General features: G+C 47.3%; 1 long non-coding RNA gene across 9 annotated transcripts; it reads left to right on the top strand.

Annotated features, from left to right (window-relative positions):
• The first annotated feature begins 55,489 nt into the window (after positions 1–55,489).
• Positions 55,490–104,977, top strand: LOC116947599 (uncharacterized). Of its 9 annotated transcripts, none has more exons than XR_012945687.1 (6): positions 55,490–56,962; positions 57,102–57,673; positions 61,061–62,785; positions 65,640–65,709; positions 78,171–78,249; positions 81,689–86,681. It is a non-coding gene; the product is annotated as an uncharacterized LOC116947599 (long non-coding RNA). The 9 variants fall into 9 exon arrangements; XR_012945684.1 differs by having other exon boundaries at positions 55,490–57,148; positions 57,529–57,673; XR_012945681.1 differs by adding an exon at positions 72,606–72,742 and having other exon boundaries at positions 55,490–57,673.
• Positions 104,978–135,260: the final 30,283 nt, after the last annotated feature.

Below are 135,260 nucleotides of genomic sequence, written 5' to 3'. Positions count from 1 at the left end.
ATCACGGAGGTTTAAAGACTATCCAAGGGGGCTCTGCTTGAGATGTTTGGCCAGTTACTTTCGAGTATTTTGGGTGTAGACCAAAACTGGAGTGTCTCGAGAAAATCAACGCAAGTGGAATTATTTTTTTTTAAACAAACTCTACAATCCATTGGAATGAACCTACTTGCTGTACACCTACAGGCCAATCAATGCCCCCTGCAGGTTATGTTATAGGCTTGCTTACCTCTCAAAAACACGTCGACTCCAAAAATGTTTGCAGTGACCGATACATATTGTTACGGAAGAGGTTTGTCTCAGTGTTCGGTGTCATGTGGCTCTGGGCCAGACGAAATGAAGTCGTGGGACGTCTCTTGCCCATAGATCATAGGTTCGTCGTTCATGACATGTATAGGCACGCGCCTATACATTACACTACATAACCACGTCCATCATCAGCGTTCTACATTTAGGTCGTGTACAGTATATGCAGTGCATGTAGATAATGTGGTTTCGGATATCGTCATGTACCGTACGCATAACACACCTGCTGCGCATGCATATTTTATGTAACACGTTGCCTATTATTATGATTACGTTTGTTTATCCTGAGAAGCCCGAGTCTCGGGAGGGTCTTGCCAAGTGTTCGCAGTCGGGGGGCGATGTTGCGGTGTAATCCGAATTGAGAAAATTTGCGGAGTGCATATTGCCTGCAGTTGACGAATGCATCCGAAAACACGACCAAAGCCAATGCAAGAAACGTGACAAAGCGTGTGGAGGCTGAGAGAGGCCCATGCTTGGATTTACACTTAGACAGGACGAGAGAAGGGGACACGTGGATGACGGAACGAGATGGAAGTTCAAGACATCTCGGTGAGTGTTCCGAGAAGCGAATTGGCTCGGTGCATGATTCGTTGAGGTTTGATGGCTCATGGTCAAGGCGAATGACAGAGTGGCAGCCAGGGAAGTCAACTTGGCCAAAAGGACTATTTTTTTTTTATCATTTTACCAGCTAAGGCCCACCGAAATATGTAGCTCTCTTTCAGAAGCGACCTGCCCACAAATTTATAGCCCAACGAAGCGGCTTATCGTGTGGGAAATTTTACAGCAGTCAAATACTCTACTCTAAAAAGCAATGTTTAAAAACACGTTTTTTTTAAAACACGCTTTAATGAAATGTACCGTACTAGTAATGTAAGAACTCCACGACTCCAGGAAGTGGCCCCGAAGCTTGCCACAACGTAAGGGGGCCGTGGCCAATTACAGCCAACGTCAGTTGAGCGTGGACAATTAGACCCAAGCCGAAACATAACATATAAAAAATAATATTTTAAAATATCTATTTTTTATGATAGAATATAGTATTGTCATCAGTATGACGTATGTATACCAAGTTTGCAGTCGATACCACATTGGGAAGTGGGTTAAAATTGAGTTACAAGATTTGAAGATACGACAACAGACAAACAGACAGAGTGAGTTAAAAGAAAGCGTCTAAAAACACGTTGATTCTCAATGTGTGTGGGAGGCGGTGGCAGGAGGACCCGGAGAAACATCAACGCCACCACGGGCAGCAGACACACGCAAACTCCAAATGTACAACAGGCGTCAGGGTCATGATTGAACCCACGCCGCTCATGTATACCAAGGCGAGATCAGCGTATTATGTATGCACCAGATCGGTTGTTACATCACGAGGTCTTAAAGGGTGGAAGCCATCAAGCGGTGGATCAAACTTGGCTAAATGATGATGCACACACATTACACGGTGTATAAATTGACTCACTTGTACACCCCCCCCCCCAACTCCATCACCCCTCCCCCAAAGCCAGGCAGACCCCCACACACAGCGCTCCCCCACCCCCACTGCTCACCCCCATCACACACTCTGCCTTGCATACCCCCACGACCCACCCGCACATACATCCTAACTACATACACATTACACACCTCCACCAAACACACACACACCACATGCTCACAAACACATACCCACACACACACAGCCTGATCACAGACACACACGACAATCATCCCCTCACCCCACACTGATCCTCACCCCATCCCCCTACACCCACAGAGTCACCACACACACAGTCACCACACACACAGTCACCACCACAGACACAGTCACCACCACAGACACAGTCACCACCACAGACACAGTCACCACCACAGACACAGTCACCACCACAGACACAGTCACCACCACAGACACAGTCACCACCACAGACACAGTCACCACCACAGACACAGTCACCACCACAGACACAGTCACCACACACAGACACAGTCACCACACACACAGTCACCACCACACACAGTCACCACACACACAGTCACCACCACACACAGTCACCACCACACACAGTCACCACACACACAGTCACCACACACAGACACAGTCGCCACACACACACAGTCGCAACACACACAGTCAAATACAAATACTATGCACCCACTACCACAACACACACACAGAGAAACACAACAAAGACAAACATCCCCTGTATAGCCTTAACAGAATGTTGGGGCAAGTGCTGTTAGTGAGCACCTATGAAACACAACACACCCAGAAACACAACACACACACAGACCCATCACCACAGCCGCATACAGATACTATGCACCCCGACCAAACCACACAGAACCACAACACACACACCCATACACAAACTATTCACCCCCAACCACCACAATACATACACACAAACCCACAACACACACAACAACCGCCATTCGCCACTAAGTGGCGGTGACATCACCACGACGCTTGTGCCAGGCCATGTGCACCTGGAGGCCACGTGAAGTGTCGAACGCCCGCTGGCAGGAGGTCACGGGGCAGACCCAGGTGCCACGGCTCGACTGACTGAGATGACCGAGATGACTGGCTGATGCACAACCTGTGCCCCCTACTGTGCCAACCTGCTGTGCTTTAGCCACCCGGCGCTCCGCTCGTTATTGTGAGCGTCGCTCCTCCGCCCTCCGTTGTTGTTGGAGGGCGCCTGCCTCCAAATGCCCAGTAGCGTCCTTCACGAGCCTCCTCCACAGAGGCCGATCTTGACACCGCTGGTACCAGTCATCGGCAAGTCCACTCAGCTCCACGTCCTCCTGTACCACATCACTCCATCTCTTCTCTAGCCCGTGCCACGCCCGTTTAGCCCCCTCGAACAAAAGCTGTTTTGGCATGCGGTGGCTGGGCATGCGGGCTACATGACCCAGCCAACGCAGCCTTGCCTGCCAGAGGAGCTCACCGATGGGACCTTGCCCAGATCTTTCAAGGTTTTGTTAGCTCCTCACACAATCCAGCCTGGTTAAACCCAGGATGGATCGTAGGCAGGCTAGCCTAAATGTTTCCAACCGGCGAAGATGTTCCATTAGGGGTGTCCACGTTTCGCAAACGTAGAGAAGGGTGGGAATGACCGTGGCCGAGAAGACCTGAAGCTTTGTGCGGAGCGACAGACCAGGTAGCTTCCACACAGCGTTATGCAACACACACAAACCCATCACCACACACAGCCACATACATTGACTATTCACCCACAACCACCACAATACATACACACAAAACCACAACACACACAATCCCATCACCACACACAGCCACATACACTGACTATTCACCCCCAACCACCACAATACATACACACAAAACCACAACACACACAATCCCATCACCACACAGCCACATACACTGACTATTCACCCCCAACCACCACAATACATACACACAAAACCACAACACACACAATCCCATCACCACACACAGCCACATACACTGACTATTCACCCCCAACCACCACAATACATACACACAAACCCATCACCACACACACAGACGCAGTCACCCTACCCCACACACAGCCGCACGCCCATCCCCCAGCACGCACCGCGCGTGCCCCCGCGGTGCGTGCGCCTCTCAGTCACGTGAGGCTGGATTGGCGGGAAGCCCAATCCGTGGAATCCCTGGGCCCAGTCCGTAGAGTCGGTGGTCTCATTCCGTGGAGTCCCTGGGCCCAGTCCGTAGAGTCCGTGGTCTCATTCCGTGGAGTCCCTGGGCCTAGTCCGTGGAGGTCCATGGGCCCAGTCCGTGGAGTCAATGGGCCCAGTCCGTGGAATCCATGGGTCTAGTCCACGGACTCTGTTAAGGAGTTAGTTGCATGAGTTCGGCCCCTGAAGCTGTAACAGGGAGCCAGTCAGTGGGCATAGACGATGGCGATTAAAGTGTTCCTAATGAGCTCAGCTCATCTGTCCTTGAGCCAGCCCAGGAAACCAAGATTACCGTGTAGCCCTTTCTACATTTCAAATGTGCAACGGCGGCACCATTGGTTGGAACGCACTGCGCTCCAAACCTCAGCCACCCGAGTGTAAAATTGCAGCCACAGCTTTTATCGGTGGCAAATAATATCTGAACTGGTCCTGGCCGCCCCCTGTCCACCAATCAATCCGCACTGACCAGAGTGGTGAAGTATGGTCAAAGAACTCCCATGACCGAAGTGGTATGGGGAAGCCTTCATCCAGAAGTGGATTGAAAATGGCTGTATTGTTACATTTCAGAGTAATACATTGGTTTAACTACCCTTTTGAGGTGGATTCCAAATGCCAATGTTTTGAGAAATAACTCACAAACCATTAACTGCCCGATGATGCGTTAATTATAACAATTATATCTTCAGCTGATGTGAGTAATAGCTCATTATTTAAACCTTGGTTTACATAAACGGTTTCATAAAAAAATTGCACTAAAGCAGATTTACACGAGCCCAGTCCACGAACCCAGTCAGTAACTCCACCGTGCTTTTCCCAACACAATAATATTGTCATTGAGCCAAACTTTTAAATGTCACAACTTCCACAAACGTTGTCCCATGTCCGCCCATTCACATATTGCACTTTCTGAAAGCTGCCCTGGTGTTAATAGTCAGCACAGTGGACTTGCAATCCGGAGCTTATCGGTTTGACTCCACCTCCTGGCGCAGCAGTTGAAGCAGTGGAGCAAGTTTCTTCAATTATATTATTCCCCTACCCTCCGGCCGCCTCTGTCCCTACCAGCCAGCATAAATGGGTTCCCCACAGTCCAGCGGCAGGTCGCGTGTGTGGTGGGGTCAAATGTGAGTACGTACGTCTAACTCTTTCCAAGACGTCTAGCCAGCGTGGAAGAGACCAAATACACGGACCCCTCTAATTACGAAAATTCGACTTCCGAACTTTCTGAGATACGAACAAACCTGTCTGTGCGTCCAGTTGCCTGTTCGGACCAAGAGTCGTAAGTTCAACCGCCGCGCAATATATGACGGTGGTGGCATCTACATCTGCAGACCGTGAAGAACCAGTGGCATCTACAGGAGATTATACAATTTTTAAATACATTCCCCGTGTTTAGTATACATGCCGTACAACATGTTTGGAATCGACAGGAGTAAAGTTAGACTTACGAAGACATCGACTTACGAACAGACCTCTGGAACCTAATTCGTTTGTCAGTGGAGGAATCCCTCTACCCGCCACAGCTCCCTCTAGAGGAGGGCCTTCCACGAGCAGTGGCGTGTTTAATACTAAATTTGAAGTTTTCGTGACTGCAATGGTCCATACTCTTTGGTTCTTTCGGTAAAGTCACGTAGGTAAAAATAAAAAAATAAAGTTAATCAAATCACGACGTATCGGAGGCAACGCAAGCTTCCGTCATCGGGTAACAACAGCCACAGCAACATTACTGTGGTGAGTAGAGAGAGAGAGCTGTTCGTGACACGAGATTATATAGGGTAAGAAAGGGGGAGGAGCCAGGGAGGACGGATGGAGGGTGGGGGGTGTGGATGAGTAGTGGGGGACCGGGATTAGCAGTGGCGTGAACAACAGATGCATTTTCGGGGCCTGCATCTTTACCTTTTAACTGCGATTTTTTTGTTCACTTGTTTTGTTTGTTTACCCCGCGGTGACCAAAACCGCTTTGCGGTTCGTGCGTTCGTTACGTGCGAGCAAATCGGCGCACTCATTACCGGCGCTCCACTGGAATCGGTTACCAGGTTCTGACTTTCGAAAAGCGGTAACCGATTCTCCTAAGCTGTTGCCAATGTATATGTCCAACAACACTTGCGTAAATCATCGTGAAAATGTAAGTGAAAATTAATCATGGTTTACTTATATGCGGCAATATTATTACAGATTATATATAGTTTAACCTCCGTGTATGATAGTACGCATGCGTGTATGCATTGGAGGATGGGGGTTATGCATTTAGCTCGAGGTCATATTACACCACCTTATATTAAGCATTGCATGTGCGAACAGCCTCAATCCACCGCTGGATTGAGAGCCTCCCCCATGCCGTGCGAGTCATTGGGATCGTTTGACCGCACTTCACCACGTTCGTCAGTGCGGGTCGGCAAAGGTCCCGTATAGAATTGGGAGCATCAAAGTAAAGTACAACACTGATCTCACTCTGCATATCAGCTCTGTTGGCCGCGACGTTTCGCATGGCAGCCTGCCTATGCGTGGTGTTTACCAATCTAAGCACTATCCAGACACAAACCTGCTTAGCTTCCGAGATCTGATGAGATTGGGGCTCATTCCTGGTCATTTGTCCATAGGGTCAATATATTTTTGTTATGTTGTGCTATGTGAGTTGTATATATGTACTGTATGTTAAACTTCTTTTGCACCGTACGTAGCCAACTGTTCCGATCGGTGGTGCCGGGGGAAGGGCAAAAAAAATAAACACAAAAAAGCAGTTCTAAATGAATGAGTTTTAAATCTAGATTCAAAAGTGCATATTGGCTGAGTGGCACAGTGGTTAGTCCACTCTGCTGTGAACTCGGCGACCTGAGTTCAATTCCTGGCAACAGCTTCCATCAGTGGTGAATGATATCTGAACCACTCCTGGCCACCTCCCTTAACCAATGCGTACTGACCAGCGTTTTGAAGAATGGTCAAACAACCCTCATGATAGACATGGCATGGGGATACCTTCATCCAGCAGTTGATTGACATGGGGATTAAATTATGTATTTATTTTATGATTAACATTATACCAAGAATATTGTATCGTGTACTTTCCCATACCTACGTGCAATAATGAATCATCCGTGTGTGTGGGGGGGGGGGGGCTATTCGTGGTTAACGGTCTATACTTGTGAAATGCAGCATACGCGTAATGCATGACTGTTATGTAACTATTACATTACCTTGTTCTTAGCTCGCTCATAATCACTTCACGTTATCAAGCACACATTATCTCAACGACGTAGCAGAAAGTAGAGGAACACGTTGTTCCAAGTGGACGGCGGAGCCCGCGAGCCACGTGGCTTTACAAGTTGGGAGCCTGCACCACGATTGCATTGTCACCAGACCTGTTAATGCGGATCATCGTGCATTGCCAATTGTTACGGGTGAACAATGTGCTGCGTGTAATGTGCTGTGTTTGTGGTTTTACAACGAAAGGGTAACATAAGCCCAGCTGCAGCCCGTTTACGCACATCGTGCAATTTCTCCACACGTGCAGAGTCCTGGTAGCAAAGACAAAGGTCCCCCGTGTAGACTGAACAGACTTGGTTGGGGCAAGTGCTGTTAGCGAGCACCGGTGCAGTTGTCACATGCCGAGTGGAGCCCATACAATGACAAGGCGGGCAAGTCTGTTCATGACCTCGAGGTGTCAAACAGTGGTCACAGCACGCCGCTTTATTGACCCCGGCGACATGAGTTTGATTCCCAGCCATGACTAACGTCAGCCGCGTGTGATTTATTGATTCGATCCTGGGTCTCCACCCCTCCTGCACCAGCCCACACTGACCACAGTTGGTTATGTACGGTGGTAGCGAGGTCTTCATCCCAGCAGTGGATTGAGAAAGGGCTGTAAATTGTACCAATTGTAGCATTGTCTTCTATGTCAACGAGTTGAGCGGATACTGAGATGCCTCCTCATATAAATTAAACGTGGGGAAAAAAATGTTATAGTGAGATTCAATATATAGTGCAAGATAAAATAATGAATATTAACAAAATCTGTAAAAAAAATTACACAATATTACACGAAAACGCAGTTTGGATATGTTTTCAAAGTTGAAAGTTGTTTCGACCTTGTGTAATTGTATTACGCAAACGTTTAGGGAGAGATCACAAATGTTGAGTTGGAATAGAAGATCATATCCAATTGCGTGTCGCTTGTTAACCCGAACTTGCTACAGTTACGGCACATCCGTTTCTAAAGAATGTTTACATTTATTTAAAAAAAACGCCCAAGAACTTACAGTGTTGTCTTTTTTTACATGTATAGTGTTGCCCCGCAAGCTGTCTCAATTTAGGAGGCTCATCACTCGTGCAAAAATGCTGTCAGTCAAGGTTGCGTCTGTGAGTGAGTCCGTGCGTGAGTCCGTGCGTGTGTGTGTGGGGAGCGGTGGTGTAGCGGTTAGCGCGCTGCGCTACGAACCCAGCGACCCGAGTTCGATTCCCGCTCACGGCCACCAACACCAGTGACAAATATCTGAACCGGTCCTGGGCCTCCCCTAGGTCGGCTGAGCCTGAAATTAGTACGTGGTGCGTAAACATCACCCACTGGGGAGACAAAGGCGGTCGGGCTTGGTGCTGGCCACCCACTCCCTGGTGTGCCGTGTCGGCCTTCATAGGTGCTCACTAACAGCACGTGCCCCAACAGTCTGTTCAGTGTTCAGGCTACACGGGGAGGGGAGGTGGGGGAAGATCTTTGTCTATGTTTTTTTGAGCCCGCATTGTCAAGTTTGGGACAGAACAAGTTTGACTTTTCGCTTTTTTTTTCAATGACAACGCACCGACGTCGGATTTAGTGGAGATCAACAGGGAGAAATGGATTTGAGGCTCGGGGCAGCAGGCCCTTTCCCACGGCCGCTGGATGGGGCTGGGACGAGAAGGAATTTCAGCAAGGCTCTGTTATGCATACCCACAGCCCCTCCCCCCTGCACCCTCTGAGTCCCAACACCCAACCCCCAACCCCCACCCCAACTCCCTCCAGCCACCACCATCACCACCTTCTGCTCCTCCACTCTCCAACCCCCTCCCCCACCCTCTCAAATCCCCATGTCTCTCATAATATAATCGCCTGCAAAATCCAGGGAGAGGGCACTTATTGCCGCAGTGTCGTGCAAATGTGACGTAAAATAACTCAATCAAACTTATTTGTACTTAGCTATTTTCATTTTACCAGGTAACGCCCCATTGAGCTGTTAGTTATTCCTCAGTAGCGATCTGGCAACAAATGATAACTCAACGAAGTGGCTTATCACGGGAATGTATAGCAGCCAAATTATCTCAACGCACATTGATTTTAAATGTGGAGGTCAAAGTCTGAGGGCCCCGGGAGAAAAATCCACGCGACCACGGGGAGACGGAGACACACACAAACTTCAAGTATACAGCGTGCATCGTCAGTGTCGGGATCGAACCCACGACCTCCTGCAAACCAGGCGAGGGAGATAACATCTCGCCCCTGTACGGTGACATACGGTAACATGGGCGTGGGATCGTATACGGCAGGGGGGTCGGGGATTGCTCCCCCCCCCCCCCCCCACGTGTGGATAATCCACGTGCCCTGCCCCCCTGCTCCCCACTCGATATACTTCTTTGGCTCCCCGTCGGATCCTTGACATGAGCACCTATGGCCAATTTGCTCCTCCAACTTCAAAAGTGTGGCCACGCGCTTGGACACGATCCAGTCGCACAATAGAATGTATTGGATGTGCGAGGTGTCGGTGAAGGAATGGAATGCGCCCGTGGAGGACGGACCGTCCGCCGGGAGATTGAGCGACGATCGTGATGGGGGAGTGACAGCTTTGGCGTAGTTCACGATGATGATGGGAGGATGTTACCAAAACATTAGAATAGCTTTTGAAATCACATCCCCAGACTGCATGTCTAGGACTACTGTGTTTGACACTGGTTTGAAGCTTTATGAATGGAAAATAAGACTTTGTTGCGTCTCTTTCCTCCCCCCACAACGTTCCGCAGTGGCGAGATGTTAACTGCCTCGCCTGGTGTATAGGAGTTTGTGGGTTCGATCCCAACCCTCACGCCTGTATATTTAGAGTTTGCATGTTCTCCCCGGGGTCGCGTGGATTTTTCTCCGGGTGCTCCAGTTTTTCCCTCCACATTAACAAAGTGTTTGTTTGGCTGCTCTACATTTCCACGTGATGAGCCACTTTGTTGAGCTTCCATTTTGTGGCCACATCGCTTCTGAAAAATAGCTCTATAGCTCAGTAGGCCTTACCTGGTAAAATAAAAAAAATTGTCCTTAAAATGTAATGTTAGGAGGCCAGAAATGTACAGTCAGGGCTCTCATAGTGTCGCATCTCGTGTTTGAGAAGAGCCCACACACACAGTCACCACCAAACGCAGTCACCACCACACACAGCTACATACACATACTATGCAACCCCCACCACCACACACAGTGTCGCATCTCGTGTTCGAGAAGAACCCACAAGAGGTAATTTCATGGAAACTACTTCCAAATGCCTTCAAATGCGCTCTTATGTATTTTTTACTTCTTTCGCACTGTACGTAGCCAACCGTGTTCATCGGAGGTGCGGGGGAAGAACAACAAACTAAACACAAAAAGCAGTTTAAAAAAATAGTTTCATTCTAGATTTAAAAGTGCATAGCCCCAGTGGCTTCCTAATATCGGAAGGAAGAGCGTTCCAGACGGCCACAAAAGCGCATCCGAAAGCGCGTCACGCCGCACCTTTCCATGCGGCCCTGATGTAGGTGTGCTCGTCACATGACACTCAATCTGAAATATCCATTTAAATTTTCACAGCTGGAATTTATTTGGCACAGTTCAGTGAACAAAACAAACAAATTTAACAAGATGTTTTTTTTGTGCGAAGTCATTGGTGACTGAGCTAAGACCATCAACATTGCTGTACGGTACTCGAGAACACGGTTTAATTATAGGTGGCTGCGTCCACAACAACACATTCGTATGCTTTATTTAAGTATCCTTTATATAAATGTGCTTTATTTAACCAGGAGATGAAATTTAGACCCATTGAGACGCACAAAAACATCGCCTCTTTGGCAATGGCAAGCTGGGTTTGTTTATATAAAGCTTGATGCATTAGATGGAGTGTTCTTGCCAATAACATCTGGCAAGCCAGCAGGATTAGTTTCACAAGCCTGACTGCTGATAAGGCCCAAATAGGTTGAAACCGGTCCAGACTTCGTTTGCTTAAATGCCGTGGAAGAATATTAGTCTGGAAAGCCAAGAGGCTAATGGAATAAAACGAATGCATTGTCCTGCAGATGCTGTGCAGATGTCTGTGTATACTAGAATAACAATACTCCACAATAATGCATAATGACTCTGTATATAGTACAGGTATATCAATTTAGTGTACAAATGAAGCTCTCACAACTAGGCCATTCAGCTGCAGCATGGTAAAGTTATCCATATATATTGCAAGTTTCTGAAACTATCACTGTTCTAAAAGTTTAATTTTGACAACTGTTCATTTGCAAGTGTAATTTATCCTTTCTCTGTACTATGTGTAAGTATTGCTGTTTATATCTTTGGCCGCCATATTATTTTGTTGTTTAGTTCGAGTTTATGTACGATTAAGTTTACGGATGACTTTTCCACGTTTCTAACTACGGAACTGCCTCATGCCACCACTGATAACCCGAGATTGGGGCTGGACACCTGGGGTGAGGAAGTGCTTAACAGCTCATCGGGTTTTTTTTGTTTGTTTTCAACTTAAATAAAGTGTACTCGTCTGACAGTGCGTGGGGACTAATCTCCCGCTATGAGAATGTGTGACATTTTCCACGGTGCTCACCAAATTTATGAGGCCACCAACGAATACGCGAAGCTAGAGGCCATCGCTGATTCGCTTCAACCGGCGGGGAGGCACCCCCCCCGTCTCCCCCCCCCCCCCCACAACTCTTTTAGAATAACAATAATAACGATGATACGGGAGTGCAATTGAACATTCCTCGCATTGGTAACCGAACGTTTCCCCCTCTCCGCCCCCCCGTTTGCTACACTCGAGTGTTGCGACAGGTGTTGTATCTCTCTCGGGCGGGGGAGTTTCCCTTTGTCGGCGACTTGGTGTGGAATTGCGTCTCGCACGTGAATTGCATGAGATGGAGGGCCCCTCCATGCGGTGTGAATGGGAAAAGTGATCAAACGAGGATCTCATACCCCCCATACCAAAGGGTCAATATAGCCTGCTCCCTACTGAGAGCGGTGGCTCCCCCCCCCCTTAGGCGTGCTACTAAAATGGGAGATGGAACCTCGCACCAGGGCCACATCTGGACAAATCCTTGGTACTTAGTACATCGCGTAGCACTGACAGATCGGGAAACCCAATGCTCTGCACTTCTTACGTGGCCATTGGCCATCACTTGGAGCTCATCCCATGTAACACCAGACAAACAGTGGGAATAAAAAAAAAGTCAATATTGGCTTCAAGATATTTGAGATGTTACCAGTTTTGGGGGTTCCACGTTTTACTCTCTCCAGCCCATAATGCATTTCAACTACCAATCTATTTATCTAGAGCATTGGTGGTCATCTGGCATCTCCTGAGCTGCATACGGCTCTTTAATCCGCTCTACCGAAGTGGCATAACCAGAGGCGGAGCCGGGATTTTCAGGTAGGGGGGCAACCCCTCCAGCAATAAAACAATTATAGGAGTTGTTAGTAAGGACTTGTCCCTTGCTTTTTATTCAACGTGTGTGCGGCGATGGAACATGGCGTTCGTCACCGTCGCAGCAGTCTCCTTCTCGACATACAGCAGCATGGCGTCATTGAGGTAGTTGGAGCCCATTGCGGAGCGCAAAAGCATCTTGATGATTTTCAGGATGCTGAAGACGCGCTCGACCGTGGCTGTCGCCACCGACAAAGTCAGTATCAGCCGCAGCAATCGGTATACAAGGTGGTAGCCGGCCATCGCCCGGCCGGTCTGCACCAGCGTGACCGATAGTTCAGGGAGCGTGCCCACATTCTTCAATAGCTCGTCCTTCTCTATCTCCCTGCCGAAGTGGACCATCTGCTGATCAAGAAGCATTAGGTCGACGTCAGGAAAGTCGATCATGTAGAACTTGCAGGCCAGCTCCACCAGCTTATCGACATTGAACGAGGCGAACTGCTTGCGTGGAGAGATACATGCTGCTAGTCAGAGTATCTCCATCGACTCGGCGCTGAAACTGGAGGCGAACTCGGCCAGCATCTTGTCGATCGCTGCATAGAACAGGTCCACACGGAAAACATGATCATTGGTGTCCGCAGCGGTTGGCGATTGGGCGACCACGATTGGTCTGCATGTCAACAATGGAATCGCGGAACGTGGGGGCGCATGTGTCGGTGACGTGCTTCAGGTCGACGAGACGCTCACGCAGCACGCCAGTCTCGATCTCAATGAAGCGCTTAACGACGGCCAGTTTCCCCTTCTTGCTTGCATGGCGCGTCTCGTCAACTATGATGCAGTAGAATTCGTCGGCTTGTTCATCATCGAGGAGCTTTCAGACAATGGGGACGTGGGTGTGGATGGTGTACGTCTGGATGTCGGGACTAGTCATGATCGCAGTTCTGCGGGGCGTTGTCGAGCGCGATGCGGGCCAACTCGACGTCGCGTTTGCACAGGAACTGAAGCAGCTCGAGGAAGTTGCCACGGTTGAGTGACTCGTCCGACTCATTGTGGCCCCGGCAGGCCAGCCCCTGCTTTATCACGAATCGAATCGCATCGACTGATCCCTCCAACCGAGTCCAATTGTCGGCGATCGCTTGGGCCGTCTGCTTCTCCAGGCCGCGCTTGCCCGTGATGATGTGCATCTCCGTGTTCACCATGTCTCTGGCCTTCTGTACCGCCTGGTTGTGGAGCGACTGCATGCCGCCTTGATGTTGGAGAAGGCAGCAATTGCGGCCGCCCACCTTATTCCAGGCCGAGAAGCCGTCCGAGACGAACGCGTCCGAGCAATTGCGGGACGGGAAGAGGAAGCACTGGAAGCAGTAGACCGACTCGGTGTGGAACTCGGTATTCGAGCCAATCGTACGTCTCAAACCACGATGGCTACGGGCGGCGCTTTTTTCACCCCATCATCTTTGACGGCTACATGCTGCCATCCGACGAACGTTGGCGTGGAACGAACCGGCCCTGCAATCAGGTACGAAAGGCGGATCTCGTTGACACTGTTCGGATCGTACGTCGAAATGGCGGGTCTCGTCCCGGGATCCCGATCGACGACGCGCACCCCTGCGGGACGTGGCTGGAGGCGAGGAGTTGCCTCGCGTTTCTGCTTCCGATTCATCAGCTGCCGCCGTTCAAGACGAAGGGTCAGGAGATCGCAACACGGTGACGCTGAGCCGGAGGACGCTCTGGCGAACGACTCGCCGGGCGCTTCTGCAGCCATCGATCGAGGGTCGATTTCGAACCGTGTGTGATCGGCATCGTGCATGCTGAAGGTGCCGATACCTTCAGGGAGGTCGTGTGCTGTATACGCAACTGCGCACAATTCTGTGAGTCGCTTATAACTGATTTGCCGTTACTTATTGGACAATTATGGACACAGACTATAGTCCTATCATCTCATAGAGTCCCTGGCACGTAATAATATGCTACACAGTGGCAGTGCAGGTCGCATAATGCCGATTTATTACTAATAAACCCCAATGATCCGATCGAAATTAGGGATTTCGATAGGATCATTGGGGGGGCACGTGCCACCCCCACCGGCTCCACCACTGGGCATAACGTAGAATGTGCTATCACAGTAGCAAAGAAGAAGGAATGTCTCCCGTGATTTGCCAAAAACTGTCAATGTATACCAATACCCGCCATTCGCCACTAAGTGATGGTGACGTCACCACAGCACCTGTGCCAGGTTAGGTGCACTTTTAGGCCACGTGAATATTTATATATACACTTTAAATATATACACTTGGTTGTTTGCAGAACTCATGGGTACTTTTTGGCTCTTGGTCTGTGACAATTTGACCACTCCTGCTGTAGAGTCATCCTCATAGCTGAGGGACGATGACGTCGACAAATGCGTTCCAACTTTCGCAATCTTTCAGCGTCTCTTCATTGAGTCCTGCTCGACTGCTCGCACCGTCCCTCCAACTCGTCCACCTCCTCCTTCCTATTATCTTCCGTTTTGCGTGGCATGTGCAGGGAAGGGTCGACATTCGCCGTTTTTCAGCGTTGTGTTCTGTTTAACCAAACCACCAAGTGGTAATCCACACAAAATAGCTCAACCTGGCTTTAAATAGCCATTGCCACATGGGTACAAACATCATCAGTGTGTCCCGTCGTGTTACGCAGATAGCTCAATGCCTTGTGGACATGTTATGATGAATGCGGTTGTTCTATAATGAGTTTCCAATGGCAACAAGAAGCCCCGAAGAAAATTAAAATGTTCCATAAAATTGGTGTCCACACGTGTATGACTTACTGCAACATGTACCAAGTTATCCTGGTGCTTTGGTAATTCGTGATGGAACATACCACAATGTCTAGATGGGTTAGGATCGTGGTACACTATCCGTTTCACGATCCGGGCGCCATGGTGTCAAGGTGTTAACTACCTCGCTGGGTATACAGGGGGTCGTGGGTTGGATCCCGACCCTGACGCCTACTGTATATTTTAAGTTTGCGGTGTCTCCGCATGGTGGCGTGGACCTTTTTTTCCGGGTCCTCCGGTTTTTCCCTCCACATAATAGAATCAACATCATGTCTCGAGCTATTTGGCTGCGATACATTTCCACGTCATAAGCTACTTCGTTAAGCTATCTTTTACGGCCAGGTCACTTCTGAAACAGAACAATGTACAGGTAGCTCAGTGGGCCTTGAGCTGGTAAAATAAAAAAAAACATATTTTTTTAATATATATACATATATTTAGACTCCTCTCTCATTAGTACACGAGAAGGGTTGAGACGTGTTTACCGCTCTTGAGTTGTGTTTTCTCGATTGCCCGACCATCGAGTGGCAATCCACGATACGCCATCGAGTGTGAGCAACGTCGCACAGCTCGCTTCTTGCAATAAATCAACGCGGTTGTTCAGAGCCACGTGTTCACAAAGCACCCACGCATTTGCTACGTCCACAGCCCTTCTCCTCTCGGGCGAAACGATCCACGGGCAGCCCCACGAAGGTTGCCCTACGGTGCCGTCTTCGGCTTGCGCCGTGTGCGTGTGTCGCACGGCGTGACGTTCAACGTGTGGTTGCTCCACGCGCCTTGGGGAGCCCTCTTCGGCGACTCGTGCTTGCAAAGCTTCGCGCGAGGAATTACGATTGGGGTTTCTCTCGAAGGGCCCCACGGGACGTGGGTGCAAAACAAATGGTGAGGGAACAAGACGACCCGTGGGGTGGCCACACAGTGAGATCGACAATCATGGGCGGAAACATGAAACATTCAACGATGGTTTAAAATCCTCGGCAAGTGCTGTTCAATGGCCTGCACATCGCATCCTCCCAGGCGGTAATCTTACCGCATAAAAAAATCGAACGGATGCATTAAAAAGCACTTGATCTTCTATCACATGTGGAATTGGTATATATTGGCATATATGGACCTTTGGAAGGATGTCATATAAAATGTAAATATATAGTCCAGTGGTCAGCACGCTTTTCACTGAGCCCATTTGCAGAGGCCATGTTTTGGCTCCTACCACAATCTGGTTACTGTATGCAGAGCAATAGTAATGTGCATTATCTGTTTGTAAATGGACATTAAATATCCGTCATTATTGTACTCATAAATGCAGGGCACTGCATAGCAGTGTAGCAGGCAAAATATAAGTAATACTAATAATTATAAATAATACTAATAATATTGCCCACAACAATATTTGATGTTTAATGTGTGTCCGGGTTATACCATGCTGTTCGGCAGGATCTGTTAAGTTCCTGAAGACGCCCCTGCACGTATGTGTGTGTTGTATGTGTGTGTGCATGTTGTATGTGTGTGCATGTTGTATGTGTGTGCATGTTGTATGCATGTGTGTGCATGCTTGATGTATGTGTGCACGTTGTATGTGTAGTGGGTTCACGGGACACGGAGACAGTGGAGTAGAGGCAGCACTATTTATTAAACGTAACAAGGGTTACACTGGAAGGGGTAACGGCCCCTTCACCCGTATACACGCTGGGACACCCTCTAGGCTATCTAGCCTAACTCCTGTGCGCCCAGTTCCTCCAGCTACCGGCGCTAGAGGAGGCTATCTGATCTGGCCCTGGTCAAGCACAGATCGCGGCACCCCACCAACCAGACCGACCCTTAAAAGGGCTCCGGCTCTGAGGCTCTGGGGCCGCACCACTGGCTTACCCTGCCGGCCCTCACAAGGACAGCGGTCAGGGAAGTCCCAGGGTCTATCTAGCCGGCCTTCCTTCTTCACTGGTTCTTCATTCTTGGCCCCAACACACTGCCCCGAGCTCTCTGGATCCCCGCCCTTTATACCCATACACCACTGAGGGCGGGGCTATAGCGGACGTGGTTGTAGCCACCAAGGTGTGGCTGTGTGTTACCTTCCCACACTGTGTGTTTCCTTCCCACAACACCCCTACATATGTGTGTGCATGTTGCATGTGTGTGTGTGTGCATGTTGTATGTATGTGTGTGCATGTTGTATGTATGTGTGTGCATGTTGTATGTATGTGTGTGCATGCCTGATGTATGTATGTGCATTTTGTATGTGTGTGTGTGCATGTTGTATGTGTGTGCGCATGTTGTATGTGTGTGCGCATGTTGTATGTATGTGTGTGCATGTTGTATGTGTGTGTGCATGTTTTATGTGTGTGTGTGCATGTTGTATGTGTGTGTGTGCATGTTGTATGTATGTGTGTGCATGTTGTATCTGTATGTGTGCATGTTGTATGTATGTGCGCATGTTGTATGCGTGTGCGCATGTTGTATGCGTGTGTGCGATAGTGTAGCGGTTAGCGCTGCTGCGCTATGAACGTGGTGACCCGGGTTCGATTCCCGCTCACGGTCAACGCCAGTGACGCTTATCTGAACAGGTCCTGGGCCTCCCCTAGGTCGACTCAGCCTAAAATGAGTACCTGGTGCGGTGTGTAAACATCGCCACTGGGGAGACAAAGGCAGTCGGGCGTGGTGCTGGCCACCCTCCTCCTCGTGTGCCATGCCGGCCTTCATAGGAGCTCGCTAACAGCGCTTGCCCCGACAATCTGCGCGCAGAGTGAAACATCGCGCATCGACAAGCGGCACAAACCCGAGGCGCCGCATCGAGGATCGGCGCAGCAACAACAACGTCGGGCACCTATCCATAATCGAGATCTTTTGGGTTCGATCGCGTAAATATATAAATGTGTCGTTTAAAAACCCGCCACCACCCGACACAGCCAACTAGTAAGGGTTGCGTCACGTGAACAGAACGTGGCCAATTCGTCACCAGTACAGCACGCCGGTGTGCTGAAGAGCCAAGCCACAACATTTACGATGGGCACCCATTGTCACATATTTCTTCACTTCTTCCGCAGTTTCACTTGCGGTGCCTGCACGTGGCTTTTGTGCACTCGCTGCGTTCACCCGATGGCGCTGAACATATTTCAGGAGAGAGATTCATCACCGGCGAACGTGTGAACGCCACCGGTGAGACGTTGAATTGATTTAGGGAAAGATTAAAAAAACGTGTCATCATGTCACTATAATATACTGGCTCAGATAACATTTAACTTTTAATCAACTGAAATGGACTCTCCCCCCCCACCCCCCAAAAAACGCCTACAAACAATTTGCACGTAAAACGAATGCAGCTAATAAAAGTGGCAGAATGTTGATCATTGGAAGCGGGAGCGGTATTTGATTTAAAATTCTTGGGGGTCATAAACCCGAAACTTGTTTTGCTCTTCACACTTCTGCTGGAAGGCAGAGAGAGAGAGAGAGAAACGACGACTCGTGTTTTCCGAACACAGATTCCTCTCTGCTGTGCGATAACGTAGCAGTTTTGTAAAAAAAAAAAATCTAGAGCCAAGCAAGCCATGCCAGACCTTAAAGACCATTATGGGTGATATTTAATTATATTTTTGACTGGCAGCTGTAATGTGAATTATGTTCCGAAATACAGCAGCCGTACAATCAGAACATTACTCCTGATGGTAGCTTTCCTTATTTTAACCTGCAGCATCTTCGACAATCACACTGAAACGTACGAACCTCAAGTTTTGGACTAATACAGTGATGTACTGCACAAATAATTGACCTCTGCGTTGCAGAGGGTTGTTTCCGTGGTGGAATGGTTAACGCTGTCCGCTGGAGGTGCAGTCCAGAAGTCGCCCTTTGGTCTCCCAGTGTGGCGGCTGACACAGTAGGGCGAGTTACCTTAATTCCCATACGTGTGTCCGTCCATCCAAGCAGTATAAAACAGGGTGCTGACACTACTGTCAGCCAATTGGCAGGTCGGACAAAACGTGGGTACACTCACTTCTTCCGAGATATTTGGCTAGCGTGGAAGAGTGGGCCGAATGCTCTCTGGACGGTCAACTGTGGCTCATCGTATGACGAGACCAGACAGTCCTTGGTATGAGCACGTGGGATTTCCACCGCCGTGTACCGAGGCGAACACCACCCAATGCCCAGTTGTGCGAGACACAACACACACATGCGACTCTAACGTTGATGCAACTAAAGTTACTCAGATCGCCTTGGCAAAGGAGACAACGCACATGGGTACAGCAGAAGCTGGATATAAGCACACCTGATATAAGGAACACCGCTGGGGGAAGGCAAAGGGCGACTTCTGATATTGGCACACTTTGGAAAAAGCTCACCTTAACTTGCTCTCAAGGTCAGCCACATAGCATCGGTGGGGGGGGGGGGGCGGGAGGAAGTGGGTGGAATATCCCCCCCTCTCCTAGATTTTAAAAAATTCAGACTCACTGTGTCGTGCTCCATCTCAGTCTGTGTATGCCCCCCACTTTGTGCAACTTGCAGGCTTGTCCCAAGGGGGTGGTGTGCTTATATATCCAGGTGTCGAAAGAACATTTGAGTGCTTCCTCATCCTCCAGCAAAGACGACGACAACAACACACCGATGACGAGAGGTAATTCCACGGCGACTTGAACTAATGACTAAACGTGCTCCCCCACCCTCCAAGTGATTCGGGACTTTCCCCGTGGTTTGTTTGGGGTGACAGTTACAGGCCACAGGTGAAGGAGGAGAGGGATGGGGTGACGGCGGGGGGGGGGGGGCATTCATCTTTGGATTGGGAAGCTGCATCCCTTGTTGTTTTTGTTGTTGTTTTCCTTGCTGAGCGTTTGACTTGCAGACAGAAGCGAGCCCTGGGTGTTTACCCACTGGCCAGCCAGCTGGCTATACTGTATTGGCGCCACAGCCAGCGGAGACAAACCACACCGCCTGCTGACCCGACCGGAGGAACTAAACTCAGACGGCGGGGAAACGTGGAACGGGATCCACCTAGCCTGACCCTCTCTCCCTCTCTCTGTGTCGTGTCTGCTGGCTGTCAACGTCACGGAAGAGGGAACGCCGTCTCGAGGTTCTCGAATCAGAATCTTGGTTTCGACTGAAATCCGATGAGCTATAATAAATAAATAACGAGCTCTGTTTCACCAGATGTCCAGTTATCGGGGGGGGGGGCAGGTCAGAACTTCACAACACCAAACAATGCTCGCGAGCATGACAGGTGTGTAACGTATAGAAGAGGTAAATAAATTAGTGCCGTCCATGGGGTTGGGGGGTGGATGCGCGGCCCGGGGCAAACCCCACTAAATCGGAAGTATTACATCTGACAACGTGACCTCTAAGGGGCCGTCCATAAATGACGTAACGCACCTACGGGGGGCGGGGGGGGTCAGACATTTGTGAAGATGTGTGACGAAGGGGGGGCGGTTGAGAAATGTGACGTCACATCAAAATGCACAACTTTAAATAAATATAGACAACACGTTCTACTTAATTAAATAGACTTTTTAATAAATGTTTTCTCCTACAACATCAGAGTGCAGCGCCACATTAAATACGCACTACAATGACAATAGTTTAAAGATATTTGAAGCACGTTTTATTTTATTTTTGGGGGCAGGGCAGAGCTTTGTGACGTCATATTTGAGGGGGGGTCTGGCTTTTTGTGACGCCGTGTGACGAGAGGGGGGGGTCAAAAATCGTTCAAAATCGCGTGACGTCATTTATGGACGGCTCCTAAGCGCGCCCCCCCCCCAAGCGCGGGGCCCGGGCGGTCGCTTCCGGCTCTGCTCACACCACAGCAGTGCAAACCTCGCTGTGCACACACGGGAATTAGTGGCAGGGCAGGTCACGTGCGTTGTTTTGTAGACTGCTTGGGTGTGCGATGGGTCAGCGCACCGGACTCGCGAACCCAGGGGTCGTCGCGTTCTTAGATCAGTTGAAGCCATCGGCAACGGTTCAGCCAGAAGCAGCAGGATGTGCACACCACATTTCACCAGTCAGCCAGTGGCATGTGGTGATCTAAATTGTGAGTAGTCCCACCTCCCCCCGCCCAAGTCCAGAGATGCTTTCCGTAGTTCCGTTCTGCCAGCTGTGGCATGAGCTATTTAACTTTTGATTTGAAGCTTTCGTGACTGCAGGAATCCATACTCTTTGGTTCTTTCGGTAAGTCACGTAGGTAGCAAAAATAAATAATAAATTACGACGTTTCGATCGCAACACAAGCAATCGTCATCAGGTAGAACAGCAGTTCTACGGCTATATCTGTCTACCCATGTGACTTTGCCGAAAGAACCAAAGACTATTTAACTTTTGTTTTTGTATTACCAGGTAAGGCCCACTGAACTATGTAGCTGTTTTTTTTCAAAAACGACCTTTTGAAAAATATAATGATAACGAAGTGGCTTACCATCGCGTGGATATGTATCACAGACTCGAAACGCGTGTTTGCAAACGTGGAGCGGAAAACTCAAGGACTCGGAGAAAAAGCCACACGATCACAGGGAAAACACCGCAACCCACGACCTCCTGCATACCAAGCGGAGTAGTTAACATCTCAATGCCACACGTGCAGGCGGAAGTGGCCCGACACTCACAGCATGAAGCGCCTGAGCGAGTAATTGTAGACCTGCGCCTTTGCCTTTCAACGTTGTAGGTGAAACCAGTTGCACGTAAGTTGTGATTCTTGGTCTCTTCTGCAAAGAAACCCTTTGAAAGAAAAACGCCTCTAATAACAGCGAGAGCCATTACATCGCTGCAATTTGAGTAGCGGCTTATTTTCAGTTTTAGGGATTTGGGATTGGAAACACAGTTGGCCCACATCAGTGAATTAACGCAAACGGCCTCCGAGGCTGCGCTCACCTTATACGTACAAACCTTGTATGCGTACGTGCATTGTACGTGTACGAACGTGCATTGTACATGTACGTACATTGTACATGTACGTACATGTACCTTGTACGTGTACGTACATGTACTTTGTACGTACAGTTTAACACGTAGTAGTAGTAGGCTTTCGCGACCAATGTCATCCATAATACAGGTTTTTGGGTTAGATAGTGTAAATATATAAATGTGTCGTAAAACCCGCCACCACCCGACACAGCCAAATGCTAAGGTTTGTCACGTAAACGGAACGTGTCAATTCGTCACTAGTACAGCACACCGGTGTGTTGGAGAGCCAAGCCAGACATTTCCAATCTGAGTACGACGTTTCGCCAGTAATTACAACTAGCTTCATCAGACGTGTGTTGAACGTCTTTCGCAATTGTACGTAGCCAACCGTGATAATCGGAGAAGTTGCGCAACCGGTTGTGAGCAGTTGCGCAACCGGCTGTTAGCAGTAGAGACAGACTCGACTTTCAAGCGGTCCTAAATACGCCGCTTAATTTCCTTGTGACGCAGCTGTGGCCCTGCGGGGGGAAGGACAACAAACCAGACACAAAAATTAGTTCTCCAGAAATTAGTTTTCAATCCAGATCTAAAGAGTGCATAGCTCCTTGTGACTTCCTAACATCGGAAGGAAGAGAGCGTTCCAGACGGCCGCAGAAGCGCATCTGAAAGCGCGCGATGCGGTGACCCGTCTTTGTTCGATGTTCAGCCAAAATCCGCTTCTTGCGTGATGATGGTTTATATCACCCTTGACGAGATCAGCGAGGTATTGTGGTTCATTCGTGGCATGCACTTTGTGTGCGCCTGACGTTCAGAGATTCCCCCTGCTCCAATCTCCCGGCAGCTGCGCAAAAATGGTGCCGTTGTATATTGGTTCACCCCTAGCGCATGCAATCTAACTTCAACTGTCATGGGGGAGAATGATTTAGTCTATTCAAATGTTTTAATGATATCAGAAACATGTCCTTTAATTTGGAAAACAACTGACACGGACGAAAACAGATGCAAATTGAACCTCAAGTGTACACATGACATTATGGTTATGACTGATATGCTGATGACGAATATAATTTATTTGCTCAATCAGCCTCTCTAATCGTGTCATTCAACCTGAGATAAAGGCCCTATTGACAAAAAAAAAATCCCCTTACAAGAGAGGCCAGAATAGTGCATCGTCTCCTCTCTAACCATTAACTACCTCGTCCTTGTTTTTGAAGCAAATGCCTGTTGTCTATTTTGCTGATATCGTTGACTTTTGCTCGTTGTGCATTATTTTTGCCTGCACCTCCTGTGAGTTATATTCTGATGTTGCCCGTACCTCCGTACGAATCACTTGATGTTGCTGTTCTTGTTCTGTGCTGATGCGCCACGGATTTACCTTGCACGCTAGCTGGGTAACTGGCCACATGGGACTTTCTATGTAACAAAATAAACATTGAATTGAAGGATGAGTTGATGAAATATAAATCAGTGCAAATAGCAAATAAGCCAACGAAATTATGATAAACACAAGTAAGAATGAAGAGTAATTACTTTTAAATACACAGCATTTTCTTTTCACATAAGTTGTCATCAATAATGTAACAATTCGTACATAAAGTGAATTAAAATTAGTGTCAGTACAATGCAATGTATTTCTTAACAACTTCATGAGCTTAGTTGAATGCAATGGACTGCATTATTACACACTTTTATGAAACTTGCCCTGTTGTCTGTGTATATTCTTTCAAATCTGAGGCTTAATATAGTTGGATCTACGAAGCCTAACGAGCCGACAGTTTGTACACAGACATCTTTTCGCGTGCCAATTCTAGATTTCATTTAAAGAACCGGTCCAAGTCCCCGCCAATCCTGGGCCTTTTCTAGTTTTTTACTTCATTTTTTATTGCACTATTTCAAATATATTAGAATTATCCAGACAATAGTGAACTATTGTTATTGTCTGGATTAAGATCTTAGAAGGAATATGTACATTTACAAATAACTTTTACAAGATTAACATTACAATCAATTAGGTAACAAAAAACAAGATATTCAATGCACACACTTTTATTTACACTCAAAAGTAGAACAGTTATTTTTTTGACCCCAGAATTAATCAAATTTCATGTGCTGAATAAAAGTCGGTGGTTTCCTCCCGACATGATTAATTATCTTTATGCAAGCCACTCACTTTTATTGAGCACATCAAATTTGATCAATTCTATCGTCAAAATAATTTATTTTCTACTTTTGAGTCCAAATAAATGTGTGTACATTGAAAAAACTAGGTTTTCTTTTTTTTACCGAATTCATTCAACTTTAATCCAAAAAATACCCAACTTCGTGACAACCAGTCAGAGGCGTAATGTGTGGAATGATCATGAGTCAGAGGAAATGATGGACGTGTGTAACGATCCATCGAAGTACCGATTAATATCCATCCTTAATCTCACAATACATTGCCTCAGCGACGAATTGCCCAACTTGGTTGCGCACGACTGAAGGACTTACGTGCGGAAGTCCCCTGCAACCGCTTGTGCGCAATCTTGCCTTGAAGGTTTCGTGACTGCAGGAATCCATACTCTTTGGTTCTTTCGGTGAAGTCACTTGGGTAGAAATTAATAGATGACGACATTTCGATCGCAGCACGAGCGATCGTCATCAGGTGAGACAATTACTGCAGGAAAACCGAAAGCACCAAAGAGTACGGTCGTGAGCAGTCGCGCAAACCGGTTGTGAGCAGTCGCGCAAACCGGTTGTGAGCAGTTGCTCAAACCGGTTGTGAGCAGTCGCTCAAACCGGTTGTGAGCAGTCACGCAAACCGGTTGTGAGCAGTCGCTCAAACCGGTTGTGAGCAGTCGCTCAAACCGGTTGTGAGCAGTCGCTCAAACCGGTCGTGAGCAGTCGCGCAAACCGGTTGTGAGCAGTCACGCAAACCGGTTGTGAGCAGTAGTAGTAATATGTTTTTACCCTTTTATCTGGAACCAAAACTGACACCTTTATACAAGGGATCATGTTTGCAATAACCACAACACAAGCAGTCAAAATGCAAACAAATAGAGACAACTCTGATAATGATATGCACTGTCCTTGAAATTGATTGGTCCACACCCGAGACGGCTTTTCTTAGAGCCTAGTCTCCACTGGTGTTGGACCAGATGACGCCAAAAGGCGTCAGTTTTGGTGCCAGATAAAAAGGTAAAAACCTATTACTATATCTTGCTACTGGCAAAGGAGGTTCTCATAGTGTGGTTGTGAGCAATTGAACAACCGTTTGCGCTTGCAGTAGAGACAGACTGGACTTTTGAGCAGTCCTGAACATGCCGTTTAATATCCTTGTCACGCCGCTGTGGACCTGGATTAAGAATCGATATTCCATTCATATCTATATATGACGTATATAACTGGTTCGCCGCTAGTTGCAGAGGTTCGCGGTTCAAATCCGGCAGCCGCCCTGGTTATTGCTGCCGGTGTATTAAGGAATATGCGCTGTCTGCTTCACGGTGGACGTTACAGATCCCGTGACATCAGTCGCAAACGGCAGGCCAATTGCGTGCCGGGGTTCACGATGCAAAAATTTCCCCAATTCTTTTTTTTCTCCAAATGGCCCGCAGTTGTAATACGCATAGTTGTTCATGTACTCTTGGTTGGGCGAGAGCGTATTCCAAAATCAAAACAGGGTTGTTAACCACATGGGTCAAAAAAATATTCACACCCACTGTGTGGCATTTAACGTTCCACAGATATGTGGCAATTGCTAACACAATTCTTTGTTCCTGGGTAGTAAGTGTTATTGCGTAACTGCTTATGCATAAAAAGTATAGAAAATGGCTATTATTCCCCACAAACTATGCTTTTGTGACCAGGACAGTGATATTTTGAAATGTAGCTATTTTCAATGAGAAAACGGGCACATTTGTGTCTTTTCATTCACATAAAGTCAGAAAAAAACATATGAATGAAAATTAACATGTATTTATACTAAAGTAATACAAAAATGATGACAAAAGATTTAGAAGTGAGTAGTTTTTTATAGATTCACTTTCACGAATCAGCCCCCAAATGTAGTCTCCCATCATGCTCATGTTGGTAGCGGCATTCAAAGTCCAGTATATCCTGGTGGAAGTCATCGCCTTGCTCCTCCGAGTACGCTCCCATGTTCTCCTTGATTTATCAAGATGAGCATCAAGGATATTGACTTTGAGGGACATCCTACAGGCCATTGTGCCGTAGTTCTTCACCAGTCTCAACCAGCCCCACGTAGTTTTCGACCTTGTTATTGCCCAGGAAGCCACGAACCACTGCAACAAAGCTGTTCCAAGCCGCTTTCTCCTTACTCGTAAGCTTCTTGGGAAATTCATTACACTCCAGGATCTTCTTCTTCTGTGGTCCGACGATGACACCGGCTTTGACCTTTGCCTCAGACATCTTCGGGAAGAAGTCTTGAAGGTACTTGAAGGCTGCCGACTCCTTATCTACATGTCTGACAAATTGCTTCATAAAGCCCAATTTAATGTGCTGTGGTGGCATCAGCACCTTCCGGGGGTCCACCAGTGGCTCCCACTTGATGTTGTTGCTCCCCACAGAGAGCTCAGTCTGCTGTGTCCAGTCCCACCTGTGGTAGTGCGCCTTGGTGTCCCTGCTGTCCCAAAGGCAAAGATAGCAGGGAAACTTGGTAAAACCGCCGTGGAGACCCATCAGGAATGCCACCATATTGAAGTCTCCGATGACCTCCCAGCCGTACTCATCATACTTCAAGGGATCCAGCAAGGTTTTAATGCTGTTGTAATCCTCTTTGAGGTGCACCGAGTGAGCCAGGGGAAGAGACGGGTACTTGTTACCATTATGGAGCAGCACGACTTTGAGGCTCCTGGATGAGCTGTCAAATGAAGAGGCGCCACTCATTCTGGTTACAGGCGATTCCGATTGCTTCGAACAGACTGGTCACATTGTGGCAGAAGCAGAGCCTATCTTGACGGGTGAAGCTGCAAAAAGGTTGGTGACGCTTCCTCTGATCTGCGACTTGCACACTTTCATCCAACAAGTTCCACTGCTTGAGCCTAGACGTCAAAAGCTCGGCCTTGGACTTGGTGAGACCAAGATCTCTTATCAAGTCGTTGAGGTTTTTTTGGTTGGGGTGGTATGGGTTTCTTTCCTCAGCTCCACCTCTGAAATTGTCATCTGGATCTACGTCTTCCTCGCTCTCTGACTTGCTGCTCTCTTCTAAAGACGGCTGCTCTCTCTCCGCATGAGTGGGTACGGGGAGCTCATGGCAGTGTGGCACCGGGGCGATGGATGAAGGAAGGTCTGGGTACGTGATAGCAGGTGCATCCTTGCCAGTCCGACGTTTGGAAGGGTCCACCATGCAGAAGTAGCAGTTGCTTGAGTGGTCAGTGGGTTCCCGCCAAATTCTTGGGATAGCGAACTTCATGGCTCTCTTTTCCCCTCTGTACCATCCTACAAAAATACATTTATTTCACCCATGACTAATGTGTAAGAGATTATCGTAACATTTTTCATATATGATATATTTTTTCAATAACATTGAAAATTGTAAAACATTTATAAATTAAAAACTTTTACAGTTTAATTTTTTACACATTTTATAACATAAAATTCCGAGCAACAATTGTCCATCTTACCTTCCAGAGTTTTTTGGCATTGTTCGCAGGTGAAATGAGGTGCCCAGGGGTTGTCTTGATCCCCGACAGGCATGCCGAAATATCCCTTGTTGTAGGCCTCACACATCTTAGCAGATGCTTCCACAGAGTACTTTTTCACTCTTGTCCTGATAAATTTGCCGCAGACAAAGCAAAATACGTCTGCCGGATGCTCTCAGCCTCTTGATGCCATCTCAGAAAAATGCAGATATGTATCCACTTAGGCAGCTGGAACTAAACTGAACTGGTGGGCTTAAGGCCCCTGTATTTATATTACTTTTTATATTACTGGAAAGTTCTAGAGTGTTCTAGAAGTTACTCCAAGCTTACTCAGCACTGAATCTATCTAGAATGTTCTGGAAAATAGATACATTTCTAAATATCAATGTCCTGGTCAAAAAAGCAAAGTTTTTGGGGAATAATAGCAGTTTGCTGTACTTTTGAGGCATAAGAAATTAGGAAATAACACGTACTATCCAGGAACAAACAACACCTGTTACACAGTGTTATTACAACAAAATGGTTGGCAGTCTCTGCTCAAACTTGATTCATTTGGCAGTCTTGCTGCAACCTGAACACTACTGTGAGGGGTTCCATAGGGTTCCATCCTCGGCCCCCTTTTGTTCTCTCTTTATGTCAATGACTTTGGCATTGACCTGGATCATTCCAGGGTAAATCTTTTTGCAGATGACAATGATAGTGATTACTGCTGGCCGCTCTCCGGATGACGTGATTGCTAAGCTACAGGGTGATTTCAATAAACTACAACATCAGCTAGTTGCTCTTAAACTAGTCCTGAATACCTCCAAAACCAAGGTGCTATGCTTTTCACCAGGACTAAAGCAGGAAGTTATTTTTCCCCAATTACATTCCTTAAATAATTATCAAATAGAGCAAGTCAAGATCTATAAGTATCTTGGGGTCATCCTGGATTCAAAACTGAATTTTGAAGATCACATTCATTATATTGTTAAAAAGACATAAAAAAATTGGTTTTCTGTATCGACACAAGCACTGCTTCCCCCCAATGTTCCGTTTGGAATTGATAAAAGCTACCATACTGCATCTACTTGACTACTGTGACATCGTGTATAAATCAGCCCCAAGTACTGTACTGAAGAAGCTTGATTCCATCTATCACTCGGCCTTAAGATTTACATTGAACTGCCCATATAGGACTCACCACTGTGATCTCTACATTGGGTCAAACTTAACATCTCTTAATGTTCGACGGCTTGTGCACCAGATCTCATTTATTCACGATGTACTTACAAAAAAATCCGCAGACTACCTGCTGGATCTCCTCTCTGTTTCAAAGAACAAATTTGACCTCAGGTCTTCGCTCATTTACCAGCTTCACATTCCCTATTGCCGTACACAAACTGGAGGAAGGGCCTTTGCCATTGATGCCCCCAGGGTCTGGAATGTTATTGGCAATAAACTGCAACTTGAATCGCTACCAATGAGATCTTCTCTCAAAACTGCTCTAGAGGAGTTGTACACCCCTAGCTGCCACTGCTATTCATTGGCGTAAAATAAAATAAAACGTTTCGCTCCGAATGACGCTGCAAAGTATTATCTGTATTTTGATTTAGCGTGCTGATCTTAAAGGTGCATTGAAAAAATTGATACTCCGACTGATGCTTCTGTTGTTGTGGAGTAACTCATGCAGCCAGCTATGACTCTAGGATTTGGTGTTACATGTTATTTATGTAGTTTATTGTAAAAATTGGTCACAGTCCCTATGATCACTGTTACGTTGCAATTATGGCTTTCATTTTTGGTGATTTTGAAAAGTTTTTTTGGTTTGGACATGTTTGTTTTGTTGTAGTACGGAGTTAGACTGATGGCCTTAATCTAAGTTGTCTTGTGGTAGTTGTTGTTGTTGTTTGACTTACATCCCACTGGGATTTTTGCACACAGCGTTGGTGTACGGTGCTTTTTTGAGGAATATTTTGCTGGTTTTTTTCATGGATTTTCTGTTTGCACAGTCACACATAGTCACTTAAAGATGTTTTTTTTCGTGTTTTTGTTTTTTGTTTGTTGTGGTTGCATCCAATTCAAGAGCCGAATGGCTCACATGGCTCTACCAAAATGAATAAACTGAACTGAGCTTCTCTTCAAACCAGCCAGCTCCACAGCCTCTCTCTTTCATCTTGTTACCGTTATTAGACACAAACGTTATCCAGATTGTGGTCATCGCGGACGTCACTCGGTGGAACAGTGTCCATTCGAATCTCGGCGCAGGGCAGTCGAACCCATTGTGCTGGAGATTGCAGTGGACATCACAGAGCTACCTCTGAGATTTATTCACGTGACAATCTGGTCCGCAGGGACCTACTGCCTCTCCCAAACTATCGCTCCTTCGGTGAGCCTCCCGTTTATTTTATTTTTTATGAGACATCGCTTCTCTTTTTCTGCCCATACTCTCTGCAACAAAATGCCCCTGCATCGCCATCTTTGTCTCTCCATGTTTCTGTCCCTCCGTGAAATATATCCACATTATGGGTCCCGTTTCTTTACATTTGAACGAATTTCTTTTTTAAACCTTTAAACTATTTTTTTTACCAGTTAACGCCCACAGGTTTTCATGAGAATAACAACAAAAACGCACGCATCGATAGTGCTGCACGAAAAATGAAAGTATAATAATATTAAATATTGTTTTGACAATGGCCCTTCTTCATAGCCTGCTGTAAAAGAGAGCACCGTGGTTTGTGATCCACACGTAACCCAAACTTGCCTTGCAGTGCATGGCGAAGGGTGCAATGGAAATAAAAAAAACTATTTTTATTTTACCAGGTAAGGTGCACTGAGCTACACAGCTTTTTTGTCAGAAGCGACCTCGCCACAAATGATAGCTCAACGAAGTGGCTTATCGTGTGTACATTTATAGCAGCCCAATACTCTAAAGTGCGTTATATTGATTCTAAACGTGAAAGGGAAAAAATTAGAAGACCCAGATAAAAATCGAAGCGACGATGGGGAGAAAGACATTAAAACTCAAAATATGCAACAGGCGTCAAGGTCTGGTTCAAACCCACGACCTCCTGTATACCAGGCGAGGTAGTTAAAATCTTGTAGCCACCGTGATGATGATGAGAGAGAGAGATGCAAACTCAAAATATACAACATCAAGCGTCGTCAGGGTAGGGATCGAACCCACGACCTCCTGTATACCAGGCAAGGTAGTTAACATCTCGCCACATGCAAACTCCAAATATGCACCTGGCGTTAGGGTCGGGATCGAACCCACGACCTCCTGTATACCAGGCGAGGTCGTCAACATCTCCTAGCCACCGTGCCGCGCGGAGACGATCACGGCGGCAGTCAGAGGAGCCACGGTGCAGGTGTAAGCGTCACGTGACGAAATCTTGACTTGGAGCTTTCGTGACTGTAGGAATTCATATTCTTTGGGTCTTTCGGAAAAGTCACTTCGATAGGCTCAAAAATGTATTTTTAATAACTACGACGTTTCGATCGCAACACAAGCCACCGCCGATCTAAACGTCATAGTTTTTGTTTCATATATTTTTTAACCTATCTACGTGAATTAACCGAAAGACCCAAAGAATATGAATTCCTGCAGTCACGAAAGCTTTAAGTCAAGATTTCGTCACGTTTATTTTAACCTGCTTCGTTTTTTTAACGCAGGCGCAAAATATCAAAGAGGCAATTGTCGCTGAGAAACAGAGCGAAGAGGAGCTTGATCATTTTTGAAAAAAAATCGTAATTTTAGGTGCCGCTGTTGTTGATTAAAACAAAATAGCATACATTAGAGAGTGTTGATAGCCATACATTAAAAGTAAAACCGCAAAATAACATTAGCGATCCCGAACTCAATTACGCAGAGGTGTGATTTATATTTATATAATTTAATGTATATTCAGGCAGGGGCGTAGAAAATAGACGTTATTTGGCACCGTGAAAACATGATTTAGTCAATCGTCAATAGGGATAGAATGTAATATATTGATCATGTGTGTGTCATATGGCACGTAGCTGCTCACCCGAGCTATAAGTGCACTGCTACGTGCATTGTCCTTGTACTGTTTGCTCGTTGTCGTTCTCTGGTCTGACACTGGCGAGACGAGGCTCTAAAGAAGGCTGTCTCTGGTGTAGGCCAATCAGTTTAAAAAAAAACAATGCATTTATAATTATCGGAGCATGTTTGTTTGCATGTTCACCACAAGTACGTGTGGGTAATGCGAACTTTATTCCTTGCAAAAGATTTCTCTGTAGTGTTTTGGAACAGCTTAACCCAACTCCTGTTGTATTGCCAGAGCGGGTACAAACCTATTCTTATTTTTTTTGTTTAAAGTTTTCGTGACTGCAGGGATTAATATTCTTGGTTCTTTCGGTAAAGCCACGTAGAAGGGAAGCAATAAAATAATAAAAATATAAAACAATAAAATTCTCACGACGTTTCGACTGCAACACAATCAATCATCATCAGTATGTGAAAACCACAACAAGAAAATTTGAAAAAAGTGGCGGTTATTTTTAACGTAAAAATTTTGAAAAAAGTGGCAGTAATTTTTTACGTAAAATAACCGCCACTTTTTTCTTGTTGTGGTTATTTTTTACGTAAAATAACCGCCACTTTTTTCAAATTTTCTTGCTGTGGTTTTCACACCTGATGATGATTGCTTGTGTTGCAGTCGAAACGTCGTGAGAATTTTATTGTTTTATATTTCTATTATTTCATTGTTTCCCTCCTATTCTTATTGGTTCGTAATGTGTGGAGCACATTTGTGAATGCAGAGGAGAACATCAGCCGGTGCACGGGCTGGAGAAATGGTGACGGAGTGTTGGCGCCCCCCCCACCCCAAAGGCTACCCTTGAGTGAGTGAATGTGTACGATTGTCTCGTCCAATCGTCTGCAGATAAACTTTGTCACTCTCCGATATGACTTTTGGGTTGGCACGGTTTTGTTCTCCGACAACGCGGCGTGTTTTCATAACGCCCAATTGTTACATAACGCGACGAATGTATTAGGGAACACATTTTTGTTAGGGGCCGTCCATAAATGACGTCACGCGATTTTGGACGATTTTTGACCCCCCCCCCCCCCCTCGTCACACGGCGCCACAAAAAGTCAGACCCCCCCCCTCAAATATGACGTCACAAAGCTCTTCCCCCCCACCAAAATTAAACATGCTTCGAATAGCTTTAAACTATTGTCATTGTAGTGCGTATTTAATGTGCCGCTGCACTCTGATGTTGTAGGAGAAAACATTTATTAAAAAGTCAATTTAATTAAGTAGAACGTGTTGTCTATATTTATTTAAAGTTGTGCATTTTGATGTGACGTCACATTTCTCAAACACCCCCCCCCCTCGTCACACATCGTCACAAATGTCTGACCCCCCCCCCCCCAGGTGCGTGACGTCATTTATGGACGGCCCCTTATAACGCAGATTCCAATTGGATATAACGCGATCGAGTGAACGGAACTCCGTCGCGCGAGTCGGAGTCAGCGGTTGTTCGGCTGCCTCGGCGTAGCATCATCGCACGATCAGGAATGCTACTGGATGCTTCTAGATCAGTGGTTCTTAACCTGGGTTCGATCGAACCCCAGGGGTTCGGTGAGTCGATCTCAGGGGTTCGGCAGAGCCCCCGCCACGGAGGTCCGGACACACTTGAATTATTGTGTAAATTTGTGATGACACACACGGCCCGCTTGGCCATCACTGGCTGCAGATGATCATGCTACACTGCTTGGCCAATCAGCGCTGCGGGGAATTTAGTGCGTACTCAGTAGTCAACGTGTGACTGTTGTCGTACGTCGTGTGATTTCTTTAATATTTTATCCATACTAACTATGTCGGGCAAAAGAAGAAAGTGGTCGGACGAATATGTACAACATGGATTCTCATGTATCACGGAACGTGATGGGAGTGAGCGTCCTATCTGCATGATTTGCAACACCAAGTTGAGCAACTCTAGTCTTGCACCGGTAAAACTAAAGGAACACTTCTTGAAGCTGCATGGAGACGGGGAATACAAGAACACAACACTTGCTGAATTCAGGGTGAAGAGAGCCAGATTCGATGAAAGGGCCACTCTGCCTGCTCTTGGATTTGTACCTGTTAACAAACCGATCCTGACAGCATCGTACGAAGTTGCTTACCTGATCGCAAAGCAGGGCAAGCCACACACCATTGGTGAAACACTTGTGAAACCAGCTGCATTAAAGATGGCGAATCTGATACTCGGAACAGCGGCCGAAGGTAAATTATCCCAAATTCCCCTTTCAAATGACACCGTCAGTGACAGAATAGAAGACATGAGTAAAGACATCTTGGCTCAAGTAGTCGCGGATCTGATTTCAAGCCCGGCAAAATTCAGCCTTCAACTCGACGAAACCACAGACGTTTCTGATCTAAGCCAGCTTGCTTTTTTGTACGCTATGTGAAAGACGACATGATAAAAGAAGAGTTTTTATTTTGTAAGCCTCTTACAACAACAACGAAGGCAGCCGATGTGAAGAAGCTTGTGGATGACTTCTTCAGAGACAACAATCTTTCATGGGATATGGTTTCTGCAGTTTGTACGGACGGAGCTCCAGTCATGCTGGGAAGAAAGTCTGGTTTTGGTGCGCTAGTAAAGGCCGATGCACCACACATCATTGTGACGCATTGTATTCTGCACAGGCATGCGTTGGCAACAAAAACCTTACCTCCAAAAATGGCAGAAGTATTAAAAACTGTGGTGGAATGTGTGAACTATGTGCGAAAAAGTGCTCTGAGGCACCGCATCTTCAGTGAGCTGTGTAAAGAAATGGGCTCTGAATTTGAGGTACTTCTGCTCCATTCTAATATTCGGTGGTTATCCCGGGGACAGGTGCTGAATCGTGTATTTGCCATGCGTGTGGAATTAGCCCTGTTTTTGCAAGAGCACCAACACTGCCATGCAGATTGCTTCAAAAATCCTGAGTTCATTCTCATTTTAGCGTACATGGCTGATATATTCGCAGCTCTCAATCATCTCAATCAGCAGATGCAGGGTGGTGGAGTCAATATCATGGAAGCGGAAGAACACCTGAAGGCTTTTCAAAAAAAGCTACCGTTATGGAAACGACGAACAGAGAACAATAACTTCGCAAACTTCCCGCTTCTGAACGACTGTGCAAGTAAGATCGAAGATGTGTCTGGAATCGGAGATATTTCTGTATCCACGGAACTGAAGCAAACAATTGCCACGCACTTAGATGAGCTTGCAAAGTCTCTCGACGGATATTTCCCTACAAGAGAGTCATATCCAGCATGGGTGAGACAGCCGTTCACGTTTGCTGTTGAAACAGCAGATGTCAATGATGAATTCCTCGACGAAATCATTGAAATTCAGCAGAGCCAGGTTCAACAGCAACTCTTCAGAACAACAACGCTCTCAACGTTTTGGTGTCGACAAATGAACAAGTATCCAGTTATTGCTAAGAAAGCCCTGGATTTTTTTATACCATTTGTTACAACATATCTTTGTGAGCAATCCTTTTCGAGGATGCTGGACATAAAAACGAAGAAAAGGAACAGACTTTGCTGTGAAAATGACATGAGAGTGGCACTTGCCAAGGTGAAGCCACGCATATCTGAACTGATCTCTCAAAGGCAACAGCAGAAGTCACATTGATTTCCAGGTATGTAATTTGTTGTGAGTTTATGCATTGTGTTGGTTTTATTCTTTGAACAAGGTAATGTTCATGCACGGCTCATTTTGTGTACCAGTAAAAAACATATCTACGTCTTGAATTTGAAAAAAATCACATTTTATTTTTCACTAAAGAGGGGTTCGGTGAATGCGCATATGAAACTGGTGGGGTTCGGTACCTCCAACAAGGTTAAGAACCACTGTTCTAGATGCTACCCACGCGCCTCGGTCTTTATTTAGCCTACACGCGCATCTCACTTTATCGGACGTTTCGCTACCCCCCCCCCCCCCCCCCCCCCCACTGCAGCGTCATCTCCACGTCCGTGGAAAACCCCGCGAGGGCGCGAACGCGACAGGGAATCGACAAGTCGCTGAATGAAACGCTTCGCCGTCCTACTTGCTGCACTGCATGCTGCTAACCACATCACAGAACCTGCACGTGGACATCTCGTTCCACGCGCTCAACTGCATAAGCCCACTGAGCTACGCAGCTCTTTTTATAGAAGCGACCTGGCCACAAATGACAGCTCTAAGAAACGGCTCATCGGGCGGCAACGCGCAGCAGCAGCCACGCGATTCGAAACGCGTGACGTTGGTTCGCCATGTGGAGAGGAAAACCGGAGGACCCGGAAAAAAAATCCACGCGACAACAGGGAAAGAGACACGCAAACTCCGAATGCTCTTTGGTTCTATTCGGTAAAGTCACGTAGGTAAAAAATAAAACAACAAAAATCACGACGTTTCGGCCACAACACAAGCGGCCTTCATCAGGTGAAGGGACCAGACTGTCTCGAGGACAGCGCTGGAGTGAAACACAGCCAAGCTCAGACCGCGACCCTTAAGCTGTGTGAGAGTAATTAAGGTGCCTTGACAAGGGAATTAGCATAAACATTTGCATTTAATAGGACTTAGCATGATGAAAGGTAGGGAGGGGGTCGACCTGTGCAGGCTGGCGAGGGGGCAAGGTACCGTCCACATGCTGGTGGTGTGAAAAGGGGATTTTAAGAATCTGCAAAAGTTTGGGTTACCACTACTTGAAAAATATGCTGTACTATTGAAAATTAGTTTAATGTTTGGTTCGATTTAGAACATTTTTACAATGGTTGCTTAATTTGAAACCATCTTCTCGGTTGAAATTGTGTCTGTGTTTGTAGATCTGAATTGCCTCGTGAACAAATCTCTGATAAAAACCCGTGGGTTTGCAAAGAACCTTGGTATCGGAGAAAATTACATGGTGATCACCCACAGCGTTGTAACAGTGATCAGCTCCGGCAGAAGAATTCGTTCTGCCGTGTTTCAAATCTGATTTGTGCTCGCGAATTCGGTCAGAGACATGTCGCTTCGTCTCCCCGATATAGCAATCACCGCAGGTACAACTCAATTTGTAAACCCCGGGGTAAACCCCGGGGTACTTCAAGGATGTCATTCCTGACTTACAGTACCCCGGGGTTTACAAATTGAGTTGTACCTGCGGTGATTGCTATATCGGGGAGATGAAGCGACATGTCTCTGACCGAATTCGCGAACACAAATCAGATTTGAAACACGGCAGAATGAATTCTTCTGCCGGAGCTGATCACTGTTTCAACGCTGTGGGTGATCACGATATAATTTTCTCCGATACCAAGGTTCTTTGCAAACCCACGGGTTTTATCAGAGATTTGTTCACGAGGCAATTCAGATCTACAAACACAGACACAATTTCAACTGAGAAGATTGTTTCAAATTAAGCAACCATTGGAAAGGTGTTCTAAATCGAACCAAACATTAAACTAATTTTTCAATGGTACAGTATATTTTTCAAGTAGTGGTACCCCAAACTTTCGCAGCTTCTAAAAATCCCCTTTTCACACCACCGGCATGTGGACGCTACCTTGCCCCCTCACCAGCCTGCACAGGTCGACCCTCTCCCTACCTTTCATCATGCTAAGTCCGCCTATTAAATGCAATTTTTTTATGCTAATTCCTTTGTCAAGTCACCTTAATTACTCTCACACAGCTTAAAGGTCGCGGTCTGAGCTTGGCTGTGTTTCACTCCAGCGCTGTCCTCGAGACAGTCTGGTCCCTTCACCTGATGAAGGCTGCTTGTGTTGTGGCCGAAACGTCGTGATTTTTGTTGTTTTATTTTTTACCTATGTGACTTTACCGAATAGAACCAAAGAGTATGGATCCTTGCAGTCACGAAAGCTTCAAATCTAAAACTCTAAATATCCAGGCGTCAGGGTCCGAGTTGAACCCACGACCTCCTGCATACCAGGCGAGGGATGTAACATCTCTCCACCACGGCGCCCCTAACGCCAGTGCGATCCGACACGTCGACCCCCCGCCCCGCCCCTGCCTCCGAGGCTCAGGATTAAAACGACGATGATGTTGATGCAGCAAGCGTGATGTTGAACTTCAATGCGGTTGCAACCTTGTGCCTGGTCACGTTCCGCCTGACCGGTGGATTGCCGGTGAGTGGCTTGCCGTTAGCTTTGTCGTTAGTCCGCGCGCGCGGAAATGGTCACCGCGCTTCTGCGGCCGTCTGGAATGCTCTTCCAATATTCAGAAGCCTCTGGGAGCTTTGCACTTTTAGATCATTTCGATTGAAAACTCATTTCTTCAGGACCGCTTTTTTTCTGTTAGTTTGTTATCCTTCCCCCGCCGCACCTCCGATTAGCACGGTTGACTACGTATGGCGCGAAAGAAGTTACACGTACACACACACATGCACATGGAGGCCCCGCAGGGCACGCGCACGTGCAGACCTGTGCCTGATCCACGCCGGCTGATTACGCTTGGCTCCATCTCCTCCGGGCTGCCCGGTGGCCCTGAAGTAGCGTTGCTCTGCTTCTGGTCCAGGCTCCGTCGCTTTGAACCTCACAATTCGTCTTGCCCCCACCAAACCCCTTGACAATTTGTGGTGGGAACCTTACCAAAGAGAGTCTGATTTGAACATTTAAAAAGCTCTCAAGTGCTGCGAGAGGCAGAGGTCAACTGTGTGCAGGCTGCGATGGCCAAGTTCGCCACCTGCTAACCGGGAACAACTGACTCGCGTGTCGGGGACTGGGGTAAGGCACGAGGTGTCCCATTTGAGGACACAGTGCCGTCTGCTCGGCGTTCTGCTGTACGCTCCACATCAGGCATGGCTAACCCCGACCAAGTTGATCACTGTTTCGGCGTTCCATTCAGTTACTTCGAATTACCTGGTGGAGGCACGGGGGGGGGGGGTACGGCGCCACGGTGGCGAGATGTTAACTACCTCGCCTGGTGTACAGGAAGTCGTGGGTTCGATCGCGACCCTCGCCTGCTGTCTATTTGGCGCTTGCGTGTCTCTCCCTGTGGTCGCGTGGATTTTTCTCCGGGTCTTCTGGTTCTCCCCTCCACATTTAGAGTCGACATCACCACGCCTTTAGAGTATTCAGCTACTGCATGATAAGCCACTTCGTTGCGCTATCATTTGTGATTGCTCAAGATCGCTTTTTATGAAGAGCTACATAGCTTAGTGGTGGACCTTACACCTGGTAAAATAAAAAAAATAAAAAATAAAAATGTGTTCGTAGTTTAAAAGGTAAAGGTGCAGCTCGTGCCACTACTGACGGAAAAGGGCTTCACCACTGGAGGGAGCCCTCGAGGGCCCCACGTTGGCCAGACACCTTGGAGACGTGGGGGGGGTGGCTACCCACAGTTTACCCACGCCGCACGCCATAGGCCAATCAGCCTTCAGTGGAGGTCTTTTCCACTTCTGCGCGGACAAACTGCCACGCCGGGAGGTCGGCTGGACTCGGCGACTGTCCGGATTGCACGTGCCGAGTTGCACGTTGCCACTTACACCACGGTTAGCGTGGCCTCGTTAGCCAGGTGAGGGCCAGTTAAGTCATTCTTAGAGACCTGGATGTAATCTGCGGTTACGTAAGGGTATTTTTTGCAGTGTTTTCTCGTTGCCATTTCGTTTGAGTGCTGGACACGGCCTTTTGAGTTGTTATGCATAGAGATAGGCGCACAAGAAACAAGGCTACTTTGAACACTCAAGGGCGTGGAATTCTCACATTTCTAATGTAGGCCGAGACAATGGCACACGATGACATACTCTGATAAATGTTGTCAAACAGGGTCCTGAATGTTCACTCGAGCAGACGAAGCACTTTGGTAATTGCTGATGGAAATGACTGAGTGGATGTGGGATTGATGCAAATGATCTCGGTGATGAATTCTATTTCATTGAAAATGTATATTAGCTGCATTTGATGAAGCAGACCACGCACGTCGGGGAGGCTTGACTGCACCAACAACCTAAATAGAGGCCACATTACAAACGCGGTGTAAATTATTAAATACATCTGTGCGTAGCCTCAAAGCGCAGAGACTCGCTCAGTGGACTGGTACGTCCATAACAGAGGTTTATTGGGTTGAATTTACGCGATCTAACCTCAGAAACCTCTATTATGGATGATATTGGTCGCGAAAGCCTGCGTGTTAAACGGACTGGTACGTGCTCTGAGGTTTCTTTCGGTAAAGTCACGTAGATAGAAAAAAATATTAATAAAAGAAAACACGACGTTTCGGTCGCAACACAAGCGGCCGTCTTCAGGTGAGAAAAAAGACGGCTGTTGTGTGTTGCGACCCAAACGTCGTGTTTACTTTTATTATTTTTTATATCTACGTGACTTTACCGAAAGAAGCAGAGAGTATGGATTCCTGCAGTCACGAAAGTTTTTCATCAAGATTAGACTGGTACGGTTTTTTTTTCAGTTTTCAGTTTCATTTCCTTGGTATAGCCCTGTGAGCCATTCGGCTCTTGAATCGGGTGCAACCGCAACAAACAAAAAACTAAAACATGAACAAGAAAACATCTTAAAGTAACTATGCGCAAACAGAAAAATCTAGGAAAAAACAGCAAAATATTCCAGAAAAAGCACCGTACACCAACGCTGTGTGCAAAAATCCCAGTGGGATGCAAGTCAAACAACAACAACAACCACAAGACAACTTAGATTAAAGCCATCAGTTTTACTCCGTACTACAACAAACAAACATGGCCAAACCAAAAAACGTTTTCGAAATCACCCAAAATAAAGCCATAAAAAAGCGTGTTTTGTTTTCTCTCTAACCCCAGTTTGCTACACCTCTGATGACCACCGCCGCCGCCGCCACACGCGAACAATGACAGCTTGCGATCCATGTGTGGAGGTGTAATCCCGTGAGCGCCTGGTGGTTTAATAGCCCAGGAGGGGAACAAAGGGGTCCAACGAGGCAGGCGGAGGGTCAATGGAAGCGCCCACGGTAGAGTGAGAACGTGCACAATTGAAGGTAGCCGTCGTGCCATGTCCTCGTCTTGATGCTGCCGTGGCCCCGCTCTGTATTGAGTTTGCTCGCTGCACCACGCCCCTTGCTGCGTGGTTGGAAGTTGCGCCGCTAAGAGAGATGATGCCAACAGAACGGAAACCTTTTTGCCACTACCAAAGTATGACAAGAAAAAAATAGGGTTTTACCCTTTCCGGAAATAAAAGAGGTGCGTTAACCGCACAGTACTTTGTGGCGAACATGCTGTGATGATATTTGTATTGTCTTTGAAACTGATTGGCCCACACCAGCAACAGCCTTCTTTAGAGCCGGGTCTCGCCAGTGTCAAACCAGAGAACGCCAAAACGCGAACAGTACAAAAGACAATGCACGTAGCAGTGCACTCATAGCTCGGGGTGAGCAGTTATTTCATATGACACACACATCATCAATATATTACATACTAGGCCGCCCCTGGTGTAGGCCCATCAGTTGTAAAGACAATGCGGGTATTATTGCGTGTTCAACACAAGTACCGTGTGTGTGGTTAATGCAGTACTCGATTCCTTGCAAGAGGTTTTCTTTTTGATTTAAAGCTTTCGTGACTGCAGGGATTCATATTCGTGGTTCTTTCGGTAAAGTCACGTAGAAGGGAAACCAAGAATAAGAGGTTTTCTATCTGATGTTCGAACATCTTAACACCTAACAGAAAAAAGGGGGGAAAACCCTATTATTATATTTTGGTACTGGCAAAGGAGGTTTAATGATGTACAGTGAGGGAAAAAAGTATTTGGTCCCCTGCTGATGTTGTACGTTTGCCCACTGACAAAGAAATGATCAGGTTCTATAATTTTAATGGTAAGTTTATTTGAACAGTGAGAGACAGAATAACAACAAAAAAATCCAGAAAAAACGCATGTCAAAAATGTTATAAATTGATTTGCATTTTAATGAGGGAAATAAGTATTTGACCCCAATCAATCAGAAAGAGTTCTGGCTCCCAGGTGTCTTTTATACAGGTAACGAGCTGAGATTAGGAACACTCTCTTGTTACCTATATAAAAGACACCTGTCCACAGAAGCAATCAATCAATCAGATTCCAAACTCTCCACCAAGGCCAAGACCAAAGAGCTCTCCAAGGATGTCAGGGACAAGATTGTAGACCTACACAAGGATGGAATGGGCTACAAGACCATTGTCAAGCAGCTTGGTGAGAAGGTGACAACAGTTGGTGCGATTATTCGCAAATGGAAGAAACACAAAAGAACTGTCAATCTCCCTCGGCCTGGGGCTCCATGCAAGATCTCACCTCGTGGAGTTGCAATGATCATGAGAACGGTGAGAAATCAGCCCAGAACTACACTGGAGGATCTTGTCAATGATCTCAAGGCAGCTGGGACCATAGTCACCAATAAAACAATTGGTAACACACTACGCCGTGAAGGACTGAAATCCTGCAGCGCCCGCAAGGTCCCCCTGCTCAAGAAAGCACATATACATGCCCGTCTGAGGTTTGCCAATAAACATCTGAATGATTCAGAGGACAACTGGGTGAACGTGTTGTGGTCAGATGAGACTAAAATGGAGCTCTTTGGCATCAACTCAACTCGCCATGTTTGGAGGAGGAGGAATGCTGCCTATGACCCCAAGAACACCATCCCCACCGTCAAACATGGAGGTGGAAACATTATGCTTTGTGGGTGTTTTTATGCTAAGGGGACAGGACAACTTCACCGCATCAAAGGGTGAGAACCTCCTTCCCTCTGCCAGGGCATTGAAAATGGGTCGTGGATGGGTATTCCAGCATGACAATGACCCAAAACGCACGGCCAAGGCAACAAAGGAGTGGCTCAAGATGAAGCACATTAAGGTCCTGGAGTGTTCTAGCCAGTCTCCAGACCTTAATCCCATAGACAATGTGTGGAGGGAGCTGAAGGTTCGAGTTGCCAAACGTTAGCCTCGAAACCTTAATGACTTGGAGAAGATCTGCAAAGAGGAGTGGGACAAAATCCCTCCTGAGATGTGTGCAAACCTGGTGGCCAACTACAAGAAACGTCTGACCTCTGTGATTGCCAACAAGGGTTTTGCCACCAAGTACTAAGTCATGTTTTGCAGAGGGGTAAAATACTTATTTCCCTCATTAAAATGCAAATCAATTTATAACATTTTTGACATGCTTTTTTCTGGATTTTGTGGTTGTTATTCTGTCTCTCACTGTTCAAATAAACCTACCATTAAAATTATGGACTGATCATTTCTTTGTCAGTGGGCAAACGTACAAAATCAGCAGGGGATCAAATATTTTTTCCCTCACTGTAAATGCTTACCCCGAGCCCTCATTACTTTGATAGTGCGTTGTCTTTGAGTTGTACGCCTTTTGGTATCCTCTGGTATAGCACCAATTGAGACGAGGCTCAAAAGAAAGCCGTCTCTGGTGTGGACCAATCAGTTTCAAGGACAATGCATCATATTATCAGTGTGTTTTTTTATTTGCATTTTGACAACAACTTTTGTGGTTAATGCACACATGATTCCTTGTAAAAAGGTTTCAGTTTTGTTGCCAGAAAAAAAGGTGGAAAACCCGTATTATTATATTTTGGTACTGGCAAAGGAGGTCTAATGATGTAGATCTTAACACCGGTTGTCTTGCCAGTTTAGGGTAAAACCTCTTATTCTCATTTTTTCACAGGAGGATGGAAAGTTCGTGGGTGGAGGTCAGTCAGGTTGTGGTGGGGGCATTCCCACCAGGTGGGAACCTTGCCACCCATTCTCAACGAGGGCGATCACGTTGATCGACGTGACAACGTTGGCACGCTTCTCCCACTTACGCTATCGCAGTTTGTAATGATGAGGATTAAAGAACAAACGCGCGTGCACGCATGCCCTCATAGTGCCTCTCAAGCAGTCCATGAATAACTATTTTGAATCATTTTTTTAAATATTTAAACTACGTGCTCGCTTAAGACCAAATGACTCTGACGCTGAGCAGCGTTGAGCTGAGATCATTCTTGAATGCGCGAACTCCATGCCTGACAGGTCCTACACACGCTGGAGACACGTGGAGGGCACTGTTAGTGCTATTATTCCCTACTCACGTGTTTACACTCTACTCCGTGGCTATCCTGCACCGGCCGGTGTGGTGAAGTATGGCCCTTGTCCAGCAGCGATGTTGAAGAAGACGAAAAAACGGCTGTGCATTACCAGTCACATTCTCGGAAGACGAAGCTGATTTGAAGAAAGCTTCAAATCAAGATTGATTTGAAGAACTGCGGAGCCATTTGCCATTTTTTTACCATCACCAACAACAACCATGATCTATGGCAGTGGTTCTTAACCTTTACTACAGCCTTGCACCCCTTTGTTTCTCAATCGTAAAAACAAATTACGTTAATAAATACACAGAGGTTTGATGATACAAAGTACTCACGTGCCCGTGCTTAATTCGCGTTTCGATGATTTACCTTCACAACAAAATCTGGCCGTGTCTCGCATCCCCAGGGCGATGCGTGCACCCCAGGTTAAGGACCACCGCTCTACGCGCCGCTGGATGAAGGCCTCCCCACATCGTTTGCGTCTCAGACGCAGGGTCCCGCCACGCCATCGAGCCTTTCGTGCACAAGAGCCGATGTCACAGCTCCATCTCTGCCGTGTGTACGTTCGCTCCTTGAGCTGACAATTTCCGCGCAGGGTCTCGTCTATCGACAACCGATCCCGTTTCCTGCGACAAGTAGCCCTGTGAGCACCCCACATGACGACAGTAACTTCAACGCGCATGAGCGAGCCGGCAAGGACCAGCAGCCGCCACCAACAATTTGCCAAGCTCTGCGGTCCTCTACATATCACGGTGTTTTCAGCCAATTCACGTGTGTATGTGTGTGTTATGCACGTGCAATGACGACTTGACACACTTCTCTTGAGATGGCACTTTATTGAAGACACGTTCACTTGACATCAGGCGGAGATTCCCACCGCAACAGTCCCGAGTCTCCCGCACATCTCCCCCTTACATACCGACCGAGGCCACGCCCCCCTTCTCGATCATTCTCGCTGACTCTGGACGCTCACTCCACCGGTAGACTCCACCGTCCTCATCCGTCACCTGACCACGCTCCCTTCTCAATCATTCCCGTAGCCACCAGTCCCTTCGCACTCACAACTGATACCCCCTGCCATTACCTCCCGTGGCCACTAGTGCACTCGCACTGTAGACTGACTCCCCTGTCACTACCTCCCGTGACCACTAGTCCACTCACATTGTAGACTGACTCCCCTGTCACTACCTCCCGTGACCACTAGTCCACTCACATTGTAGACTGACTCCCCTGTCACTACCTCCCGTGACCACTAGTCCACTCACACTGTAGACTGACTCCCCTGTCACTACCTCCCGTGACCACTAGCCACTCACACTGTAGACTGCCTTCCCTGTCACTACCTCCCGTGGCCACTAGTCCACTCACACTGTAGACTGACTCCCCTGTCACTACTTTCCGTGGCCACTAGTCCACTCACACTGTAGACTGACTCCCCTGTCACTACCTCCCGTGGCCACTAGTCCATTCACACTGTAGACTGACTCCCCTGTCACTACCTCCCGTGGCCACTAGTCCACTCACACCGCATGCAGGCACTATTGTCAGTACACAAGTGCGAGGAAACCGGAGTGCCCAGGGGAACCCTAAGCGTGCGAGGGTGGGGGACAACGCTGCATCCCGTACAGATGGAAAGAGATGGCGATCTGTCCGCTACTCGCTGTTACTGCCTTCTCCTGGCGAGTCCGAGTACGGCACCAACCAACCACGACATTTGTGCGATGATCCGCCAACCCTTGCTTGCTTGACTCTGCAGTGCTGGATTACAGGCGGCCGCGTGCAGCGCAGCAACTTCCACCGCCGCCGCTTTCCCTAGCAATCACTCCGGGCTCTCAGGTTCGGGTCGATTCTCCGATCCTTGCGCTCCAACTTTCTCTCCGTGTCTCACAGCAACACCCCCCACCACCCCCACCACCCACTCGGCTGCTTCTCCATTCCACGATGTGTATACAGCAGGGGACAGCGCAGCAACATCCACGGTTGTACTCTACTGCCGCTCGGACGTCTATGCACCCCCGGGCCTTCACCAGCCTACAGACTGACCGGCGTGGTGAAGTATGGTCAGATAAGCTCCACGACCCGCACAGCGTGGGGAGGCCCTCATCCAGCAGTGGATTGGCAAGAGGGCTATTACACAGACCCCCCCCCCCTCCCCGTATAAGCGTAACAGACTTTTGGGCCAAGGGGCCGTCAATGAATGACGTCACGCACCTGGGGGGGGGGGGGTCAGACATTTGTGACGATGTGTGACGAGGGGGGGGGGTTGAAAAATGTGACGTCACATCAAAATGCGCAACTTTAAATAAATATAGACAACACGTTCTACTTAATTAAATAGACTTTTTTTAATAAATGTTTTCTCCTACAACATCAGAGTGCAGCGCCACATTAAATAGGCACTACAATGACAATAGTTTAATGCTATTTGACGCATGTTTTATTTGGGGGGGGGGGGCAGAGCTTTGTGACGTAACATTTGAGGAGGGGGGGTCTGACTTTTTGTTACGTCGTGTGACGAGGGGAGGGGGGGAGTCAAAAATCGTCGAAAATCGCGTGACGTCATTTATGGACGGCCCCCTAGTGCTGTGAGCGAGCACCTATGGAAGCCGGCATGGCACACGAGGGGGTGGGTGGCCAGCACCACGCCCGGCCGCCTTTGTCTCCCCAGTGGCGATGTTTACTACACACCGCGCCAGGTACTCAATTGAGGCTGAGTCGACCTAGGGGAGGCCCAGGTACCGATTCAGATTATCGTCACCGGCGTTGGCCGTGAGCGGAATCGAACTCGGCTGGCCGGGTTCGCAGCGCAGCGCGCTAACCACGGCACCACCGCTCCACTTCCACACACCAACAACAACCGCCATTCGCCACTAAGTGGCGGTGACATCACCACGACGCTTGTGCAAGGCCACACACACAGACAGATTCGCACACTCTAAACGAGAACGTTGCTCAATCTCAGGGGAAGGACTGGCGGATTCGAACCCAGATCCCAACGAAATGTTCTCAGGATGCAATCGTGTACAAAGGAAGGAAGGGAATGAATGAATGAATGCTTATTCACAATCACCAGAGCGAACTGAAACAAGAAGTCATTTTGTTTGTTTGTTGCAAGTGAGAACGCTAATTAACAATCCCTTGCTCAAGTTATATTTATAGCCCTGGAATATTTATCCCTTTCACTGGCATTCATCACTTCCGAATGAAACGGCCAATAAGCAAAAAGTGGGTCGTGTGTTTGCGTTTGAAAGCTGAGGCCCGCCAAAGCTTGCCACTGGAGTTCTTTTTTAAATATATATCCCTTCTTTCTTGGCAAGAGTTGGCTAAACAAGGGTCTAGAGTAGCCCATTGAGAAAAAAAAAACAGAGAGCGAGCGAGAGAGAAAATACTAAACAGAAATCAGTGGGCCAGGTCTGCAGTCTAATGAATGAAGTGTATGAATGGGGGTCCTTCTTTGGCTGGCATTGTTCCTCTGAGCAAGGGGCAATTTCTAGGAGTGAGGAATGTACGTGCGCGTGTGAGTGGTGTGCGTGTGTGCGCGCGCGCACGAGATTCTGCGCAAGCGCCCGTTTGTGTGTGTACGTACGTGTGTGTGTGTGTGCGTGTCTGTGTGTGTGCGTGTCTGTGTGTGTGTGCGTGTGTCTGTGTGTGTGTGCGTGTGTGTGTGTGCGTGCGTGTGTCTGTGTGTGTGTGTGTGCGTGTGTGTGTGCGTGTGTCTGTGTGTGTGTGTGCGTGTCTGTGTGTGTACGTGCGTGTGTCTGTGTGTGTGCGTGTCTGTGTGTGTGTGTGTGCGTGTGTCTGTGTGTGTGTACGTGCGTGTGTCTGCGTGCGTATGTCTGTGTGTGTGTGTACGTGTGTCTGTGTGTGTGTACGTGTCTGTCTGTGTGTGCGTGTGTCTGTGTGTGTGTGCGTGTGTGTGTGCGTGTGTGTGTGTCTGTGTGTGTGCGTGTGTGTGTGTGCGTGCGTGTGTCTGTGTGTGTGCGTGTGTCTCTGTGTGTGTACGTGTGTGTGTACGTGCGTGTGTCTGTGTGTGCGTGTGTCTGTGTGTGTGCGTGTGTCTGTGTGTTTGTACGTGCGTGTGTCTGTGTGTGTGCGCGTGTCTGTGTGTGTGTACGTGTCTTTTTTTTGTACGTACGTGTGTCTGTGTGTGTGTCTGTGTGTGTGTACGTGCGTGTGTCTGTGTGTGTACGTGCGTGTGTCTGTGTGTGTGCGTGTGTCTGTGTGTGTGCGTGCATGTTTCTGTGTGTGTGTGCCGAGTGCGGCGTGTGTGGGGAGGGGAGTGGATCGAGCGGTGGGTGTAGTGGTTAGCGCACTGAGCTGTGGAATCCAAGCTCGGCGATTCCCTGCCACGGCGAACAATCACTGTCACGGCGATGTCAACTGGTCTTGTGCTTCCTCTGGGTCGACTCGACCTCAAATAAGTACCGTGCAAGCATCAGCACTGGGGAAACAAAGGCGGCCGGGTGTAGTTATAGCCCCACCACCGTCTTTTGTGCGTGCTCCGTCATGGTCTAAATCGGTGCTCACAACAGCACTTGCCCCAACAGTCTGTGCCGTTACATAGTCATAGTCGCCTTCGTATGTAAACACACGTGCCTGGGGAGCGGTGGTGGAGCGGTTAGCGCGCTGCGCAACGATTCCCGCGCACGGCCAACACCGGTGACGATTATCTGAACCGACCCCGGGCCTTCACTAGGTCGACTCAGCCTAAAATGGGTACCCGGTGCGGTGCGTAAACATCGCCACTGGGGAGACAAAGGCGGTCGTTGGGTGGTGCTGGCCACCCACCCCCTCGTGTGCCGTGCCGGCGGCCTTCATAGGTGCTGCTCGCTAACAGCACTTGCCCCAACAGTCTGTTCAGGCTATACGGGGGGGGGGGGGGTCTTTGTCTTTAGGCGCTGAAGAAGCACGTGAACGCTTTCCTAGAAGATCGCACGTAACGCAGACCTCGAGGCTTGCCATGAATGTCCGTCTGTCTTGCGGCATCCCACAAACCTCACACGCCACCCTTGTGATGGTCTGCGATGGGGCACACTCACCAATCGAGGATGTACGCACGTACAGTATGTTGGCCTTCTTTCACGCCGTACGTAGCCAGCCGTGCTAATCGGGAGGTGCTGGGGGAAGGACAGCGGAATAAGCCACAAAGGGCTGAGTTCATTTTTTTTTCAAGAACAAATTACCGATGGCCCCTTTCTACCTGTCTGGGCAAAAGGACGAAAACGAAACTCAGGTCTGCTGAATTCCACAGCGAGCTAGAAGTTAATCGTCCTGTCATTATGAGCTTAAAGAGCCGTCCATTCACATAGTTGTGTTCAGCTCTTGGCACTGTTCTGAAAACCTGTCACGGCAATGCATATGTTCATCATATTCCTTTTCTCTTCCTGAAAAAAACCGTCATTGACAACAATTGAACACTGTACTGCAATGAAGTGTAAATGAACACACTGCATCAATAGCTCTCCACTGCTGGATGAGGGCCTCGCCACATCGAAGGCGTCCCCGGCGGGCTTGTAACGCACCAATCCATGTCGTCACTCCTGCACGTGAGCCGATGTCATCACTCAATCCTCCACTTTGACTGCCATTCCATCACCAGTCTTGTTCATCATCATCCCTCCTCCACAGAGCCCACCTACAGTACTTTTCTTTACAGACAAAGCCGTGTCCGTCGTGTGCCTTTGTGCTCTGATACACGTGCTCCTCCTTCCATCTTTCCCAGCATGCATCTCTTAGGTATGTACGTATGTTGACCTTCTTTCGCACCGTACGTAGGTAAACGTGCTAATCGGAGGTATGATCTTCGTTTCTTTGCTCCGCTTTGTCAGTGTTGATGTTTTATTTTTTACGCAAGACGCTCCAGAGAGTAATGCGCACCCCTAAAATGTATGTTTGGTGTCGAAATCCCTCTACACATGTGGTCACACACGTACAGCTAGCGAATCGAAAGACGCATCCCAAACGTTTGCTTTAAAATACTCTACAGGCGAAGAGCATTTGACCTTATAAGTTCGTAAAATGCGGCGATAAAGCGTCCAGTTAAAATTGTGTTTCTGTGTAAATGTTTTCAATCGCATGAATGATAAAGTTTGAATAAATCTCTCGTTTAAAAAAAAATATAGAAGTGGATATTATACCTTTAATACGGCTTAAAACCCCGTGGTTAATCACAGTATTGTGTTTTACATATTTATATATAAAATCCGCGATAATGTTGGTGTTTTATGATTTGTCAAGGTGACTTTTTTTGGCTCTCGGAGCCCCGCGGCACGGCGGCTGATGCCAAACCATGAAAGGAGCGTGCAGACACATTGTGGACACATTTTCACGTCTGTTTTTTTATGACATTTAAATCATAGGCCACCAGTACAGGATAGATTTACAGGCCCTCATGCCCTCAGGCCCACCACGGTTCATTATTGCCAAAGGAAAAATGTACCGCACCGTGATACTCAATGTTCATAAATATTTGGCGCTTAATCTAATGTTCCAAACTATAAATGATAGTTCAAAATTTAAACGCATGAACATATATATTTTAAATAGTTTAAATAAATAAATAAAATACTTGGAGTTATCTGTCAATCCCCATACCTTGTTGATCATTGTGGTTATTTTGAGCATACTTCACCACTCTGGTCATTGCAGGTTGGTGATGGAGGCCCGCAACTTTTCAGCCATAGCCCAGAGTCTAACTCAGCACGGCGGGTTTATAGTGCAGACAGTAACCACTTCGACACCACTCTACCCCCATTAAACTTACCAACTAGTCAAGCCTTGATCACTTCGGTACTAATCATACCTAGATTAGTACTGATGAAGCCTTGATCAGTACGAATCAAGCCTTGATCAGTACTAATAAAGTCATCAGTACGAATCAAGCCTTGATCAATACGAATCAAGCCTTGATCAGTACTAATAAAGTCATCAGTATGAATCAAACCTTGATCAGTACTAATCAAGCCTTGATCAGTACCAATAAAGTCATCAGTACGAATAAAGCCTTGAGCAGTATTAATAAAGCCTGGATCAGTACTAATCAAGCCTGGTTCATACCATATCCTTAAAATCTATCTGCTGGAACTATACTTCACACCGCCAAGTGGTTCTGTGTTTCTGTAATGATGAACAAAAAATAACAACGTTGTAAAGAATTATCCTGACGTTTCAGCGTTAAAAGATCATCAACATGTCAACGAATGGACGTCTGTGGAAAAGAGCTTTATAGTTCATCAGATTCCTCCAGTATAAATAATGATTAATAATAAAGGTTTTTGGTTTAGATCGCGTTATTTTTCAATGTGTCGCAACCCTCCAGCTAGTTATAAATAAAGATAAATAATTATTCTGATTCCGGACAGCCACCATGTAATTATATTAGCCAAATTTGTTTCGTTAAGACCCTCTACCACCCGACACAGCCAAACAAACTCTCGCGTGTACAAGTGTGTAACCCACTAATTGTTATTGGCGCTTAATTAACCAGTTAGTATTGTTCCAGCTAATTATGATTGTTTCGGCCAGTTATTGTCCAGCTAGTTACCGTTATGTCAGCTAGTTATTGTTCCAGCTAGTCACCGTTATATCAGCTAGTTATTGTTCCAGCTAGTCGCCGTTATGTCAGCTAGTTATTGTTCCAGCTAGTCACCGTTATATCAGTTAGTTATTGTTCCAGCTAGTCACCGTTATGCCAGCTAGTTATTGTTCCAGCTAGTCACCGTTATATCAGCTAGTTATTGTTCCAGCTAGTCACCGTTATATCAGCTAGTTATTGTTCCAGCTAGTCACCGTTATGTCAGCTAGTTATTGTTCCAGCTAGTCACCGTTATATCAGCTAGTTATTGTTCCAGCTAGTCACCGTTATATCAGCTAGTTATTGTTCCAGCTAGTCACCGTTATATCAGCTAGTTATTGTTCCAGCTAGTCACCGTTATGTCAGCTAGTTATTGTTCCAGCTCGTCACCGTTATATCAGCTAGTTATTGTTCCAGCTAGTCACCGTTATATCAGCTAGTTATTGTTCCAGCTAGTCACCGTTATGTCAGCTAGTTATTGCTCCAGCTAGTCACCATTATATCAGCTAGTTTTGTTCCAGCTAGTCACCGTTATGTCAGCTAGTTATTGTTCCAGCTAGTCACCGTTATGTCAGCTAGTTATTGTTCCAGCTCGTCACCGTTATATCAGCTAGTTATTGTTCCAGCTAGTTACTGTTATGTCAGCTAGTTATTGTTCCAGCTAGTCACCGTTATGTCAGCTCGTTATTGTTCCAGCTAGTTACCGTTATGTCAGCTAGTTATTGTTCCAGCTAGTCACCGTTATGTCAGCTAGTTATTGTTCCAGCTAGTCACCGTTATATCAGCTAGTTATTGTTCCAGCTAGTCACCGTTATATCAGCTAGTTATTGTTCCAGCTAGTCACCGTTATGTCAGCTAGTTATTGTTCCAGCTAGTCACCGTTATATCAGCTAGTTATTGTTCCAGCTAGTCACCGCTATATCAGCTAGTTATTGTTCCAGCTAGTCACCGTTATGTCAGCTAGTTATTGTTCCAGCTAGTCACCGTTATATCAGCTAGTTATTGTTCCAGCTAGTCACCGTTATATCAGCTAGTTATTGCCCCAGCTAGTCACCGTTATGTCAGCTAGTTATTGTTCCAGCTAGTCACCGTTATGTCAGCTAGTTATTGTTCCAGCTAGTCACCGTTATGTCAGCTAGTTATTGTTCCAGCTAGTCACCGTTATGTCAGCTAGTTATTGTTCCAGCTAGTCACCGTTATGTGTAGCTAGTTATTGTTCCAGCTAGTCACCGTTGTGTCAGCTAGTTATTGTTCCAGCTAGTCACCGTTATGTGTAGCTAGTTATTGTTCCAGCTAGTCACCGTTATATCAGCTAGTTATTGTTCCAGCTAGTCACCATTGTCAGCTAGTTATTGTTCCAGCTAGTTACCGTTATGTCAACTAGTTATTGCTCCAGCTAGTCACCGTTATGTCAGCTTGTTATTGTTCCAGCTAGTCACCGTTATGTCAGCTAGTTGTTGTTCCAGCTAGTCACCGTTATGTCAGCTAGTTATTGTTCCAGCTAGTCACCGTTATATCAGCTAGTTATTGTTCCAGCTAGTCACCGTTATATCAGCTAGTTATTGCTCCAGCTAGTCACCGTTATGTCAGCTAGTTATCGCTCCAGCTAGTCACCGTTATGTCAGCTAGTTATTGTTCCAGCTAGTCACCGTTATGTCAGCTAGTCATTGTTCCAGCTAGTCACCGTTATGTCAGCTAGTTATTGTTCCAGCTAGTTACCGTTATGTCAGCTAGTTATTGTTCCAGCTAGTCACCGTTATGTCAGCTAGTCATTGTTCCAGCTAGTCACCGTTATATCAGCTAGTTATTGTTCCAGCTAGTCACCGTTATGTCAGCTAGTCATTGTTCCAGCTAGTCACCGTTATATCAGCTAGTTATTGTTCCAGCTAGTCACCGTTATGTCAGCTAGTTATTGTTCCAGCTAGTCACCGTTATGTCAGCTAGTTATTGTTCCAGCTAGTCACCGTTATATCAGCTAGTTATTGTTCCAGCTAGTCACCGTTATGTCAGCTAGTTATTGTTCCAGCTAGTCACCGTTATGTCAGCTCGTTATTGTTCCAGCTAGTCACCGTTATGTCAGCTAGTTATTGTTCCAGCTAGTCACCGTTATATCAGCTAGTTATTGTTCCAGCTAGTCACCGTTATGTCAGCTAGTTATTGTTCCAGCTAGTCACCGTTATGTCAGCTAGTCATTGTTCCAGCTAGTCACCGTTATGTCAGCTAGTTATTGTTCCAGCTAGTTACCGTTATATCAGCTAGTTATTGTTCCAGCTAGTCACCGTTATGTCAGCTAGTTATTGTTCCAGCTAGTCACCGTTATGTCAGCTAGTTATTGTTCCAGCTAGTTACCGTTATGTCAGCTAGTTAATGTTCCAGCTAGTCACCGTTATGTTAGCTAGTTATTGTTCCAGCTAGTCACCGTTATATCAGCTAGTTATCGCTCCAGCTAGTCACCGTTATATCAGCTAGTTATTGTTCCAGCTAGTCACCGTTATGTTAGCTAGTTATTGTTCCAGCTAGTCACCGTTATGTTAGCTAGTTATTGTTCCAGCTAGTCACCGTTATGTCAGCTAGTTATTGTTCCAGCTAGTCACCGTTATGTGTAGCTAGTTATTGTTCCAGCTAGTCACCGTTATATCAGCTAGTTATTGTTCCAGCTAGTCACCGTTATATCAGCTAGTTATTGTTCCAGCTAGTCACCGTTATATCAGCTAGTTATTGTTCCAGCTAGTCACCGTTATATCAGCTAGTTATTGTTCCAGCTAGTCACCGTTATGTCAGCTAGTTATTGTTCCAGCTAGTCACCGTTATGTCAGCTAGTTATTGTTCCAGCTAGTCACCGTTATATCAGCTAGTTATTGTTCCAGCTAGTCACCGTTATGTCAGCTAGTTATTGTTCCAGCTAGTCACCGTTATGTCAGCTAGTCATTGTTCCAGCTAGTCACCGTTATGTCAGCTAGTTATTGCTCCAACTAGTCACCGTTATATCAGCTAGTTATTGCTCCAGCTAGTCACCGTTATATCAGCTAGTTATTGCTCCAGCTAGTCACCGTTATGTCAGCTAGTTATTGTTCCAGCTAGTCACCGTTATGTCAGCTAGTTATTGCTCCAGCTTGCTGAGACAATAACAATCGAGGTGTCACGAGTCCACATTCTTGGTGGATATTGAAAATCCGGACTGCATTCTTTACCAACAAAGTTCCGAACGAGAGACGCCGTTCGGCATCCGCGTTTCTTCTGTAGCCCACTGCTCATCAGTTACAGGGAATATCCGTGCTTCGCCGTATTAATCGATAATCTTCGCATTTAACACCGTGATAAGAGGTTGACTGATTAGGGAGCATTAAACAAAAATTAGGAGCAATTAAAAAATTGCGAACTCTTGTTCCGGATCTCGTGTGTGAGTGCTTGGAGACCCACTGGGGCGAGCAAGTACGAATTTGCAATCTTATTAATGGTCGCGTTGGATACCTTGATGTACTAGGCAACGTTCCAGTTCGGACTTTTTGAATAAGACGCATTCTAGGTGTGGCAAGACAGCTCGCAAGAAGGCTGATTGTTGTATCTTGTGGAATGCACATACATCTCCTGCCGACGGCTGATATGAGCACTCTGGAAAACCCGGACCGGTCGATAATCGGCGATTGGAATGGAGCTCGTTGTTGCACAGATTCCAATACAGAAATAAAACAAATATTCTCTATCTTTGCTTGTCTCTCTCTGTTCCTCGATCCACGCTTTTGATCTTTTTTCTCTTCTCGCCCTCCTCCTTCACTGGAACAAACTCCCCCCTCCACATTAAGCAGTCTCCTTCGCTCACGAAGTTTGCGCTCCTCACTCAAAACTCACACTCATCGTTACCTGGATCACCCCACGACCCCTCCCCCTCTTAACCACCACGACCCCTCCCCCTCAACCACCACGACCCCTCCCCCTCTTAACCACCACGACCCCTCCCCCTCATAACCACCACGACCCCTCCCCCTCATAACCACCACGACCCCTCCCCCTCTTAACCACCGCCGTTACCGTTCCCTCTTCATATTCCCATGACATGACGATCACTCATGAACCCCATTCATGCAATCCACTCATCATCATCAATTTCGCTTTCACCGAATTCCCGCATCATCACAGATCCCCCCCCATCGCTTCCTCCCATCTATTTCATTCGTCTCATCTCCGTCATCATTACGTTCATCTTTAGTACCGTTGTCAATTATATGTAAAGCGCCGTTGGCTAGTGCGCTGCATGAATCCCTCTAAGCTAACATGAAGACGTGTAGCCGTGGCTGCGTGGAGGTTTCACGAGCACTGAACGAGATGGGCCGTGGCATTGGGAGCTCGTGAGGGATGTCGAGAGCACGGCCGGTGGAGGATGGGGCTGCGTTCAACATCCACCGCCATCAACAACTGCTGACGATGATGATGGCGATGACAATGAAACGCGTATAACCATCCGTGAAACGTAACACGTGAGTGAAATGTTCCAGACGCACGATGTTCCCCCTGGGGAGAGAATCAGGAACAAAACATCTGTCGGTGTGGCAAAAAAACCCTGCGAGTCGGCGCCTATTAATAGCAGCGCAGTCCACGAGATGGGGGGGGGGGGAGGATGTGATGAGCACCTCAGCATTTGTGAACACTTACAGGATGTCCGGACATCATATTCCTGCAACCGAGGACTGATGTTAGGCTGAGTTGACGTCGCAATGGCTCGGGCCAGCTTCGGATATCAATCGCCACATATGCGCACGGGCTCGAGCTGATAGCCGTGGAGCGGGCTACCTGGCGCTGTTCGTCAAACGCCACGGCGCTGTTGCTGCTGCTGCTGTTGTTGCTGCTGCTACGTCGAAAACGTTTTGGTTTAGCCGTATTTGTAGACTGATAACTTTGATGTTAATTGTCTTATGGTTGTTGTTGTTTGACTTGCATCCCACTGGGATTTTTTGCACACAGCGTTGGTGTACGGTGCTTTTTTCTGGGAGACTTTGCTGGGTTTTTTTCCCCTGGATTTTTCTGTTTGCGCGTAGTCACTTTAAGAAGTTTTCTTGTTCGTGGTCTTTTTTTTGTTTGTTGCGGTTGCACCCGAGTTAAGAGCCTGGCATGGCTCACAGGGCTATACCTAATACATGAAACTGAAACTGAAAACGTCAATCATTCGTGACACCGAAACGCTCGCGCGTATCTACCGCGTGACACAACTCATCCCTAGAAATTAAACACCATGTGCGGAAGGGGTCCCGCGCTTTTATTGTTTGTATTATCATCGTGTTGCGAATAACGCCCTTGCTTCCGCAGATTTCTACGGGTCCCTTACTAATCACAGAATTCCCCTTCCACATGGTGACCCTTTATATATATAAAAAGTGTTGTAAAGTGTGGAATGTTGGGAGCAGATATTGGTGTGCAGTGAAAGGGAATGGCCGTCCGCCTGGACCCTCCTCGCGCGGATTCCACATTCCCCAAAGTTTGTTCACATCGCAAGCACCGTTGACCACTCATAACTTGGTACCCACTTTATCGACCCCGCCAGGGATTAGATGGGCTTTGTCTGTTGCCTCGAATGGGATTTCAACTGTTGGTTGTTGTGTGTGCTCTCTCCCCAGTGCTACTACCCAAGCATTCCTCATATTAGCACGGTTGGCTACGTACGGTGCATAAGACGTTTAACACACATACATATGCACTACACGTGAATTTCAGTAAATAGGATATTCTATTAAATGCTGTGGGGGACACGCAGGTAAAAATAGTAAAACAGCAAGACATTAAAAGCACTCACAAACCATATGCTTGTTACTTTTCAACGATGCTCACCTCTATTAAAATAAAATCATGAGACATTCTCTTATTAATATGGCAATACAGGCCTCAAATATATGCATTTCAAGGAGCGTTTGGTAAACAGTGGTTTGTAGAGGTTCAGCCCTGCAATGTCTTGCTCACGCCACTGCTGGTGAAAGGACCTCCACTGCAGGGAGCTCTCGAGTGCCACTCTAGACGGTATTTGGCCTACTCTTCCACGCTGGTCAGACGTCTTGGAAAACATGGAAGGACCCACGCTGAACCAACGTATACAGCTGGGTGGACTGAACCAGGGAGAGATTTCAGACGGCCAAGCAACTTGCACCTCTGGATCGCAAGTCCAGTGTGCGAACCGCTCCACCATGGCATGAAGGTAAAGATTCCTCTTTACCATTGACCTATTCACCCAGTAAACAAAATAAAGAAATAAAATTCACCAGGTAAGGCCCACCGAGCTATGTAGGTCTCTTTTTCAGAAACGACCTGGCTCTCACAAAGGATAGCTCACACGAAGTGGCTTATCACGTGGAAATTAATCGCAGCAGCCAAATACTCGAAACGCATGTCTCTAAATCAAGGCCGCAGCCATGGAGTCAACATTAGGGGGGGACCAAATCATTCAGGAGGTCCCCCCCCCCCAGAAAAAATCTAAATTTGATAACTTATTTCCTGCCTAAAATATTAAAAAGAATCACTAACACATTGGATGGACTTAAAAATTTTTTTTACAATAATGTCTAATAGTGTATTGTATTACATTGCTCTGTTTTGTCATATAAACAGAAATCTATTTTATAGAAATATATTGGGGGGAGGGGACATTTTGAGCATATTTGAATATTGGGGGGGATGTGTCCCCCCCGAATATATATTATAATTACGGCCTTTCACTAAAAGTGAAGGAGGGAAAACTGGAGGACAGGAAAAAAATCCACGCAATCACGGGGAGAACATCCAAACCCCACACATACATGCGTCGGGTTTGGGATCAAACCCACGAACTCCTGTATACCAGATGAGGTAGTTAACAATTACAATTCCCATTGCGAAAGAATCATTAATATGTTATCATTCCAGAATACGTTCCCTGTCGGATAGATACATTCATTAAATATGGTTCTCACCTGGTTGCATTAGATGAGCAAGCGCATTTTACCGTTGCTCATCCATTGAAAGAGTGTAGGCGACATCGGTTTAATATACAGCCTATAGTGTACGGCCACAAGCGTAGGGGTTGTTTGGCCATGCGTCAGCATGCTGGCCAGTGTGGGTTGCTGAAGGTGCTTCCAGGCTTGGTCCAGATATTCCCTTGCCCGTGATGATGCGAGCCCTGACCGGGATAAAAATTCGAGGCACTGGGTTAGCGGCGCAATTCGATCGCCACAATTCCGCCGCTTCGTATTTTTTTAATTCTTGAATAATTCATTGTATTGATGAACACATTTTAGATAATTGCAGAAAACTTTCAATCAGCCGATAAATGAAGGTCTCCCCATATTCTGTCGGTCTGGGGATTTCTTGACCGCACTGGTCAATGTGGCTTGGGAATAGGAGGGAGGGCAGCGCCAATTCTGATCGCATTTGAATTATCCGTGACCGGGAATTGAACTCGGATGGCCAGGCCCACGGCTTAGGAGCGCTAAGCACTGAAGTTTATTGAAGACGTTTGCAGAGCGTAGCACGTTGCTCAGCAGTGCAGTGAGATACAATTTGAAGAGCGCCCTCTTTGGATATCGAGAGTGTGCGTTACAGATTGCCAACGGTTAATTTTGATGTCAGAAAAAAAGAGACACCGACAGCATTGGACGGAGCTCACAAAACACCCGAGAAATGCCTCCACTTCAACCCCCCACCCCACCTCCGCCACCTCGGTGTAAGACCCAGCAGCTCATGGGAGAATCCCACAAACCATAGACAGTGTTACCAGAATAGGGCCTCGTGTTTGCTTCCTCGCCCCCCCTGCCCCTTCCTCTGCCCCGTACGTGCATGGTGTTCAGTAATCCTGTATTTAGACTGCGCGAAAAATACTCTCGCTTAAGCCTGACACAGTCTCCAAACAGTGTGGTTTAGTGCAAACAACGGAACCACCTCGCAGGCCAAGTCTGTCTGGCGATGCCGTCGTGGACGTGTGTGTGGCTTACGCGCCAGCCTCTACTATTCAACAAGTCTCCTTCTTATTCTTAGCTCTTTCGGTAAAGTAACGTTGAAGGGAAACAATAAAATAATCAAATATATATAAAACAATAAAAAAAATTCCATGGTCGACCATGGTCGAAACGTCGTGACCATGGTCGAAACGTCGTGAGAATTTTTATTGTTTTATATATTTTTTTAATTATTTTATTGTTTCCCTTCAACGTGACTTTACCGAAAGAGCTAAGAATATGAATTACTGCAGTCACGAAAGCTTTAAATCAAAATTTAAGTCTCCTTCTTTAACACTCGCGTCGCTCGGTGTCACGAGACTCCAGCCGCTGACCTGTAGATGTCCCAAGTCGAGATCTCTCGTCTTGTGCGTGCCTCTGGCTGAAATGCGTGTGCTTCGTGCACCGCACTATACACCAAACAACCTGGGTTCGATTCCACAGCGAACATCTGAACTGGTTCCGACCCCCCCCCCCTTTCACCGATCCAAACATATGTTGACCACGAGTGCCTTCCCACAAAGTGGTACCTGTTTTATCAACCCCAAAGAGGTGATAGGCTGGAGGCGTCCTCACGCCCCCAGAATTGCACTCACGTTCAATGCACTCGCCTAATACAACGGCCAGTTCAGAGTCTTTGATGCTCCGTCGAATGTAGTGATGCTGGTGCAAGCGGTGTTTGTGGAGGCAATGCTGCATACTCCACAGCAAGGCCGTAATTATAATATATATAGGGGGGACGCATCCCCCCCAATATTCAAATATGCTCAAAATGTCCCCCCACCCCCAATATATTGCTATAAAATAGATTTCTGTTTATATGATTGTGGTTATGGTTGTACTTTATTAATACATAAACTCTGCCATTACATACAATGACACAAGAAAAGGTGAAAACTATTTTTTTTAAACAGAACAATGTAATACAATACACTATCAGACATTATTGTAAAAAATAAATAAAAGTCAATCCTATGTGTTAGTGATTTTTTATATTTTAGCAGGAAATGAGTTCTCAAATTTAGAAATTTTTCTGGGGGGGGGACCCCCTGAATGATTTGGTCCCCCCCAATGCTGACTCCATGGCTACGGCCTTGCTCCACAGGGTGGTCCAGTTATCTTCTGTTTTAAATAAACCTTACTTTAAAACATGTTATTACGTTGAAGATAATTAAATGGAGGGGGGAGGGGGGGGGGTCACCAGACATTTGGACCACGCTGTAACGTCGCCCGTATCGCCGGCCAAGTTGAAGGAGCGAGCGGAACAGCCGTGGCCCCTGCAGCGTCGTTCTGTAACGTGGCGCGCGCTTTGACGAATGGGAAGCCAGCTTTTATACAAGTTTAAAACGTAGGCTTTCACGGCCAATATTATCCATAATAAAAGTAAGGTTTGCCACGTGAACAAAACGTGCTAATTGCTCACTACTTCAGCACACCCGTGTGTTTGGAGAGTACGACATTTCGGTGGTGATTGCAACCAGCTTCATCAGAATTGTGAAGAAGTCTTCCTGTCTCGGTCTGAATTTGAGGAGTAAAGGTGATGTCATCAACTGTGAGCCTATTCAAGGTTTTATAGTTTGGGACATCTTCCCACCCCCAACTGGTTCTCGTTTCAGAACGACGCTGCACAGCCACGCTGCACATCCTTCTGTAACATCACGCACACTTCGACCAATGGGAAGCCAGAGCGACATACCCCTCCCCCCCATCACAAATGGTTCACGCTTCGACCAATGGGAAGCCAGGATTGATGGAAAGTGATACCCCCCCCCCCCCCCCGCAACTGGTTCACATTTGGACCAATGGGAAGCCAGGATTGATGGAAAGTGATACCCCCCCCTCCAACTGGTTCACGTTTGTACCAATGGGAAGCCAGGATAGATCGAAAAATATATCTCCCACCCCCCACTGCCATACTGCACCGTGCAGCGTCGTCCTGTGACGTCACGCACGTTTCGACCAATGGGAAGCCGCCAGGCTTTATAGAAAGCGACAGCTTTTTCTTTGTTTCCCCTCCCTCCGATTGGTTCTCAGGGGCTTTATTTAAACATTCGTGACATGATGAAATTAGATGCCACATTCTTATAGGAGCTGATTATCTCTGGAATTCTTCGGTAATTGCTTTCATCGTGAAAGCGAACCACTCGCGACCACACTGAGAGCATTTAAAGTAGCCACAATGTCACTTAACCCCAAATAACTCACGATCCGCCGGGATGTCGTCCACGTGCGTTCACGACGACGACGACGATGATTCTTTCCGATCGTTGAGACCTGAAAGTAAAAAATTTGATTTCAAACCAAGCTTACATTTTGACGATGTCTCCCTTAAAATCTATTTTTTTTTGTCCAAAAACACAACTGCATTGGCTGCAAAGTGAATTGAGAACATATTCAACCGAAGAAAACACTTTAACAGTTTTGCGAGAGATGGGGTTTAGTGAGGGGGAGGGGGGGGGCATGCCTAAATGTAAACGTGGATTTCTGTTTAATTCCACTTTATCGCGTAGACCCGTTCTTTGCCCTGAATTCGGCCAAAACAATTTGAACATTGAGGAGTTAAAGGAACGCAAGCTTGGGTGGGGTGGTAGGGAGATAACGTGGCTTTGGCACTGCACCCGGTGTGGTACATATTTTTCATGCTCAAATTTGATTACGGCAAATTCCATGAGAGCTCGATAGCGCGAGGGAGCGAAAGCCGTTCTGGAAAAGAGTCGCCATGTGTTGCACACCGCGGACGAGACAAAGTGCACTCGCACCAGCTTAATATAATCGCATGTGTAATCAGAATGAGAATATTTACTTAAACTGGAGGGATCCGATGAGCCATGAAGCTCTTTTTTTTGTCATGGATGTCCAGTTAGGGCACCTGGGTCAGAACAATATTAAAAAAACGAGTGCTAAGCATAGGAAAGGCAAACAAATCACTTGACAAGATAAATATACACGTAAAAAAAGAAACCGTTTTTTTTTTATATCACCATGTAAAGCCCACTGATGTATTAACTTATTTTTTCAGAAGCGACCTCGCCAGAAATGATAGCTCAACAAAGTGGCTTAAATCACGTGGAAATCTATACCAGCAAAATAATCTCAAAACTCTAAACGCGTAGCTCGCTACATCGAGAACGCTCGTATTCTTTACAGAGGGGGGGTGGGGGGGGGCGATGCTGAATCCCGTCCCGTGTGCTGTCTGAGCCACAGGTCACGTGCCCAGAGAGAGAGAGAGAGGAGTCAATTTGCTCGCTGAGCAACCCCAAACGTGTCCGTTGGGCGATGATAAAATCGTAACTTCGCCCGCGCAGTCTCATTGCCGTCGCACTCCGGGGTCGTTGACAGTGGTAAGCGGGCTCCATCGGCGTCACGGAGTTATGTTCGTTGAACCTCTTTCGCACCGTACGTAGCCAACCGCGCTCGTCGAAGGTGCGATGATGCCATGCAAGGATGTCTGCCAGACCAAGGGGCACCGAGGCAGAGGGCCAATGCAGTTATGAAGTAATGAAAAGAATGACGTCTTGGAAGAGATGGGATCACCCACACATTACCCCACCACACTCGACTGATCTACCGATCGACTAACTGTGGGTGTACCCATTTATTTATGTTCGTTGAACTTCTTTCGCACCGTACGTAGCCAACCGCGTTAATCGGAGGTGCGGCGGAAAGGACAACCAACTAAACACAAAAATAAGTATAAAGAAATTCGTTATCAATCTACAGCTCGGTGGACAGTGGGTGGAGATGATAATTGGTTTTTTACCCTTTTATCTGGCAACAAAACTGACACTTTTTTTACAAGGAGTCATGTTTACATTGACCACAATACCTGCGGTCGAAACGCAAACAAAAACAAATTTCGACCGCAGGTATTGTGGTCAATGTAAACATGACTCATTGCAAAAAAAGGTGTCAGTTTTGTTGCCAGATAAAAGGGTAAAAAAACAATTATCATATTTTGTTACTGGCAAATGAGGTTTCCAATGGTGTAAATGCCTACCCCGAGCTCTCATACTCTGATGGTGCATTGTCTATGAGTTGTGCGCCTTTTGGCGTCTTCTGGTCCAACACCAACGTGAGACGAGGCTCTAAAGAAAGCTGTCTTGGGTGTGGACCAATCAATTTCAAGGACAGTGCATACATTATAAGAGTTGTTTTTTGTTTGCGTTCCGACCGCAGGTATTGTGGTCAATGTAAACATGACTCCTTGTAAAAAAAGGTGTCAGTTTTGTTGCCAGATAAAAGGGTAAAAAAAACAATTATCATATTTTGTTACTGGCAAATGAGGTTTCCAATGGAGTGGGTGGAGATGTTCTTTTTTATACATGCACCATAGTTGTGGTTTGTACCGGTCTCCTATTGAAGTATAATAATAATACAAATATTAAACAACAAAAAACTTGCACCATAGTTTCAACCAGGACATTAAACGGGGTGACCTCTGGATTGCAACTCCAGTGTGCTAACCATTACACCGTGATAGATAACAACCAGCGTGTCGCAATTCCACATACTAAATTAGAAATGTACTTTTAAAAAGTCGGGTGGTGATGGCAACTGCCTGTAATCCGAACATTTGGAGATGGGGTTGGCAAATCGAGTAAAGATGGAACTTGGGTTATGGACCTGTCTGTAGGGCAATGGAGTGGGTTTTTTTGTCAGAGGCAGTACATCAAGTAGGATTTGAGATGTTTGTGTGGTATTTGAGGGTTTGCCGCTCATATGTTTGGGTCTCTCCCCGCACCCCAGTTGCGCGCGTTCTCCCCCACATGTAAATAAACAATACGACAACAGTAAAGGAATTGGTTAAAGATTTCAAAGCGCAGATGCATCTGACAATAAATCTTCAACCTCATTTAAGCTTTTTCGTGTAAACAAATACATTATTATTGTTAATAAACACTCATGCTTATATGGTGTAATTGAACTGAATCTTAAACATTCAAGCGGGTATATACATTCGCAGCTTGTTCCTTCCCAAATAAACACTGGGGTCAATCTCAGGCAGCGTTGAAAATCCACATTCCTTTGATGGGAGGCCAGCCTCTCCATAGGGTGACCACCATTGACTTTCCACAAGAGTGAAAGTATTCCATGAAATGCATGCACTTTTAAATCATCGAGATTGAAAACTCAATTTCTTTTAGAACTGTTTTTTTTGTGTTTAGTTTATTGGTCCCCCCCCCCCACCCGCCGCCCCGCACCTCCGATTAGCACGGTTGGCTACATCATCATCATCACGATCCATGCATGGGCAGATTGTCCGTCGGTGTCCACTTCGCATTTCGTCATTTGCTTCCACTTTCCTCTGTCTTGTGCCAATATGCTCAAGTAGTGCCACATCTTTCTGGCACCAATCTCTTACACATGTCATTAAAACAAGCTATCTGTTTTTTTTCCAGGGCAGCAAATGTGCGATCAAACAAAACTGTGGCATGCTTAGCATATAAGCGCAATAATGAATACATGAATGAAAGAGTGAGTGTGGTTATAGTTGGCAAACCCGGGAAACCCGGGTTTCAGAGGCCAGCGTGCCACTACTGAGTCCCACCCCCTCCCCATCACTTCGGCTCGCTCTAAGCCAGCCACTTCTTAAATCCATTAAATTATTCTTTTGGAACAATATATAGCATTTAAAAAAGGCACCATGGCCAAGTGATATTTTACGTTTTTTTTTTATTAAAAGCTCTTAATCCGATTTAAACCAGCTTGAAGGCGGTAGATGTCAGATGGAGTTGGGGTGGTTTTTGTTGGAAGGAGCGTTGGCTGGGAGGTTGAGCAGAGGGTGTGGGCAAGGGCTGTCACCTGCTCAATCAAACAAAACTTTAATCCACTCGTTGGTGGTCTCACCGGTGGCCAAACCTGGAAGGGCATGGGAAAGAATTGCCTGCATATGGGGTTTCATTAACAAATGCATAACCATATTGGGTGATGAGCCCAGGTTCTGACTGAATCCCTTTTCCGCTTGAGAAGCTTTGGAATGGCCTGCGTGTGCCTCTGGCTGTCATTATTTGGGTGCTTGTGCATTTTAGAGGAACACAGGTGTTGGGGTGGTCAAACATCCCATTGCAAAATGTACCATGTGTATGCGTGTACGCTGAACTTATTTCGCACTATATGTAGCCAACCGTGCGAAATGCTATGTGTTGAGCGAGTTGTCGAGAAATTAATTATTACGTTTATAAATGTCTGTGACAGGGGAAGGGGCAGCATAACTGGTTCTGTTGCGAGAGAGGACGACGCTTCGGCTTGTGCAGAGAAATAAAAGGTAAGGCCCACAATACTCTAAACGTATATTTATAAATGTGAAAGATCGGAGGACCCAGAGAAAAAATCATACGACCACGGGGAGAGAGAGAGAACGTGCAAACTCCAAATATACAGCAGCAGGCGTCGTCAGGGTCGGGATCGAATCCACGACCTCCTGTATACCAGGCGAGGTAGTTAACATCTTGCCACCGCAGCGCGATGTTAACTTGTGTAGAGCCATCAAGGGGATGCACTGGAATCACACAGGTGCATCGAATCGAGCCTGGGGGGGGGATTAAACTAGAACAATACCGCTCACCTGATTGGTAATTAGCTCAGCTGCTGGTGCTGCTGTACACAGGGGTGGGAAAAGCCATAGAGGGGAGAGAAAGGCGGGAAAGCTTTAGGGATGGATGCTGTGTCTGCTGTTGATAATGCTAGGGATGACGATGGTGGTGGTGTTGTTGCGAGCTCGAGTGATGGATTAAAAGTGCGCCACGAACCCCGTTTTTGAGTTCACCTTTAATTTGCTCGAAACACCCTTTGACAAGGTGAAAACTTAATTATTTGGGGAATTACTGAAGCATAATGTCTTCAATGAAGTGTACAGTAATGACCTGTGGCATCATTCACCCGAGCACGTAATGATGATAAATATGGAAGCATCATAGTCAACATCTTCAATGTGCCCGATCCCAGATCATGATGCCATCCTATCCCCAAGTCGTCGGTACCACCACAGCTCACTGCCAACGCCCTATACCCTCCGCCATCCCACCCACTGGCCTTTGGTCTTCTCTTCCTCTTGGTCACCGGATTCGTGGGAAGACGACGCTAATGCCTGGTCCAAGCGACCGGCCCTCCTCCATCCCGCACGCGCGCGTTGCACCCAGCACAATCGGTTTTGCCTCCGCGTGTTTACGCATGCCCCCGTTCTCTTCCACGTTTCCACATTGCTTTTATTTTTTCTTGCCATGACATTACTAGCGTCAGTCTCAAGACAACTTTGTTCAAATACGAACAACTGTTTTAGCAAACTGCTTAATCCAGCTAATTTGACCCCATATAGGTGGCATTGCTGGCTCGGATTAACCCCATTTAAATCCAAATGAGCCCCAGTAGATTACTATGTAGGTTGTTTTTTTTAGATAGATTATATTATTAATCTCAATGGCTTCTTGCCTGGTTATATGGATGGCATTACAAATGCATTGAAATGAACGCAGTGCGGTGAATATCTATACACAGTCGTACAAACGACTTCCAATGACCTAAGCACCCAGGAATGCATCCGAGCTTGATGCATCTCAGAAGCTAAGCAGGGTTGACATTGGACTGTGCTTTGAGTGGCCATAACAATGTAACGGGTGCTGTAGGCTGCTGTATGGCTTTGTGGACAGCAGAGGGCAGTGCGGCAAAATTGCATTGTTGTGCTGTTCTACGCACTGACGTCTATGTTCCCCATACGCACACAGCCGCACCGACCAGCGTGTTGCGGCGAAGTATGATCGAATAGCCCCCACGACCCGCACACTACGTGTGGAGGCCCTCATCCAGCAGTGCGCTGATGAGGAACTGTTGAGGAAGCAATGATGTAACGCGACGGCTCTGGCATTGCGAAGTGCCCCTTTGACGAACTGTGCAGTCTCGTTTCCTGGCTCCTGCAGACAATACTGGGGGGGGGGGGGGGGTGGGGAGGGGTGCAAAGGCGCCTGGTGTGAAAGGGGTCTTTACATCGATGGGAGAAGATTAGAGTGCAGTGGATTTGGGGGGAGGTGTAGATGTGGTGGGGGGGGGGGGGGGATGTGATGGGCGCATGCAAGAATACCTCTTTAGAAGGGCCACATGTAACTCGAGTCTCGGTAACAGCTCAAAAACAAGTGACCCGCCGCTATAATTGAGCTAAGTAATTGCACGGGGGGTATATTCCCAGCTCTAAATACATGGCACGCACTTTCCATGTTTCCTCACTTTTGTCTGTGCTTTATGGCAATGCAATGGTACCTGTAATGTACATCCCATCAGGAGTGGGCGGGATTCGCAAAAAGCCCTCTCTGTGCGGGACTGGGTAACGCGCGTGGCTGTCCCGTGGCAGTGCAAGGTGGCCGACTGCCTTGCGATGCAGACTCCCGTCCACTGGCGTCCCCGTCATTGCTTTGCAAATATGTCCGGAACTATAACACTGCAAGGGAATTACAATTGTCGTATTTATTCACACTTGCCAACACGACTGGTGTAAGTGGTAGGCTGCTGATTTGTAAAGCCTTTCACCAACTACTGATTTTAAAACTTGTATTTTCAAAAAAATGTATATAGCACTTTATTTCCAAAACGTTTACAGTTGATGTGATTAGCTAGGAGAATTAGTGAAGGGCCTTAAATGGGTTTAATCCTAACTTTGACAATTCACAGGGTTGGCAAAGATGGCATTTAATAGGAGCCTAAGATGGGGAAAATGAAGGTTAGTCAATGTTTTAGCTGTTAAGTGCTTGCTAGGCTTCATACAAGCCATTGCAGTAGTTGCTTGAAATATATGTCTGCCCCTATAGCCTAAAACTCTCATGGAAGGAGTTTTTTTTTTACAAATGAGCTATACAAATCTTATTCAGTAGCGACCTGGCTGTCACAAATGATAGCCGAACGAAGTGCCTTATCACGTGGAAATGTATAGCAGCCAAATTCTCTCTCAGCGAATGTTGATTCTAAATGTGGTGGGAAAACTCGAAGGACGCGGAGAAAAATCCACGCGACCACGGGGAGAGAGACACACAACCTCCAAATTTGTATACGTCAGGAGGTCGGGATCGAACCCACGACCTGTACCGTACTCTACCTGTGTATGTACGATAGTGGTCTAAGCAGCCTTGCAGTTGCCATCGATCATGAGTTGAATGGAGTTCAAAAGAACTCACGAACAAACACCTCGTGCAAGACCCCAAAGCAGCAGATCCCTGGGTTTGATCTCCCACGAAGCTCATGGTCCACCGTAAATAGCACCCGCACAAACCATGGCTGATGCGGATACCTGATGCACAAATGTAAAATTCTCCAGTAGTGTGCGACTGCGGTCATCCAAAACAGACCGTACAACGGATAACGACGCAACGCCCGACCCACAGATACGAATGGGGCGTCACAGCGACGATTCACTCCGCTGCTCCTGACGCGGCTGTCTGGCTTTGGCCACCTGAATGTGAAATTGCAGTCGTCACTCTGCGTCTACATCGGGCGTGCGAAAGAAGAAGAAGAAGAAGAAGAGGAAGAAGAAGAAGAAGGCGAGCTTTCCTTCTTCTCCCACATGCATCCGTTCTGCAGGACTCCACGCCTCCGTGTGTGCAACGTCTCCTGCAATCCCCTCTGCCTCTGGCTGGCTGTCTCCTTCCGTCTGTAAAACGAATATGCCCACTCTTTCTGTCTCGACGTTGTAGATGCAGTTGCATTTAGATGCTCTATTCATCCAAGGCGTTGCAGTATGTTTATGCAACGTATTCATGCCATCGACCTGAATTCAATGCACTGGGCAACAATCTTTACGACGAGTGACATTCTAACCACTGGAATAATTCTTTTTTTTTTACGTAAACGGACATTCCTTTGGGCAAGACACGCGATATGTATTTTAATAAAGTTTACGGCACAGCAGGTTCGTGTGATGTGGTTACGGCTTTTGGAACGCACCTGAGCCCCGAGGAACCTCGGTTAATGGTTTCTCGGCAACTTGCCTTGCCAACGAGAAACCTTTTTTTTCCCACCCATTGTGGTCGTGTCTCTCCCTCGAGGCTACGGAACTCTCCCCGTGCAGGCGTTCGTTCGACAGGCTGGTGGTGCCACACGCTCTGCGTTTCGGAGAGTGCAAGATCGTGCGTGCGTGAGCGGTGATGTAGCGGTTAGCACGCTGCGCTACGAAACTGCCGACCCGAGTTCGTATTCCCGCTCACGACCAACACCAGTGACTATTAACTAAACCGGTGCTGGAACTCCCATAGGTCGACTCAGCCTCAAATGAGTACCTGGTGTGGTGTATAAAACATCGCCAATAGGGAGACAAAGGCGGCGCGTTGTGGTGTTGGCCACCCACCCCCTCGTGTGCCTTCATAGGTGCTCGCTAACCGCACTTGACCCAATAGTCTGTTCAGGCTATACGGGTGATCTTTGTATTTGTTTATGTTACTACGAGGTTGGTATGTAGCCAGGTAGCTGATGGAATAGCGTTGCGGTTAGACCACTCCACTGGCAACTGGCAGGTCGAATCGGGTCATAATAATCATCATCATCCCACATCCCTTCGAGGTGGATAAGGAGGCACCACTTTTTTGGCAAGGCAACAGGTGCTCACACACAGTGCCGGATTCTACTCGTCGCACAAGTAGCTACATATGTAGTAGCTACACATGTAGTAGTACATATGTAGTACATATGTAGTAGCTACACATGTAGTAGCTACACATGTAGTAGCTACTACACATGTAGTAGCTACTACATATGTAGTAGTAGCTACACATGTAGTAGTAGCTACTTATGTAGTAGCTACGGGCCCCGCACTTTCAAGGGCCCCGCGCTAAATGCTTTCAAGCCATCAATTCCGGTTCAGTGATTCTGCACTTGCTCTATTACTATAGTACTATACCGCCTTCAACTTTTATGAACGACAAGGTGTTTAAGGTTGGCAATTGGTTGCATTATCTGGCTGTATAGCGAATGAAAAAATACAATTACTCAACCATGCAAGTTCAAAATGTATGTGTTTTAATATTTACGTGTTTTTTTTTTAAATTAGGACCTCTTTATAGCATATGCTACAGGCCCCGCACTAGCTTAATCCGGCCCTGCTCACACCTCGCCTTGCTTTGCGACATCGAAAATGATCAACCACGGAGTCGTGAACGCTGCGCTGATCATCGCTGGCGATGATGACGACGAGCAGGGGAGGGCCTCGACTCGCCGCTGCCATCAACTGGCAGCGCCCTTGGCGAACCATGAAATCGGCGCCAAAAACCCCAAGGGCAGATCTCGGCTGATGTTTTTTGGTAAACTGGGAAACGTTTTGCCCCTACTTTCCATGTAATGTGTTTTTGTTTTTAGGCGTGTTATTCCGTTTATCCGTCCGTCCTGTCTGTCCAGCCAATGCCTTCTCAGAAATGTTGAGAAATTAATCATAATTCATATTCCGTGTGTGTACGCAGCACGGGAATTGAAATAATTACATCTTGGTTATGTGTGTATTTTTTTCATTTGTATTTGTTGGTCTTCGAATTTGGCGCGCCACACTTAACTTGGCGCCCCAGGCGACTGCATCAGTTCGCCTCTGCGGACGGTGTCGCTCCTGACGACGCAGTGCTGCTGCAGTGCGAGCGGAGACCGCCCGTAGAAGCTGGGCCTTGATGTGCGACCCCTGGGACGAGGCCACTGGTTCTCAACAGGGGGCTACGCGGACCCCTTGGGGGGGGGGGGTACACGTGGCAATGTTCTGGTGGGGGGTACGTGAGATGATTTATAAATGTCTGAAATGATATCGTATGTGAGTCATCGGTGAATAATCGCGTGCGAATCTGCCGATATAAAATAACTACGATGACATTTAAAAAATATATAACTGCGAAAAAAATTTAAATCCATATGGTGACCTCTAACGATATAAAAGACCTTTCTAAATTTCGATTTAAAGCTTTCGTGACTGCAAGGATTCATCTTCTTTGGTTCTTTCGGTAAAGTCACGTAGAATGAGAATAAAATAATACATTGATAAAATAAAATAACACAGTCTCGTCCCTTCACCTGATGAAGGCCACTTGTGTTGTGGCCGAAACGTCGTGAGAATATTATTGTGTTATTATATTTTATCAATTTATTATTTTATTCTCATTCTACGTGACTTTACCGAAAGAACCAAAGAAGATGGACCTTTCTAAACTCATTGATCGTAAACAATGTGGTTTACAAGAGTAAGCAGCGAGCGTGGACAAATCACGTGACGCGTGCAGAGTGTCCCTCGTTATATGCTTGCAGTTACGAGCTCAGTTGAGGATACGCCTCTCAAAATGGACAACCGGTTAAAATATCGACGTTCATTATTCATACGTTTGTTTCTCAGGACCATGTTGGGTCAGGCAAGGGTGCGGGAGGTTGGGGCGGGGGTTAGAGTACACTCTGTTGAAAGAGTCGCCAACTGAAAGGTTTGGAGAACCACACCGCGCTTTGGCCTGCGTGCCGTGTCGGCTTCGGTGCGATGCTCGTGAGCGGTGCCGCTGTGATCGAGCGCTCGGCTCCCACCGAGGATTTGCACCTCTTGTTTTGAGCAGGTAAGGCCCACACTGAGCTGGAGAGCTCTTTTTTCGAGAAGCGACCTGGCTATCACAAATGATAGCTCGACGCAGTGGCCTCTCATCACGTGGCAACAGCCAAATACTCGAAAGGCGTGATGTTGATTCTAAATGTGGAGGGGCGGGGGGGGGGCGGGATCCAGATAAAAAATCCACGCGAATACCACGGGGAGAGAGACACCGCAAACTCAAAATATACACGACCTCCTGTATACCAGGCGAGGTAGTTAACATCTCCTAGACACTGTGGCGCCCAGTGCCGTGGTCGCGAACTTAAAGCGTGATCAGGGGATCCTCGTCTCGACCAATTACACGATACGCGTACTTCCAAGGTCGTTAAGGTGGTGGTGGTGGTGGCAAGAGCCCAACCATCGGTAATGTCCAGGTGGTGGTGGTGGTGGTGGCAAGAGCCCAGCCACCAACGCGGTGCAACCGGGACTCAAGTGGCCGGGCACGCTGACCACACCGTCGCTTGACACGGCTGGATTGCCAGCCGTGTCAAGCGACGGGCACGCGCAGTGCGGCACACAGACAAACTCACGCGTACGCCAAAGCAACAGTCGCGTGTGCCTCCCACCCTCCTTCACCCACACAGCCGTGTTGGCGACCACCGGCGATAAAGCATCGGCGCAGCCTCTCACCCAGCTGGCACGGGGCCCTCTCCACACAGCCACACCGCTGCGATCGAACAACGTGCGCCGGCTATGGCATCACAGCACGGCCGCGCAGCCTGTAAGCGACAAACTGACTTCACGTGAGATCACACGGCCCGTCTGTGTTGACGTGCTGCCTGTGTGCGTGCGTTACTGGGCGGCAGTGGGGAGCGGCGGTGCATCGGTTAGCGCACCGCGCTGCAAACTCGGCGGACACGGGTTCGATTCCCGCTCACGGTCAACGGCGGTGGCGATTATCTGAACCGGTCCTGGGCCTCCCCTAGGTCGACTCAGCCTCAAATGAGTGTCTGGCTCGGTGTGTAAAAACATCGCCACTGGGGAGACAAAAGCGGTCCGGCGCGGTGCTGGCCACCCACCCCCTCGTGAGCCGTTCCGGCTTCCATAGGTGCTCGCTCGCAGCACTTGCCCCAATAGTCCGTTAAGGCTATATGGGGGGGGGGGGGGCGGGGATATCCTTGTCTTTGTACTAAGTGGCAATGGCATCTCCCTCGCCCAACGAAGCATCGAGGAGTTGGCTTTGGCGGCCTTGAGCGCAGTGGTGGAAATTCCACATTGCTATGACGCGGGGCCAGGATGTCCATAGGCCTACGACTGTTGAACTTCCCACAAGGTCAGCCCCCTGTAGCGTGATCTTTGTTTACAGGGGGGGCGGGGGGGGAGGCATGGGTGGGGGGGGAGAGGGGGCGAACAACGACCGAGTGGGGAGCACGGCACAGGCAATGTTACACGAAGTTTAAACAAATGTTCAACGCTGCACAGAATGAGTAAACGATACGGTCTGCTTTCATCTGCTGTGACCGACTGCCCTAACTCTCAACACCCCCTATGCCATTACGTGAGCAAAGACTGCGATGCTCATTCGCTAAAGTGACTTAAAATTATTTGTAAAGCGGGGCGAGGGGGGGCTCTCACCCCCCCCCCCCCACTCACATCATCCTGCACTGCACAAGGTGGTACCTGCCACAACCACCACCATCATCCAGATATTACCGAAGTGTGTTGGCTGTTTGGAGAGAAGTGTCTCTGTTACAGAGCCTGTGACATCATCCACAAGCGGGCGACATCTGTGTAACAGTCACAAATATCTCTCAGCTTTAAATGCGGTATTCTCCGGATTGTAAGACGTGCTTCTTTCCCCTGTGTATTAAAGAAAGAGTTTGGGGTGCGTCTTATAATCCGGAACGTGTGCGAGCGTGTGTGTCACCACATGTGTGTAACATTATTGACACCGGACACTGGTTTGGTGGCAGGGTGGCGAAATGTTAACTACCTCGCCTGATATACAGGAGGTTGTGGGTTCGATCCCGACCTGACGCCTGTTGTACATTTGGAGTTTGCGTGTCCTCCCCGTGGTCACGTGCATTTTTCTCCGCGTCCTGTTTATCCCTCCACCTTTAGAATGAACGTCACGCGTTTAGAGTATTCGACTGTTGCTATACATTTCCACGCGATAAGCCGCTTCGTTTGGCTATCATTTGTGACGACCAGGTCGCTTCTGAAAAAAGAGCTATATAGCTCAGTGGGACTTACCTTGTAAAAAAAATAAAAACGTGGGGTAAGCATTGGGCAGGTGCTCCTCTCCATTGATGGCACGGAGTCAGTGGCAGACCACGCCAGGGTCAATCCTTCTGTGCGCTCTGGACAGGTACCGTGAACTTCCCACAAAGCGGTACTGATTGTATTGACCTTGTAATGATTTTAATATAAATGTCCTTAAACCCGCCACCGCCAAACACAGCCAATTAGCGAGGCTTGTCGCGTAACCAAAACGTGCCAATTCGTGACTACTTCAGCACACCGGTGTATTGGATAAGTAAACCCACCGCATTTACAATTCGAGTACGACGTTTCGCTGGTGATTACAACGAGCTTCATCAGGCGTTTAGCCAGGATTGTGAAGAATCCTTCCTGTTTTGGCCTTAAATATTTATTGTCCGTGCCAATATCGCCCTCGATATACTCAGCATCGGTGCACATCATAGCAGAACGGATAGCCGGTACCGGGGGCACAGTGCAGCAGGAATGAGACGAAGCAACCCTTCACGACCTCGGCGGCTAACACCGCCTGAGCAAACTAAATTGTAACCGCGCGCTAAATAAAGTGCAACTTACAGCTATCCACTTGTGAGCCAAGTGTTCTGCCACAATGCCATTTTAGGCCAGGGTCATCACTAAAACTTCACATTTCACACTGTAATGACTCTCCATATTAAGGCTCAAGTCACCTAGGTAACCATTGCAAAATATAGAGTGAATCTCTTCGGAATTTGTGGCTGGTAAATAGTGGGCCCTGACAGACTGATTTAATGGTTGAATGCATGAATAGATTCACGTTCTCTCGGTTGCAGTACAACATGCGCACGTGTGTGTGCGTGTGTACGTGTGGGTAGCCCGGGCGTGGTGCTGGCCACCCACACCCTCGTGTACCCTTCTGGCCTTCATAGGTGCTCGCTAACAGCACTTGCCCTTACAGTTTGTTAAGGCTATATGGGGAATCGTTGCCTTTGTTGTGGATAGCAGTGGTGCGGGTGATTACCAGGGGGTACAGTGAGCCCAGCAGTGACCCGAGGTTCAATTCCTGGCCATGCACATCAGTGAAAATTGAAATCCAAAACTGTCTTGGGCATCCCTTGGGTTGGCTCGGCCTAAAGTGAGCGTCTCGTGCAGCCTCGCGGTCAACGTCAGCACGGTGAAAAACGAAGATGACTTAAGCGTGCCTTGTGGTAGCGACAGCAGCCGCCCCAGGAGTTCGTCCATCGTGGCCTCAAATCGGCGCTCGCACCAACAGCAGCACAACAGTCTACAAGAGCCAAGGAGCGGATCTGTCTTCGTGCGACAGAATTGAGTTTTCAGGCGCACGTGTGTGCGTGCATGCACGGTTGTCGACTGGGACGTTTCGAGTGATACCTTCTTGAAGCTTTGTAACTGCTCAGAGTACGGCCGAATCAAGTGAAGCGATGCCGCTTGGTGCTTGTTGTGATCCAGACACATTCATGGTGTGCGTGTGTGCAAGCCGTTCCTGCATTGTGCTACAATTCCAGCTGAAGTGATATCTGAACCTGGGCCTGCTGCTCCAAGCCAACTGCAAGTGGCTCCGTCTGTAAACACAAGCGCGGTACAAATACGAATGAGAAATCACAGCGATACGCTGCTCCGCTCCTCCCAACGCGGCTACCTGAATGTGAAATTGTAGCTGAATCATTTTGCGGGACCCCGGGGACCCGCAAAAATCAGGTCAATAATTATTATTATTTTTCTTCAGTCCGCCCCACTCGTGACCCCGACAGCAACGCGCCGCCCGCCCAGACTCACGCCAACAAGCGCCAGCAGCAGCAGCAGGCAGCGATCAACACGATGGGCGCCACCCCACCGGCCAAACGCAAGCCCCGGGGGGCGTCCGCCGCAGTCGCCCTCCGGTCAGACGTCGATCCTCAGCTTCTTTGCCAAGGCGAACCCCACCACCGCCCCTCCCAGGCAGTGAATTGAACGTGTTTATGTAATTTTTCAACTTTTTACGAAACTTAGTGTCCCCGAGTAGCTCTCGACGAGACCAATCGATTGACCGCTAGTTTTGTTGTTGTCGGTAAGGCAGCAAGACTCGTGTCGCTACACGGGTTTTCCCACCCCCGGGGGCAGTGATGGGACCCCGGGGTCCCGCCAATTGCTTCAGCTGTTGCTCTGCATCAGCAGCCATACGAAAGAAGAATTACAAACACTGAGGAGTCAGGTGGCAGCCGGGCGTAGTGGAGGTCACACTGCCGCCTGTGCCATGGTGGTCTGGGTTAGGTGTTCACTCAACTCGCTCGCTCTCTCTCTCCAATTGTGCATTTCGAGTTGTGTCGCGCGTTGATCGGCATGGTGGCCTGACTTGTCGCTCCCAGCTCTTGGTAAGCAGCGCGAAATAGTTTGCTTCGAGCACGTGGAGTAAAAAAAAACAACGCCGGACACATTCGATTCCTGAATGAAGCTCGCCGCGCGGGGATCGGAACGTCGGACATCGTGCCGAACAGCACGCGGTACAACTAAACAAACACATCGGAGAGTTGGGCAGTACCGCCACGACACCCAGTGCCGGATTCTCCTAGTAGCAAGAGTAGTGACACATGTAGCTACTACACATGTAGCTACATGTATAGTAGCTACATGTGTAGTAGTAGCTACATATGTAGTAGCTACATATGTAGCTACTACATATGTAGCTACACAAGTAGCTACATATGTTGTAGCTACATATGTAGCTACACAAGTAGCTACATGTAGTAGCTACATATGTAGTAGTAGCTACATATGTAGTAGCTACTACATAAGTAGCTACACTACTACACATGTTAGCTACACAAGTAGCTACATGTGTAATAGCTACATATGTAGTAGCTACATGTAGTAACTACTACATATGTAGTAGTAGCTACATGTGTAGTAGCTACTACATAAGTAGCTACACTACTACACATGTAGCTACACAAGTAGCTACATGTGTAATAGCTACATATGTAGTAGCTACATGTAGTAGCTACTACATAAGTAGCTACACAAGTAGCTACACTACTACACATGTAGCTACACAAGTAGCTACATATGTAGTAGCTACATGTGTAGTAGCTACATATGTAGTAGTAGCTACATGTGTAGTAGCTACGGGCCCCGCACTTTCAAGGGAACCGCGCTAAATGCTTTCAAGTTATCAATTCCGGTTCAGTGATTCTGCACTTGCTCTATTACTATAGTACTATACCGCCTTTAACTTTTATGAATGACTGGGTCTTTAAAGTTAGCGATTTGTCGTATTATCTGGCTGTATAGCAAATTAATAAATACAATTACGTTACTATGCAAGTAAAAAAAATAGTGTTTTAATATTTACGTGTTTATTTATTTATTTAGGGCCCCTTCATAACATCACGTGCTACAGGCCCCGCACTAGCTTAATCCGGCACTGACGACAACCCTACGTAGAACATCATCGGCCTTACAGCACATGTGGCGAGAAGGATCTTTGTGTTTGCATGGGTGTGCTCGTATGTGTGTGTGTGTTTGTCTCACAAGGGAGACAAAGGCGGCCGAGCATGGTGCTGGCCACCCACCCCCTCGTGTGCCGTGCTGGCTTTCATAGGTGCTACTCGCTAACAGCGCTTACCCCAAAAGTCCTTTCTGGCTATACGTGGGGATCATCGTCTTTGCGGGCGTGTGATTATTTTGTTGCTATAAATTTCCACGTGATAAGCCACTTCGTTGAGCTATCATTTGTGGTCAGGTCGCTTTTGGAAAAGAGCTATAAAGCTCAGTGGGCCTTACCCGATAAGACACAAACATAGATATATAGTTGAGTTTTAGTTACATATATACATTTTATAAAGTAATTTATTTACCTTTATACTTTGGACTCGTATCGTGTTTTTTGTACTGTTTGTTGTTGTGACGCTCTGCTCCGCCCCGACTGAACATCGGATTTCTCCAGTAAAGACACATCATCTGATTCTGTGAAGGCAAAGGGATGGAGCACGGAGAAGCAGAAGGAAAAGACGAGCCAAGGGTGAAGAGACGAGGCGATGGAGAGAGCGAGCGGTGAGTGAGCAAGCGGTGAATGAGCGAGCGGTGAGAGCGAGCGGTGAGTGAGCGAGCGGAGCGGTGAGAGAGCGAGCGGTGAGTGAGAGCGAGCGGTGAGTGAGCGAGCGGTGAATGAGCGAGCGGTGAGAGCGAGCGGTGAGTGAGCGAGCGGAGCGGTGAGAGAGCGAGCGGTGAGTGAGAGCGAGTGGTGAGCGAGCGAGCGGTGAGAGAGCGAGCGGTGAGAGAGAGAGCGGTGAGAGAGAGTGCGGTGAGTGAGCGAGCGTTGAGTGAGAGCGAGCGGTGAGTGAGAGAGAGCGGTGAGTGAGCGAGCGGTGAGAGAGCGAGCGGTGATTGAGAGCGAGCGGTGAGTGAGCGAGCAGAGCGGTGAGAGAGCGAGCGGTGAGTGAGAGTGAGCGGTGAGTGAGCGAGCGGAGCGGTGAGAGAGCGAGCGGTGAGGGAGAGTGAGCGGTGAGAGAGAGTGAGCGGTGAGTGAGAGCGAGCGGTGAGCGAGCGAGCGGTGAGAGAGAGTGAGCGGTGAGTGAGCGAGCGAGCGAGCGAGCGGAGCAGTGAGAGAGCGAGTCGTGAGAGAGCGAGCGGTGAGAGAGCGAGCGGTGAGAGAGCGAGCGGTGAGTGAGCGAGCGGTGAGAGGGCGAGCGGTGAGAGAGAGCGGTGAGAGACAGAGTGGTGAGTGAGCGAGCGGTGAGTGAGCGAGCGGTGAGTGAGCGAGCGGTGAGAGAGCGAGCGGTGAGAGAGCGAGCGGTGAGAGAGCGAGCGGTGAGAGAGCGAGCGGTGAGTGAGCGAGCGGTGAGTGAGCGAGCGGTGAGTGAGCGAGCGGTGAGTGAGCGAGCGGTGAGAGAGACAGAGCGGTGAGTGAGACAGAGCGGTGAGTGTGAGCGAGCGGTGAGAGGGCGAGCGGTGAGATCGTGGGAGCAGGCAAGATGGAAATTGGGCAGCCTGCACGCTCCTGTCGGGATCGGTGGGATGTGCATGCAGGGGGTGGAGGGCTGAGCTTATGTTTTGGGTATAAAAACACACACATTGGATATCAGCCGGATGGGGTGCGGTGGGTGGGTGGTTGGCGGTGGGTGGTGTGGAGAGTGGGAGGTTAGAGAGGGAGGGAATTAACGAGTGGGCTGGGGGACGCAAGCGGACACGCCACCCCTACAACCACTTCAGACTCTGCAGGGATGCCCACGACTGTGGCCGGGTGGGTACTACCCACGGCTGGGCAGGCGAGCGCAGCTAAACTGTTAACTTACGCACGTGCTCGGCCTTCCAGCGTGCGAGTGCTCGGTAAACACACCGGTAAACACGCCACGGTAAACACACCACGGTAAACACACCACTCTAAACACACCACTCTAAACACACCACGGTAAACACACTACGGTAAACACGCCACGGTAAACACACCACGGTAAACACACCACGGTAAACACGCCACGGTAAACACCACGGTAAACACACCACGATAACACACCACGGTAAACACCACACTAAACACACCACGGTAAACACACCACGGTAAACACACCACGGTAAACACCACACTAAATACACCACGGTAAACACCACGGTAAACACACCACGGTAAACACACCACGGTAAACATACCACGGTAAACACCACGGTAAACACACCACGGTAAACACACCACGGTAAACACACCACGGTAAATACACCATGGTAAACACACCACGGTAAACACGCCACGGTAAACACACCACGGTAAACACCACGGTAAACACCACGGTAAACACGCCACGGTAAACACACCACGGTAAACACACCACGGTAAACACACCATGGTAAACACCACGGTAAACACGCCACGGTAAACACACCACGGTAAATACACCACGGTAAACACCACGGTAAACACACCATGGTAAACACCACGGTAAACACACCATGGTAAACACCACGGTAAACACGCCACGGTAAACACCACGGTAAACACGCCACGGTAAACATACCACGGTAAACACACCACGGTAAACACACCATGGTAAACACCACGGTAAACACGCCACGGTAAACATACCACGGTAAACACCACGGTAAATACACCACGGTAAACACGCCACGGTAAACACACCACGGTAAACACCACGGTAAACACACCACGGTAAACACACCACGGTAAATACACCACGGTAAATACACCACGGTAAACACACCATGGTAAACACCACGGTAAACACACCACGGTAAACACCACGGTAAACACGCCACGGTAAATACACCATGGTAAACACCACGGTAAACACACCACGGTAAACACCACGGTAAACACGCCACGGTAAATACACCATGGTAAACACCACGGTAAACACGACGGTAAACACGACACGGTAAATACACCACGGTAAATACACCCCGGTAAACACGCCACAGTAAATACACCACGCTAAACACACCACGGTAAACACACCAGGGTAAACACGACGGTAAACAGACCACGGTAAATACACCACGGTAAATACACCACGGTAAACACACCACGGTAAACACGCCACGGTAAACACAACGGTAAACACCACGCTAAACACAACGGTAAACACCACGGTAAACACACCACGTACATTTAGGAGTTTTTTTTTTATTTCACGAACTGCCCTCGCCCAATCTGGACATCGGCCTTGAGGCTCGGACCGCACACTGATCATTCGCATTTACGATTAGCGCGGTTGGCTACGTACGGTGTGAAAGAAATTGAGCATGCATACATAAGGAATCGAACGCGTCCGAGGGGACATCTCCCGACAAATTGGAGTGATGGAATTTGCTCGCGTGCAGGACTGTGAGACATGGCGGTGGTCTGGATGGGTGGGTGGGGGTGATGAGGCTTTATCCAGCGGTGGATTGACCACAGCCGCTGATGCTGCTCATCACGATTCATGTTCTTCCGGTAGAAATCAGATGAGCGCCAACATGCTGGTCTCTATGTCTCTCTCTCTCTACTCCAAAGTTGGCACTTCACGCCGAGTACAATACAGAACACGTGAATGCCAGCACCGCTAAAATCTGGCAAGGGAGAACGACGAGGCATCTATCTTTGTGGGTTTGCACTCGAAGCGATTACCCTCATTCTGCTGCTCTCTGTTGTTTCCAGTTGACGGGGGTCAGGGGAGATGGGGGACTGGGGGTGGGGGGGGGGGAGCTTGGCTAAACTTGGAGACGCGAATACGCGGGGTGGCCTCTGGCAGAGATGTCCGAACGCATGTTTTTGTTTTGTTCTATTTCTTACTGCTGCTCTCCTACTCATCGGCCTTCCACTAGCGGGAGCGCTGCTGCTGCTGCTGTTGTTGTTTTAATAGAGGCAGCTGTTCCATCGTAGTGCTGCTCGCCTAAAAAACAAACCACGTTACAATCACAACACGGTTACGGGCAGCTGGCCGCACGGCCCAGTCGGGCAGCCACTGGAACTGTATTGTTGTTGTTGTTTTGTCATCAGGGTCGATGGCTCAATCCGCACGCGCAGTGGTTCTCACGATGCCCATCTCCCTTTCATCGGCGCCTTTTGTTCGATTTGTACAGCGGAGGGCTGCGCAAATATTAATTAGAATTGGGAAACAATTAAATAGTAAAAATATAAAACAATAAAATTCTCACGACGTTTCGACTGCAACACAAGCAATCATCATCAGGTGTGAAAACCACACCAAGTGGCCACTTTCAAATTGGCCACTATTTTTCAAACCACAGCAAGAAAATTTGAAAAAAAGTAGCCACTTTTTTCAAATTTTCTTGCTGTGGTTTTCACACCTGATGATGATTGCTTATGTTGCAGTCGAAACGTCGTGAGAATTGTATTGTTTTATATTTTTATTATTTTGTTTCCCTTCTACGTGACATTACCGAAAGAACCAAGAATATGAATCCCTGCAGTCACGAAAGCTTTAAATAAAAAATTAATAGTAATTGTTTTAAGTCGCGTCGTCTCCGTGATCGAACAAGTGTGGGATGGATGGATGGGGGCCTCGGAGCCAGTGCTGACAAACTCCCCGTTACTATGGCAGGGCCCAGCATATCTATAGAACGTCGGGTCATATAATGACATATAATGACATATAATGGGAACGTGCAACTTTGATGTCCTGACGCCCCAAGAAAAATGAAGGAGACATCACGTCGATACGTGGACACCCCGCTACTCCTGACGCGAGTACTGACCACGTGCATGTGAAAGTGTAGTCGTTGCTCTGCTTCTGCCATCAGCCAAGCGAGCTAAGAAGATCTGTGTGTGTGTGCCAATGTCGAGGTCCGTTCGCCACGAGGAGGTGACTTCATGATATAGTTCGTGCGGTTTTGTTGGCCCTTTGTTGAAAGTAGCGCAGAGCCCTCCTTGCATTCAAAGACCAAGATCCTCCGTGTAGCCTGAACAGACTGTTGGGGCTAGCGCCGGCAGCGGCCCGCGAGGGGGTGGGTGGCCAGCACCACGCCCGGCCGCCTTTGTCTCCCCCAGTGGCGATGTTTACACACCGCGACCAGGTACTCATTTGAGGCCGAGTCGACCTAGGGGAGGAGGCCCAGGACCGGTTCAGATGTTCGTCACTGGCGTTTGCCGTGAGCGGGAATCGAACTCTAGCCTCCAGGTTCGTGCAGTGCAGCGCGCTAACCACTGCACCACCGCTCCCCACACACACACACAAACACACACACGCGTGCGCGCGCGCACACACACAATCCTCCCACACGGAATTCCCCTTACTGCCCCAGCAGCAGATCATTAATACAACTATCGTATAATAGTGCCTTGTGAGTTGACTTGTTGTGCTGCTGTAAAGTGATGACAGCCCTGAGAAGTTAGGGAAATTCCTGGAGAGAGATGAACCATAAATTTGCCTTTCAGCCTGCAGCCACGGGCAGGGTGAACGTGAGGGAGATTAAGACAACAGAGAGAACCAGCCGGCCACACACGCTGCCTCACACTCACGCAGAGTCCCTAGAAATTCTCAGAAGCGGACGCTTAATTTAGCAAAACAAGATTCACCGTTTCGCGAGTTTAACGGCTCATCTTGCAAGGATTTTTCTTTTACCGGGGGCACCTGGTATTTCACTTCCCCCCCCCGCCACCCCCATCTGAGTTTGCGATTGAATTTCAACAATAGCAATTTTAAGAAAGAGTTGAATGTTAGAATGTTCATGGCGTGTTTTTCACTCGATGGTTGAAAAATAAAATGAATATATTGTTTGAAGTTAAAGGGGGCGGCACTGCAATTGCTTGTTCACGCCACTGCTGGTAGAAGGCCCTCCAATGGCAGAAGCGCAAGAGGGCCCACCTCTGGAGGGTAATTGGTCTACTCTTCCACGCTGCCCGGGCATTCTTAAAGGGGGGAGTACCCACGTTCTTACGCACCACACGAGACCTGACGATCTACTGTGCAGTACGGTTGGCCACGTACGGTGCGAAAGAAGTTCAACATACGCCCGTATGTAGGTTGTGCGCGTTCAGTCGTACTTACGAGCCGAACCGCGGGACTACTTTGTTTGGCGGAGCGATTCTCTGCGAGATGTAATGAGTCCCAGCATCCAGGGTGATGCACTCCCCTTCCGACAAGCAAGCCAACATCAGGACTCAAGGTAAGAGAAAATAAAACGTTTTTCTTTTCATGTTACTTCATTTTATGTTACATGCAAATGTGCAATATTTCTTATTTATGAGTTTAACAATGCTTCCCTTTGTTGGACGATAACATATTTTATAACATTGAGAATATGTACTGTACAATTAACACATTGAGTTCTGAGATACGAACAAATCGTCTTCCGAACGGCTCTCTGGACCGTAACCCGATCGTAAGCCGAGGACTGCCCTAACTATTTATATATTACATGAATCACACGCAGCCCAATTGTCAATCAACTGCTGGATGAGGGGCTTCCCCTACAACTTGCGGGCTGACCACCACGTTGGTAATTGTGGATTGAGGTTGTTTAAGAGGGTGCAGAACAATCGTGGATTTGTATGCACTGCCCTCTACTGCCCTCCGTTGCCCACAACGCCTACTGCATCTGTATAATATGCATGATGGTCGCCCATCCAAGCACTGTGCGGGCTCCATCCTGCTTGGCCTCCCAGATGTGATGACATTGGTGCGCAGAATTCCGGGTGAGTTGGTCATCTGCAAATGATCGTTTATCGAGTTATTCAGCCCAAACAGATAAGGCGCTTAGTCAACCTTGCTTTAGATTTGAACCCCGTGACCTCGTGATTGTGAGCCCTGCTAAACCGCTAACTAATCTATATCCTGGACACAGGAGGAGTGTTAAATATAAACATGCATATATACATATCTTTGTGTTAAATGTTCTAAGATTAAGGAAAGTAATGTACACTAAATATAGTAAACACGTTATCTCCAAGGTCTGTTTCCACATGCACCCTCGAATATCCAACGGGCACATTGAGGTGTACACCGTTACATTCCCTTGGGGATTTATTGTAAACTTTGTTCTTATAAAGTTGGAGCAAACCTTTAAAAACAATTTCCACAAATGGAAAGTCAAAAGTTCAAGCTGTGGGTGAGCTCAACTCATTACTCCTTCTGGGGTCATTAAAATAAGTACCACTTTTTGGGAAGTAAACAGTGGTTGTTTTAAGTATAGACTGGCTGTGTCATTGGAATGTGGAAATTCCATCCATGACTCATGGATGCAACAGGGTTGAGTGCTGCCCCATTTGCTCGTTTGTATATTGAGAAACTTTTAACTTTGACCACAGGGAACGTTTTTGTAAGATCTAATTTCAAAAGTTTTCACTGCCGAACATAAGTATACACAGTATATATATAGAGAGTGCTTATAATAATGTATGGTTATAGACCACAAATAACTTTGAATGGTGGTGAAGTTCGTGCTGCCTCAGATTTCTAATCACCCTGTGCATTACTGAGCTGTCTTTACTGGGCCAAAGTGAGCTAATGTTGCGTGGACATCCCAGTTGCACAGTGGCAAGCCCACCCGACCGTGCCACACACACCGCCATTCAACAAGAACACGTGGCAGGAATAATCGCGCAATTTGGAACCACGACGCAGCTAATCGATGACAAGTTGACAATTGTGGGTGCTGCCCAAAGCCTGTTATATATTTTCTTGTGTTATTTATTGTCACGTGAGCAGGATTAACGAATGAGCGTCAGAGTCTACAGAGTGGCCTTGTGGTCAGAGAGAGCTCACCACTGAATCGGATGTCACGGGGTCATACAGCGGTCGGTCCACAAGCCGCAATCGCCCGGTAATGTTTAAGGGGAACTACCAAAGTGCCCCCTCGTCTATTGTAAAACACCTCGTGTGACATGTTAGTTGACAAGAGTAGACTGTTGAATGTTCGTGGTGGTGCCGGACCATCGCGGGCCCCTAAGCAAAACAAAAAATGTTGGGGATGCCCCTTTCAATTGATGAAATCCAAGTGAGATGACAGACGAGAGAGATATATATAAATACAATATATGTGTAGTGACACACGACACAGTAGTCTTCAACAATAGGAGTCGTTATTTCCATAGGCACGAGACACGGTCTTCAAGAAGTCACTTCACTCCAAGCGTCTCGAGTTCTCGCGTTCCCCCCCCCCCCCCCCCTCTGAAATATCCCTCAAGCCCCTTTCTCGAAGGTTCCTTGACCCACTTTCCCTCCAGCCAATCACCTTCCACGTTCTCGAACGTATCCCAACCGACCTCTCTGTCAATCATCCTCCGTTTCCCGCCATTTCTATTTCTCCTCCAATCACCTTCAATTTCCCTGCCTCTAACCAATCCCCTTTGAGGCCCCGTTATGTACCAATCAGAAGGCTTGTTTTGATTTAAAGCTTTCGTGACTGCAGGGATTCATATTCTTGGTTCTTTCGGTAAAGTCACGTAGTAGGGAAACAATAAAATAATAAAAATATAAAACAATAAAATTATCGCGACGTTTCGACTGCAACACAAGCAATCATCATCAGGTGTGAAAACCACAGCAATAAAATTTAAAAAGTGGCGTTTTTTTATGTTAGCACCACAGAGAGTGATTTGACTATTTGTTCACATGGACGAGTCCATCTATGTTTGGAAAAGAGGAGGGGGGAGACGAAAAATAATGGATGCGGTCTGAAAGCCACCTTAAGAGTGATCAATCAATAAAGACCCCAAATGGTTTATCAAATCCGTCCAATGATTGCTAAGCCAGAATCCATCTTCTCGGTTGAAATTGTCTCTGTGTTTGTATATGTGGATAGCCTCATGAACGAATCTCTAATGGTAGCCAGATGGCTTGCAAAGAACCTCTGTCTTGGAGAAGTCAATGTCATGTGAGCCTACTGAATTATAACAATGATCTGCCACGGCCGAGGTGTTGGTCCGACCGTGTTTAAGGTCTGCTTTTTGTTCACGAATGCGGTCCGAGACATGGCGTTTGGTTTCTCCAATGTAACTACTACCACAGAGGCAACTTAGTTTGTAGACACCAGGGTACTGTATATCCGGAATCACACTACGCTATTATACACTACACTACTATACACTACACTATACACTACACTACTATACACTACACTACTCTACACTACTATACACTACACATTGGGCTCTATGGAGGCCCGTCGTTAAGCGATTAGTCGTTAACAAGGGTGGTCGTTAAGACTGTATAGAGATATATGTGATGAGAGATGAGAGAAACGCAAACAAAAGTATGACTTGAGATAAGAGAAGATATTCAGACAAGATAGAGATCAATTGGCTTTTTTATGTCAATCATTTTGTTGACTTTACCAAGATTTGCATTTGAGCTGACATTCGATGCACCCTCTATTTTTGTTCAAGAATTCAGCACCCCCTTGCGCTGCTTGGGGTTCTCAGCCTGTGCCAGGTTTGCTTATCCCCACCACCCACCACCACCGCAAATTTAATTTCAGTCCAATTTCAATTATCAGTTATTTTACAAATGCTTAATTCCCAAGCCGCTCAAGGCAATAGCTACATCTAAGGGTGCGCCTGCCAAAATGAGTGTTTGGGGTCGTGCTTATGTCTGCCGGAGATCTTGAACTAACAATGGAAATTCCACATTACTATGGTTTGGGCCAGTCTGTCCAAAAAAAACACCTTGTTAAATTGCCACACATTGATGCTTAGGGGCCATCCATAAATGACGTCACGCGATTTTGAACGATTCTTGACCCCACCCCCCTCATCACACGGCGTCACAAAAAGTCAGACCCCCCTTCAAATATGACGTCACAAAGTTATGCCCCCCCCCCCCAAAACCATATTTCCATTTTGAAAATAAAACATGCTTCAAATCGCTTTAAACTATTGTCATTGTAGTGCGTATTTAATATGGCGCTGCACTCTGATGTTGTAGGAGTGTTGTTATAACAATTCTATATTTATTTAAAGTTGCGCATTTTGATGTGACGTCACATTTCTCAACCCCCCCCCCCCCTCGTCACACATCGTCACAAATGTCTGACCCCCCCCCCCTCCCCAGGTGCGTGACGTCATTTATGGACGGCCCCCTATGCCATCCACCCTGCATGTATGTTCGACTATGTCGTTTCTCTGGCCGGGATTTGAACTCGCAACTGAACTTCCAATTGTCGAGTACCCCAACCGCAGCTTCTCTTAACCCAGACACGAGGTGCGTAACGGTGATGCCAGGGCAGGAACGACAAAAACCCCCCACGGCGAAATCTAAACAAAGAGGAAGACACGTCTACACAGGAGAAGCTTTCAAATAAATCTGATGCTTACATAGTGTAGTAAGTATGAGATTCTGAGTCTCAACTTGCTTTCTAATTTATCACATACGATTACGACTTGCAGTGGTATGCGTGAGAAATGCTGTGTGGTGTTTTCCATTCAAACTCAAACAATTTGGCGTTTTGGAGAGGCCAGATGATTCATGCACGCTCACCCCCCTGCATCTGTGATCTCCGCTAAGCTCATTCTTGGGAGTCCACAACGGTTACTCACGTTAGGTCGAGGCAACCTCGTGGAAAACATCGCTTCGCCGTGAACATTTTAGAGTATTAATAATAACAACAAATAGAGAAATGCATAACGTGGACAAGACTTCACCCACACGAAGGACCGTGACTCAAGACGCCGGGGCCAAGCGAGGCGTCGCTCAATCCGCGTGACACGAAGCGTGCCTGTGAGCGTGCATCTGTGCGTGCGTGCGTGGTTGTACACATCCAGCCCAGACCATCGCTCGCTTTCGTCGCCCTCGGGGCTGATATTGACACATCCTCCACGAGGTACCCATTATGGGGCTGAGTCAACCAGCACACACTCACTCACTCACACAAAAGACAAAGATCCCCCCCCGAATAGCCTTAACAGACTGTGTGAGAAAGTGCTGTTAGTGGCCAGCACCTCGCCCGACCGCCTTTGTCTCCGCAGTGGCGATGTTTACAGACCGCACCAGGTACTGTACTCATCTGAGGCTGAGTCGACCTAGGGGAGGCCAATGACCGGTTCAGATAACCGCCGCTGGTGTTGGCCGTGAGCGGGAAAAGAGCTCACTCAAACGCACACTGACACACGCACACTCACACATTCACTCACTCACACACATGCACACTCACACACTCACTGACACACTCACTCACATTCACTCACGCACTCAATGACACACTCACACACACGCACATTCACTAACTCACTCACACATTCACTCACACACAAACACGCACACTCAAGCACTCACACACTCACTGACACACTCACTCACACACACACTCACTCACACACTCACTCCCGCACACTCACACACTCACTCGCACACTCACTGACACACTCACACACATTGACACTCACTTACACACTCACTCACACACTCACAAACACGCACACTCAAGCACTCACACACTCACTGACACACTCACTCACTCACACACTCACTCACACACTCACTCACGCACACTCACACACTCACTCACGCACACTGACACACTCAAACGCACACTCACTGACACACACTCACTTACACACATTCACACTCACTCACGCCTTCAACTACCGATGCCGAACTTCACATAAGGGGCCATCCATTTAGTCCGTACGCATGGAGGGGGAGGGGGGGGTAACCCAAACGCGTACGTTTGTGTATGGGGGGGGGGGGTCTACTGACAATGTACACATAGGAAACGGGGTTGGGGGGGGGTGAAGCCTCGATAATAATTTGTCTACATTGGCCTTCAAATGAGTTAGATGGCCCGGCGGTGGACTGTTTGCTTAAACACGTGAATATTATTCATCCTTGATCATTTCTGCGTCGATTAAATATCGGCCGTTCTATAGGATTCGGGGGGGTGAGATGGGGGGGGGTGCGTCAGGCGAACGTACGCAGGTGGGGGGGGGGGGGGTCAAAAGTCCGCGTGAGTACAGGGAGGGAGGGGGGGAGGGATCAAGTTCTGACAGATTTTTGCGACCTACTCAATGGATGTCTGCCTACCCGCACGGATGCCTCGTCCTGACGCCCACTCTTCCCCTGCGTTACGAGTCCCTCTACCCCATCCTCAACGCCCGCTCCCCACCGCACACTGCCGAATCACAGCCCACGTCTTCATCATCAGCCCCCAGTCGACCACCCACCCCCGCCCCGACTCTCTTTTGAACACCTTTTCTCACAAAACGCACGCACGCACACAAAAACCCGCGTGGCTGATCTCACGTGCGGAACACATCCGGGCAGTGTCGGCTATCCAGAGAGAAGCCCTTTGCCTGCATGCCACACACGCCCACTACCGGAGAGCTCCCCCCCCCTCCTCATCCCCCCTATAGCCTAAACACACTGTTGGGGCAAGTGCTGCTTGCGAGCATCTATGAAGGCCGGCACAACGCACGAAGGAGGTGGGTGGGTGACCAAACACCACGCCCGGTCGCCTTTGGGTCCTTAATTGGCTATGTGTACTCATTTGAGGCTGAGTCGACCTAGGGGAGGCCCCGGACCTGGTCAGATAATCGTCACTGGTTGTGAGTAGCCGTGATCGGGAATCGAACTCGGGGCCGCCACAGGGTTCGTAGCACAGCAGCGCGCTAACCGCTACACTACCGATCCCAAAACAACAACAGCCATTCGCCACTCAGTGGCGGTGACGTCACCACGACGCTTGTGCCAGGACATGTGCACCTTGAGGCCACGTGAAGTGTCGAACGCCCGCTGGCAGGAGGTCACGGCGCAGACCCAGCAGGTGCCACGGGTCGACTGACTGAGATGACTGGCTGATGCACCACCTGTGCCCCCTACTGTGCCAACTTGCTGTGCTTTAGCCACCCGGCGCTCCGCTCGTTGTTGTGAGCGAACTCGGATCCCCACACACACAGACACACACACTCACCCTCTACCCACATCCCACATGGCCCAGACTCCCCACCCCCACCACCGCTTCCACCCAGCCATGTTTCCCCCATCCTCGATCTTCCTACTTCGCAGCGCTCACGTGCGCCGGTCACTTTTGGATTCCAGAACTCGGACATCAAAGCCCCCCCCCCCCGGTTGACGCTCAAGGGCCTCGCGGTTCCCTTCCGCTCGAAGTGTTTCGGGCTTTGTCCAACAACGGTGAATGTGACTTCGCCGTTGTCGCGATCGAGGGTGCGTGCTGAACACTTGATCATGGGCATCGTACACAATCCCCCATCGCACCCAGCCCCCTACCTTGCAGATGTTCCAAAACTTTTGCCAATCAATGCGCGCTAAGGTGGAACATATTTCGGCAGCTACGCGGGATGGCGATGGGTGGGGTGGGGTGGGTGGGGTGGGTGGTGGTGCGGTGGATGCGACGATACATTGCCGGGCGCAAAATAGGTTTGCAGCTGTCACCTGCTGCAAACCCGCAAATCCGGAGACTTTTTAGAATTTTGCAGCCGGACAGACACGGAGAGATCTCTATGGGACCGTTTTTGCCAGCATCAAAATCATGTAAAACAAGCCTAGGCTCTTTGGTTCTTTCGGTAAAGTCACGTAGAAAGATAAAATAATGAATTAAATAATAGCATACGACGTTTCGCAATCGTCATCAGGTGCAGAGCCAAATTTATTGTGAGGGTTGTTTTGTGCAGTCACTGGTGGTGACCAAGCCGAGAGCATCAAATCACACTCGTGACACAAAAAGTGCTTGCCACAAATGAACCACAATACCTTGCTGATATCACGGAGCATAACCCATCACGTCATCCTCGCAAGCGGCTTTTGGCCAGCCATCGAACAATGATGGTCACTGCATCACGTGCTTTCAGATGCACTTCTGCAACCGTCTGGAACACTCTTCCGTCCGATATTAGGAAGCCACTTGGAGCCTTCCACTTTTAAATCATCTAGATTAAAAACTATTTTTTATCACTGCTTTTTGGCTACGTACGATGCAACAGAAGTTCAACATGCATACGCTTGAGAACGCAGCCGAGATTCGAACCCAGGTTCCCTGCGGTGCCGGCTCAGCGCGTTGACCTCTGAGCCACCCGGCCACCTGTGAGACGTTTCAACTTCTAAAGAAGGAGAATTGAACCACAATGAATACGAAATCTCTAACAAAACAAGCTGTGTTTGTATTGGCACATGCCTTAACTTTTAATAGGTTAATTGTGTCCACTTAATAAGCATTAAGTGGACACAATTCCAAGAATAGGTTTTCGAAGTTATCCTATTCAAAAAGCTGGAATACTATAAGTTAGAATGTATATAGCTGATGAGTTTGTCCCAAACAATAAAATAATATCGCATGTTCAGTTATTAATCTGGTGATCCTATCAAATTATTGTAAACAATATACAATTTTTATATTCTTGGTTCTTTCGGTAAAGTCACGTAGAAGGGAAACAATAAAATACTAATTTTATTGCTTTATTTTTTTGTTTCCCTTCTACGTGACTTTACCGAAAGAACCAAGAATATGAATCCCTGCAGTCACGAAAGCTTTAAATCAAAATATACAATTTTGTTTGCCTTTCGTAACTCTTACGCGGCATGATTATGTTCTGCTTCCAGACTCTTAACTTGGTTCACGTTCTTAAATAAGGTTCCCTGTAATTTCCAGGAAAGTAGGGTGAAAAAAACGAGTGTCCCTTATTTATCGGGACCATCCTGGAAGGGGAGAGTTCAGCAAACTCGCATCCCGCAAAGGAGGGATGAGCGTTCACAAACGTGGAACTAAAGACTAAATGATGACATACTCTTTGTTTCTTTCGGTAAAGTGACGTAGGTAGAAAAATAATAATAATAGATCACGACGTTTCGATCGCAACACAAGCAATCGTCATCAGGTGGGACAACCACGGCAAGAAACAAACTGATGAAGTAGGCAGTGGTTGTGGTTGTCCCACCTGATGACGAGTGCTTGTGTTGCGATCGAAACATCGTGATCTATGATTATTTTTCTACCCACGTGACTTTACCGAAAGAACCAAAGAGTATGGATTCCTGCAGTCACGAAAGCTTCAAATCAAGATTAAATTATTACACTATTGTTTTATTTCACCAGGTAAGGCCCAATGAGCTGCATCGCTCTTGTTCAGAAGCGACCTGGCCAGAAATGATAAGGGGCCGTCCATAAATGACGTCACGCACCTGGGGGGGGGGGGGGCGGGGGGGTTGAGAAATGTGACGTCACATCAAAATTCGCAACTTTAAATAAATATAGACAACACGTTCTACTTAATTAAATAGACTTTTTAATAAATGTTTTCTCCTACAACATCAGAGTGCAGCGGCACATTAAATACGCACTACAATGACAATAGTTTAAAGCGATTTGAAGCATGTTCTATATTTTTTGGGGAGGGGGCAGAGCTTTGTGACGTCATATTTGAGGGGGGTCTGACTTTTTGTGACGCCGTGTGACGAGGGGGGGGGGGTCAAAAATCGTCCGAAATCGCGTGACGTCATTTATGGACGGCCCCTAACAGTGAAGTGGCTTATGTGGAAATGTATAGCAGCCACATTCTCTAAACGGACGTTGATTCTAAATGTGGAGGGAAAAACCAAGGGACCCGGAGAAAAATCCACGCGACCACGGGGAGAGAGACACCGCAAACTCCAAATATACAGCAGCAGCAGGCGTCAGGGTCGGAATCGAACCCACGACCTCCTGCGTGCCAGGAGGTATATGCACTCACAGGTTAACAACCTACTTTTCTGTCCTGTAATTTGTTGTTGTTAGGCAAAGCCCTCCAAACCCATTTTTATCCGTTGCTTTCCTTGGCTGCTCCAGTCCAGTAGTGGCCTCCGAGTTGTGTAACTTCGTTCCCCCATCTCTGCTTCTCTAGTCTCCACGCGGTCTCTATTCTGTAGCTCATATTGTCCACCTCTCGTGAGTCAATCTCCTGACGTGCCCTGTATTGTCATCCACTGGCTACCTCGTAGCTCTGCATGCTCTGCACATGTGTGTCTGTGTGTGTGTCTGTGTGTGTGTGTGTCTGTGTGTGTATCTGTGTGTCTGTGTCTGTGTGTGTGTCTGTGTGTGTGTCTGTGTGTGTGTCTGTGTGTGTGTGTCTGTGTGTGTGTCTGTGTGTGTGTCTGTGTGTGTCTGTGTCTGTGTGTGTGTCTGTGTGTGTGTCATGAGCGGTGGTGCGGCGGTTAGCGCGCTGCGCAACGAATCAGGCGAGTCCGAGTTCGATTCATGCTCACGGCCAACAACGCAAGTGATGATTGTCTGAACCGGTCATGGGCCTCCCCTAGGTCGACTCAGCATTAAATGAGTACCTGGTGCGGTGTGTAAACATCGCCACGAGGGAGACAAAGGCGGCCGAGTTTGGTGCTGGCCACCCACCTCATCGCGTGCCGTGCCGGCCTTCATAGGTGCTCGCTAACAGCACTTGGCCCAGTCTGGGGGTGGGAGCGGTCTTTGTCTTTGTGCAGTGATGGTGTATTTGTCTTTGTGCAGTGATGGTGTCTTTATCTTTGTGCAGTGATGGTGTCTTTGTCTTTGTCTTTGTGCAGTGATGGTGTCTTTGTCTCTGTGCAGTAATGCTGTATTTGTCTTTGTGCAGTGATGGTGTCTTTGTCTTTGTGCAGTGATGGTGTATTTGTCTTTGTGCAGTGATGGTGTCTTTGTCTTTGTGCAGTGATGGTGTATTTGTCTCTGTGCAGTGATGGTGTCTTTGTCTTGTTGCAGTGATGGTGTCTTTGTCTTTGTGCAGTGATGGTGTATTTGTCTTTGTGCAGTGATGGTGTCTTTGTGCAGTGATGGTGTCTTTGTCTTTGTGCAGTGATGGTGTCTTTGTGCAGTGATGGTGTCTTTGTGCCGTGATGGTGTATTTACGATGCACAATCCCTGCCTTCCTTAAAGCAGTGGATGAGATTTGTCCACAGCCGTGCCTGGCTCATTAAGCCGTCACCGGGGACGAAGTTTGACTTCCACGGCGATCTCGGCTCTGCTCGTGTTTACGACCAGACCTGTGGATCGCGAGATTTGATTTGATATGTGGACGCGCTTAATGCGGTGAGTTGCTATTTACCAAGTTGATATGAACGCAATCCCTCTAAGACTCATATGGTATATGCCACTACTGTGTGTGTGTATTGTATATGCAAGGGGTTAACAACAGCCCTGTGTAATATCGACTCAAGGTCACAAGATCAGATTCCTGGAAAGGCCGTAGGGAGAAGGCGGTTAGCAAGCTGTGACGCTTTTTTTGTAAAATGCTTCCATTCAGCTTTCGCTGATATTCGTGCAACAGGTCTTGTTTTTATTTGATCAATATACATTTTCACGACACTATGCCGTGCCTCAAACGAATGCGTTTGCAGTATTTCCCACTGAAACCACATGCAGTCATGAACACACACATCGAGACCGATCTCTAAAGCCGTGGTTCTCAACCATTTGCTGGCGTCTGTGTACGCCTCTGAACGTCAATATTTTAACCAGTTGTCCATTTTATGAGGTACATCCTAACTAGCTGATAACTGCAAGCAAATAAAAATCACCGCACGCTCGGCACGCGTGACGGAATGTGTTCGCGCTCGCTGCTTACTCTTGCGAACCACTTTGTTTACGATCAATGAGTTTAGAAAGGTCTTTCATATCGTCCTGGGTTACCATGTTTATTAATTGTTTTTTTTAATCGTAGTTATTTTATATTGGCCGATTCATACGTGACTATTTACATGATATAGTTTCACACATTTATCAATCACCTCACGTGCCCCCTGGGATATTGCCACATACTTCCAGAGATCCCCCCCCCCCCAGTTGAGAACCACCACCGCTCTAGACAATGCACAAAGGTGAATAAACAGGCTTAGGCTAGGTGTCGTCGCTGACCAGGATGATGGCCGCTGGGCGAGACTGGCTTTGTTAACGGCAAGCCAAAGAAGAGAACACGTTCCACAGAGGACGATCACCGGGGAGATGGAGTCGATGGGATCCGTCCGCGTGCAGGTGCTGGATGGATTGTTGGATCGTGAGAAGCGTGGTGTGGAGGCTTGGGTAGGCCTTCGTCCAGCAATGAGTTTTAACATGGCTGATGATGATCATGCGAAAGTGTAAATTGTGTCGACAAAGCATTCATTTCTAACGAACAGAAAAACATCTCAGAATTATAGTCACGCATTGCTTCGAACTGTAGTTTTATTTTTTAAGTGCCACAACCAAGTTGCAATGACGGCGGTAATCTATTCCATGGTTCAAATCCTGACGGCAGTTTTTTTCTTGCTGTGGTTGTCTCACCTGATGACGATTGCTCGTGTTGCGATGGAAACGTCGTGATCTATGATTTTTCTGCCTACGTGACTTTACCGAAAGAACCAACGAGTATGGATTCCTGCCATTTTCCCATCTGTTATAAAGCAGATGTTCCATGGCACGAGTCTCACCGTGGCAATGTCTTTGTCCATATATGTCAAATCGTAGGGTAACCAGAGCTGTGGTTCGGTAATAAAATTGTCAAAATGTACCTGATTTGTGCTTTTCACTCGAGCTAGTCGTTCTCGACCACACCGTAATCACGTTTGAAGTTCGCAGGTATTCCGAATGAAGGAAATAAAATGCTGCAGTTGAATTTGACCATTGCGTCATTTCATAAGAAGCAATTCAATTAAACTAAATAAGGTTCAAGGTAAAATGATACCGAGTGTCAATATTTCTCTGCTCACATGGCAAAATGACGCAGCACTCATAAACCCGTTGACTGCCCCTTAACCCGTTTGTGGATATTCCACATTCCCATGGCAGAGCCCAGTCTATAGGATGAGCACTGATGACGTCTCGCAAAAATTGTCCTCATTTTATCAACTCCAGAGGAACAATTGGCTGACTCAGAACCAAGATTTGAACTGGCATTCTTCCGATTGTGAGTTGAGCGTTCTAACCACGGAGCAGGACTAACAGATCACACACATTCTTTGTACAATGTACAATACAGTACTTGAATAAACTTTTTAACAAAATAAGAAACCCAATTTTTTGTTCTAAAAACGCCGGCACCTTTGCAGAAGGACCGTGCCTCCTCTCTGCCCTGAGGTGCGCAATGGCGCGCAGGAATGCACAGCGATGTTAAAAGTTACGCGAGATAAGGCCAAAGATTAGGGGCCAAGAGAAACAAAACAGATGGAGCGAGTGAGCGCGACCTGAGATCCGATCCTTACTGGGATGATGCTATGAGCACATTGATTGTCCCCGTCCAGGCCTGGGCCGCATGGCCGACCGCTGTCTATTAAAGCATCTCGAGTTTCCCTCTCCCCTGAGAGGCAAGGGGGAGCCCATTAAGTTGCCAGTGTTGCAGAGCGCAGAGGGTTTGGGCGAGGGGCAGAGGGGGAGGGAGGCACGGGTTGGGGTTACCGGGAAACGGAGCTCACAGCGCCCCGGGTGTTGCTCAGGGCCGCGTTACGCGATGCAGTGGCGGCTTGCAACCAAATAAAAAAGCTCGTGGAGAGAAATTTGGTAGCCATGGTGGAGGGGGGGGCAGTGGGTAGAGTGGCTTTGTGGCCTTGGGTTCAAAATCAAGTCAAGTCGCCCAGAGAAAAATCCAGGTTCTTAAGTGCAGCCATCTGATGTTTTCATCCCGGCCGCAAATAGCTGGACACCGAACACCATCTTACAAAGTGCTATGTCAGTTAAGTGTTAGCATTGCGTTGTTTTGCTTCTAGTTGAAATCATACCAAGAGCGCTCTCTGCAGAGAGAGGGCATTTGTACGGCTCTCTCCACGCTGACCAGGTTTCGTGGAAGAGGTGGGAGTACCCACACTTTACCCCACCGATCGACTAAACTGTAGCACACTTATAACACTTGGTGGACGGTTGCGCGAAATCAATCCGCTTTCCCCATAATTTCTGCATATTTCTTTCAGAATATTTACACTGGAGAAATCCAATGAGCCGTAAAGCTCTTTTTTCACAAATTTCAGGTAGTTGTTTTCACAACTTGCCGCGCCGGGAGGATACATCGACCTGGCGACCTCAGGATTGCAAGTGCAGTGTTGCTGACCCGTTACACAATATTCCCTCGCCTTAAACAAAAATAATTGAGTGATCTCCTTTCATGGCTATATGACACCTTGTGGTCCAATTAAGAAGGTAAATGCCATTCTTTTCACGGTGTGGGTTTTAGTTGGGGGTTTTGTAGACTTGCAGTCAGGCGATTGGCTCGTGCGCTTCGTAGCTGCCACCCGCAAACGGTTGGACAGCGCAGCTGTTCACAGCGAGCAAACGCAACTAAAATAGACAAAGATCCCCCCAATTATCCCCACCAGCCTTTCGTGGGCGCGTTCTATCGGCGAGCACCTATTAATACCGGCACTGCCCGCGAGGTGCTGACTTGGCAGGCGCCATTCTGGGCTTTACCTTTTGCCCAGAACCGATGTTTGCACAATGCACTGTTACTCATTTAAGGCTGAGTATACTGAGTATATTTCACTGGCTCGTGTTTTTATGCTTGGGTTCAAACCCAGGTCACAAACGTATCATGAAAGTCGGTCACGTCAAAGTTCATTCCTTGCTCAAATGAGCCTTGGGTGGCACTAATTTCCATTTTCTGCCTGAGGCAGTGGTGGAAATTCGACATTCCTATGGTAGGGGGGGCAGTCTGTCTATCGGACAACCAGTATTGACTGCCCAAAAAGTGACACCAATGTTGTAGATTGTGGAGGAGTTATGATGATGATGATGATCACGGGTTGTTTTTGTTTAGCATTTGGAGGAAACCACAGAACCCAGAGGAACCCCATGCAGAACAAAATGAGAACATAAACTAATCACAAACTATTTTATTATTTTAGCAGGTAATGCCCACTGAGCTTTATAGCGCTTTTCAGAAGCAACCTGGCCACAAATGATAGCTCAACGAAGTGGCTTATCACGTGCACATTTATAGCAGTCAGATACTCAAAGCACCCGTGAAGAAAAACACCTGAAGACCCGGAGGAAAATCCACGCCACCACGGGGAGAGAGAGACATGCAAACCCCAAATATACAACAGCCGTCGGGATCGATCCCACGATCTCCATACTAGGCGAGGCAGATAACAGCTCGCCAGCGTGGCGCCCCTTAACATACACACTCCATACAGAACAGTGCCCGAGCCGGGTATCGAACCCAGGACCTTCATGCTGTGGGATCCAGTGACGCTGGTATAGGTGGAGGTGGTGGCGCTGGTTGTGGTGCAGTGGTTGGTGGGGGAGCGGTAGTGCAGCGGTTAGCGCTCTGCGCTTGCAAACCCAGCCACCCGAGTTCGATTGCCATTCACGGCCTGCCAAAGCCAGTGACAATTATCTGACCCGGTTCTGGCCCACCCCCTAGGTCGACTCAGCCTCAAATGAGAACCTGGCGCGGTGTGAAAATATCTCCACTAGGGAGACAAAGGCGGCCGGGCGTGGTGTTGGCCAGCTACGCACTCGTGTGCCGTGCCGGCCTTCATAGGTGCTCACAAACAGCACTTGCCCCAACAGTCCGTTAAGTCTACACGGGGGATCTTTGTCTTTGTTGTAGTGATTGTGGTAGTGGTGGTGGCGGCGGTGCACGGCCACCCTGACAGACCACACATCAGCTGATGGCATGCGCGATTATCTCAGGAAGCTACGCACGGGGTTAATACCCTGGGAACAGAATGATGGCTCGGATAAGCGCGGACGGGGGTGGGGGTGCTGACAAGGGCTACCCTGGACAGGTTGGCTTCGTGGTTGAAACTCTCCTTCCCCCCCCCGACCACAGCAGGTGAACCGTGGAAAAAAAAAACCCTGCCCTGGCAAAACGTTTCCATCTGACAGCTTCCGTGCTGGAGGCAAAAGCAGGCGGGGGGGGGGGGGAAGAGCGCGCGCGGGCCCTCCCCAGGAGGAGTTCGGGCCACAAAGCTCGGACGCGAGGTGCACTGCGAGGCAAGGGAGGAAGACGTTGGCGTGTTTTTCGTGAAGCCCCCTTTGGGCTGCCCCCCCCCCCCCCTTTAGCAAACAGGTGACTGTGATGTTGGTAGAGGCTGGCGGGAGGGGGGTGGTGTTTAAGCCCCGGGGGCTAAGCTTACTCTGGGCAAGGTTGAAGCTGCTGCAACGTTGGGGTCACTGTGGCTTCGAATTTGGTGTCGCGAGAGCAGCGTTCAGGCCACGTCACCGGCAAATGTCGCAGGACGCAACCATATTGTCAGAGGTGTGTTCCGTTGACTCGTACTGTTTACGATATTTGTATTGGAAAAAAAGGTGCCGTAGATATAACTGCTCAACCCGAGATATTCATACTTCGATACTTGCATTGCGTTTGTGCTGTTCGCCTTTAGGCGTTCTCCGGTCTGACACTGGTAAGACAAGGCCATATACAAGAAGTCTGTTTCTGGTGTAGGGCCCATTTTGTGAAAAAAATTATTTCACTATATGGAAGCCCTCGGCACAATTGTGGCAACAGGATTACAGTCCTATACTCAGCTGATGATCCCCAAAAAGAGCAATACCAGTCAAGTTTCCCTGTTTACACTGGTGGTGAGACAATGGCGTGAAGAAGCTGTCTCTGGTGTAGGCGATTCAGTTTTCAAAGACAATGCATATATTAACAAAGACAATGCATATATTAACAAATACAAAGCATATATTAGCAAATACAATGCATATGTTAACAAATACAATGCATATTTCGATTTAAAGCTTTCGTGACTGCAAGGATTCATCTTATTTGGTTCTTTCGGTAAAGTCACGTAGAATGAGAATAAAATAATAAAATAAAATAAGACAATAAAATTCTCACGACGTTTTGGCCACAACACAAGTAGCCTTCATCAGGTGAAAGAACAGAACTGTCGGGACGACAGTGCTTCAATGAGCGTTGCTAAGACTCGTAGTTTCTTTGAAGCTCGGTGAGAGGCGTGAAACCTCTTGACAAAGGAGTTTATTTATCAAAGCAGGAGAATTTAGCATTGAAATAGCTGAGGGATTAGCTTGTGACAGAAAGAGCTTTGTTAAAGTCAAAGTTTACCTATCAACAGAGGCATTTAGTATATGGACGCTAAAGGCCTCCAACTACCCAACTTTCATACAGTAAACCGATGTGAAAAGAACTAAGTCTATATTACATAATATAATAAATGTACTTAATATATTCTTCAATAAGCTGAGCTATTAATCACGAAGCAACTGGGTATACACTACACTATATCATGAGTGTCTTTTAAGCTCGGTGAGAGGCATGAAACCTCTTGACAAAGGAGTTTAAGTATTAAAGCAGGAGAATTTAGCATTGAAATAGCTGAGGGATTAGCTTAGCGTCCATATACTAAATGCCTCTGTTGATAGGTAAACTCTGACTTTAACATAGCTATTTCTGTCACAAGCTAATCCCTCAGCTATTTCAATGCTAAATTCTCCTGCTTTGAAACTTAAACTCCTTTGTCAAGAGGTTTCACGCCTCTCACCGAGCTTAAAAAGACGCTACGAATCTTAGCAACGCTCACTGAAGCACTGTCGTCCCGACAGTTCTGTTCTTTCACCTGATGAAGGCTACTTGTGTTGTGGCCGAAACGTCGTGAGAATTTTTTGTTTTATTTTATTATTTTATTCTCATTCTACGTGACTTTACCGAAAGAACCAAAGAAGAAAGACAATACATATATTAACATATCATGTTTGTTGGCTTGTTTTGCCACAAGTATGGGTGGTTAATGCAGACATGATGCCTTACAATAGATATCTATTTGGTATTTGAACATCTTAACGCCTCCTGTTTTATTGCCAGAAAGGGTAAAGCCTATTCTTATTTCTTCATAATTTAGAGATTGGCACAAAGATCCCACAGATACATACTGTACATTCATTTCACCGTGCGTTTACCCAAAGCCTCCACTGCCACATTCGTCTCTGTGGCGTCTTACCTGGTTTAAAGGCTCCCTAACTGCCAAGCATTGGCATATTGTGTCTACGTGGTGCGTGGGTATGCAGTTTACAAAGCAGTGGCATGTGGACAAGACAGAACAGAGAAGCCATTCCGTGGCCACGGAGTCAGCAGTGTTCAGTTTTAAGAGCACATCCAGCAGTGGATGGAGCAGTGCTCGGCTTGAGAAGGGCTCCGTGGGAGTGGAGCACAGAAAGAACAGCCACCGGCATGTCGGGATACGCGTACACAGAATGTAAGCGGTACCCATACCAAGTCTTAAGTGAACTCATTCCTGGAGAACTGCTATTTGTATTTAGTTTGTTGTCCTTCACCACTCGCACCTCCGATCAACACGGTTGGCTACGTACGGTGCGACAGGAGTCCTACATACATGCAGGTATCTCCCTGCCGAAATAAGTGACGGGAGGTACTCATGTCAGTTGGTAGCCCGATACTAATGACGGATATTCCACATTCTCGTGGTTTGACGTCGTCTGCTCCGCAACACTACCAACAAGGTTGACTCAGCACAAAGTGGTTCTCGTTGTATTGACCCTGGAGGAATGATAGACCGAGTTGACTGCAGACCGGGCTTTTGAGTGATGTGTGTTTATCCGAGCACGAGGTTCAAACCGCGAACCTGTGACGCAATAGTTCGCGTCTTCTTCTTTTTCTTTCGTATGGATTAATAGCAGCAGATTAAAGATGCCATTTTCGATTTGCTATCCACTCAATTGTCTGTTCAGACGCAGAGTGGATCTCGTCCGTTACTCATTTAAAGGAGTGATGACAACAGGGTCGGAGTGTTTACGATGTGGTCGATGGTTTGGGATTCGTGGCCACGGTCGCAGGCCGCCAAATCTTTGATGGTGCCATTTGTGCTGTCTGGTGGACGCATCGCTCGCGTGCTGCGCTACGAAGATTCCAAGCCACGGCTAACATCAGTGGCAAGTGATATCTGAACCGTTTTGGAGACTTATTCAAACTGACCAGCACGGGGAAGTATCGTCGCACGGCCGACGTGGAGTGGGAAGGCCTTCACCGAGCAATGCAATGACAGAGCGCTGAACATTATTATTGTTTTATTAATTATTATCTTCATCGTGTTTCACACATACACAAAAACTCAATCGAGTAGATGTCTCTTAGTTGTAATAAAGGGAGTTCATATATCAAACGGCAAGGTTCAGTAGTCCTTGGATTAACAGCTCCTTGAGCGTACAGTTGTACTTGGCTTTAAATATGCATGAACAAGACGCAGGAATTTCATTAGGTGCGTCTATAGGAGTCTGTGCGCGTGAAACGTAGAAAAACACAAGGCTAGGGTTTCAGGAAAATCCCAATTGTCATCTTTGTCCGAGTTTACTCTGCGCGCGCTCGGTCCTCCGCCAGGTACTGCGCCGTTGAGGCGAGAACAGAGAAACAAGGCAGCACACTCACTCGCGCGCGGCTTCTGGACATTTCTCCCAGAAAAATAAAATAACATTCCGTTTGCTTTTAAAACCCACAATTGCTGAGCACAGGCCCCGAAAGGCCCACGAGCGCCAAGTGTCCAACCACGAGAAGCGCCGCCCGTCCAATGTGTAAAGTGATAAGTTGTACGACGTGAACCAGAGCGAGGGCGCACGGCACGGGGAGGGCCCTCGTGCCAGCAGTGGATTGACAAGACCGCGATGCCCGAACGTGTGGTGCAACGGTGACCTTTTGTCCTGTTCAGCATCGGTAGAATTTTTCTGAGTTGTTTTTTCCCTTTTTTTTTTTGCCCACAGATCTCTTAAGAGGACGACGCTTTGTTTTTGCGGGTGCTATCGTGAACAACAGCCATATCAGACATCAGGACGTCTAATCGGCGTAATCATTGGTTCACTGCAGCTCAAAGACTCAGTCCCTACAAGGCGTGCGGTGAAGTTAGGAGATGTCCACGTGCTCGGCATTTAAATGCCCGAAGACCAGAATCAGTGATTTCGCCGAAATCACCGACTCTTTACTGACACTTCAACCGTGCAGGCTCAAGATAACGCGGTGAGGTTTTAGATTTCCCGGTAATTCCCATCGTCTTCATTGTAAAAAAAAAAAATAATAAATAATGCCCAACTGTCACTTTGGGTGACCCTGTCTTTCTCTTCCCCGCTCCAGTCTCAGCGAGCCGTGATAACGGTGCCAGCCCCTGCAACCGCTCGCACAATGCCACCGCTGGCGGAATGGGAATCGCGATCAGAATCTTTGTACTGCTGGAGGAATCCGATGAGCCGTGAAGCTCTTTCTCACAGATGTCCCAGTAGGGGCGCGGGGGGGTCCGAAAGTTACGGCAAAGAACAATACAAAACGCGATAGGAGTGTTGTATAAGAAAGGAAAGAAAATCACTAAAGGTATACAAAAAAAACCTATTTTTATTCTACCAGGTAAAGCCCACTGAGCTATTAGATTATTTTTCACACGCGACCTGGCCACAAATAATAGCTCAACGAAGTGGCTTATCACATGGAAGTTTATATAAATGTATAAGAATGGCTCCACTAGAGGGAGCTCTGTTGCCCAGGTTTCTTTCCAGGGCTGGGCGTACCCACACTTTACCCCACCATACAAACTCCCGATTGACTATGGTGAACCCATCTATGCCGCTGAGTGAAGACAGTAGGAGAGGGGGGAACATTTAATAAACGTTTGACTGTTTTAACTGCAGTGCCGGGAGATCGAATTGCATCAGCGACCTCTGGATTGGAATCCCAATGAGTTAAACCACAGGTGCAATCGTAAGATGCAACGTAGCGTGTTAATAATACACTAACTTAAACACAGGGAGGCGACAAGGCCTAGCAGTAGCGCACGTTGCAGAGGTTTGTGGTTCGAATCCAGTGGCATCCCAGGTTATTCCTGCGGGTGTAAATCGACCGTAGTATTACGCGCTTAACAGTGGCCATCAAGGTCTCCCCTCGTGTTATTTGCCAGAGCAGGCAATTGTGTGCTGAGTTGAGGGTCCAAGCTACCCAAATGGGAACATTATCCGCAAATTCATAATACAGGTTGTTGGGTTATATCGTGTAAATATAAATGTGCCGTTAACCCACCACCACCCGACACACCCAATTAGTAAGGTTTGTGACGTGACCAAAACGTGCCTATTAGCTATTCTTCAGCACATCGGTGTGGTGGCGAGTAAACCCACATGTGCAATTGAGTACGACGTTTCGCTAGCGATTACAACCAGCTTCATCAGGCGATTTGCCGGTGGGCCAGGTTAATGACGCATTTATATTTAAGCGATCTCACCAAAAATACATTTCATTATAAATAATATTGGTCGCGAAAGCCGAAGTGTAATATGTAAATAACTCGATTGGGATTATACGCAGCAATCGTCGCCACCTACTGGCAGATGAGGGCCCAGGGCATTCTTGAAAATGAGACTTATGGTGGTCTCTTAAGGTCTCACCCTGGTTAAGGGCCGTCCATAAATGACGTCACGCACCTAGGGGGGGGGGCAGACATTTGTGACGATGTATAACGAGGGGGGGGGAGGGGGTTGAGAAATGTGACGTCACATCAAAATGCGCAACTTTAAATAAATATAGAATTGTTACAACACTAATTTTCATTATTAACTATTTGATTATTTAAATTTACTAAGGTCACCTTTTATTTATTCCATGAAGGAGCATTTTGCTTCTCCATGGGAGAATGGAGAAGCATACAGTTTGTAAAAAATTGTAATGATTGTTATTTAACATTTTGATTCTAATGATTCTACCAGGGCTTTTCATTTTGTGGAATGCATATGTGATTGTTATAATTGTACTCTCCATTTTGCTTCGTTCATCTACAAAGTTTCAAGTATTTTTTTATATTCTTGGTTCTTTCGGTAAAGTCACGTAGAAGGGAAACAATAAAATAATAAAAATATAAAACAACAAAATTATCACAACGTATCAACTGCAACACAAGCAATCATCATCAGGTGTGAAAACCACAACATGAAAATTTGAAAAAAGTGGCGTTTTTTAACGTTAGCACCACGGAGAGCGATTTGGCAGTTATTCAGACGAACGAGTCCATCTATATTCGGAAAAGAGGAGGGGGGAGACGAAAATAATGGATGCGGTCTGAAAGCCACCGTAAATGTGAACAATAAATTAAAACCCGAAATGGTTGATCAAATCCTTCCAATGATTGCTAAGCCAGAATCCATCTTCTCGGTTCAAATTGTCTCTGTGTTTGTATATGTGGATAGCCTCATGAACGAATCTCTCATGGTAGCCAGATGGCTTGCAAAGAACCTCTGTCTTGGAGAAGTCAATGTCATTTGAGCCTACTGAATTATAACAATGATCTGCCACGGCCGAAGTGTTGGTCCTACCGTGTTTAAGGTCTGCTTTGTGATCACGAATGCGGTCCGAGACATGGCGTTTGGTTTCTCCAATGTAACTACTACCACAGAGGCAACTTAGTTTGTAGACGCACCGAACTAGATCAGTTAGACAAGATACTCTACAAGTAACACTTATCATTGACGGCAACAATGTCCACATCAGATTGGGAACATGTAGACAATATGACTGCCTCTTCAGCTGCCACTATGTCGACCAAATGTAAGGACAACCTGATTTCCAAATTTAACCTCCTCTCCAACAAAAGACCGAACCCCACACACCAAAAAGCTAGACGTTAACAAAGTCGTAATTAATCGCAGTAACAGTTCTATTTCTGATGGTCTGAAATCCGTTTTAGCTAAAGGGCTAAACTTTGCAGTCACACCTAAACACATACTAGTTAATGATATGATTGCCCAAGTAGACGTGGCTCTCAAGGGCCTGGGTCACATCGCTGCAGATGTAGCAAGATCTGAAATTGCTGCGACCCTCAAAAACGCTAAGATGCCAGCTAGCAACCTCAGCAAAGATGAGTGTTTTGAATTATATAAATAAAAAAAGAGGGATGACATTGTCATCCTCTCAGCCGACAAGAGCAATGCCACTGTCATCATGGATAAAATAGAATATAACAACAAAATTCAAGAATTACTCAACGATGGCAGCTATACAAAAATAAAAAAGAGATCCCACCAACAGCCTCGTCATACAAAAAAAACCACCACTTTTTTCAAATTTTCTTGTTGTGGTTTTCACACCTGATGATGATTGCTTTTGTTGCAGTCGAAACGTCGTAAGAATTTTAATGTTTTATAATTTTTCTTATTTTATTGTTTCCCTTCTACGTGACTTTACCGAAAGAACCAAGAATATGAATCCCTGCAGTCAAGAAAGCTTTAAATCAAAATTTATTTTTTTATAGTTATAATTACTTTTAATAGTTTATCATTATAAGATCATTTCAACATAATATTCTGAACATCTGCAGTTTTAGTTAGACGTTGAATATTTTCAAGTGAATTTTATGCTAAATTTAAGCTTTCCAACGCCTCCTTTTTAATACGTGTTTTCTCCTACAGCATCAGAGTGCAGCGCCACATTAAATACGCACTACAATGACAATAGTTTAAAGCGATTTGAAGCATGTTTTATTTTCAAAATGGAAATATGGTTTGGGGGGGGCAGAGCTTTGTGACGTCATATTTGAGGGGGTCTGACTTTTTGTGACGCCGTGCGACGAGGGGGGGGTCAAAAATCGTCCAAAATCGCGTGACGTCATTTATGGACGGCCCCTTAAAAGAAAACATTTGTACGAGTATAACAACGATCCACATTTTAGTTGCTCTTATCGAGTCTCTATTACATACCTGTCAACCCATACGGGTCACCCCGTATTCTTGTACAGGGAAATTGAGAGTTCAGGTCCATACGGCATACAGCCGTTTCAATTCTGGCAGAAACGTGTTTTTGTCTATTTTTTGCGTTTCTCCCTTGTGATGGAAATTCGTAGGATGATCGTTGAGATTTACAAGGCCACGCGGTGACCAATAAGGTCTGAATTTGTCTGTAGCAAGGTAGGCACTGATAAGGGGTTGACAGGTGTGACTATTAAGGCCGGCCCTGCAAGTCCTGTGGGATCACGTGACTCTCGACAATTCCAGCTCCCCATGGTAAAGTGGAAGATGGCAGCATCCTTCACGCGTCCCCGCACTGTCAGGCGAGAAACCACGACGAACGCCATCGATGCGGCGATCGAACATGGGTCACCGATGTCCCAGTCTCCAGAGCAATAGCAACACAAGCCACGCCAACGGTTTTCTTCAGGGTCAAACACCGACGCGCCAAACAGGGCCCTGGGACAAGAATCCTCAACAATTGAACATTGAGGCGAAGTGCAAGCATCTCGGGAACATCATGCAAACTATACACTACTACATACCTGTCAACACTACACTATACACTACCACATACCTGTCAACACTACCACATACCTGTCAACACTACACTATACACTACTACATACCTGTCAACACTACACTATACACTACTACATACCTGTCAACACTACACTATACACTACTACATACCTGTCAACACTACACTATACACTACTACATACTTGTCAACACTACACTATACACTACTACATACCTGTCAACACTACACTATACACTACTACATACCTGTCAACACTACACTATACACTACTACATACCTGTCAACACTACACTATACACCACTACATCCCTGTCAACACTACACTATACACCACTACATACCTGTCAACACTACACTATACACTACCACATACCTGTCAACACTACACTATACACTACTGCATACCTGTCAACACTACACTATACACTACTACATACCTGTCAACACTACACTATACACTACTACATACATGTCAACACTACACTATATACTACTACATACCTGTCAACACTACACTATACACTCTACATACCTGTCAACACTACACTATACACTTCTGCATACCTGTCAACACTACACTATACACTACTACATACCTGTCAACACTACACTATACACTACTACATACCTGTCAACACTACACTATACACCACTACATCCCTGTCAACACTACACTATACACTACTACATACCTGTCAACACTACACTATACACTACTACATACCTGTCAACACTACACTATACACTACTACATACTTGTCAACACTACACTATACACTACTACATACCTGTCAACACTACACTATACACTACTACATACCTGTCAACACTGCACTATACACTACTACATACCTGTCAACACTACACTATACACTACCACATACCTGTCAGCACTACACTATACACTACTACATACCTGTCAACACTACACTATACACTCTACATACCTGTCAACACTACACTATACACTACTACATAACTGTCAACACTACACTATACACTACTACATACCTGTCAACACTACACTATACACTTCTACATACCTGTCAACACTACACTATACACTACTACATACCTGTCAACACTACACTATACACTTCTACATACATGTCAACACTACACTATACACTACTACATACCTGTCAACACTACACTATACACTACTACATACCTGTCAACACTACACTATACACTACTACATACCTGTCAACACTACACTATACACTACTACATACCGGTCAACACTACACTATACACTACTACATACCTGTCAACACTACACTATACACTACTACATACCTGTCAACACTACACTATACACTACTACATACCGGTCAACACTACACTATACACTACTACATACCTGCCAACCCCTTACCTTATTACAGACCAATTCAGACCTTATTGGTCACCCCGTGCCCTTTTATAAATCTCAAAGTTCATCCTACAAAGTCCCATCACAAGGAAAGAACACAAACAAATAGACAAAATAATGTTGCCCGTATTGAAATGGCCGTATGCCGTATGGACCTGAAAACTCAATTTCCCTGCACAAGCATACGGGTAAACTGAATGAGTTGACAGGTGAGATAATGAAAACACGCAACGTTGATGTCCTGACGCTCCAATAAACCGTAGGAGACATCACAGCGATAAGCGTACACTCCGCTACTCCTGACGCGGTTAGTGTCCACCTGAATGTGAAATTGTAGCTGTTGCTCTGCGTCTACATCATCGACAAGAAGAAGAAGAAGTCGTAACACCACTTGGTAACCTTGTGTATGGAGGCCTGGAATCGATCTTGAGTAGCCAGGTTTGGGAAGCCAACCAGAACGCCGCAACTGTCCCCATGTAGACACAAACACACCGGTGTTCGTGTGATGTCTCCCCCCACCCTTCCCCCATTTTTCTGAGTGAATTGAGCTTGCTGGCTGTGCTAATCCGTGTGAACACTGCGATTAAACAATTCCCATGAGCACTTGGCATTGCTGATTTATTGATATGTAACCTGATCGGTCACGTGACCTCGGTGCCTCCACTCCCTTCCATCGCCCCCCCCCACACACCGGCAAGCACCCCAAACTAAACACTTTCAATGGGAAAGTGCCCGATGGGAAATTAAATAATGACCACTGTACTTTGACTGTCATCTGTACAACTCAAGGCCCTTTCTAGTAGTAACATTGTAAATAACGAGCCGAAGCCCAAATTGTCGCCACCTGCAACCAAGCATTGAATGTTGTTCCATCTCCAGTTCTCCACTGGTGGTCCGGAGTTGGTGATGAAAATTCCACGTTCCTTGTAGTCGGGGCCAATCATTGTGGAGGTTACACGGACTGGTGGCTTCCCGCTAATTGGGGCTCCTTATATCGATCATGGGACTCGGTGAATCTCCGAACGGGATTTGTTTTAATCTCACGTTCCTACGACTGGGCACCGTGGGCTAGATGAGCAATAACAAGACAGGACTCGATTGCCAATAAAATAATGACTTGGTGAAATGCATGAATCAGGGTGGATGTGGAATGACACCTGGGTAATGAAAGATAAACTTTGGCTGTAATGTGTTCGTTTGACCATTTACTTTAGTATTTCGTGTGTACATTATTTCACCCAGTGACAGGGAATTTGGAAATAATTTTACATGCAGTGAAGTGGACAGAGTCAATGAGCCAGAGCAGAATTCAGTACCGCCTAGATGGTGGAAATATTTAGGCATCACAGCTTCTGCATATGGCGAATAAAAGTGGTTTATTACGTGATAGGATACTTATTTCATGCGGTCGAACCATAATTCACTTTTATTGGTGATTTATAGATCATTGTATTAGACAAGTTTATCAAATGAGGTGGTCCTAACGATTGAAAACGTTGGTCTGGACCCTTGGGACAAATATAATAATAAGCACAGTTTTCATATAGGAAACATATCCTGACATCACGCTGGTGGGGAGAAAGGCAAAAAACTACTTCTGGTGAGAAGCAAACAGATGTTTTGTGATTAAATGTCTTTTCTCTGCAGTAATTTATACAGATGTTTTTTGTGGGAGTATAGGACCGTATATGTCGATGAATATAAGTGGAACGCATCCAAAAGGGCGTCCGCTGAGGAGGTTAATCGCACCTCCGATTTAGTATGGTTGGCTACGTACGGTGCGAAAGAAGTTCAGCGTACACAAAAATTAACGCGGTTAGTGTGCAGATGCTCTGGATAATTACGTCGCAGGATCGTGAGAGGTGGCAATGTCTTGGAGGCCCTCGTCCTGAGGCGAATTGTTCGTGGGTGATGACGCTTGCTCGTTTGAGACAATTGCACCCCTAGTAATGTTGTATTCGTGCGCCGCGATTGTGAACGGCTTTCTGGATGGTGCCGCACTGTCATTCATGGCCACCTCATAACTTTGAGTCATTTCTCTGCAACACATTTGGAAGACGTCTGCCGATATTGAACTTTGCAAAGCGGATCCCTGTGCCACTCACGGTGCCTGACGTTTGACCATCACGATCTATAAATGGATCATCATCATGATCTATAAATGGATCATCATCACGATCCACGGGCAGATAGCCCGCGGGTGTCCACTGCGAATTTCGTCATTTGTTTCCACTTTCCCACGTCTCGTGCCAATATTCTCAAGTAGTGCCGCATCTTTCAGGCGCCAATCTCTTGTGATGTCGTCAAGACAATCTCTGATAGGTCTTCCTCTCTTTCCAGTTCGGTCCATTTTTCCGAACAACAACAACACTTTAAACTTTCCTGCTGTTGTCCATCATACAAATGTGTCCAATTAGTGCCAGTTTCCCTCTCATCGCTGTCTGCATCATCATCGTCATCATGTATTCTTCATTTGTTTTTTTTTATTCCACGTTGGTCACTCTTTGGGTCCAGTTTATATGCAGGAAATGGATAGCTCTGTACAAATATAACAGTACATAACAGGGTCCAGCAAGCTCATGGTCCACACCAAAGCGTATCCGAACAAACCAGGGCAGATGCCGAAACCTGATGAAGAAATGGACAATTTAAGAAAGTCTACAGCGGTGTGCGACTGTGGTCATCCAGAACAGACCATGCAACGTATAACGATGCAATGCCCCGACCCACAAATGCACAGGAGACATCGCATCGACACACTCCATCTGCTCCTGACGCGGTTGTCTGGCTTGACCGCCTTTAATGTCAAATTGCAGTCGTCACTCTGCGTCTACATCAGCCGCACGAAAGAAGAAGTCGGGACTCAGAGTGAAGCGAGTGAGGAGGGTGTGTGGGGAAGAGTGTGGTGGAGTTGGGAGCGGTAGAGTAGTGGTTAGCGCACCGCACTACGAGCCCGGCTACCCGAGTTCGATTCACACTCACGACCAACACCAATGACAATTATGTGATTCGGTCCTGAGCCTCTCCTAGGTAGACTCAGCCTTATATGGGGTGTTAAAACATCGTCACTGGGGAGACAAAGGCGGCCGGGCGTGGTATTGGCCACCCACCGCCTCGTATGCCGTGGCCGGCCTTCATTGGTGTTACTCGCTAACAGCACTTGCCCCAACGGTCTGTTAAGGCTATACGGGGGACCTTTGTCTTTTGGTGTGGTGGGTGGAGGCGGGTTGCGTTGTTGTTGTAGTTGCACCAGGCAAGTTTAGTTGTGCTTGGTGGCTGGGTGGGGTGGGGTGAATGACGCGACGTGCAACATCTGCGGTCGGCCGTCGGGAGTGAGCCAGTGAGTGGCGCACGGCGTGAGTCCTCTTCCCAGCCACGGCTCCTGCTCCGCCTCGACTGAGAGGGGGTGGGTGGGGGAGGGAAACACAACAGCGCTCTCCTCGCTCTCTCATGGCTCTGCCGCGCGTCAGATGTCAGGCCAAGTGCGAGTCTCGTGATGCGGGACGCTGGGCCCCGCATTTGCGGTGCGGGGTATTTTTTTTGTTTGTTAAATATTTGTTGTGAGTAGACTATAGGCCCCCCCACCCCACCCTGCCCCTCCCTGCGCTTGCTCCATCAGAATTGGCGCGCGGTGCGGACAGAAAGTTATTTTGAAAAGTGCGAGTGAGTAAACAAAGAGCCACGGCGAACCAGCTGTGGCGCTCAGCTGGTTCGCGTGTTCCACACGGGGGGAGGCGGGAGGGAGGGGGATGGCCCAGAGGGCGTCCGCGTGTCTCGGGCAAAGATGCTGGTAAACAAAGCCGCTGATGAGATGAAAATTTCCTCCCCCACCCACCCCCATTCGTTAGTGAAGGCACGCTCATCGAAAAGGAGAGATTCCCGCTCACGGCTAAAATCAGTGACGATTATCTGAACCGGTCCTGGGCTTCCCCTCGGTCGACTCAGCCTCAAATGAGTACCTGGTGCGGTGTGTAAACATCGCCACTGGGGAGACAAAGGCGGCCGGACGTGGTGCTGGCCACCCACCCCCTCGTGTGCCGTTTTGGCATTCATAGCTGCTCGCTAACAGCACTTGCCCCAATAGTCTGTTACAAGCTATACGGGGGATCTTTGTCTTTGTTCCACGGAGATGGAGTGATTAAATGCCGTTGCAGCCCTGGCCCGAGAGGGATGATTGACCGTACTGGGAGGACCTTTATCCAGCAGTGGACGGACAATGGCTGACGATAGAATTCGTGTTCTAAGGAGCACAGTGCCATTTGTACGGCGTCGAAACGCCAAGGAATGCGGACATGATTCGCAGCATTCGCAGTGCAATGTGTGCTCACGCGGAGGTTTTAAGATTTGTGATTTTTTTATTATTATAAAGTGTTCGGCTCACCTCCATTGCTCGCAGAAGAATACGATTATAAAGTGGTTTAGATAACTAAGGGTATGCGCTTAACAAAATGCATTGTTAAATATATTGATACACTGCCGAAAACCTCTTACTCAGGGTTTATTCTGTCCTCTGGTTCAAGCTTAATTCACGATAAATTTAGTACCACTTTGTAAGAAGTTAAGAGTGTTTGTCCTGTGGAAGAACTGCCCCCGTCATAGTAATGTGGAATTCCCACCACTGGTTCAAGGCCACCAATGTAGATGAACGCTCCCAATTGTGCGTTTGTTTAAGCTGGGATACATTTCGAGATGTGATTGCAGGTTTCCCTCGCTTTATGCGGATTCGCTTTGTGCGATTTAGCGTATATGCAGCTTGCCTGATTCTTACCAAAATTCGCTCTATGCGGTTTGAATTCGCTCATATGCGGCTATGCGGTCGGACGTGGGACAACAGTGTCTGTACTGTGTATGTGCACTGTGCGTGCTACTCAGCAGGCAGCTGCCTCCTCGTGCGGTTTCGCTTTGTGCGCCAAATTTTTTGAACGCATTCACCGCATAAAGCGAGGCAAACCTGTATTACTCGTGTTCTGCACTACACAACAGATAATTGTAATCCACTAAGAGTTTCAGCAGTTTCACGGGCCAGAGGCTTTGGCAGAGACGTGAGATCTGAGATTTGTACGCTGGAAGTAAAACTATAAATTTGATATGTAGATACCATACATTTCATTTGGCTTCTGAACATCAAAAACCGAAGTGGCATTCATTGCATGTACATTCGGTCATGCATTCGGTGATTTTATACATTTCAAACTTGGCAACAATAATTTCCAGTAACTGTTGAAATGTTCCCCTTGAGACAGAAACACGATCCCCATCTTCTTGCAAATTAGATGCAGAGACAACTCAATTAATAATCGTATAAACGTGTTCACATACCAGAGATTAAAAATGGGATTTTTGGTTTAATGGCAGAAGCTTGGTGATCGCTTGCCATCGCACACGTTTTACAGACTGGTGCCCTTTTGGAAAAAAATATATCAACACACCCACAATGAATTATTATGACGCTTTTCACGATGCAGTTCTTCTGCCGTTTTTAGCCAGAATAGACGTAGATGGATATCAAAGCTATTTATCGTGGGGTTTTTTTACAACACATTTTCATTTCCAGGTAATACCGCATTCGTGGCAATTAACTGGAGCACATTTTTATTTATTTAATATATAATAATTTCATTACAATCGTTTTTTATTACTATACATTTTTATTATTAATTATAATAATCATGATAATATAACATTATTAATTATAATAATATTATTTTAAACAATTTAATTCCAGAAGTTTAGAAAAACCACAACTTAATGGAATTGACCAAACGTGCAACAAATGCAGGACTCCAAGTCTAGAGACAGAGGGCCAACATCGTTGATCCTCTTTCCCACGTAACTCGTGTCCGGCATTGTGAACGTTTTAACTCTCCCGTTCAAACAGCCGCCAATGCGAACTGCGAAACCTCGGCGAATGTCGATGCTGATGAACGATGACATCGTACGGTGGTGAATGTTTCGTAAATGCTGTAACAAAAACAAAATCAGTGTCTCATCGAGAAAGCTTTGGCAGAATGGGTACGCACGCAACACCACTTACATTGAGAAAATTTGGGGTTGTTAGGAACTGCCAAGAGTCTTGTGCAAGTTTTAAATTTGGAAATAATGTAATGCTCCATAAGAGGGGTTTTTTTGGGTTAGATCATGCAAATACAAATGTACCGTTAAACACGCCACCACCCGACACAGCCAATTAGCAAGGTTTGTCACGTAAGCAAAACGTGCCAATTAGTTACTAGTTCAGCACACCGGTATGTTGGAGAGTAAACCCACAACATCACAACGTTTCGTCGGTAATTACAACCAGCCTCATCAGGCGACAGCCAGAGTTGTGGAGAAATCCTCCTGTTTCGGTCTTAGATCGAGGGATACATCTGATGTTGTCACTTGTGAGCCAATCGTGTGTGAAAACCAGACAGGGGAGTGGGGGTGCTTAATGTATTCATATAAATTACAATGTTATACTGTTTATTATCATCATTACGACCGACCATGCACTGCAATAGTTTTCTAAACAATGCATGATCATCGAATGAGGGTCTCCCTCGATGTCTATCGTCAGAAATTATTGAGACGTCAGACTCGTTTGCAAGGGGAAACTTGAATGCATATTCAAGTTTCACTGCGTTTTTTTGAATGTGCAGTCAGTTTAACACGTAGTAGGAGGCTTTCGCGACCAATATTATTCATAATAAAGGTTTTTTGGGTTAGATCGCGTTATTTATAAATGTATCGTAACCCTCCACCACCCGACACGGCCAATCAGTAAAAAAAATGTGTCACGTTCACAAAAGACAAATAGTTCACTACTTTAGCCCACCGGTGTATTGAAGAGTGAATCCACAACACACCGGTGGGCTAAAGAAGTGAACTATTTGTCTTTTGTCAACGTGACACTTTTTTTTACTGATTGACCGTGCCAGTCATTGGTGACTTGGCTGAGGCCATACAACCCCCACTGCACTTGAGACCCTTGTTCCATCACAGATGACTGGATTCGAAGTTCTCGGTGGTGGCAGCTGTGACCGCTGTGACCACTTTTCAACGTTCAACTCGCAGCCGATCGGATGTGTTTTTTTTTGTAATGCCAATTCCCCACCAAACTCGTGAATTGCAGGGAGGCTTCTACTTCGCTGCTGCCATTACGTACGTAGCACTCGTAACGCAGGGTTTCAATCTGCCCACGCGCGCTGGGGATGCGTGTTTGCAAAGCAGGGTTTTCACGATATACGATCACAAATTTCACCATGTCACGATTGTCACCGCGTCGGTTTTCCTTTAACTGTGTAACTGTAGTCCACATATGTGTTGTTGCCGTGAGATCTGGCGGTGTTGGTGGCAGCGGTGCCCTTTTCCACGGTGATATTTCCTCTTTGCATCGTTTTTTTTGTGCTTTGATGTACTCGGGAGTACAGATCTAGAGGTCACTTGAAAGTTATCCAATTGCAGTTTACTCAACGTCGGCCTGCCATGAGTTGTTCCAATAATTACCATCTGCACACGCTCTCAGTTACACAAGCGCGAATTATTGAATAAAAATTGCCACTAAAATGATAACGTCATATAATCACCGTGGCTCAGTTACTCTGCGAAGTGTTTAGACCCAGAACGTCTGAGTCATCACCCCCGCCCCTTCCCCGTAGATATGGGCATTGCCTCATTCCATCAGTGCACAACCCTGAGCAACGCGCAAGCCCACACATGACGTGCAGCACGATGCCACCTCAACATACGTTAGACCGGTGGCTCGGTGTGGTGCCGCAGTGAAGCATTCTAATTTCACGCTCTACTGCCCCCGTCGGGTCACGGCAACAAGCGGTCGTGTCGCGAGAGTAGGAAACAACATTGGCAGATGATTGCTCTGATAAACGAACCAAATCTGGGCAGGTGGCGCTGCGGTTAGATCACTTGACTCGCCACCGGCGGAAGGACAAAAGTTCAAGTCCTGGTCTTGGGTTTTGACTTGCGGCCACCCAAACCGCCTCGAAATCCGTAAAATGAAATCCAATTTGCGCAGATAATGCCGCGGGCGTCTGCACATAGGCTGTCTTGTACACTGCTTTGTTGTGCTTTTGGTGTGGCTGTGGAGCGAAACGTCGGACATCGTGCTGACCAACACACGGCGCAACCCAACAGCACATCGGAGAGCTGCGCCTTTGATGGACGTCAACAGTGGTTGTGATATGGAGAAGCTGCCTTGGCAATATGGGATTCCCTGCACCACTGAGGGCTAGCAATGCGTGATGAGAGCACCTGCAACGCTCGTTTGACACTTTGACTTCGCCGCATTAACCGAGCTCCTTCATGTTGGACTCCCGGAAGGCAGTCAAGTCCTGGGTTAACCTCAAAAGCCAACTGGCCGAAACAATAACGCTCCTATTGGGAGGCGAAGAGAGAATTGCTTGCACGTTGTTTTAATGTATACGGAATCAAAGCAAATGACTTCTTTGGTTGAACAACATTTTTTCCAGCCAAAGTTCACGCAGAAAGCGCCCCAGCTTGGCAACCTCATTCCTGGGAATAGCCCCGTGACACCGGGCATGTAGAGCGAGGACAACTTTTTCGTCGTGACAACGAGATGGCGGCTGAGATATGAGACAGCTGACACGCGATGGAATTAGGATGGAAAATCTCAGGCACCCCAGCAGAGTTCAATGAGAAGTCGGAGTCACAGTGAGTGTCTGTTCAAATGAGCGATATTGAAGCGATGTGCGTCTCCTTTTTACAGCTCTGAACCAATGGTGGAAATTCCACGTTCATATGACAAAGACCCCCACACCTCCGATTGTATGTATGGCGCGAAATAACTTCCCCATACATACAAGGACGAGTCCATAGGGCAATCACCATTGACTTATCCTACAACCTCGGACTAATTTTATCGACCCCAGAGGGCTGATGGGCCGGATAAACCCCCGATAAGTATGATAAATAAGAACAGGTCTTACCCTTTCTGGCAATAAAACAGGTGTTAATATGTTCAAACACCAAATATATTTAACTGTTCAACCCGAGCTGTAAAAACTCTGATACTTGAATTGGCTTTGTACTGTTCGCATGTTGGCGTTCTCTGGTAATGACACTGGTGAGGCTAGGCAATAAAGATCATTGTCACGAGCGTTATAGTGACCCTCCTGTTACGAAAAGACAGAGTCTAATACGTGAATGCTTTCAACCTCGTTTAGAAAGCGTAAAATATCGACCAAGCATAGCAGCACAAGACCCTCCCGTACAAGAGTCATGCGACTCACTGAGGCCTTTCTGGATAGATACATAACTACATGAACATTACTATTGGTGTCGCACACCGGGAACACATTCCTGCGGAGGGAGCTGGTAGGAACGTTGGGTTGCTCGGTCAATGGCCAGGGTCAACGGCGGCACCACGTGGTGTATTCCGCAAAAATTCCCGATTGTGAGGGCGGGCACAAGCCGGCGTGAGTAGGTTAAACGTTGAGTTTTATAAGGGCACCACGGGGTGACCAGCCCCTCCCCACCATCCCCACCCTCCCCACCCAGCCCCTCCCCACCCTCCCCTCCCCACCCACCCCCTCCCCACCCTCCCCTCCGCACCCAGCCCCTCTCTCCCCACCCAGCCTCTCCCCACCCTCCTTCTCTCCACCCAGCCCCACTCCTCCCATTTTTGGATGCACGACGGACGGACACAATAATCCCCTGTGGGCTGCTGGTGTAAGCAGGAGGTTGCTACACAGTACTACTGAGTTTCTCTGTTACTTTCAGCACGAAGATATCGTAACGGAAAGCCAGGCTGTGACAATACATGTGTAATGAGAGAGCGCCATCCAGGGGGTGCCAGAGGGTAATGAAGACAGCCACCATTACGTCATCAGCATCCAATCCTGGGCCGGAGAGGACGGGCGGGGTTGCTGAGAGAGGTTCGGGAACTATCGAGAAGGTTCCCCGAGGGGGCGTGGCCAGAGGCGGGGCTTGGCTCCGCCGAGGAGGATATAAGGGAGATCGGAGAGGGACGCCTCGTCCACGGGGTTGGAAAGAGGGAAAATACCGGAGGGAGAAGGAGCGAAGCCGTGCTGTGCTACCGTTAATAAAAGCACTCGAACAAGCATTGCCGTGGAAGTCCTTTATTACAAATGTAAGATGCACGCTGTGGTCAGTGTGCTCACCACCGAGCCGAGTTGTAGACCAGCGACGGTCTACAACTTGTCTCGGTGTTGTGTCCGACTGTTTCGCACCACGCGCTGAACAAGCTTCCAGGCACGCGGCAGCGAAAGGTCGAACATCACGCCGAATACCACGAGGTACACCCCCGAAAGCACACACAGCAGAGCCACGCAGCTCAACCGTGACAAAGCCTACAAATCAGTTGCACGTGTTTTGAGTTTAAAATCCTGTAAAAAAAAACTAAAGTAAACTGTTTTCATTTTAATATTGGATCTTTCTTGCCAGTATCAAAATATAAGAATAGGCTTTAACCTTTCTGGCAATAAAACAGGTGTTAAAGATGGTAAAACACCAAACAAGATGTTTTTTTGGTTTGCATGTTCACCACGAGTACGTGTGGTTAATGCAGACAGGATTCCTTGCAAAAGGTGTATATTTGGTGTTTTAACATCTTGCAAAAGGTGTATATTTGGTGTTTTAACATCTTAACACCTGTCTTACTGCCAGAAAAGGTAAAACCTATGTTTATTTTACCAGTGAAGGCCCACTTAGCTATACAGCCCTTTTTCAGAAGCGACCTGGCCACAAATGATCGCTCAATGAAGTGGCTTATCACGTGGAAATATATAGCAGACAAATACTTCTAAGTGCGTGATGTTGATTATACACGTGGAGGGGAAACCCGGAGGACCTATAGAAAAATCCACGCGACCACGGAGAGAGGAGAGACACACACAAACTCTAAATATAGAGGCGTCAGGTCAGGATCGCGATCGAACACACGACCTCCTGTATACCGAGCGAGGTAGTTAACATCTCACCACCGTGGCGCCCTGCTAAGAGGACAGGCCTCCGTGGTCTTCGTCATGGCTCAGCTCAGGCTTGGCTGCGGATTGACTGGGCGCCGGCTCTTGAGCACGCTCCAAACCACGCTCAGGATTCCCAGCCACGGCTGAGCGGCACCACCGTGAGCCGAGTTTCGTTATAAGAGGCGCGCCGCGGCTAGGTACGTATGTACACTGCGTTGAACTTCTTTCGCACCGTACGTAGCCAACCGTGCTCGTCGGTTTGAATGGAAGCCCCTGGACGCAGGGCCGGATTAAGGCACGGAGCTGCAGCCCAGGGGGCCTCAGCCAGCTGGAGGGCCTCCAGAGATGAAGTGGAAAGTTATTTCATTTGTGAATGCTGAATTTTATTTGTTGGTAGCCTTGGAAAAAAATAAGTTGCATGTTTCTTTAACTTTGTTTTCCTTTTGAAAATATTACTGGAGGCCTCACAGTACCTGTAGCCCAGGGGCCTCACAGTAGCTGTAGCCCAGGGGCCTCACAGTAGCTGTAACTTAGGGGCCTCACAGTACCTGTAGCCCAGGGGCCTCACAGTAGCTGTAACTTAGGGGCCTCACAGTACCTGTAGCCCAGGGGCCTCACAGTACCTGTAGCCCAGGGGCCTCACAGCACCTGTAGCCCAGGGGCCTCACAGTACCTGTAACCCAGGGGCCTCACAGTGCCTGTAGCCCAGGGGCCCCACAGTACCTGTAGCCCAGGGGCCTCACACTACCTGTAGCCCAGGGGCCTCACACTACCTGTAGCCCAGGGGCCTCACACTACCTTTAGCCCAGGGGCCTCACACTACCTGTAGCCCAGGGGCCTCACACTACCTGTAGCCCAGGGGCCTCACACTACCTGTAGCCCAGGGGCCTCACACTACCTGTAGCCCAGGGGCCTCACAGTAGCTGTAACCCAGGGGCCTGCAAAATCTTAATCCGGCCCTGCCTGGACGTATGTAGAACCGGGCGGCCACCATCGGTATCTGCCTGCGAGAAGCGGTAGGTGAGGTGGGGAGGGGTGATTATAAAGGACGTGACCCGTAACGTCTGTTTGGCCGTGACGCAATTGATTGGCGTGCTCCACACACGCGTGTGTGTTAAGCAACTACAGCGCACGTCTTTGATCTCACTTTCACCGTTCTTTCCACCCCATATGACCACAACTGCTCCAAGCCCCATGTAATTCGAGTACAGTCGACGGGTTTCTCTCTCGCCCCCCCCCCCTCCACGTGTTCATCCCTGGGGTGTTTCAACCGAAACCGCAGGAGGAGGAAGCCACGGTGTCTGCACTGATGAGTTTATGGAAGTCGCTTCCACTAATCCACCACCCTCTGGGAACACAAATTCCACCCTCCCCCCCAGCAGCAACAAAGATCCCCCGTATAGCCTTTAACAGACTGTTGAGGCAAGTGCTGTTAGCGAGCGCCTATAGAGGCCGGCACGGCACACGAGGGGGTGGGTGGCCAGCACAACGCTCGACCGCCTTTTTTCTCCAGAGTGGTGGTGTTTACACACCGCACCAAGTACTCATTTGAGACTGAGTCGACCTAAATGAGGCCCAGGACCGGTCCAGATAATCGTCACTGGTGTTAGCCATGGGAATCGAACTCGGGTCGCCAACACACACAGACACAAACGCACGCCCACTATCGTCCTCATTTTCTTGCTTTCCCAAATCACGTAATGCTCAACGCTTAATTGGGGCACCGTTACAGTTCACATCGAGTGCCAAGATGCTTTCAGGACCGGCGCGGGCATGCCACGGCATCGGCGGTCTTGGGCGCGAGAGGGGAGGTGGGAATGGGAATTTCAGAGTCGGACTTTGTGAACGAAGCGAAGACAAGGGTCATCTTTGGCTCGTTTCAGCGCCGTCTGCTCCGCGGCACTGGGTGCGTGCAGCAGGTTGGAGCCGTGAGCTCCTTCTGTTCCACGAGCTAACTTCGGCAGGATTGTGCCTGTAGGCCAGTACTATGAAATAATGCCACCATCTCAGCACGCACAGGGCCACGCGTGGGGACTGCGGTGGTGTAACCGTTAGCTCGCTCTATTTGCAATCCAGACGAGAGGTCGCCGGATCGGTTAGATCTCCCAGCGCGGCAGGCGTAACAGTTGGCAGGAGTGTTTTATTATTTTTAACCCCCCCCCCCCGCCTCTGTACACCCGCGAGTGCAGTTAGTTGATCGGCAAGTTTCGCGTGCGGTGGGGTGAAGCGTGGGTACTCCTACCTCTTCTAAAACGTCTGGCCAGCTGGAGAGGCCCTCTAGCGCTCTAGGCTCTTCTGCCAGCAGTGACGCGACCAAGACATTGCAGGGCTGCGCCTTTACCCCGCCATACACATCCCACGATGCACCGCCTCTTCGGTGTGCATCTACAAACACGTGCCCATTGTGTTTTGTTCGTGTCGCATATTCCTTCACTCGGAAAGGCGGCCGATCTCATCGGGATCTCGGAAACTAAGACGGGTTGAGCCTGGACAGTGCTTGGACGGGCGCCCACCGTCAATATTCCCCGCGACCCGAAACGTCGTGGGCAAGAACCCTCGCCCAGCAGCAGATGATGACGAGAGCTGTGCGCGTGTCCATGCACGGTTCGTTAAACGTGCATTCAATATACGGCCTTCACCCCCCCTCCGACCCCCCAGAACCCCCCTTGCTTTTGCAGTGAAGGCTCTGCAGCGGTTCGAATGGAGGGTAGGATGGGGGGGGGGCTGTTGTCTGCGGTACATTGTGCCACAGCTCTCTGCACTCGTCCGTGGCAGCAGCGGCGGGTGTAGGGTTAGCGAGAGTCTCCCCGCGCGTGTCCCTGGACAACAACAAGCTGTCGTCGTCTCCGCATGTGGCACCGGGGCCGGGTTGCGTGTGGGGCAGCGTCTGCGCGTGCGGGGAGAAAAGGCGTCGCGAGGCCGATGGTTCGAAGATCGCTTAATTTGAACGGGGTACTTTTAGCTGTCCGTGAGTTATGTTCGCCCCGCAGTGCGCAGAGAAAACCCGATATCATCATCCGTCATCATTTACTTGTTTTATAGGCCCATCCACCAATGCACAGGAAACCCCGAGTATAGTTTATATTCACCAATTTCCTCCCAGTCAAATCTGGTTTTGCTTAGCGCTGAGGGCTTATTTGCGCGGTACATTAATCCACCTGTGTGTGTGTGTGGTTTTTTTTGTGTTGCGTTGGTTGGATACTGCGCGATTTCTCCGCCGTCTCGGCGCTCGTAGCTCGGACCCCGAGATGAGGAGGCCGCGACGCGCCCCTCCTGAGCGGACTTCTCGAGTCGACTTTGCGAGAGCTCAGAGGTCAACGTTGGGTGTAGAGCCACGGGGGTGGTGTGGAGGAGCAAGGGGATGGGGGGGGGATGAAGCTCGTGCGGGGCCTGTAGCGTTTGATGTTATAAAGGGGCCCTAAATAAATTTAAAAAACACGTAAATATTAAAACACAATTTTTTTTATTTGCATAGTCAAGCAATTGGATTTTTTTTTTATTTGCTATAGAGCCAGATAATACGACAAATCGCTCATCTTAAACACCCAGTCGTTCATAAAAGTTGAAGGCGGTATAGTACTATGGTAATAGAGCAAGTGCAGAATCACTGAATCGGAATTGATAATTACATTTTGACTTAAAACTTTCGTGGCTGCAGAAATTAATATTCTTGGTTCTTTCGGTAAAGTCACGTAGATAGAAAATATTAAATAAATAAAAAATATTTATACATTTTCAATAATAAAAGCAAAAAACCCACGACGTTTCGATCGCAACACAAGCGGTCTTCATCAGACAGAGAGAAAAGAAACGGAATTGATAGCTTAAATTATTTAGCGCGGGGCCCTTGAAAATGCGGGGACCCGTAGCTACTACATATGTAGCTACTTTTGAAGCTAGGATAATCCGGCACTAGCGGGTGGGGGGTAATTTGTGTCGCTGTTTTGGGTCACACAGCTGGAGTTAAAACGGAAACGGTAGGAAAGCGGCGCGCGCGTGCGAGAAGATGCGAGAGATTCCACGGCAGGGTTGACTGAGAAGAAGATGGAAACGCCGGGAAGTTGTATCGTATTTATAGTTGGAAGCGAAAATACTGTTGTTTGCATTTTATTCATGCAGGGCCATATTAATACCTTTTTTTCAACGAAATGTTAGGGGGGGAAGCAACCGCCTGCCTCCCTCGCTTGATAAGTTTCTAGATCTGCCTCTGGGTTTGAGAACCAGTTTACGGCAAGAGAGCACCTTCCTCGCCATGGTGACATTCGTGCTGCTGAGTGGGGCACGTGTGTCCAGCAAGGGGGAGGCGCAGTGAGTGGCAGTGCTTGGCCCAAGCAAGCCGACCAGAGCACCCTGGCCAATGGCGTAGTGACGACATTATCAGCTCAGTGACGACATTATCAGTTCAGTGACGACATTATCAGCTCAGTGACGACATTATCGGTGACGACATTATCAGCCCAGTGACGACATTATCAGTTCAGTGACGACATTATCAGTTCTGTGACGACATTATCAGTGACGACATTATCAGTTCTGTGACGACATCAGCTCAGTGACGACATTATCGGTGACGACATTATCAGCCCAGTGACGACATTATCAGTTCTGTGACGACATTATCGGTGACGACATTATCAGCTCAGTGACGACATTATCGTGGTCGTCAAGGAGGCCCCAACTCGTAGCTTTGGCCACCGCGTGGGGCCAAGGCACCCCCTGCTAACACGCTCGTTACGCTGCTGCCCCAAGCAGCTCAGGGGGGGGGGCTCCTGGGTGAATGAAAATCAGCGTATCAAATACAACCTCACATTAAAGTCCTAATAAACGCAGCAATCGAATTAAAATAACGCGCCAATTAATCTTTCACGTCTCTGCCATGTCCGCATTGCTCCTATTGTGTCGCACTTAACGTGTCATCTCTTGCCCAATAGTATCTCTTCTGTCATCTCACGAGGATATTAAACATTCCATTGAAAGGAAGTTCCCAAAAACAATGTCTGCTCAGATTCCCCCACTGGGGCTGTGCCACTAACACCACTGGAAGGAACGCAAGGCTGGAAGTGAGTCATCGAGACGGGCACCAGAGTGGCCCACAGAAGTTGGAGACCCAGGGATGATAGCGGATCTTTTGTAGGCCACGTCACCTGTGCGTGCATCAGTTGCAGGAACTTTTGTTTGCGATAACATCAACCGGTATTCACCATAACGACCATTCTCTTCCTCGCCCCACCACTCCTTCCCGTCCCTACCCTTTCGTGATCTCCAAGTACCTCTCTATCGCTGTCACTCATTCCTCAATCCTCGTTCGCCCCTACATCATTCTATTGTTCTATTGTCATCGTTTTGTAAGCTACGTCTGGTGCCTTGAGTCAAAACGCTCTCTATAAATATAAATTCTCAAATAGATATCGGAAGCATACTACAGGCAGCTGCGATACAGCTGTGAATGCAAACATTGTTTATTCCACGTACATTATCATTCTAACCGCAGGTTCATCTTATTAATTGAAGTTATTTGTTTCATCTATGATTATCGTTTTAATATTTTCGAGTTTCAGCCGTACCTTTACGACTATACAACACACATTAATAATGTAGTAATTCTTAATTTGTTTTACTAATGGTTAAAACAACCCCCATGCTTGTCATGGCGGGGGGGGGGGGCACTGGCATGGAGATGCCTATATCCACCAGCGAAATTGGTCATGGCCGATGGTGATGTTTTCCTTGGTATGTTGAATTTGAACATCCGTTATAAGGCAATGCTGAAGTGAATGATGGTACTGTGAATGACAAATGTGACTAGCGCTTTTATAGCCTGCATGTAGTTGCCCTGGAATATGCTTTATAACTTGCAATTTGACTGATTTCCTGTTTGAAGACATCGGGTGTTTCTCACTGGACTGCGGTGGCTCAATTTCAGCCGGAAAGGTCCAGCACACTGTTCCAGGAATTACTTTGGCATACCACATCCATCTCGCTTTATTTTGTCCTCCCAAGTTATATACAGCTGTTCATATGGTTACATAAATATACGGTTCAATCAATCTTAAGATTATTATGGATAGGCACACCATGCACTCCACTGACAGTGCCTTATGCCGATAATCCCTGTACCCAAGCCAACTTAGCCGCGTTCCAAAAGAAATATCAAGTCAGACATTAAGCCCTGTGTATAGTTCTGGATTGAATGATTCTGTAACATTCACATCAAATTAGACCACTGCCTCACAATGTGTGCATTTAACGTAAATGTATTCACCGATTTTAGTTTTCTCCTTGGTGCTCATTAATTCAGCGCATTTTTTGACATAAAACTGCACAGCATGTTTTGGAAATTCTACTTCTCACCTTTGTGATAAGCTTCGACAATGTACAATAAAACACGGGGCTTTTTAAGTGTAATTAAAAACCGCAGTTTCATATTACAGTGTCTATTTTATCCTTGCATCGGCATATCACATTCACCACTGTCCATACAGTCTGTTCCTCATTTCATCGCGTTTTGTGTTACGTGCAATCATCATCGTCAGCGCCATCCATGTTTAATCCACTGCTGGATGAAGGATTGTTGAGCCTGCACGCGACCTGATGTAGCCGCCTCATCTCCTGAATGTCCTCTCAGACGCGTTCCTCACCGATAAACAAATTGCAGAAATTAAAATCGTCGTCTCTTTATCGATGATACAACGTTAATTCAAAAAGTTTTTTTCCGAATTTTCCACAATACACTCATTCAGAATGTCTACTGTGGGTCCCCTTAAACTTCGTGCCACAATGATATACCAATACCAGCATCATCATCATCACCGCCGTGGCCAGAGATCGCGTGACTTCTAGAAGTCTTCGGCTGAGGATGTCTCTCAGCTACCTTGATGTCGTCAATGTTACGCATCGCATTGCACCCTACCAAGGCCCGTGGTGTTGTCTCACGGCTAGCGTTGCAAAGGGTCCACTGCCACAGTGGATCACCACAATTACCACGGTGTGACGTTGTATCATGTGTCTCACACGGTACTGAACTTATACTGACAGTTCCTGCTGGTGCATTCTCCCCGCCGCGTAACGTGACCGCGCGTCACGCAGCATCGTAGAGCGGCTTCTTCTTTCGTATGGCAGAGCAAAAAACGACAAATTCGCATTCAGGTGGTCAAGCCCAGACAACCGCGTCAGGAGCAGCGTAGTGTATCGCCGTGATGTCTCCTTCGTGTTTGTGGATCGGGGCATTGCATCCTGACTACGTTGTACGATCTGTTCTGGATGGCCACAGTCGCATACTGGAACGTTTTTGTTTATTTTCCATTTGTGCATCAGGTATCCGCATCACAGCGGCTAAGGACAATACAAAGTAACGCTTTAATGTGAATCGCATTTAAATTCTGCCATTTGTCCCTTTGCAATAGAATGCTTTGGATGTTTACATTATGAGACCTCCTCTGCTAGTAACAAGATATATTAATAGGTTTTACCCTTTTAACTGGCACAAAAACTGACACCTTTATTCAAGGCATCATGTTTGCAATAACCACAACACAAGCAGTCAAAATGCAAACAAAAGAGACAACTCTGATAATAATATGCACTGTCCTTGAATTTGATTGGTCCACACCCGAGACGGCTTTTCTTAAAGCCTAGTCTCCACTGGTGTTGGACCAGAAGACGCCTTTTGGCATCTTCTCGTTTTTTGACGTCTTCTTTTTTGGCGTCTTCTTTTGGCGTCTTCTGGTCCAACACCAGTGGAGACTAGGCTCTAAGAAAAGCCGTCTCGGGTGTGGACCAATCAAATTCAAGGACAGTGCATATTATTATCATCAGAGTTGTCTCTTTTGTTTGCATTTTGACTGCTTGTGTTGTGGTTCTTGCAAACATGATGCCTTGAATAAAGGTGTCAGTTTTTGTGCTGGTTAAAAGGGTAAAATCTATTACTATATGCTTTGGATGTGTTTGACAGTTCTACTGCCTAGGGTTTACAAAGTAGAACTCTATCTCTCTGGCTTCTCAATGCATGTGATATGAAGGGCCATTGCCTGAAAGATTGCCAATTATATTTTCCTTTTGAGGCCACGATGTTATTGACGAATGTAGTGAATGTTTTGTTATTTGTGAGTGTGCACTACAGTTAACCTGCGTCACCAAACAATTTGTTGACGCAGGTGTCCGTGGTTGTGCTGTACAGCTCTCACCTGTGTGTTCAGGTCGTAGCTGTTCAGCACCGTGAATGATGGTTTACTCCACATCCTGAAAGCGAAATATTCGACATGCCGAACAACTCACAACAGCAGTTCTCAGCCGAATATGCCTACTGATGAGTCCTTATGAAAGCAAAACAAATATAGTACTGGGAGGTTACTTCCATAAAGTTACGGAAGGTTTATCCCTGATTACCAAAGGAATTAGAACAAATGTGATGTATATTCTTAGTTTTTTCGGTAAAGTCACGTTGAAGAGAAACAACAAAATAATAAAATATATATAAAACAATAAAAAGAAGATGACCGTTTGAGTTATGGTCGAAACGTCGTGAGAATTTTTTATTGTTTTATATATATTTTATTATTTTGTTGTTTTTCTTCAACGTGACTTTACCGAAAAAACTAAGAATATAAATTACTGCAGTCACGAAAGCTTTAAATCAAAATGTGATGTAATCAGATTAATGTATGACTTAAATATTGGTGCATGCAGCGAATGTTGAGAATTTCAAAGCGCAGTTTTATTTACAGAGAAGTGATTTCGACCTAACGCGTTGTGGTTGAACACACTGTGTGGATGAGTTGAAAGTTAGTCTGGTAAACTGTCCTCAACAAGGATGGAGGAATCAATGGGCGCCACGGTGACAATAGGTTATTTCCATCGCCTGGTATGCAGGAGGTCGTGGGTTCGAATCCCGACCCTGATGCTTGCATGTGTAATGAGAGAACGCACCGACGGGAGACGGAGGGCTGCATAGCCACTGCTGCATCAGTCATAGCCAATCAGAGCTAACGGTTCCATCTGGGCCAAAGTTAAAGGGCGGAGCTCGTGGGTACATGCGGGAACCATCGGGAAGGTTCTGAGGGAGGCGTGGTTAGAGGCAGAGCTTGGCTCCGCCGAGAAGGCTATAAGGAGAGGCAGGGGAAGGACTCGGGGTCGGTGTGGGAGCCCTGGAGTCCGGGCTGCATCTCCGCCATTTCGTCACGCCACCGGCCACGTGGCAGCCTCGAGGGCCGAAGCTCTCCCCTCTCACTGCGCGTCGTCGACCAGCGGTGCGCGGGGGAGAGAGCGAGGGAAGCCGCGCGGGAACGGAGGAGCAGTGAGCACGCGCATGCGGCGAGAGAGAGCGGGTGACCATCCAGAAAGAGAGTGCGGTGCCGAGCAGTCATCACTAAATAAAGGACGCAAGTCTCAACCTGTCGTGGAAGTCGTTTATTACATATGTATGGAGTTTCCATGTTCTCTACGTGGTCCACCGATTGTTTTCCTTCCGCATTTATAAACATCCGTTTAGAGTATTTGGCTGCTATAAATTTCCACATAATAAGCTACTTCCTTGAGCTAAAATCTGTGGCCAGGTCACTTCTGAAAAATAGCTATATAGCTCAGTGGGCCTTTGTCTCGGCCTCGCTGTGCGCTCCGTTGCACCACTATCCGAGTAGTTAACCTCGCATTCAATAAACGTTCAGAGCCAGGGTGAACATCCGACTCCAATGTATTTAATGAATAGAACGAGGTAAAACTGATGGAAAACACAGCACAAAATACAGCATCTGTTAATACTTGCAATATCGATACAATTAATGAATGGAAGGAGCATCATGACATTGTCTTAGATAACATGAAACTCAACAATAGGTCCTGGATGGACAAGGCACCGACATTAGCACTGAATAGCTACACAAGAGAATAAGCTACTGTGTTTAATAAGGTCACATCGTGTAATCACCATACTGCAGCCTAAATATTCAGCGCTGCACATAATACTGAACCGTTGATGAGATACTTCTTCATCCTAGTTCTCAAGATCGCATTAAAGTTTCATGGGTACAAGTTTGGCTCGACTTATCCAACTACAAGTAACATTCACAATAATGCAAGTGGCAGGCTTCGTTGTTAACTAGGCCTCATATTTATCATAATTTAACAGCATTATAAAGGCATTTACAGACAATGCTTTTTAAAGTCCCACAATGAGCAGATGCACCTGCCTTCACTGAGACGCTATTTGTGCCTCCATTTTGTACTCTGTGTAATGGCTGACACCCTGCCCCATGGCTTAAATAATCTTAAATTGTAACTTCCTGGTCAAGTGAGCAAACTCAACACCATATCAGGAAATTCCTGTGTAATCAACACCCCCATACCTGCCATGGGGCGGAACAGCCTTTCCTGGTAAAATAAAAATTGTGAAATTGTTTAAATGTTGAGGTCTGTTAGCATCAACATCATTGTCCACAATGACCTCTTGACATGTAATTCCCATCATCACATTGTTCCGATATACATGTCAGGTTGATTTACAACGAAGAAAACAACAGCACCACACTTTTGCCGACAGACATTTCACCACGATCTTGATGTTGGTGTACGATGATGATGTACAGCACTCGACTGGTACTGTACAGGAGGTATGGTATAAATAATAAATGAACACCATAATGGAAATGCAGCTGCCACACAATGGTGGATTGGGAATATAACATATCTACCAAGGATGTAATTAGAATATATATTGGGGGGGGACACATCCCCCAATATTCTTATCTGCTCAAAATGTCCCCCCCCCCATTGTGGTTATGGTTGTAGTTTATTAATCCCTAATCTCTGCCATTACATACAATGAAACAAAAGGTAAAAAAGAAAAAAACAGAGCAATGTAATACAATACACTATTAGACATTATTGTAAAAAATAAATAAAAAGTCGATCCTATGTGTTAGGAAATTTTTTAATATTTTAGGCAGGAAATTCGTTTTCAAATTTAGATTTTTTTTCTGGGGGGGGGACCCCCAGATCCCCTGGAAGATTTTGTCCCCCCCAATGTTGACTCCATGGCTACGGCCTTGATATCTACTATCCACATGAAAACCAACGGCAAGATGTAAAAACGTAAAATGCGAAATTCAGGTGTACTATTCCTTTGTCTTTGGTGCATCAGAAAGTCCCTCTTTAAGACATATATTTGGTCACAAGGGGAGTCAGTGCGTGACTGATGTAATTTATCCGATTATCACGGTTGGCTACGTACGGTGCGAAATACGTTGAACATACGTACATTAATACTGAGATTTTTTTTATTCAGTTATTTATAACTATACAAGTCCAAAAATACGTCTGAATAGTAACGCGCACAAACTGTGTGCAGTGTGTCGCTAACACAAGACAAAGTTCCCCCCAAATCGGGGGAAGGGGGGGGGGGTATGGGTAAGATGGGAAAACATTTTAGACTTTTTTTTCAACTTCGCTCTGTGAAAGTGACATCACTGTTTTTCTTTTTAAACATTCTTAATACTGTTGACTAAGGGGAATGTACCTGCACAGCTCTATGTGAATCCACGATTGGATAAAGGCCTCCACGTGCTCTCCTGTCATGGGAGTTACAGACCATACTGTACTTTAACATGCCAGTCAGCGCGGGTTATGTGAAGGCGGTGGGAAGCATACATCCTGAAGCAGAGTTCAGTACAACAGTGGCTTTAGATGCACCGCCCTCTGCTGACAGCGTAGCACCGCAGCAGCCTACAGCACACGTCTTGTGCACGTGGTCGCCCCATCCAAGTACTTTCCAGGAGCAATCCTACTTAGCTTCCGAGATCCACTGAGATTAGTAACATTTTACGTAATTTGGTCATTACTGCTAATTGTATACGTTGACGGTAAAACGTATCATAAACAGAACAATTTACAAATATGTAGCCTGGCAATTTGAAACAATGTATTTACCATTCTCCAATGCGTTTCTACAAATGTTGAGAACCAACCTCATCATTGCCATTACCTTATAACCATCATTCAACCCGAAGTGTACTTTAAAAAAAGACTTGCACAATTCTGCCACCATCCGGCAGCTTTTTGCCCGTGCCACTGCCGAACGTTGAGGTCGCCTCGCTTTTGAAGAAGTGTCTGCTGTGCCAATGTTCGCCACCAGGGGGTAGAGAAGGACAACAAACGCCACGTTAATCCTGATACGCGGACTGAACCCTCGGGGCCGATACGCGTGACTCGAGAGTGTTCTCCATCTGACCACGTGACGGTTGATGTTTTTGTGGTGACAGCGATGGACTTTCATTTAACTCTTCTGGTCGTGCAGAGCCACGACCAAAATGCACTGGCGCCGAGTGCAAGGAACGAAATGGGGCCCCAGTGCCATTCAGAATCAGGATCTTTATTTATCCCGGAGAAATCCCATGAGCTATAAAGCTCTTTCACGGATGTTCTGTCGGTGGGAGCGGGATTTGCCCTCCCCTTCTCTTTGTAGCCGAGCGTCTGCGTCTCTCCGACCCGTGTGAGCGCAGTGCAGTTGCAGGGCCTGCACACTCGAAAGCAACGCCAGCTGATGCAAAGAACGAATCCACCATTCATCCCACCGATGAGCTATGATGTACGAGTGCCACTATGGGAAGCCAACAGTCATCTTACCCCCTATGCAGTGCCGGATTATCCGAGTAGCAAAGGTAGCTACATATGCTACAAGCCCCGCACTTTGAAGGGCCCCGCGCTAAATGCTTTCAAGCTATCAATTCCGGTTCAGTGATTCTGCACTTGCTCTATTACCATAGGACTATACTGCCTTCAACTCTAATGAACGACTCGGTGTTTAAGTTTAGCGATTTGTCGTATCTGTCTGTATAGCAAATGAAACATACAATTACTTGTCTATGCAAGTTAAAAAAAATTGTGTTTTAATATTTATGTTTTTTAGGGCCCCTTTATAACATACTAGTGGGAAGTACCCGGCGTTGCCCGGGCAAAAAAGACACACACACATCGACTTACATACACAACAACAACAGCCATTCGCCACTAAGTGGCGGTGACGTCACCACGACGCTTGTGCCAGGCCATGTGCACCTTGAGGCCACGTGAAGTGTCGAACGCCCGCTGGCAGGAGGTCACGGGGCAGACCCAGCAGGTGCCACGGGTCGACTGACTGAGATGACTGGCTGATGCACCACCTGTGCCCCCTACTGTGCCAACATGCTGTGCTTTAGCCACCCGGCGCTCCGCTCGTTGTTGTGAGCGTCGCTCCTCCGCCCTCCGTTGTTGTTGGAGGGCGACTACCTCCAACTGCCCAGTAGCGTCCTTCACGAGCCTCCTCCACAGAGGCCGATCTTGACACCGCTGGTACCAGTCATCGGCAAGTCCACTCAGCTCCACGTCCTCCTGTACCACATCACTCCATCTCTTCTCTAGCCCGTGCCGCGCCCGTTTATCCCCCTTAATCCAGCCGAACAAAAGCTGTTTCGGCATGCGGTGGCTGGGCATGCGGGCTACATGACCCAGCCAACGCAGCCTTGCCTGCCGGAGGAGCTCACCGATAGGACTTTGTCCAGATCTTTTTATGATTTATGAGTCTGGTTAAACCCAGGATGGATCGTTGGCAGGCCAGCCGAGCAGTATAACATAGAAATCAGCATCGCAGTACTACATATCAGTAAATAGGGTGACGTGAGCAAACGAAACAATTGAAATGCATTGAAGAGATAATCTAGAATAAGTCTACATTTTAGAGCAGCAGTACGGACACTTAAGTTAAGAAGCAGGCTACAGTCTAGATTATAGACTGCCAGTACACTGACCAAGGTAAAGAACCAGGCAACAGTGCACATGATAGACTGGCATACACTCACCCTGCCTCATAGCAATATTTACAGCGTAGATAATGGACTGCCAGTGCACTGACTTTAATTAATAAGCAGGCAACAGGCCACGTTACAGACTGGCAGTACACTGGCGAAGCTTTATAAAAATGTCTACAGTCTACATTAGAGACTGCCAGTACACGGAGTGCGATCAAGAAGCAGGCTGCAGTGTAGATAAGTGGACGTGTTGTACTTTATAATTGTAATAGTATTTGTATTAAAGTATTTAGTAGTCACATTTACATTTTTTATGGCAATTGATCTATGTACTGTACGTGTCAGTGACGAAAGAAGCAAATGTAGGTGACGTTAGGGAAAGTTGTAAGTAAGAAGTGAAATGAATGCGTAGCAGGTTATCATGTATTTCTTATTTATACGTGACTTTACCGAAAAAAACAAAGATTAATTCCTACAGTCACGAAAGCTTCGAACCAAGTTTAAAAAAAAAGTGATTTAATAAAGAACGTTGACGTCATTGTTGCTGGCGTTGTTGGTTTGCAATTTGTCCAGATAGTTATTTAATGAATGCTGATGCACTGCAATATAATTTCCCCGAAGCGTTAATGAACACTGTGTAAAGAATAAATAATATTGAGTCCCCGGTGGCGATGTTTATTGCACATCGCAGCAGGTTATCATTTGAAGCTGAGCCGAACCTAGGGAATGGAACTGGGGTCGGTGGGTTCGTGGTGCAGCGCGATTGCCCCCGTATAGCCTTAACAGACTGTAGTTGTATTACCCATTAAATTAATGCTTTGTAATAAGTTTTCCTGCAGTGATTATAATGTGACGTCATGTTTTGTTTTTAAATATTTGCGGTGTGTCGCTGAACTTACAGCATGTGCGTTTACAAGAGTCACGGATTGTAAAGTGCTAATGATTAGAAGACCTCTGGCAGTGTTATATTCAACGTGTAATAACAAAATGTATGAAATTACATGCTAAACATTGCGAAATTATTAATAACATTGTGGTGTAATCGTGAAGGTGTTAAAGGGTGATGGTTTATGCTCCTTCACGAGACCAGCGAGGTATTTTGGTTCATTTGTGGCAAATGTGATATTCAGCAGCGATGAGGCACGATGAAGTCACGCATCAAGACGGTGACACGGCTGAGTGCAAGGACCGGAAACCGAATCAACAAAAAGAGCCATTCTAGATTTAAAGCTTTCGTGACTGCAAGGATCCATACTCTTTGGTTCTATTGGGTAAAGTCACGTAGGTAAAAAAAAATAACAAAATCTCCTACCTATAGACTAGCCCGTTTTCTGTCAGATACCTTGCTGCCTTTCACTGGC

The sequence above is a fragment of the Petromyzon marinus genome, chromosome 30 (genome assembly GCF_048934315.1).
Source record: "Petromyzon marinus isolate PM22_M1 ecotype Great Lakes invasive population chromosome 30, UKy_Petmar_22M1.pri1.0, whole genome shotgun sequence".
Taxonomy (NCBI): Eukaryota; Metazoa; Chordata; class Hyperoartia; order Petromyzontiformes; family Petromyzontidae; genus Petromyzon; species Petromyzon marinus.
This window is presented reverse-complemented; position numbering and strand designations above follow the sequence as displayed.